Raw genomic sequence first — 144,179 nt, 5'->3', positions numbered from 1 at the left:
TGGATCTGGTTTGAACACTGACAATATATTCAAATCGGATTCAAGTACTGAGAAAGCCTTTTAATAGTCATGTTGCTAGAAATAACTTGCATATAACTGGAAGTATACAACATATTGAAAAGACAAAACCAAAGCAAAGAAGGTCGGGCAAGGTTAAACCTTATCGGGTAAGGTTGCTCGTCTTGCAGGTTCCTATCTTTGTAGTTTTGTCAAAGGTCTGAAAGCTTAGAGGGGTAGAGAGAGAGATTACAAAAGATGAATGGATACTACAGCAAGGTTGAACAAGGTAGCAGAGCTATTACAAAAGGTTGAAGAGAAGGTTATCCCGAGAGGGATGAAGGTTTGTCCCGGAAGGGATGAAGGCTGACTACAGCTTTGTTTTGAAGGCAGACCTGGCTTTGAGCAGAGTTTGTGCTTGCATTTGTTTGTTTGATTGAGTGTCTTTATTCCTGGATTTTCTTTCTTCTTATATAGACAACTCGGCTTGGGCTTCTGTAGCAGCAGCTTTGCCCGAATGCGGTTTGAGGGTGATGACTCATCAACTATTTTACATGTAATGCCACCATAAAGTGCTTTATGGGCTGTGTAGCTGATCAGTCTACACCACTTGGCCTTTGGGCAGGTAAGCAAGTGGTCTTCATGAGTTGCACCAAGTCAGAAAAGGCCTTTCCCTGCCTTCTGGGCTTTGACTGGGCTCTGGCTATTTTTCCCTTTGGGCCTTCTTTCGGGCCAGCTCCTTCCTTGAGCCCAAAGTTCAAGTTTTGATCCAAACAATTCCCATGTGTTGTAAACACCAAAATAAACTGCATTTTATAATTCTTGTGGACAAGATTTGTGTTGTCGTGACAGATTTGGCAAATTTGGCCACCTGAGCGGTGGAGCCCTGATTCCTCAGTTTCTTCATGATTCCTTTTCGAAAACAATTTATTCATATGAGAAATGATAAACATACTTCTGTTTAGTTATATTTGTTGTTATTGTTTGATTTATTCAATCTAACGGTTAGAAATAAAAATGTGTAGAGAAACTAAAAATGGTGTGTAAAAATTACCTTCTATTTATCATCATCCAAAAAGTTTATAACTAAAGTGGCCAATAATTATACTTTTGCATCTAGGTTTTGTATCCTACATCCATTACCACTAGGGAAAATAAAATTTGCTATCCATCAATTTAAAGTACTTTAAACAAGTCTATGACTATATTTGTTATTTTGATGGTGGTTTGAGAGATTGGTTTACTTTTGAAAACTTAAGTGGTTTTTAGTTTTCATTTTAAAAAAAAATTAAGCAAGATTTCAATTTTCGATTTTTAGTTTTCGAAAAATAAAAACTGAAAATAAAATAGGTTATTAAACTTTTTTTTTAAGTGGACATGGTTAAAACCTTAATGAAGCCTTTTTGTGAGATATATTTAAAACCAACAAAATTTCGTCTTTGTTGCAGTCCTATTAGATTAGTAATGTGATTGTGTAAATCCTAGTATATCTTAGGATATCTCTTATATTCCTATTATGAGTAGATTACCTATTAAATGTTGTAATCGTAAAGGAAAAGGTTTTTACCTATCCCACTACTATAAATAAAGGCACAATGGGGTGGAATAAAACACACCCACAATTACACATCTCTCTCATTCTCTCTACCTATTGCCGCACCCCTCTCTCTAAGGCCTCTATAATTGTTCAGTATATTATGCCTACAACACGTTATCAGCAAGCTCTTGACGTTGTGCTAAAGAGAATTTTATCTTCAATCAGGGGAGTATTACGTTTTAATTATTCTTTTTATGATTAATTTATTATTTTGAATTGATCTACATGCTATTGATTCAATTTAATTTTCTGTGTTGAACGTGATACAACACATTGGATATGCAATTCTAGCTTTCCGAGAAGGATCTTCAACAAATTCAAAGACTTTTGTTGTTTTCTGCCAATCAGGTATGCTTAAAATAAAGTAAGATATTTGAAACGACCTTGAAGCATGAAAACATTGACCATGATGCATGAACCCCCTATGTTTATATTTTTCTTCTGATATATATATATATATATATATATATATATTGTATATGTTCCATATATTTTTCTATATATATATATTTGTTTCATGCATCACACAATTAAATTGTTATGTGGAATATGTGAGTCAAAGTATCAAATTAAATTAGAAGCAATTCTAGGGTTTCTTAAACCCTATATATGTCGAAAATTTTTGGGGATTTGGACATGGTATGGCACCACCCCTTGTGACACAAACTGGGGAGCAACCCGCTGGGCTTTGCTGCACCCACATGGACCTTGATTGCAGCTTTGCTGCAAGCATATACACATCCTAGGCCTTCGGCCTGATTGGGTCGTCTCAGGCCTGTAGTCCCAATCATCAAGGAAGCCTGCAGCTTTCCTTTTTGGACCCCCTTTGCTCTCGGCCCATGCTAGCAAGCTGTTATGCCCGCTAAGCCACTGTCTCACGCCACCAAGGTTTATAGCCTACTCCGGTATCAGCCCATATACATGGGTTTGGTCCCTGCCTGATGCCAACCCACTATGGCTGGGCTCTCGTGCATTAACAGGCCAACAAATCTTCTGGGCCTTGTCCCGTGCCATCCCCTCGGCCCAACCTTGAAACCCAATTGCGGCTGGGGTTTCTCGGTTTCTCTCTCACCCCCGTGGCCTGCAGCCCACTCCCGAGGCCATTTAGGGCCCTGCCTTTTACTCAAGGCACCCAACCCGAGCCTAATTAATTTTGGGGCAATTTTTTCGACCTAATGCTATTATTTTAGCATCCTAAATAATTTAAACCCGTATGTTAATATTATTTTGCTTCTACAATCGACCCCGTATGGCTTGATTTATTGAATTAATTAAAAGTGACCAGCAGTCCATTAATCTGATAATTAATCCAAAATTATTGACTTGAATATCACTTTTGGACATTAACGATTCAATAATTTATTTTTATACTTTGAACTGTTGACATACTTTCGTAGTCCTGAAGCACTCACACTTGAGTTCTTGAAGCAACCTACCTAAATCCACTACACTTAGTTGTTTATTGCATTTTGTGTTCTTGCAGGAACCTCTCTTTTATGAACTAAACGTTCATAAACTAAATTGAACCTGCAGTTTCAAATTTAGTGCCTTTGAAACCCGAAGATTTCATAAAACAATACACCCATGAAAACCCGACGTTTTTCATGAAAACCATGTCTTAGAACTTGAATGTTCTAACTTTGATACTTATGGATGATTCATTCCCATAGCAACAATCACAATCTTGTTCCCTTCAATTCAGTGGATTGTCGAACCGTCACAAGTTTGATTTTCCTGATTTGGACGTTTTCTATTAGAAACCACTTTATGTGGGGTACAAGATGTGAAACTCCACTTGACTATCAAGTAGCTGAGAAACCATTGAAGCCAACAATTGCAAGGAAGAGCTGAATAAGCCTCCACCATGATCTTTATTCGAAGACTTATGCTCAAAGCTTTACAAATGGAAATACCTCCCGATTGAGGATTCCATGGCTCTTTAGCTCGCTCCTACGGACTGTCTAATCATGAAAGACGTTGCCTGAAGCATACCATGATTACATCTATGAATGAGTACAATTCTAAAGTTTATAAATCCGATCGAATTTTGACTGGAGAATACTTTTCCCATCCTTCCTTATTTCTAACTCGTCCCTGAAGCAGCAATGTAGATAGCGGAAGTTTACCAAATTCTTAGATCTGATTACTACCACAAACGTGAGAGAAAGGTATGGACCTAGTTCGGCTGGAGTCTACTGAATTGCTTGACCTAGTTCGGTCAGAGCCTACCGAATGATGATGCACTGCTTTGGTAGGGATACACCAAATGGCATATTCTTTCACAATTAAATTTCGAGTTTGTTTTTACAATATGGTAGAATCATGGCCTGCCAATGTGTGGCATTATGGCCGAAGCATGATCCTTGGTACCTAAGACCTAAAACTTCAAGAATAAGGGAAAATATTCTCGAACCTTAGCCCTGCAGAATCTATTTCCATCTCGATGAAATAGACCATTGGTTATACACCTGTTCATGCCCCTACCAAACACTATTGGAATAGCAGAATTTTGACATGGATAGCCTTGTTGGCCGAATCCCCTTAGTAAACCATTTACTTTGTGAACATTTTTCCATGTTCTTGGATTCAAGTTTGGTGTATGTTTTACTTATGGATAATCTTATTGATATTGTCCTCGAATATGAGTTAATTGAATCATGTTTCTTAATACATATGACTGATTCAATTAAACATGTGATTAGGTAGGAATGTGGGAAAGTTAGTTGTCTGGATGAATATGTAATACGCACATAGTTGTCTGGATGAATACGTACTACGCACACTAACTTTACACCTAAATCACATTTCTAACAACGACTTCAGGTATATCTAACCTGATTAAGAGCATTGGCACGCTCCTCGTTGTATGAAAGGTACTGAATCACCATTTAAAGGACCTTAAATTCTCCATGACATTGAGTTTTTAAGGATATTTAAGATGAAAATGATCATAAATGAAACCACTGAAGAAAATAGAGTGAAATATCTTTGCACCACATCCAAAAATAAGCCTGAAGCTTTGATTTGGGGCCAATAGGTTATCTCCCAATTGGGAACATGCCACATGTGGCCGGCCTGGAGCTGGGTGATTGAGCAGTCTACTTGTTTTGGCACGACCATTTGGGACACTTAGGTAGAACACTGATGCTACGACGCATCTCCTTACCTGCAGTAAGGATCTTTTGCCTACAAGCACACTTTGCCAAAACCCGCTCGTTTTGGGAAATTTGATTTCTATATAATTCCTTGCAAAGATACGACACAACTCCTTTTTCACAGTGGATTCAAAGGAATATATGTGGACTAATCCAACCAAAATGCGGACCATATAAATACTTATGGTTTTGGTTGATAAATTGACAAACTGGTTATATGTTTGTCCACACACATTACTGCTAAACCTCATAGCCGATTAAGGGTTCACCACCCTACTTATCCCTTAAGGTTTGGGAAATTGGATGATACCGAAGAGTTTATATCGACGGTTTTCGATAAAGTATTGCATGTATTTTGGGTTTATAATTGAACATCGAATTCCTATGTTCACCCTAAATAGCCTAGCCTAGCGATCATAAAGCGCATTTTAAATGATCGTCCGAATTTTGGTAAATGTACCAAGTTTTCGGTTTCTGCCTAGGGCTATGCAATCCTTGTACGCAGTTATGTGGGTCCGCCTTGAGGCCTATTGCCACATAACCTATATGACATTACAGTTGGTTACTGGGTACGAACCTGACGATTTTCGTATTTACGCATTTGGATGTGCATTCCATGTGCCAAGTTGTGCCGCCGCAACGTACCACCATGGGTCTTCAAAGAAGGATGTGTATATTTTGTCAATCATGATTCTCCTTCACACTAGCTCTTTTTGAACCCTAGCATGCGATATTTTTACCGCTCATTTGTAGGTTGTCACTTTAATGAGACAGTCTTTCTGCCATTAGAGGGAGATAAGAAAGTCAATGTTCTCGGAGAACGACATGAATTTGCGTGGACGTTACCCACTATGTCTCATCCTAATCCCCATACCGCACAAGTATGATAAGCAAGTGCAATGAATTCTAGATTTTAGAATGTTGCTCCAGACACATTCTTCTGATCGAGCTAAAGTGACAAAATCATATACCAACTGCAAACATGCTTGTAAGGATAGACGTAGTTAATGGACGTCGAGTCAACATCCCTTGAGGGTGTGCCGTCCTTGTTGGACCGTCTAGTACACCGGTGGATAACTAATCAATCTATCTTGGCCTGGAGCACGACAAATCATTCGATTTGTAGGATTCACTTCCCTGGAAGAGGAAGCACGGCACAACAATTAATCTAAACTCGATCGCTGTCTCAAATCATTTCCATCTCATGAGATTAATCCAGATTTCTCCCGAGACTTAAAGTTCTTGGTCTAGTATACTAGTTTGGATGAGCTAAATGGAATTGAAATGAGATTATCATCGATGATGTTTTCACTTATATGGTAGCTACCGATACAAATGAAAAGCGACGACATCGAACCGTGTTCCGTTGATTAAGTGATAGCGTATAACTGATTGGACAACTAAAGTTACAATCCAGGTTAAATTCCTTACCAAAATGTGTATTGGACCTGTCATTCCTACACTGCCCAAGGTAACCCTGTTGTGTTACAAGTGGGAAATGAAGCGTTATGAGATGAATGAAAAAAGTGTGATATGATGCAGGCTTACAGATCAAGGTTTCTCTCAAACGTCCTATGATTGATAGCAGCATTATGAAATGTGGTTAGTGTTTCTCCATGGGGATATAGATATGGAGATTTACATGTAAGTTCCCGAAGAATTACATGGACTGGTTCAAAAAGTTCCAAACCACGGAACTTTGAAGCGTTCGCTTATGGATTGAAAAATCTGACGAATGTGGTATACCCGTCTACGTGATCATTTGATCAGTCAGGGATATAAATTATGCCCTTGCATGTTAAAACTATGAACTCTTATTCCGAATTGCTAGAGTTACAGTTTATGTCATTGACACAAATCTCAGTAAGACTCCGAAAGAGCTAGAGTTATAGTTGAGATGAAGGATTTTGGGAAAACTCGTTTATGCCTTGACCCAAAGTTCAAGCGTTGTTCTGACAGTACCTTGGTTTACCAGTCGAACTACAACCTGAATATGTTACCTTTGAGTATACCTATAATCGTCCATACGTTATATACAAATGAGACCCTTGAAGGGGCTATGGAATCCGAAATTCCATATCTAAAGTTCAACTTTGCGCTTCATTGTACTTAGCTCATTATATTTAGACAAGACATCTCTTTTGCTGTTGATCTTGGTAAAGATGCAGCATCACACCTACACGCATCCATTGAATTGGTATTAAAGACTACCATGAAGGTACTACATGGGCAAATCCCAACGCATCTCAGAGAATCCAACCCCCTGATCCTCGGAATGATGCTTGCCTTGTTGTTATACTGATGCAGGTTACTTATCAAACTCGCACAAGGAAATATCCCCGAATGGTTATGTCTTTACCGTTAAGGAATATCGCAATATCTTGGAGGTCCATAATATGACCTTAGTTGGGAAATCTTCAAATCGTTCCAAGACTCACCTCACTTCACTACGCCACAAGTGAGACATGGTTAGGAGTTCTTGTTGAGTATATTCGAAGTACTTGCTATGTTTTCATCCATCGTTGAGTTCCAACGACGATCCATGAAGACTATGCTGCATGTATCAACCAGACCAAGACATGATACATTAACAAAGTCAACACCAAGACATATTGCGTCCACATCTACATTAGCAAAGCATCAGGAGATTGAAATCATGCAAGCCTATCCTAGACAACCTTGCCGACCTCTACACGACGTCATTGCCAAAGTCAACCTTCCAGAAGCTTATTCGAGGAATTGGTATGCCTAACTATTCATATGCAAATGCTTGTAGTTCTCATTTGGAAGTTATGTCAAACTCAGGGGGAGTATCTATAAGTATACTCACTTGATCTTAATGTACTCTTTTTCCCTATGATTAGGAGCATTTTTCCCACTGGGTTTTTGCTACCTAACTAGGTTTTAACGAGGCACCCATCCTGGGCTGATCATACCCTTGTGAGCTATATATTTCTTTTTTACTGGTGGTGGTACAGTGGCCGGAAGCCTCCTCTGGCTATTGCTTTTGTTGGTTAACATTCTTCCTCTGCAAAAATTCTCTGGTTACGAAATCGGGGATGCAATTTTGGCTGCCTTTAATGTATTCAATATCAAAATAAAAATACTTAATATGGCTTGCCATCGTGCAAAAATCTGCTTTAATGCAATGTTTTGAACATCTTTTCGTAAAACATGTTTTGCGGATTTGCAATCGACACGGACTAAAATTTTTTGATTTAATAGATCATCTTGAAATTTGCTAATGCATAATACAATAGATAATATTTCTTTCTTAATAGTACTATAATAACTCTGTGCAGAATTTCATACTCCTGAATGGAAACGAACAATTTGTTCATGAGAGTCGGAAGAAGTTGGTTGCTTGAGGATACCTCCAAACCCAATGATCATAATGACTGTAGTCTTGACTGTTGTCCCCATAATTTCTATCATCGTCACTAGATATAGCTTCCGCACCCATTGGTATTAGAGCCAAGTTGGTGGTAATTGTATTGCTTCTTTGTATTTTGCAAGTAAGGTTCATTTTCAACCCTTCAATTTACAGTCTATCTTATTTGTTAGTCCTCATAGTCGTTTGTTCAATTCCCCAACCAAACAGTAAAGCGTGTTCCAAACAATAAGTCCCAGGAGAGGCATGAGTGGATCGCATGAGCATGGAAGAAGTTTAGCTAACGCACGAGGAAGGTGAATCAGTATAAGTTTTCTGTATTTTGCTTGTTTGATTTGTGAACTTTATGAGTAGACTATTTAGATCTAATTCAATGGCCAACACTAGCTCTAGATCAAGTTAGGTGTTATTCCAGACATTGTTAATGAAGAACAAAAACTTGATTTTCAAACTGATGATAGTGTCGATTTTGGAGATTGGAATATCCCCAAGATTTCAAGTAAAAATATTTACAAAAAGAAATGGTCAGTAGCCTTATTCAGAAGTGAACATCATGTTAAAACTGTAGAAAAAGCTTATGCTCTTAATAAAGAACATGAAACTTGTCAATTATTTTCTCCATAACAAATTAAATCCCATAGGAAGGATGGTCATAATTATATTCATATCAGCTTAGTTCAAATAGCCGTAAAACCTCTAACCCGTAGAGGCCTTAACACCGTTATTTTGTTATATCTCCGAGATGCTAGATTCACTAATTTTAGTGATAGTATACTTAGACTGATTGAATCCAATCTTTACAACGGACCTATCCATTTTGATTGCTTTCCAGACCTTACCATAAGTCTTTCAGACCCCCATATGCTGAAAGCACTCACCCTAAATATCAAAACTTTAGGATACCAAGTCCTTGAAGGAACACAGCCCTTGGCACTAATATACCGAGTCTATTACAAAGTCACTGGCACAAACATGAATTTTCAAGCTTTAACCAAAAGTCCTAGAGACCATACACTTTTAATCCAAACAAATCAAGAAAATGCAAACATTAAAGTTCCCATAACCATTAGGTGGTCAGATATCAGTCTACCTTCAGATTGGTGTTTGATTAAAGAAAGCAAACCTGTAGCAATCCAAAACAGTCTAGTTAATCTAGATAACATAGAACAATATTTCAACGGAACTGTTAAAATTAATTTTGACCGACCAGCAAGAAGATCTTGTGAGTCAATTCATTCACATAAATCATTTGCTCCTAGCAGAAATTCTTTTTCAGGATCCATACCAACCGATAGGATGGGTCAAGATCAAGAATTAATCAATTCATTAGCCAATAGGCAATTAAAAAATGTAGAAACAAGTTCTTCTGTTACTCAGCAAGAATTAATCAATGACTTGATTAACATCAAGTTAAAGTCAGTAGAAACCACATCTCAGGTTACACACCCAAGATATCAACCTCATACCCAAGATCAAGGAGAACAGACTTCTCCTACAAAATTCGATTTTGAAGAAAGTCAGATTAATCATCAACTTCTAGTTTTAAATAAACCTTCAAAAACTGAACCTTTTAAATGGGATAGGAAAAAGATTAGTGCTGATATTGAATCTATTGAAAATATTCCCAGAAGAAATATCTTTAGAAACAAATATACAAAAGAACAGAAATTGGAAATTTACAAAGAATGGACCGGTTTTATGAAATCCCACAAAGTTGAAGTATTTTTCTTTGATTATGTCGAAAAGTACTACGAGTTTGACAAAAAATTAGAAGTAATAACTAAAGAAAATTGGCTTAAAAAAGACAAAACTATTGTCTCTTCTAGTCATCCTCCACAAGAAACCATTCTTATCAAAACTGCCAATACGCAAATTCCAGCTACTCCTTTTAAGCTTCCTAAGGAAGATGCGGGAGTAAAACCAGTCATTGAACAAAATAACTTCACTAATCAGAGTCTTCATACCATTGGTAAACAATTAGATAAAATAGAAACAAAAATCGATAGGCTTTCCCAGGCAAAGTCTGAAATCAGGGAAAAACCCCTGGTTAACTTCCCATACTCTTCTTCAAAGGTAGTAGCCTTAAAAACAACCTCCATAACTCAAAAAATAGAACAAATGTTATTAGAATTAAAAAAAGGAAAAAACATTTCATGTTTTAAACCATCCAGAAGAATCCTCTTATGAAATATCTTCAACATCCTCGGAGTCAACCAATGCTTCAAATTCTATTCGAAAAGTTGAACACGCTTTTCAAAATCTTGAACTTAAAAGAATTACCAACAGATGAGTCAATTCAACATCTCTTACCAAGAATTGGTATCCCAGACCATCACCTCCCGACATTCAATTTGAAGAACGAAATATCCAAAACCAATTCTCTGTCTCTTCTGATAAATTCTATGAATGGAATATAGATGGTTTGTCAGAACAAGAGCTTCTTAATAAGCTCCAACACATCTTTATGGTTGCTAATAGCTATATTACCAATCATAATCATAGCGAACCTCATGTTGTCGACCTTTTGGTCACTGGATTTACGGGAATGCTCCATTCCTGGTGGGAGAAACATCTCACTGAACAATCCAGAAACAGGATAAAAAATGCTGTTAAGAAGGATGAAGAAGGAATACCTATTTTTGATGAGCACATTGGACAAGGGGTCCCAGACGCAGTAAATACATTACCCTTCACAATTATAGAACACTTCATAGGAACACCTAGTAATGTTACTTCTAGAATTCATGATCAACTCAGCAATCTGAGATGTCCAACTCTAAGCGACTTTAGATGGTACAAAGATGTGTTCATGTCTAAAGTCATGCTTAGAGAAGACAGTAATCAACCATTTTGGAAAGAAAAATTTATAAATGGATTACCAAATCTTTTTGCACACAAAATTAGAAATGTCTTAGTAAATGAAGATGGTATCATACCATATCATAACCTTACTTATGGAAATATAATTAATATTATCCAGAAAGAAGGCTTGAAAATGTGTATCGATATGAAAATTTCAAAACAAGTTAACAAAGATAAAACCATCGCTAAATACGAATTAGGCACGTTCTGTGAACAATACGGATTACCTCCAATTGCTCCTTCTAATAAGAAGAAAAAATCACAAGTCTATCAAAAGTACTTCAACAAGTACTCAGGTAGACAATACCTTAAATACAATAAATATAAAACTAAAAATAAACATTTTGAAACCAATAAATTTTATGAAAAACCTAAATCCCACTACTACAAATGGGGATATTACTGTCGGATTAAAAACGACAGGAAATACCACTTACTGTCGGATTATTAGGCAAAATCCGACATTAAATCGTGCAATGTCAGATATAGGAACCGACACCAACGCTACCGTCACAAAAAGGGTATTGACGTCACTTAGGCACCTTAAACTGACACCATGAAGCAAAGTAATATAAAATAAAAAGGAACAAAGGCGTCGCTTAAAAGCGACATTACCATTGACGTCGCTTATAAGCGACGTAGAAACGCGACAAGATGTTGATTCAAACCCACATTAAGTAGTAAATAAATAATTAAAATATCACACTTGGTGTTGCTTCCAACCGACATCAATTGAGCTAAAATAATAAAATACGCAAGTTAACGTCGCTTACAATCGACACTACACATATTAAAAATAAAAAATTTTACAAATCCTCACGTCAAATTGTAATTGTTATATTTTAATATATTTTTTCAAGTCTTCACATCAGTTTTTAATTAATAACAATTACAAAAATTTATATGAAAATAGTTCCAACCAATATATCATTTATAGGCCAAGTCTTAGTCAACCATGAACAAAAACTCATAACAAATATTTTATATTTCAAATAACATACAAAAACTCATCTGTCATAACAAACACCAAATCCGACATTACAAATACAACATACAAAAAACAGAAATAGAAACTATAAACGCCAGCACAAGTGTCATACATAGTCAACAAGAAAGCGAACCACACTATTTAGCAGAACCAGAGCCCAAATGTGACCCTGTCCTTTTCGAGATGCTTCTCGAGTTCCTTCTTGAGATGCTTGTTGAGATCCTCCTTGTGATCCAATAAACCTTGTCATGTCCACATCTAATGGACCACCTGCAAGCATTCCAGAAAAACCTTCAATTGGAACATCCAGGTAAATCCTATCATGAGAAGCCATCTCTGGTCGATATACAGGCATTTGATATGGCGGCTGCTGCATGTATGACATGGGTGGCTACTACTGCATGCAAGCCATGGATGGCTGCTGCATGTATGCCATGAGCTGTGTCGGATACATCAGATATAGAGGTTGCTGATTATAGCCTGTATACGGATATACAGGTGCACCAGGAGGCTGATTTTGGGGTGACTGTTGGGTTCCTTGTGGGTATGGATATGGAGGAGGCGGCTGACCCTGGCCTGATTGTTTGGTTCCTGGGCTATACGGTGATATTAGCTGAATTTTTTGCAGTAACAACTTAAATAGCTGATTCTGTTCCTGCTGCTGGCTGCGTGTTTCTGCAAGCAAAAATTCTAGATCTGCCATCCGTTTAGCATGAGCTTCTTCCTTCCTTTTCAATTCATTGTTCTCGGCCAACAAAACTACCACTGAACTCTTGGATGATCTTCTGGAAGAATTAGAAGAAGTTGAGGAAGATGCATACGACACCATATCCGGAGTCACCCCATGTCCATACCCTCGTACTCTATTATGACGCTCAGGACCCATCGTCTCCACATAAACCTGGGTCCTAAGCTCATCACCATCTTCATGCCCAGACTCAATCATAGTTTGAATATTCCCCTCCATAGTTACCTTGCAATAAAATTTTTAAAAATAAGAATTCAACTATAGATAATAAAATTTAATAACAATGATATGCTACAAAGAAAAAATCAATTACCCCAGTGCGCTCCGACGTTTCATCAATCTAAGTGCGATCCTTTCGAGTATGACAGTGACGAAAAAACGAAACAGGATCTGCCTCCTCATGCTTTTTCCGCTATAATTATAAGTCAACAACAAAACAAAAAAAAAACAATTTTCACCAACCATCAAATTATAAATAAATTTCTACCAATAATATATTAAATTTAAAAATATCTACAATTCTTGAAAATGAACAACCCTTACAAGTTATGCCTTAACTCTTGCAAAAGACTTTGCACCAGTTGTGTGGTTCATCGTTTTCAACTGCCGATTATACTTATTTTTTGCAGCAATCTCCTAGAAAAAAATAATTTATTAAAAACATTACAAACTTTAATAAAATAAATAATAAAAAGTTTACCTTCGTTTTTTCTTTGTTCCAGTAGGAGATCAATTCAGCCCACAGTTGAGGATCCACATTAGGAGGAGTTTTCTGGTACTCCTCGACTGGTTTATCAGTATAATATTTTTTTTTCAATTTATTTCTATACTCCTTATGCGCATGCTCCGCAATATGAAGTGTCATGTGCCGGATCATTGGCATTTTCGCCATATCCTCTTCTTGAAAAATAATAGTTTCCTGTACGCATAAAAAAAATCAAGCAAATTAATTATTACTACAAACATTGACTAATTATACTCTCTTCTAGTAACAAAAAAAAATAATTCTACCTTTATTCTTATCCAAAAAGCTTCTCTGCGATCTTCCTTTATTTGACGCCAATCACTCACCAACGGCATATGTCTAGAATCTCTTACCTCTGCCGCTACATGTTTTGAAAATGCATTGGAATTTTCACTAATGCATTTTCCCGATGCATCAAAACAACAAACTTGTTCCTTCCAGTTAGGAATCAAGGGTCCCTGTCCTCGTTGAGTTGTTCCTTATAAACAAAGAAAAAACAATTAAAAACCATGGACCAAAACAAAAAAACTAAAACTAAAAACCATAATAAATTAAAAATGAACAACCTTCGACTTCTTCCTCTTCGAAATGGGGTTGGTCAGCAAGTTCATCTTCAAAATGATCCATAACAAAACAATTTGCAAGAAGTAAAAAACTAAAAAGTGAAATGAGAGAAGAAGTGGAAAACGGAAGAAATTGGGAAGGAGATGGATAGACTGAATTTTGGGAAGAAAAGAAAGCGCGGGCGAAATGGGGGGGGGGAATAAGGGAATTAAATATGGATGCTAACTTGGCGTCGGTTAAAACCGACATTAAACCACTGACGTCGCTTTAAAACCTACTAGTGTCGAAATAACTGAGTAATAGTGTCGGTTTAAACCGACAATACCACTGACATTTACTGATAAAATTAAACCCACCTACTTTCTGACAAAATTTAATGAACCAAACGTTGCGTCAGTTTAGCTACACTTGGTGTCAGTTCAATTCGACACCATCACTGACACATTTACTGCTATTATTAAATCCATAGACTTCTGACAAAATTTAATGAACCAGCGACGGCGTCACTTTAGCTTAACTTGGTGTTGGTTTAAACTGACACCATTACTGACACATTTACTACCTTCCACACACTTTTGACAAAAGTTAATAAACCAACATCGCTTTAACTAAACTTCGTGTCGGTTTAAACCGACACCATCACAGACACATTTACTGCTGCATCTAATAAGACAACAACTTTCTGACATAGTTATTTGAAATTTACATGGCGTCGCTTTAGTTAATCTGGATGTCGCTTAAAACCGACACTATTGTCTGACAAGCTTTAATGATGTGGCTGTTGCGTCGGTTTAGTTATATTTAGTGTCGGTTTAAACTGACACTACCACTGACACACTTTACTGCCGCATTAAATCATACAACCACTTTCTGACCCACTTTACATACGAAGTGACTAATTGAAAATGGTCTTCCCAAGTCCACTTCATGTCGGTTTTAGCCGACACTACCTCATCCATGCCGTCGCCTAAAGCGACAGCAAAATAGTTTTAAAAAAAATGTTTAACCCATAAAAATAAATATCGAGTTTTTTTTTTTTTTTGGTTATCTCATATAACATTTTAAGATTTTAATAAATAAAATTGAACTTAAACCATATACGTAATAGAAAACAAAAATATTGTCTAATTAATACTTAAAACACAAAAAACAGTTAATATATTTATTCCATGTCATCATATGTCGTGTCGTCGTCAGCATTGGCATTACTAGCGAACTGGGTAGGCAACGGTAATGATTCATGAAAAGAAGTCTCTTCCACGCCAATCCTTGTATGGAAATTTTCATGGTCAAGTATCTAATCATCCAAATTTGGTACCACATAATCTTCAATTGTATCACTATGCTCTAATATGTCAAACAAATCCCTTGGCTGTGTTCAAACAACTACGTGCCAATCTTTTTCAACTGTGTCCTCGACGTAAAATGCTTGTAATGCTAATATGAAAGGATCCTCTTTAAATCCTAGTCGATTGAAGTTCACCATAGTGAATCCATATTGATCAGTCTTCATTCCTCGTGGACTTTCACTATTAACCCATTCGCACTTAAATAACATCACAACTTGACCCCTATCTCCTGGCTCAGCATGACCATAATATTTAACCTCGAACATATCTACAACTCTGCCATAACAATTCACTTGCCCAATTGCACCAGGAACATTTGCAAGTACAAAGACACCACAATTTTGATTCTTATGCTTGTCATCCACAGATTTTATACGAAATCTGAACCTATGAACAATGTGACTTTTATATCTACTCACAACCCTGCTAGGATAATTAGCTAGTCAACGCAAGTCTTGAGATATCAACGTGTCATTAGGATGACATATTGAATTCATCTGTAATAAAATGATGATAAAAGTTGACATGATAACTAAAATCATGTTATAATTAAAATGTAAAAATATAAATTAATAATGTGATTGTTCTATCAACTCACATGTTGCTTGAACCATTCTCGAAATTCTTTCTTGCTTAGCTCCTGAATTTGTCGCATAGTTAACCTTTCTCGATGATGTTTCATTTTCAAGAATTTCTCATGTTGCTTGGGCATTTATGTCCAAATTTAGATAATTAATTTTTCAAAGTTAAGAAAACCAATAAAACATTAAGACATAAGATTAAACGTTCTTACCTTCTAAATGGGTGAACTTCATCACAATTATTTAGAATGTATCTATGGCACCGATCAAGAACATTTAGATCGAGCATCACATTTTCTCCTGAACCCATATAACATCCTTTGGAGTCAAAAATTGATAACCCACCAAACACTCCACGTCCAATACCATCTTCATTTCGGCCTTTACGGGTGCGACGAGACTCAACATCTCTAAGATACATGGAACAGAAGGACAAGCATTCATCCACCAAATATGCTTCAGCAATAGAACCTTCAGGACGACCCTTATTACGAACATAGTGCTTCAACATTTGCAAATACCTACAATTATAAACGAATCACAAATTATTATAATTATAAATTAAAGCTATGACTACAATTGTAAAAAATTTATAAAAATTTATTAATTACTGTTCAATTGGATACATCCATCTATATTCAACAAGCCCTGCAAGAGCTGCTTCATCTGCCAAGTGAACTGGAAGGTGCACTATTATATCAAAAAATGCAGGAGGGAATATTTTTTCAAGTAGGCAATTCTTGAATTCAGTTGCTTGAATCCTTCATTAAACTCATTCTTACTACACAACTGTCTGAAAATTGCACTCAACTCTAATAATACCATAGGAACAGCTTTAGGCAAAACCGGGCATATTGCAAGCGGGAGTAACTGCTGCATTAAAACATGACAATCGTGACTTTTCAACCCATATATTTTTTGTTCATTCACGTGTACACATCTCGATAAATTTGAAGAATATCCATCGGGAACCCGAATGGTAGACAACACTTTGCAAAACGCAGTTTTTTCTACTCTTTTCAACGTGAACAATGCTGGAGGTAGAAATGTTCTATTTCCTTCTCTATGTGGGTGTTGACTACGCCTTATGTTCAAGACTTCAAGATCTGCACGTGCAACTAATCCATCTTTAGACTTTTCTATATCTAGCAATGTTCCCACCACACTTCACATATATTCTTCTCGATATGCACAACATCGAGATTGTGTCTAATCAACAGATGCCTCAAATAAGGTAGTTCATAAAAAATAGATTTTTTCTTCCACTGACTATTACTACTTGTACTGCCCGAAGTTCTTTTTCTGCATTGCCCAACAGAAGCATCTTTCTTTGGTTTTCCAAAAGTAATAGAAAGTTCTTCGAGACACTGTAAACCAGTCCACTACCTTGGTGCACTACGATGCTCTCGATGACCATTAAAATTTATGGTTTGCCTTCGAAACCTATGATTATCTTCAAGAAAACATCGATGCCCCATATAACAAATCTTACGACTCACCGGCAAGTATATAGATTCTTTATCATGCATGCAATGTGAACAGGCTTTATAGCCATGTGTACTCCATCCTGACAACATTTCATAAGCTGGAAAATCATTTATAGTCCATAAGACGACATCCTTCATTGTAAAACTTTGGTTGGAATATGCATCATAAGTGGGAGTGCCCACCTCCCACAACTCATTCAACTTGTCAATTAGTGGATGCATGTATACATCAATCTCTTTACCAGGACTGCGCGGTCCTAGTATTAATAGAGACAACAACAAATTTGGTTGCTTTATGCACATCCAAGGCAACAAATTGTAAACAGAAAGCACCACAGGCCATGTGCTATGGTCATGCCTCATTTTCCCAAAAGGATTAAATCCATCACTGGCCAACCTTAATCTGAAATTTCAAATTTCTGACGCAAAATCTGGTTATAAATTATCCAAATGCTTCCATGCTAGAGAATCTGAAGGATGCCTCATAAACTCATCCTTAGGACATTCAGTTGCATGCCACCTTATATATTCAGCAGTATGCTTCGACATAAAAAATCGTTGCAATCGTGGTTTTAAAGGAAAATACCACATAACCTTAGCTGCGATCTTTTTTCTTAAGCTATCCTCTGCATTGGTAATTTTATATCTTGATTCACCACAAACCAAGCACACGGTCAACTCCGAAGTATCTTTCTAATAGATCATGCAATCATTGGGACATGCATCAATTTTCACATACTTCAGACCCAAGTCATTTATCAGTTTTTTTTGCTTTATAACAGGATTCAGACAAACAATCCCCTTTAGGCAACATTCTTTTAATTAACTATAGTAAAGCGGTGAACATCTCGTCTGGCATTCCCGCTAAACACTTGATTTGATACAGTCTTACAACTGCTTCCAATTTATTAAACTCTTTAAATCATGGCCACAAATCTTGATCTGCCTCTTCAAGCAATCTAAAAAAAGTCTCCACCTCTTTTGGACGCCTTTCCCCAATAGGGGGTTCAATAGACGGCCCAACACCTTCTTCTATAAATGGTTGGACAAATACATCATTAAGAAAATCATGCATACCAACCACCTCATCTCCTATTTCTTCTTCTCCGATTGCCACATTTTGCTCTCCAATGTTTTTCTCACCATGATGTCGCCACCAAGCGTTTTTATAATCTTTATCCATATCAAACAATATGAGATGTTCAACAACAGTGTTCCTAACAAAATTATATCAATTACAAGATCTTTTGCAAGGACATCTAAACGTATCAGGGCAAACACCATTTGCAACTGCTTGGTCCAAAAACAAATTAATTCCAGTTGTATAAGCTTCCAAATTTCGAGCTATCATCAACCAACTCCTATCCATGTTTTACCGCTTTACGAGGGCAAAATATTACGTTGACACTATGATGCCTACAATCTTTCAATCCCTATCATGTAGGCATAACTATTAGAATTTTCAATTTCTATCTTTCAACCCTCAAACTCTATCACGATTGCAATCTTTTAATTTTCAACACTTGTTATAGTAAAAACAAATTAAAATAACAACAAAAAGTTATCAAAATTATGCTCATCTAATCCATTCTAGTAAATAACAACCAAAAGTTATCAAAGTTATCAAAATAACAACAAAAACAAATTAAAATAACAATTAGAGTGCAAAACAAATTAATTTAACATAATATATTCTTATATTACTAAATATTATAAGTTTATGTTAATTTAATATGTCAATTTCACATAAATGCTTATAAATATTATTCATTTCCTTTTTCTCATAACAATTCAAGTGACAAAATTAATTAATTCGACTAAATATTTATTAATTTAACAAAAATAGTATAAATTTATCTAAGTACTTAAATTAGAACTTTTAAATAAATAAACTTGTGTATTATACAATATAAAAATTAAAGAATTTAGTGATAGAAACTTGAATTATGGAAGAATTCCGTCGTCGATCAAATCTTTATGTACTCAACCAACTCAAATAAATTCCCTACAAAAAGAAATTGAAATTAAAAATTAAACATAAGTGGAGAAAATAAAAATATTAGAAGCAAGAAAAACTTACTGTTGTGAAGAAGGAACAAATGAAGTTGGAAGAACAAATAAGAAAGGTACAAGAGAGAACACGGGAGGGTTTGAAGTTGGAAGAACGAATAAGAAAAATGCAAGAGAGGAGGAAGACAACACAGGGGAAAGTATATAAAGACAATTATTCTGTCGCTTACAACCGACACCGGATTTTAAAATATTTAAAAAAACTAAAATCTATGTCGCTCAGGACCGACGCAAGCTTTAAAATATTTTAAAAAATAAGGATAAGTTTGTGTGGCGTCGAAATAAGGACAAGTTTGCGTCGGTTAAAACCGACATGTCCCTGACAGTCTTGACAGTCGTAGCAAGCGACCTCGAAATAGGCCAAGTTTGCGTCGGTTTAAATTGACGTGAGCCTAATGTGCGTCGAAATAAGGAAGCTTTTGCAACACTGATTGAAAAGCTCTCCTACTTTATGTCGCTTAAAAGCAACACCAGTATTTAAAAATATTAAAATGTATGTTTACGTTGGTTTAAAAGCGACACCATTATTTAAAAATATTAAAATGTATGTTTACGTCGGTTTAAAAGCGACACTAGTACTTTATGACACTTATAAGTGACAATAAATCCGACGTCATGTTCAGTTAGTGTTGCAACTATCTTATCCGCCACTGTATTAAATTAAACCAACACCACCTACTGACACTATAAGACCATTTTGTAGTAGTGTCCAACAAGTGGAGGAGGAAACCCTGTAAAAAAATCCACTCCAAAAATCAAGAACAAAAAGGAAAGTGCTACAAATGTGGTAAATTTGGCCATTATGCCAATAAATGCCGAGTTAAGAAAACAATCAACCAATTGAAGATCTCTGAGGAAGAGAAACTTCAGTTAATTCAAGTCGTAGAACTTAGGAACACCAACCATAGTCAATCTGAAAATGATTTAGAATTATCCTCTTCAGATAATAACCCTTCAAGTGATTCTTCATCTCTTGACATCAAGATAGGATGTACCTATGCTTGTTGTGAAAAAATCTCAGTCCTTAATAAACAAGAAGAACAAAAAGATCTTCTTATTGAATTAATAAGTAAAGTCGATGACCCTGAACTTAAATCTTTCTATCCTAAGAAACTAAAGAAATTAGTTTCTTCGGAAGAACCTAGCACTAGCCAAACCCAATTAACACCAAGAATTTCTCTTAGCAAAACCTTAGAAAGGTTCAATAAGACTAAGAAATAAATCACAATTAAAGATCTACAACATGAAGTTAATAAAATCAAAGAAGAAATTAGGGTTTTAAAATCTGAGAACCTAGAAATTCGTACACACCTTAGTAAAGTCCGAACCCAAACACTTGTCAATAACAATGATGAAGAACAAAGTAGTTCTTCTTCGGATCACAACTTCGATGACCAATCATCCACAGGAAATTTAATTTTAAGTCTTTTAGACAAGATAAGAATCCATAAATGGTATTCTAAAATTAAAATAATAATTGATGATTTTCATTTTGAATCAATTGCTTTGATTGACTCTGGTGCAAATTTGAATTATATTCAAGAAGGGTTAATCCCTACTAAGTATTTTCATAAGTCATCAGAAATACTTAGGGCTACTAACCAGTCACCAATGCAATTAAAATATGAAATACTCAAAGGCACATGTTTGTCAAAATGATGTTTGTTTCAAAACTCCATTTGTTTTAATCAAAAATATTTCCGACCAGTTATCTTGGGTCTTCCATTTCTAGCCCTCATATATCCTTTTAAGGTTCATCACAATAGGATTACCAAAAAAATTTTAGGACAGAAAGTCACGTTTGAGTTCTGTAGGGAAACTAATCTAAAAAAATTAAGACATCTCCAAAAGGATAGCATATCGTGATCCATCAACTTAATCAATCATAAATCTATACAACTTAATTTTTTAAAGGAAGAAATTAATCACAAACGAATTGACGAACAACTAACAAATAAATCTTTGTTAGAAACTATTGATAATTTTCAAAAAAACTTGTCAATGACATCTGTTCCGATATTCCCAATGCCTTTTGGCATCGAAAACAACACATTGTTAAACTTCCTTATATAAAGGATTTTAACAAATCAAAAATTCCAACTAAGGCCAGACCAATCCAACTGCTTAATAAAGGTATCATTAGGAAAAGTAAATCTCCATGGTCATGCTTTGCATTTTATGTTCAGAAGAATGCAAAATTAGAAAGAGGAACTCCTCGATTAGTTATTAACTACAAACCTTTGAATGAAGTTTTGGAATGGATTCGGTATCCAATCCCCAACAAAAGAGATTTGATAAAGAGACTTTCTCGGACATTATGAATGGAATGTACCTTTCAGCCTCAAGAATGCTCCAGGTGAATTTCAAAATATAATGAATGAGATTTTTAATCAATATAGCCATCTTTCAATTGTTTATATTGATGATGTTCTTATTTATTCAAAGTCAATAGACGAACATTGGAAACATTTGCATTTGTTCACTAGAATAATTAAGTCCAATGGATTAGTTGTCTCTGCATCTAAGATCAAGTTGTTTCAAACCAACATTAGATTTTTAGGATACAATATATGACACCCCGATCCTAGAATCAAGGCGTGCTGGCCGTCACGCTCTCATGACGGCCAGCACGCCTTGATTCTAGGATCGGCGATATTGTCCGCTTTGGGCTTTGTTCTAGGTCCTAAGGGAATGCTAAAGGTGTTAGAGCGGGCCCGGGAAGTGATCCGCCCCGGGCCGGGATGTGACAATATATATATATATATATATATATATTGGATTAGTTAATTTAATTAATACTAATAGAGTCACTTATGATTACGGTATAGTAGTATTCATCTTCACTTGTAAGTGAAATGTCTTATGTTTGATTATCGCTAAAAGCGAATTCAAACCACATTATTGCTAGTCCATTTTGAGGCTAAAACCACCCCTCCTCCTAGTGTAGATAATATCGTTTGTTATAAAAAAAAGTATATATACTAAAACCCAGTTAGGGGACAACATTGTTCATTAATAGTGTGCGGGCAGAAATCTCGTTTGTTAAAAAAAATAAAATTATATATACTAAAACCCAGTTGGGGGACGACATTGTTTATTAATAGTGTGCGGGCGGAAATGCCATCGGTTTCTCTGTGCTTCCCGTGCTGTTTCCTTTTTTTCTGTAGTGGAAAGTCATTTTTGCCTCTGTTGGCCACACATCTATCATCGCTGCCTTTGACTTCTTCTCCACTTTTTCTTTCATGTTTCTTTCACTCTCTCATAGCATTTTGCTTCGATTCGGACCTGGGTTTCTTCCTCTCTCGCACTGCCTATTTTCTTGCTGTTTATAGTTTCCGTCTTTGTCTCAGTGATCATTTGCCACCATTTTTGTTGCTGGAATAGTCTTCTACTCCTACGAATTTCTTTGGTTCAAAACCCTTAGCTGGCTACAAGTTTTTGCCATTTTCGATTTCATCAAAATTCATTTTTTTCCTCACGTGATCTCGCGTCTTCTGATGATTTTTAGGTCTTTTTTCAGTGTGCCTAACTTAATTTCTTTTTTGTGGTTTTCGATTTGTAGGTGGATTTGTGTTTGAATTTTTTTTCTTATGATTTTGGGGGTTATGTCTGTGTGCTTCAATCTTGCGTGTGGTTGTCTAATTTGATTCGGTTTTTGCTTTTAGGAAACATTGGTCATAAAATTTTGGAGCTTTAGTGTGTGGCGTTGGTAGCCCTTTGTACTGAGTGTATACAATTTTTGTTTTTCCCTTTGAGTCTTTTGTTTGAGAATTTTTTTTATTTGTTTCTGCTTGGACCGCCAATTTTATTGTTCCCAAAAACTAGACTAGGGTTCCGTTGAAGGTGTAGATGGTCGTCTTCCCCTTGTTGACACTGTCAAGAATCTCCATCTTTTCAACGGCGTCATCGAAGAATAAACTAACTCCTGAGCTGTTGTCGACCAGAATGATATTTACTAGGGCATTGGAGATTTGTATTTTGATGACGAAGGCATCATCATGGGGCGAGTGGACATCTTCTAGATCCATATCTAAGAATATCAAGATATTGGAATCGATGGCTAATGGTTTGGTGATGAAAGCCATCATTCTTGGTTTCTTGCAAGTCACCTTTATTTATGTCTGAGTGTTTCCCAGGTATTATTGCTCCCCGTATATGCAATTTACTTGAGAAAATGTTTCTTTCCTTTAGCGCTGGATATGGTAGAGACCCAGAAGCCTTTTGGATTTCCTGCAATGTTCTTAAGGGTACATTGAGGCGATTCTTCGGAGATCAGATTTATTACTACTGTCTTTTGAGTGGCCAATTCTTTGAAACGGGAAACAACTTCCTTTAAGTCTTTGATGCACGCCTTTATGTTAGCAAATCTAGCGGGCTTGCCGAACATTTTCCAGAGACAGACAGATTTCCATGACGTCCTCCCAAATCTTGTCTATGGTGATGACCCCATCGTATTTTTTATGGGTATTACCTTGGATGGCCGCAAAGTTGTTGTTGTTAACCTAGCTTTCAGACATGTTAGGTGGTAAAGTAATTTGGACGAGAGGAATACGAGTTCACTCTCAATGAAAGCACCAATTGTTACAAGCAAATCCGCGCACTGTGAATGGTGGTTGTGCACAAACTCTAGCAACCTACAAAATAGTAAACAATTGTGACCAATCCTAAGACGCGGAGTGGGAGGGGTGTGTCTGCCAAAGGCTATCCGATGGTTAAGTTAGTGAATGATTTTAGACTCAATCAGTGGGAAAGAGAATTCAAGTGTTTAGATTGTGTTACCAGATATTAACCCTAGACGAGTGTATATATACTTTGGGAGAGAGACTTTTTGGGATGGAATCATCGTTCTAAGCTGGGAGAATCCTAGAGAATATCTAGAAATAGATATTACATCCTCTTATGAACTCTAAAACTTATAAAATCTGAAATTGTCCATATCTGGATCAGATCGTATGTCTTGGGGAACAAGCATGGTCATCCAACGAAGTCGCTTGGACTTCGTCTATTACCCCAGAACAGGGTGATGGTTACACCACTGCTCCATTTGATACAGCTTCACCTGGAGCTGGTGAGTCCATGATCGGACTTTTGAGGTAACTGTATTCAGATTAACCTTACTCTTGCCCTAAAAAATCATGGTCCCATAGTACAATTTCGTCAAGTCTAAAGATGGCAAAAATTTGCTACCACAATGGTTGAAGGCAAAAATGAAAAATGTCGAAAAAATTGTGGTAATAATCATGACAATACTAATGATTAGGTGTGTCGTATGATGTTTAATTCTTTAAGTTGACACTCTGAGCTCAATAATTGGTTATGTTTATGATATTGCTTGTTTTCCAATAGATGTATACATGTTTGAGATTGGATATATTATAATAGGAACAGTCTCTGACAAACACATTATAGGAACTCTGTATTACTTCTCACTAATTGACCATTTTGAGTAATTTATTAATGTTGTGGTACATCGAAGGAATTATATCGCATGTAGATTTAAAACATCCTTGACTTGCATTAGTGAATTACTTAAAATCAGTATTTATAGTGAGGGTGCTTTCAAATATAATGCGCACCTAATGCTTATTTATTAAACCATAAGGCATATCACATATGTGTCATATGTGTTGTGTGGGCCAAATGGAAGAATGTAAGAATATGACATATGACACGTATCACACATAGACTATGTCGTGTGGGCCCACATGACATAGTCTATGCGTGATATATTCGGTTTATTGGATATTGTTTTGGAAGCAATCCTATTGTCAAATTATGAGAATTGGTTTCCTATTTTATTACATTGATGGGTGGTGATTACTTATGGGCTTCATTAGGAAACAAGTCCTCTCTCTCTGCTATAATAGTGCACATACCTAAATACACTTTTGATAACGTTTTGGCAAATATAGTTAAACGTATTTTCTTAGTCTGCAGTTTTTAGTGAAATTTTTGTAGAATGATATGTGCTTATTGCTTGCTTCATAAAGACTTGAATTTAAAAAAATAAATGATGATGTGCTTATAATGAAAAGAAATACAATCAAAACACTTATATTTAGTTTTCCAAACAAACCTTTACTAACAGTGTAATTTAATCATAATAAAATTAATTTCGTTCATGATCAGCCACCACTTTGAATCATTTTCTCTCTTTTTTATTTTTTTATTTTTTTATTTTTATTTTACTTCTTTAGCAATAAATCCACGATAACACATATTAAGTTTAGCAAAAGAGAGAGCCAATGTAAGTTGCAATAGAAGGTAGTTGAAATTACAAATCTCACTGCAGAGGCGGCGTTAGGGATGTGTAAAAAGGCACAGTGGCACAAGACGCTAAACTTCTAAGGGCCCCCAAAATTTTTCATCCTACTACATATTACATATTAGTATAATTTTCTAATAAAAAAGTTTTGACTGAAAAGAAAAATCATCAACATAAGATTTTATCTACATTACAATTGATTAAGTGGAGCCTATACTTAATATCTTAATTTTCACTTTTCTCAAACAATAAGAAAACTTGTCTATTACTCTCTTTCACCTTTCTCAAACAATAAGAAAACTTGTCTATTACTCTCTTTCACCTTTCTCAAACAATAAGAAAACTTTTGTATTACTTTCTTCCAATTTCCTCTAGGGATACAATACCAACTTGTATATTACTTTCTTCCACAACCACATCCGTATATCTCTTTCAGTCATGCTCCTTTTTCATGGATGGACCTTAAATCATAATTTCATGGCAATTAGAAATCATTCCATTAGTAAGAGAAATATGTTGATTTCAATTAAGTGTTTTGTATTGATTGTTGAATTATGTATGAATATATTGTCCAAAAAATATTTTTTAAAATAAGGATTTTTTTTTATTTCATTCGCACAGGGCCCCCAAAATGTCAGAGACGGCCCTGTCTCACTGTATTTGCAAGATTCTCAAGTTACAAGTGAGTGTGTAAAAGGTGTTTTCGAACTAGAGAAAAAAATACAAAATAAGGCAAACATGTGAAATGATAAACTATTACTCAATAGCCTGGGAACATTGGCGGTGGTGGCGATGAGTATAGTGCTCCAATGTTTGGTGGTAGCACGAAGTCTGGTTGGGTTGGTGGCGGAGACTGCACAGGAGGAGGCAAAGGAGGAGATGGAGTTGGAGATGGGGGAGGAGGTGATTCGACTGGTGGTGGTGGGGATTCGACTGGTGGTAGTGGAGATTGGACAGGCGGTGGTGGGGATTCAATTGGTGGTGGTGGAGATTCAACTGGTGGTGGCGGAGATTGGACAGGCGATGGTGGGGATTCAACTGGTGGTGGTGGAGATTCAACCGGTGGTGGTGGAGATTCAACTGGTGGTGGTGGAGATTCAACCGGTGGTGGTGGAGATTCAACTGGTGGTGGTGGAGATTGGACAGGCGGTGGTGGGGATTCAACTGGTGGTGGTGGAGATTGGACAGGCGGTGGTGGGGATTCAATTGGTGGTGGAGAAGATTGAACAGGTGGTGGTGGTGAGTGGACTGGAGGTGGAGGTGACTGCACAGGCTCTGGAGGAGATTGCACAGGCTCTGGAGTTGGTTCTGGTGTTTGAGATTGTGGCGGAGGAGATTGCACAGGCTTTGGTGTTGGTGGTGGTTGAATTGGATATAATGGATCTTCCTTAGGGCTACGACCAATTGGGCTTGGTGAAGGTGCAGGTGATAGTGGTGTCTCAATCTCTAGTGCTTCTGGTGGCTCTGCCTTTGGTGTCGGTGGTGGCTCTGCCTTTGGTGTTGGAGGCGGCTCAACTTTAGGTGCAGGAGGAGGCTCAACCTTTGGTGCAGGAGGTGGCTCAACCTTAGGTGCTTGCGGTGGCTCGGCCTTAGGTGCTTGCGGTGGTTCGACCTCAGGTGCTTGTGGTGGCTCGGCCTCCGGTGTTTGGGGTGGCTCAGCCTCTGGTGTTGGAGGTGGTTCCGCCTTTGGTGTTGGAGGTGGCTCAACTTTAGGTGTGGGAGGTGGCTCTGCCTTTGGTGAGGGGGGTGGTTCGGCCTTTGGCACAGGAGGTGGTTCGGCCTTTGGTGTTGGCGGTGGTTCAGCCTTGGGTGTGGAAGGTGGCTTGGCCTTTGGTGTAGATGGTGGCTCAGCCTTTGGTGTGAGTGGTGGCTCGACTTTAGGTGCGGGTGGTGGCTCGACTTTAGGTGCAGGTGGTGGTTCGGCCTTGGGTGTGGGAGGTGGCTCGGCCTTGGGTGTGGGTGGTGGCTCTGCCTTTGGAGTGGGTGGTGGCTCAGCCTTAGGTGTCAATGGTGGCTCAGCCCTTTGAGTGGGTGGTGGCTCAGCCTTTGGAGTGGGTGGTGGCTCTGCCTTTGGAGTTTGTGGTGGTTCGGCCTTAGGGGTCGGTGGTGGCTCTACCTTTGAAGTTGGTGGTGGCTCAGCCTTTGGTTTGGGTGGTGGTTCAGCCTTAGGCGTGGGTGGTGGCTCTGCCTTGGGAGTGGGTGGTGGCTCAGTCTTGGGAGTGGGTGGTGGCTCAGCCTTAGGTGTAGATGGTGGCTCGGCCTTAGGAGTGGGTGGTGGCTCAACTTTCGGAGTGGGTGGGTGCTCAGCCTTTGGCGTGGATGGTGGCTCAACCTTCGGAGTGGGTGGCGGTTCAACCTTTGGAGTAGGTGGCGGTTCAGCCTTTGGTGTGGGTGGTGGTTCAACCTTTGGAGTTGGTGGCGGCTCAGCCTTTGGTGTTGGTGGCGGCTCGGCCTTAGGCGTCGGTGGAGCTTCAACCTTCGAAGTAGGTGGCGGTTCAACCTTTGACGTTAGTGGTGGCTCAGACTTTGGAGTGAGTGGCGGCTCAGACTTTGGTGTGGGTGGTCGTTCAACCTTTGGCGTTGGAGGTTGTTGAGGCTTTGGTGTCTTAGGCTTTTCGGGTGTAGAAGATCCACCACAATGCTTGCTGCAATCCACAGGCTTAGTTACCACAGGGAAACAAGTCTTTGTGTTTTTTTGCTTGGGCCTTCCCGGCATGCAGTTGCCCGAATCATCCAACATTATCTCCGATTTGGGATTAGGCATACATTTTTGAGCCTCCCCACTAAAATAATTGTAAGAAAATGTGAAATTGGCCACCTTAGGCAACATACAAATCTTATCAGTCACAAACCCTGTCAACCTGTTGTACCCAATATCCAATTCCTCAATGCTCTGTAGCCCGACAAAGCTCTTTGGTAAAGAACCTATAAATCCATTGTAGCTCACCTCAAAAACTTGCAATTTTCCAAGGTTTCCAATCTCATGAGGGAAGCACCCGCCAAGCTGATTGTTCATGAAGATCAGCTCATTCACATTGCGCATGTTCCCAACGTTGTGCGGGATGCAACCACTGAAATTGTTAAATGCAAATGAAACAACAGAAACCTTGGAGTTTCCAATCGTCTCTGGAATTACCGACGTGAATCGGTTGTGGTTCAAGAAAATGGCATCAAACTCCTTGGTGAAAAGCTCCGGAGGCAGCTCACCTTCGAAGCCGTTGAACCTGAGGTCAAGGTACTTGCAATTAGGCCATCTCAGGACGACTCCAGGAAAACGACCAACGAATCGGTTGTTGCTGATGTCGAACTCATACATAAGCGTCAACCTTCTGCAGCTTTCTGGGATGATACCGCAGAATCTGTTGGAGTTGATGTGGAAGAGAGCGAGGTCGGTAAGGAGCCCCATTTCGACAACGAGATGTCCTGCAATGTCTGCATGGTTGAGATCTATGCCGGCCACCACGTTCAAGCTCGGGTTGTCGAGTGCCGGAGCGCAGAACACCCCTTTGTAGGCACAAACATTCTCCCCTACCCAGTTAGCGGTGAAGTTAAAAGGGTCGGAAAAAATAGCTCTCTTCTGCGCCTGGAGAGCGACGTAAGCCCTTTTGAGCCTGTCGTTTTCAAATTTGAGATTGGCGTCGACTTGAACCTCGTAGTTGTCTGGGAGGTCGCCATTCTCAGGGAGAGAAGTGAGTTGGCGATGGGCTATGTGAGCGGCTTCGGCATTGGATAGGGCGAATGAGAGAGCTGGAAACGAAGAGAGAATGAGGGAGAAGAGAAGAAAGCAGCAACCCAAGGCCGTGGGGGAGAGAAAAGATGGAGCCATGGATGAAGTGGAGTAACTTGGCTTTGCCCAAGGCTGCTTATAGAGGCGAAGGGAAGGGAGGTGGAGGGAAGCAGTGATATTCTTGGCATGTGATTGAATGGTTGGGAAAAGACACAACTCATCGTTTTGTTTTAGCATCGGAAATTATGCTGGTCTTCTCATTATTTACATGCACACTCCACAAAGTTTGGAGGTACGTTCAAATTTTGTAGCCTAAAAATTGACATTTGACTAGGTCCTTTTTTTTTGCTCATTAACTGTCATAGGGTAGATGCTTGCATTTAATATAGTCATTGAAATTAATAAAGTCATTCAATACATAAAACAATTCAAAATCGTATAGTTTTTAGGACATTCATTCCCATATTTCATATTAATATGTAATTAGTTTAAATGCACCATTGATTCGGCTATATTTATATACACATTAATTTCGCTTCTTTGTGCATTCATCTCCATAATTTCGTACATTAATGTCTTTTGATTTATTTATTTTTTATTTGTCAAAGTCATTAACTCTCCCATATAATTTGCATGTAATTAATTTTTATACATCAAACATACAATAGGGGTATTTTCGGCATCCGAAATATGTAAAATGTGGCAAGTTGAATGTAATTAATGAAATCGCTTATGTGGATCCTAGTGTGACAACCAGTCCCTAAAATTTCGTTTTTATTTATTTTTAATCGAGGAAATTGACAAAAATGTCTAGAGGCAAGGATTTTGATTTATGTTGACCATCGTCTGGAAGAACGTATGACTTATTCTTTTGGCGTATTTTCGTAGTACTCGATGGTACGAACGTATAGGCAAAAGCCGTTTGCGAGTCCAGATTATAACGGTATAGTTACAGACGTTTGAAATTGGTTACTTACATTTTAGATTACTAAATTATTGAACTCCCATCTTATAGGAAAGAAGCCAATCAGCTTCAAGGATAGAAAATAAGGACCAATTAGATGAGAAAAAAAAAACATTTCCACCAATTAGGAGAGGAGAGAGGGAAGCTCTCAGCCTTCCCTTCCCGTAGCCATACATATGCAGAAAACCCGGCTTCGACCCGGGGTGGATTTTTGGCGATCCTCCGCCATTTTTCAAGCAGGTTTCACCCATTCATCACCTGCAACCTCATCCACACCCTTCCCCCTACCATCTCCATCCATATTTAAGGGTTTTTAGGTCCTAACCCACAAGGAACTTCACCGGAGCACTGGAGGTGCTGGACTGCGATTCCTCCTTTCTGGCGAGTTTCACCACCCATTACCACCCTTAATCAACTCCCCTTGGACCCAAGAACAAGACCCAACCAGTTGTAGGGATGTTGGAACACTGAGAAAGGAGAATCAAAAAGCACCCATTCTAGGGTTTCCGGTGGATTTTAGTGAAATTGGAGCTCTTCACGACCAAATTGGCCTTAGTCATAGGTATAAAAGTTGTTCCACTCAATGAGATCTTCATTTTTGTGAAGTTTGAGAATTTTTAGAAATAGTTGATTTTTCCGGCGAGTCGGGGCTGCCGACCACCACCCACGGCAGCCCGTGCGGCGGTGCATGGCTAGAGGGCCGTCGATACTATTTTTAGGCTAAATTAGATGTCTTGAGTTCAGTTTTGATGTTAGTATGACATTGGTTGATCGTTTGAACCTAAATTCTTTATGATATGTTACTTGGTAAAAACATGAATCGACAATCCGACCATTGGATTGTCACCAAACTTTAATATCTTATAATACATAATATTTGAAGATCATAGGAATTTACGGATCGAGAATCCGATATACGGATCTTCTTGAATTAGAATTGTAAGTTCATAAAATAAAATGTTGACCACCACTTGGTTTTGGCAATTGGCGGAGATCCAACTGTTGGATCATAATGAAACCTTAGGACATTGTTCTAGAAACATAATGTGGGTCCTTGGAAGTAATGGATCGGAAATCCGTGATGCAAATCTTCCGAATTGAATTACGTAGGGATGTGTTTTATGTAAATTATGTATTTTATCGGTAAGAACTCTGAGATGTCATTTGATAATTGTTCTAGGCGACAATGGTTTGTGATGTCTCGATATGCATGCTAGGGAGTCGTAACGCGGACCTCAAGTAAGTAGGTCTTTTCCTTTCTATCGTGTATATATATGATTGATAATTCCACAAACAGTTATAAATTGATTATTGCATATAATTACTGTGAATGCTTAGAAGTACAAATGTGAACTATGAATGGCTTGATCCCTGTTTATGGTACATAGGCAGTCTAACGAGACGTTAGATGCAGCCATAATATAAATGAGACTAAATAATTGAGACAATAGCCTTGTTTGGGAAATTGTGCAATGTGAGGGACATTGGTGGAAAATGTGAGATTTAACCTTATGATTTAGTGATGGGATGTTGGTTATAAATCATTGTGTGAAGGATCAAAAATTGAAGTAAAGAATCGTAAGTATTGATAGTTAGTTATATTAGTGTTTAGTTGAGCTTGTCACCGATAATTATTTCTGAAAATAAATAGTTCGGGAGTAGGGCATTACAGCTTATGCATTTTGTGTCATATTATATATATATATATATATATGTATGTATGTATATAATTGTAAATGTTATGACATGATTGAGTATTAGATTGCATCATGGTATATCCATATGTATATTAATTGCTCGTAATTATTATGAACGCTTTGAAGTGCAAAGGTGAACACAGGACACCCAGGTAAGTTCAGGTGAGTTTATGGTATTAGTTGAAATGATGGAGTTATGACATGACTACATGTAAGTTTTAGGCAAATCCGACCTTGTCGTACATGTTGCAATGATAGGCAACTCCGACACTGTCGTACAGGTTGCCCATGAGTCGTACATGTTATAATAGATGTAATTAGAGCTCATAAACCTGCACCCCGGCATTAGTGCTTGACTCCGACTTATGAGCTAGCATTGATTGATGAGATATGGATAAGTTGTACAGGTCACTATAGGTGACTCCAACTTATGTGCTAGCATTGATTGATAAGAGCTAGATTGATGAGATATGGATAAGTCGTATGGGTCATTATAGGTGACTTCGACTTACGTGCTAACGTTGATTGATGAGATATGGGTGCAGTCGTACATGTCACATTAGGTGACTCCAACTTGCATGCTAATATAGATTATTAAGCGCATGATTATTTATATTACTGATGAGTTGTTGGGTCGTGGTATAATTATGGAATTATTGTTGATATATTTTTTATTTCACATTGATACGTGATATGATTTTCTAGAAACTATACATGTGATGCATCGAGGGGTTATAACGTTTTAGAAGGTTTCTATTAAAAAATTTATTTCTAGGGCCACTCACCCTTGTTTTGTTTTCACCCTTCAGGTTTTATTAGATGAGCTTTCTTATTGTCGAGGATTCGTGGCAAATCTTAGTATTGGAGATTTCTATCGAGGGTATGATTCTTAATCCACTCTATTGCACTTACTTATGCTCTAAAGTCATGTGTGAAATGGGTTCATTCCCGCTCACTAGCGCACTCTGTTTTTTTTAGGCACTCTTAGGTTTAAATTTATTCACATTTTTTCCACATCATCATACTTTATGGCTTTGTCACATTCCAGGTGTTGGTCAGCACAACTCGATTCGGAGTCCTAGTAGACATCTCGGGTCTGGGTGTGTCACTAGTCACTGGGTTTTTCTAGAGTAAAAAAGTCATGTTGGGTTTTTTATGTGTAAAATTGAATTCTATGGACTAAAGTCATATTTTCAGTTTACTTATTGTATGTATGTCATGCTGCTAGCTATGAGAAGCGAGGAAAAACCAAGGCTCTAAAAAACGCTAAGCACTAGTCGGGCGGCGGGCGCCTAGGTGGATGAGGTGGATTTAGGGAAATTTTTTGTATATCTTGTAAATAAGTGCATTTTGACACTTACAAAAAAATTATACTTGTATGAAATCCATAGATAAAATAATAAAAGAATGATAAAATGCAAAAAGAATATCCAACAAGTCCAAATATAATAATACATAAACATTAAATAATACATTATTTTTAAAAGTATATATGTAATGTAGGAGTTTTAAGTATAATAATATGATGGTCTTAGAAATACCAAATATAATAAAATACTATTCCTAATATATTATATAACATATTTATTTAATAGTGAAGAGTGAGTAATTATTTTTTATTTTCTTTTATTATAAATTATAAGTGAGTAGTGGGTGATTATAATTTATAACAGTGGAGAATGGATAATTAAAAGGGGAAAGTGGTGGAAACCGGTCAAATAGAGAGGATGGTCATTTACATCTTGGAAACCGTGAAGACCTTTATTTTGGATTCTCTCTGTTTCTTTTCCTCCCATTATTTGATTGCTCCGCCTAGTTCCTTATCTTCTTCTTCCTCTGTATAATTTCTCAAAACCTGGTTGTGGCAACGAATTCCTCATAGAAGAAATCCCAACTTCCCAAGTGTCCAGTCTATGTCAATTTCTCATTATTTTCCTGCAATTGCAGATTTGTTTTTCTAATTGCTTCTAAACGTCTCTCTCACTCTCTTCCCTCACGCTCTCTTGCTCCATCACTCTATCTTTCTCCAGATTTTATGTCGTCGCATTCTCTTTTACGCGAAGAGTGAAGCTGCGAGACGTATATAGTTTTTTTTTACAAACCCGCCTAGTTTGTCGTCTAGGTTGCCTAACTCGCTGAGTCGGCCGTCTAGCCTGCCAAGTCGGCCACCTAGACACTGCCTAATTCCCTTGCCGATTTACTGAATGTTTCTTGTATAATCGCGGCGACAGCCTGACGCCCAGCGCCTAGGCGGCTGCCTAGACCCTTTTTTCGAACAGTGGGAAAAACATGGAACCAATCGCATCAGCTCAGGTCAAGTGAACAGAAAAAGAAGATGAAAAGCATCTACTCACAAATCGAAAAGTGAAGCTTATAACTTGAGAAAAGTACAAAATGTGGTGAAATTGAGAATATGTGTGTAGTAGAACATAAAGTAAATAACACACAATGTCTACGAGGTTTGACAAGCGTGCTTACGTCCTCAAGGCAGCAACAGTATATCTCTCATTATCAAACTGAAATTACAATGCAATGAAACAAGAGATTGTATGTTTTCTTCTTTGTAACATTTGTGAACTAATAGGCCTTTATATTGGAAACCATATAGTTCTCGACTAAGGCCAAGAAATGTAAAAGTAGGCAACACACATTCAACATTGTAGGCGACAGGAAGCGGTGGGACTTTGCCTATTTCTTTATGTGGGTCATCCACTTTTATAACATGAAATTCATTAATTGAAAGGAGACTTATTTTTAGGTACACATGTTGGAGCTCCATTTAGATTTCACTTTGCTCCTGTAATTCAAATGTCAACACTTTATTCCTTGAAACTTAAAACGGTTTCACTTTAACATTTTGATTCTCTTATTTCTGAAACTTCTAGGACGCCTCCTGAAATATATGCGGGACCCAACATTCAATTAGATTATGCCACATCCTTAATAAATTTGATTATAATCTCTATTATGTCTTAAACATTCAACAATAAGAGAATATTAAGTTTAAAAGAAATTGAAGAGATGAAAAAAAAAATGATTAGTTTGGCGCACTCAAAATCAAATCCACATGAGAAATTAACAGATCTACAGCAGTGTAGAACGACTTTTAAGTTTTATAGAGTCGACAGTTTTAGGAGGCAAATGGAAACAAAATGAGTTCTAAAGGGTAAAATAGAACGAACTTTGAGTTTTAGAGAATAAAATTACAACTTTTGAGTTACAGAGAGCAGAGTGAGATTAAAATCGAGTTCCAGGAACCACTTAGCATTACTGTCTAGGCTTAACCATTGCCCCTCGTCTTTAGTATGAATAAGATCGTTTGTTCAAAAATAAAAAGTAAAATAAAGTTCTAGGGAAAGTAGGTAAAAGTAACTGTAAAAGGATAAGAATTTGTACAAAGAGGACTGGGCGCACAGGTGTAGCCTCGCTAAAACCTTGATGGTGATAAGTCTACATGAGTTAGAATCCTTTTATTGTTAGCCTTATGAGGTTATATAATTAAAACACAAACGAATGAGTAACTGACCTGATTCCAACGGTGACCATGGAAATCGAACACAAAAGTAGTAGGGCACGGCAACACCAGGATCTTCTTTAAACTCCTAACCGGATACAACTACTTTATGGGAAGCATTATGTTGTGTGTTCTAGGGCTTATAGGGGCCGGTGTTTTTATATAGGCTAAAAGCTAGGGTTTCCTTATAGGCTAAAAGCTAGGGTTTTCATCCATAAAGGAAACTAAACTTACTTTATTAGCCTCCAAGTCAAGTATCACAATCATATGCAATTAAGGATTCTATCAATCCTATTTCCAATATAAGACACCTTATATAGGATTGATATCTTTAAGAGACCAAATCACAATTAACATTATTCTCCAATATTACATTCCTATTACATGTTGTAGACCACTTAAAGGTTGATTTATATTGGATAAATCCAACATTCTCCCACTTGGTCTACAAAATGTAATATTCACGTTTATACTTGAGATTGGAGACTAATGTCACTTTAGTGGCCATGTAACAGTGATTACATCTCGTCCTTAATGCAGCTTCTGTCAAATGCATTTCTTAACATGGAACTAACAAGGTTGTAGAGTTGACACAACCCAGAACCTTCATAATCACACATGCTAAGATCCTCATTCACATGAAACACAAATTATGATCAAGAGATGAAACTTTAAATTAACCAGAATGTCTTACTTTATATCATCTTAGGTCCACCTTATTGCAACTCATAAGTTACACTTTATGCTTCTTCAAAGCCTTAAATCTGCCAATGCAGGTATCCTTCATCTAATGAAACCACCATAACCTATAGGTGTGAATACATCTCCAAAACAATCATGCATCACCTTCATTAGATCAGTAACAATACAAACAATGTTTGTAACCAACGGACACAACTGAAAATACCAAATAGGCACATGTCCAAGTAAAATATCCCAAAAACTTCATAAAACAAATTAATTCAGCACTTGTGAGCAAGATGAATTAATATGTTTTTGACACTGATTTATGCACCATACCAGTTACTTTCATAGTGATTTCCAACACCTGCAGGCAAGATGGAAATCCTCACAACTGAGGCAGTACATAAACCATGCCATGCCATTTAATATGCAATTTGATAACAACTTGATATCTGATATATATTTCATCAGATAGTTGACTAGCACTCGAAAAATTTGACTTAATGAATCCAACTGGAGATTAAATTGAATACATGGATTCTATACATACCTTATAGGTCATCTGCAAATGTAAGGCATTACTAACACGAAACTCAAACTCCCACTGATCTGCAACATCATTACTTAATTTGCAAATCAATACATAAATCATACTTTTTGAAAATATGCCTTTGGGAATAGCCTTACTCAGTCAATGAATGCATATTACCTTAATGAAAGGTACAACTAAGCATGAAAGCATTCACCACTGTTACACAAAACATGCATCCAACAACCATCTTATATGTATTAATAAGTCCACATTCACGCTAAGTCCTTATGAGCCCCAAAACAAATGATCAACCGAGAAATCCAAATGATTGCAAGTAACAGAAAAATGTACACATATACCAAGTATCCATTCATGCAACTTAAGCATATTATGGATAATCGAGTAACATAAATTCATGGAAGATAGAATAATGCTTTAATAGATTCATGCAAGTCCACTTAATGCTCACAATTTTAGAATAACTTCCACTAAGTTTTCAGAGTTTATACTTGCAAATAAGTTAATGAGTGTGAAGCCCAATTTACTAATTCTCCCACTTGGGCAAACACTCTTTCAAAGATGTACCTAAATAAAATTGCTTTATATTTTAGACATTACAACCAACACAAAGTTGTCAAACAGAATTTCAGTAACGAGGTACACTCACTTTAGAATTAATCATAATTAATTTATACGCTTGATTGCTACTAAATTCATACTGATCAAAATAGACATACTAATCTTAATAAAATAAAAATACGGAGCCGTTTTGGGTCAAGATAGTAGTCTAAAGTGACGTCTCAAAAAGACCAACACAATCTGTCAGTAAAAACTGTCTGTACGAGCATGGGTTACTAGTAAATTCACCATAATTAACATACATGGCAGAAAATTACGAAAATTAGCAGATGCATAGTAGACATCTATATGTTGAATATATCCAAAATTCAGGTCATTTGGTGACCATTAGACGTGTCATTCACCCTATTTAATTCAAGACACGTAATCTGCCAGAAACAATTATATGCATCTATCATGAATTTATGTATCCATAACAAATTCAATTTCATATCATTTCAATTTCGATGTCCAAAGGAAACTTTAGTAGTCAAATTTCATCCTCTAAACCGACATCATAGTTCAAATTGAAAAGATTTACAAGTATAAGATTTAAACAATGTGTACCTTAGCAATCCTTGATTAACCTTCATGGGTCCAATACTTTGCACCAACAAGTCTCATGAAAAGATACAAAATACACCATGATGCAACCGATTTCCATGCCTTCAAATCACAACCTTTTATGGGGCTCATTGTGGAAATATTTTTTTCACTAATGGCATGGAACTTTATCCCAATAAACTTCATAAAACTAAATTAATTTACACATGTAGGCAAGAAAATTAACTAGTTTCTAGTACTAGATTTTATGTCACAAAAGTTCCTTCATGAAAACTTCAACACCTGTAGGCAAGATGAAGGTTTTCACAACTTCTGTGAAATAAAACTTATACTATGCCATCTTAATTAAACTAAAAGAAGTAATCCACACCTGTGGGCAAGAAGATTATCCCTTTTATTCTAATTAAGATGCAAAGTTGACCTAAGTAACTCAAAAACACAGTCCCATCGTCAACTAAGCCGTTGCGACTTGCTTAGTTGAAAAGGCATTGGTCAACTCCGCCCTGAAACAATACAAAAAGTCACATGGATTAATTAACTGTAAGTGACAAAATTATAATAACCTGATTCGAGCTTCAAGTCTTGCCAACAAATGGCACTAATTCCTTCATGACTCCCTTTGACATTAAATTAATCTCAAAAACCTAACAGCATACTTGAAGGAGATTAATCACATATAGGACAAGTTTTCACCACAAGAATGTCAATACTGATCATTATAGAGTCAATTAGAAATACCTTATGTAATGTGAGAGAACAATACATTCCTTTAAATTAAAAGCTAAATCACTCAAATCAAATTGGTTCCTTTCCTTTTATATATTTCTTTCCGTAGTACAAAACTACTAAACATAGCATTAAAATCATGCATTAGCTTTGTAAATACCAAAATAAATAAAAGGAACAACCAAAATCATTTTCTTTTCCCTTTATGGCACATAAAAATTTACTAATCAAAGTATTGTTTAAATTCTTTAGGCATAGGAATAACCACAAACGATAATACATGTTTGAAAATTCATGCTTATCAATTAAGTCACATACTTTGAATGGATAACATACCTCATGCCTTCATATGTTCACCACCTTTTATTAAACAAATGTATAATCAAATGATTAACCAAAAAGCTATAATTCAATACATTCCAAGCTCATGGCAATGTTCAAAATTGCATCATCTCATACATGCTTGAACCAAAATAGCCATACAAGTAATACATGCTTGAACCAAAATAGCCATACAAGTAACACTATACACGCCATTTGCTTAACAAATGCTTGCCAAAATATGGATGACTTACTTTCATGTATAAGAAATACATTAAATTCACTGACAAGCATGTATAAAGTTGATCTGCAAATAACTTAGCATATGCATCCCTGAAACGCAACTTTAATATATATTATCATAATCATACATGTAGGCACAATCTATGTACCAACAATAGTACTGAGACAATTTAAAAGTGAACCAATTCCGTCTCCTGCATTTAGAAAAATGTCAAGCAGCATTCGAAATCTCATGCCCATCTCTTAATTGTAATAATTTGGTAATTGGAGTTGAACTTTATTCAATTTACCTTGCAAACGCTAAGCCATAGGCGACATATATGCTCTTGCAATATCCAAACTATTTTGATAAAACAGTCTCAAACGAGTATGATAATCTATGCATATATCAATGTTTCTCGGTATGCCTTCTTTATGCATACAATTTGGATACTGGTGTTATAATAAAATTTACACATGTAATGCAAGCTCTATATCCATAATTGGCTTTTGAAAATTACATGTACTTGCTTAGATCATCAATCAATGGTTCTTGAATCCAACACAACCATTATTGTATATAACTGAACATGAAGACCAAAAGAAAATATCATACCAGGATCTCATATACCGATGACCTTCCCCATTGGGCTTGCTCGACGGAGGAATCTCAAGAAATTCTCCAATGCAAGGTTAGAACAAATGTAAATGCATACACATGCTTATAAAAACTTGAGATTACAAATGTACATAACCTATACTTTTGCCGAGTTCTGTCACGTGAACTTGTGACCTTAGGTATTGACCCGTATTGGGCCGTTGTCGTTGTCCACCTTGGACGCACCTAACATAGAAGTTCTATCACGTGTAATATAATAGAGCTCGCCTTGGAGCCCTTGAGGTGGTAGGCTGCAGTCTCTGGATGTGTAAAAAGCAACCCTAACCTTCATGGCTTCAACTTATACAATAGTAGCACACGGTCAACCAAATATTAGCATTAAAATTGAAACAAAACTCTGAAATATTCCATGGTTTTCAATCGTAGTTAATCAATGAATTAACTAATCAAACTTTTCTTTATATCCCTTTATCAGAACCGTTGGTGGTAATCTATTTTGACTAATCAAATTGGCTTTTATTGATCAAGCAAGCACATGTAAATAAAACCTGCATAACCAGTGGCTCGACCAAAACTTATTACATGCAAAACAAAGGCCTTATTTAAATTTTATACTTCAATCCATGTTTGGATCCCACTGCAAAATATTTACTTATTAGCACGATATACATATGTATATGCTTCTCCAAATTCCAATATGATTATACGATTGAAACATGGTTGTTTGTACCATACTTAGGGCCTCCGTATTTAGATCTCGTATAAATACTCGGGGGACTCAAATGTAATTATGTAATAAATAGAGGGGCAAATATGTAATAAGTGAGGAGCCCTTATTCTATAAAAGGGCCTCCTCACCTCACAAACCTCAAGCCTCACTCTCACATTACAAAGCCCTCTCACCCTCACAAAGCTCTCATCCTCACATACAAAGGCTCTCTCCCTCACAATCCTCTCCCAAACAGAGAAATACAATATCAGTGTGGACGTAGCCCAAACATTGGGATGAACCATGATACATCTTGTGTTCTTTACATTTCTTGTAGATTCACGGTCGGATTTACGTTGTTCCAAGACTTCAGGTTTTGTGCATCAACATTTGGAGCCGTCTGTGGGAAGCGACATGAAAAACTATGTCGGTCCTCTCTCAATTTTTGACCTTCGTCGTGGATCTGCAAAACCCAAAAGACAACCAAAACTCTCTCTGCCTCGCTCTTGTTTCTGATCTCTTTCACCTCTTCAAACAACCACAAACTCTCTCTCTCTACCATTATTTGTCAGTTACAATCACACCCATTCAATCAGCATATGAGAAGAGAAAAAATAAGAGAGAATCAGGGTTTCGTTGGTTTGGAGGCAAAATTAAAGATTGGCGTGGATGGTCCGATCTCATGGACTCTGTACCTCCTCCTTTACAAACTCACATTCCTCTTTCGCCTAGCCCAGCCTTCAGCTGAAAGGCCATTTGTCATTGGTTTCGATTGTGAGGGAGTTGACCTCTGTCGTCATGGAACTCTCTGTATCATACAGCTTGCATTTCCAGATGCTACATATCTAGTTGATGCCATTCAGGGAGGAGTGATGTTGATCAATGCCTATAAGCCTGCACTTGAATCTCTATATCACCAAAGTCATTCATGATTGCAAACGAGATAGTGAGGCCCTGTACTTTTAGTTTGGCATCAAGTTGAACAATGTTGTAGATACCCAGGTGGCCTTGAATCCTCTCCTGCCACCACATTTCAAATCCCATCTCTACAACTTTCACACCTACAACCATGGCGACTGCGACCCAAATGAGCAAGAAGCGAAAGTTCGTCGCCAATGGCGTTTTCTTCACCGAGCTGAACGAGGTGCTGATGAGAGAGCTCACCGAAGACGGCTACTCCGGCGTTGAAGTTAGGGTTACGTTGATGCGAACCGAGATCATCATCCGAGCCACCTGAACCCAAAACGTTCTCGGATAGAAGGGGATGAGGATTAGGGAGCTAACCTCTGTTGTACAGAAGAGGTTTAAGTTTCCAGAAAACAGCGTTGAGCTTTACGCTGAGAAGGTTAACAACAGAGGGCTGTGCGCTATTGCTCAGGCCGAGTCTCTCCGTTACAAGCTTCTCGGTGGCCTTGCCGTCCGCAGGATGTTTCATTCTCTGTTTTGGGTGCTAAGTTGTTTCTGAGGAGAGGAAGAGAAATCTGATGTTTTCAGTAAAACGATGTGTGTTTCAATTCAAGGCTTCCTGGTGACGATCCAAATGGCTGCGAGTTTGCAACTGAATGCTGGAATCCAGTCCATACGGTACTATTGGCGAGCATGGAAGCCAAGATGCAGGCTTGTGGTAGAGCTACAGTGATGGGTTATCTTCAACAACCCACTTGGACAAAGGGAATAGCTTTTCCCAACAAAAGACTTAGCTTTACCAGATATTCACATGTGCTAGCATGTTGATGCTTTGTCGCACTTATCCAACAAAAGAAAAAGAAAGGCCCTCAGACAGCTCAACCACTCCCACAAAAGTGAAAAGAAAAAGCAAAAGCAAGTCTGCATATGGGCTCTGCCAACCTTGACGTTTTGAAAGTTGCAGGAAATGGAGTGGGAAAAGCAAAAGCAGCAAAGCAAAAGAAGATAAAAAAAAAAAAAAAACAGACATAATTACGGTGGTGATGGCATGCAGAAAAGAGAATTATGGGCGTGAACCATTGAGTAGAGGATCGGATTTATTTTTGAATGATGTAATTTATTTTTCTTATCTTTTGGAAAAATCTGTATAATCCTATCAGAGGGTAATCATTAAAAAAAAAAACGGCAAGCCCAATATAATGGGCTGCAATGTCATGTGGAAGGCGAATGCCCATATGCCCAAAAGAGCCAGGCCCTATGGCTCCAAATTTATTCGACACCTTACCGCTATTATCACCAACCAGGTGATCAAAAGTACGCCCAGTACTTCCAAAATTATTCGGCACCATGCCGCTATTATCACTAACCAGGTGATCAAAAGTACACTCAGTACTCCCAAAATTATTTGGTAGCCTGCCGCTATTATCACTCACCAGGTGATCAAAAGTACGTCCAGTACTCCAAAATTATACATGAGCATCACTCATGTCAATCATACATAAACATTCATGAGCATCACTCATGTCAATCATACATAAACATTCATGACCATCATTCATGTCAACATTCATGAGCATCACCCATGTTAACATTCATGAGCATCACTTATGTCAACATCCATGAGCATCACTCATGTTAATCAACATAAACATTCATGAGCATCACTCATGTCAATCTAGCTTCGAAAGCTTCATTTACAGTGCTCTAGCTTCAAAAGCTTCATTTACAAAAGCTCTAGCTTCAAAAGCTTTATTTACAGAGCTCTAGCTTCAAAAGCTTCATTTACAAAAGCTCTAGCTTTAAAAGCTTCATTTACAGAGCTCTAGCTTCGAAAGCTTCATTTACAGAGTTCTAACTTCGAAAGCTTCATTTATAGAGCTCCAGCTTCGAAAGCTTCATTTACAGAGCTTTAACTTCAAAAGCTTCATTTACAAAAGCTCCAACTTCGAAAGCTTCATTTACAGAGCTTTAGCTTCAAAGCTTCACTTGTAAAGCTTCACCTACAAAGCTTCAGTGCAGGGTATACAAATACCGCCTCTGAACAACCGCCACTTCGGCCCATACATGGATTCAATTTGAAGTCTCTAGCCAACAGACCCTATTGACTGAAGACTTGGGGGACTACATTATGTACCATATTGGGCCTCAACTGGGCCTCATGAAAGATACTTGGGGGACTCTAACCCATTATTTATGTATTGAGAAGCGAGCCCTTATTCTATGAAAGGGACTCCCTCACTTTCATTAGAGAGCACCCATTATTCATGTAATGAGGAGCGAACCCTTATTTTATAAAAAGGACTCCCTCACCTTCATTAGAGAGCATCGCCGCCAGCTGAGCAACCGTTTCGCCGCGAGCATCACTCATAACCCATTATTCATGTACTGAGGAGCGAGCCCTTATTTTATAAAAGGGACTCCCTCACCTTCATTAGATAGCATCGCCGCCAGCTAAGTAACCGCCTCGCCGCGAGCATCACTCCTAACTCATCACTTATGTATTGAGGAACGAACCTATATTCTATAAAAGGGACTCCCTCACCTTCAACGCCACAAGCCGAACCAACCAAGGCAACATAAGCCACAAACCGAGCAGCCTCACAACATGTGTTACTTCTAGTTGAGCATCATTTCAGATTGAGCACCACCTCATATCGAGTATCAGTCTTAGACGACATCTAGTTACTTCGGCCCACACATGGACTGAATTTCAAATCTCCAGCCAAAAAACTTTCTTGACTGAAGACTTGGGGGACTACTGTTTGTATCATACTTAGGGCCTCCGTATTTAGATCTCGTATAAATACTCGGAGGACTCAAATGTAATTATGTAATAAATAAAGGGGCAAATATGTAATAAGTGAGGAGCCCTTATTCTATAAAAGGGTTTCCTCACCTCACAAACCTCAAGCCTCACTCTCACATTACAAAGCCCTCTCACCCTCACAAAGCTTTCATCCTTATATACAAAGGCTCTCTCCCTTACAATCCTCTCCCAAATAGAGAAATACAATATCAGTGTGGACGTAGCTCAAACATTGGGGTGAACTACGATATATCTTGTGTTCATTTCTTACAGATTCACGGTCGGATTTACGTTGTTCTAAGACCTCCGGTTTTGTGCATCAACAACGGTTTATAGCTATTTCTGATAAAATTTTCCAGATTCGTGCCATAAAATTAATTAGTAAGAAATAATCTTGATACCATGAACTACACAATCGTAAGCCCTGTTGGCCTTTGCTCTTTAACTGACCTCCATCTGATTTATATTTAACAAACACTTGAATTTAAGATCAAGAGGAAACTGATCATAGAATATGTCTGAACATGTCATATTAGTACGCCAAGGATATGGAATCACACTGAATTTAAGACCAAAATTCAGTTTATGTATTTTGTAAAACAACTCTATGTATTGTCGAACTTAATAGGTTTTAATTATATAATCAATGGCTCTGATACCAATTGTTAGTCCTATGAGGTTATACAATTAAAACACAAACGAATGAGTAACTGACCTGATTCCAACGGCGACCATGGAAATCGAACACAAAAGTAGTAGGGCACGGCAACACCATGATCTTCTTTAAACTCCTAGCCGGATACAACTACTCTATGAGAAGCATTATGTTGTGTGTTCTAGGACTTATAGGACCAGTGTTTTTATATAGGCTAAAAGCTAGGGTTTCCATCCATAAAGAAAACCTAAACTTACTTTATTAGCCCTCCAAGTCAAGTATCATAATCATATTTAATTAATGATTCTATCAATCCTATTTCTAATATAAGACACCTTATATATGATTGATATCTTTAAGAGATCAAATCACAATTAACATTATTTTTCAATATTACATTCTTATTATTTTTCAATATTACATTCTTATTACATGTAGTACACCACTTAAAGGTTGATTTATATTAAATAAATCCAACATTTATTTGCTGGGAGAAGGAATGCGATGATCACGATGTTAGACTGGAATTATATAACCATGTCTCCAACAATAAGAGATAAGGTTGATTGTGTCTGTTTAGCAACAAAAGAAGATAAGGTTTTTGACATTGCAAATCTCACAAAATTACAAGAAACCTCATTTAATTCAACTCTCGATGAAGAAAACTTACAAAGCCTAGACCTAATAACACATATACATACATCCAACTTAGCACTTGAACTTAATCCCAACAAAAATAAACAAAGATATAAACTTATTACTTTACAAGCCGATTTTACAAAGCGATATTCTAATCCACTCTAATCTGTTTCGTGGTCGGGGGTCGGAGAATACCAAACAGGGTGCCTCCCCTTGATTCTAAGCAGCCTGGTGAAGCGTGAATCCGGCATTCTTCCTCTTTCTTCTTCCTCCAGCTCATCAGCCGATTTTGGCAACCCATCTGGTATCGGACACTCTCTCTCTCCTTTTCCCACGTTCGACGGCTTTGCCGATTTGAATCCCAACTTCTTTTCCTTTTGGATTGCTGCAATCCCGTGTAGGCAGCCCACCAACGTCTTCACGCCTCCTGCCTGAAGAATCAGCTTCTCCACATCCTGTTTTGGCATCTCCTTCTGCACGAAAAAAATCGAGAAGGATATGTCTTTAAAAATGCTCCATTTTCTCAGCAACCAAACAGTCTATCCAACTGGGAAAGAAAGTGCTGAAAGCTAAAAATATACCTCTAGATCTTTGAGCTCGAAATATGCTCTCCAGCAGCTATAGGACTCGTCTCCTTCCAGCGTCGAACAGTAGTCTGAACCAAAACCACAGAAATTGAATCAATAAATCGAAAAAATTCATAACAAAATCAGATCATAAATCAAAATTCAATTCAGATTAACTAACAAAAACAATGAAAAAAACTGAAATTTAGGAGATGGGTACGAACCAGAGAGCTCGTTCTCGCACTTTTCGATCAAGGGCGGGTCTTTAATGCCGCGCTCAAACTTTGACCGGCTGAAAGGCTCGAGCTTTGGAATATAAGAAGGAGTTCTCGACGAGGAACAAACAGTGGATGTGAAGTTCGGCGTTCTTGCCGTTAACAACGACGGAGATGATCGCGTGGTGGGATAAGCTTCTCGGAGCAGAGGAGAAGACGACGGACAAGATCGAAGCATGACTGACCTTATCATCGTGTCCAAACACACACCAAATCAAATTATCCCTACTTTGTCTCTTGGATTGGACCAGACTGGACTGGTTCGGATTGGATTCGGAATTTGGAAAGAGATGCTAATGCTATTTTATACTAGAAACGCTCGGCGGAGTGGATAAGCATTAAAGTCTCAGGTGCGACTTTTAAGGGGTGATAATACTACAGGACTGTGTTGGAAGGGGGTAACAGAGAAATAGGGGCCGTTGATTAATGTCGACGTGGTTGTATCCTGGCGTTAAAGAGAAGTTACGGTGATTTTTGGTGGAAAGCATCAATGTGGGACCGGATTATTAGGCGGTGGCATTTCGGGTCGATGAAGCAAAATCGCGGCGGGTTGTGTGAATCAGTGGGCGGAAAGAGAACAAAGCAGTGGATACCCGGTACACAGTCTGAATTCTTTTTTTTTTCTTTTTTTTGTTTGGTGTTCCGAGCATTGTGTATTCTAACTGTTAGATCCATTTTTAACAATAAAAAAAGAAGAATTATTATTCACACTTTAAAATTTCTTATTTTTGAATTTCAAACTTTTTATATTAAAAAAAAAATATTTGTGAGTATTGTAGAATGAGATTTTTAAAGTGTCAATAACACTTTTAAAAAAAATACAAAAACAATAAAAAAAAATTAACCAAATTAAGCATCCAAAGTTTTTTTTTATATTTTATTTTTTTATTTTATCATTCCTCCGAGATATTTGTGAATTAATTATTCTAATTTTTTAATGTGTTTGGTATTTTTAAATTACTTGATATTTTTATTTTTAATGTGTTTTATAATTTTTTAATCTCACTCTTTGCCACTGTTCTAAAAATCTCCGTCTAATACCGCCTAGGCGGCTAGTCACCGTCCCAATTAATGCCTAGGTGTTTGAAAATTAAGAAATAGCGCCTAGAGCTACTGAGGCGTCTGCCTAGACCGCCTAATTAATTTCGTTCAAATCTGTCCCCATTTAGTATTTTGAGTCAAGTTAGTTTAGAATTCGTCCAAATCACTCTTTAGTAGTTGTTTAGAGTCTTTTTAACTTAGTTTTGTTGTTTTGAGTCAATTTGGTCAGTTTTGAGTCATAAGAGTCTAGTTTTCTGTTTTTGAGTCTAGTTTAATGTTTTAAAGTTTAAATTGAGTAGATTAGCATCCCTTCTAATACCCGGCCTAAAACGATCCATACTTACATATACTACAATCATAGGGTTTTAATTTGAGTGTTGGAATATTTCACATCAAATTTTGGCGCTGTTGCCGGGGATTAGCAAAATTGCTAATCTTCCCCTAGTTAGTGTCGTGAGTTTCATTCTAGTTTTATTTCTGTTTTGTTTTGTTTTCTGATTTTGTTTTGGTTTGTTTTCCTTGTTTTAGGTACTAGTTTATGACTTGAAGTTCTCAACCTATTAGTGCAAATATCTTGAAGTTTGACGACAATTTCTTTGAGAAGAAAGAGGAAGCAGCCAGAATCTAATCCACCTAGTTCTAGCTCTGAATATGGAGTTGAAGAAGATAAAGAGGAAGAATTAGCCATGGCTGTGGATAATCGAACAATCAAGGAACTCTCTGCTTCGGGATTGGACAATGCCGTACCTTTATGCATTCAATACCCTCTAGCAGCCCAAGGCAAAACCGATGAGTTCGAGTTGAAATTAAGCTTGCTGCATCATATTCCCAAATACCATGGGCTTTCCATGGAAGATCCAAACATAGAAATTTAGAATTTCTGCGTGGAAAAAAAACTTGAAATTTGGGACATTCAATTCTCAAGTTTAAATTCCTTGTAAATAGGTGTCATTTCTCAATTTCAATGATTGAGAGTATAAAAATAACAAATTCCGTATTCAATTCCATTATTCTTTTAGGTTAACCATCCAAGAAAATTAACAAATTCTAGAAAATAAAATCCGGTCATTTCAATTTCTGTCATTTTGAAATTCTTTAATAATTTTAAATTTTTTTATCCAAAAATAATGTTAGTTAAAAAAAGTGAAAATATTTAATAAAACAAATTAAAAAAGCTGACCTAAAACACAAAAACAAAATTGTAGAACGAAGCAAATTCCAAATTAGTCTTCCTCTTCTTCTTCGTCTCCTTCTTCTTTCTGTGTAACTCCGTAAGCAATTTCCGAAAAAGTTGGCGAACCAAACAAAACCCTAGCAGTCAGGGTCCACGGTGCGGGGTCCATGCTCGATCTTGCTTGGCGCTGAAGCTTTGAATTTTCAAGGGATTTGACTCGGATTTTGCGGTAATTTGATTGAGGTCGAGTTTCGTTTTGCCTTTGGTGGATTAGGGTTGGGATTCTCTGGTTTCTGGGAACAAAGATGAAGGCCTTGAATAGCATAGAGGATCTGATCGAGGAGATAAAGCTTCGAGTGGTTTGGTGGGCCCTGTTTGTCTTCTGTGTTACCTACTTCCTTTCCTGTAAGTACTCCAATTTGATAGAAATTTGAGTTTCTGTCGTTATTGGTTTATGTTTTTGTACAAATTTGACGTAATTTATGAATTTTGATGCTTTCTCGAGGGGGGGTTTGATGATTTCTGATTGTATGGAAGTTGTACGGTTCAAAAAGATGATGGCTTTTTGTTCCAAGAATTAGGAATCAGTTGCTAACTGATGATTCTCCATTTCGTTTCGGAGACAAAAGAATGAAGCGAAAATACATTGTTTCGTTCCTGATTTCTTCAACATGTGTTTTATTAACTTAAGCTGAAGCTTAATGTTTATTTCGGTGTATGTATATTAAAGTCAGCTAAATCGAAATGCTTAGTAGATTTATGGTAGGCTATTCAATGTTGGTGCTGTGAAAAGTTCTCAGAAGTGTTGTCCTGACTGACTCCAATTTTTTTGCCATTCATTTCAGATTCGAGTAAATCAATGTGGATGAATTTACCCTTATCAATTGTATTGGTTTCGATGTTACGTATTCTATTGAATAATGTGGAATTCCGTTGGAAGGGTCAAAAACCTGTTCGCCCACTGTCATACTTGTCTCATCTGGAGAAGAAACAGTTGTCCTTGAATGATCCACGACTTTCTACTGGGCCTCCACCGCCAAAGTGGAAAAGGAAAATTGGTTCTCCAATTGTAGAGGACGCAATGAAAGATTTCATTGACAAACTTTTGAAGGATTTCGTGATTGATTTGTGGTACTCAGATATTACTCCGGACAAGGAGGCTCCAGAGCAGATACGCGCGATAATCATGGATGCTCTGGGTGAAGTTTCCGGAAGAGTTAAGGAGATAAACCTTGTTGACTTGCTAACAAGGTACCCCTTCTGTTTCTTGTAGAAGCGAACTATTTGCAAGTTGGGAAGATTTTATCGTTAAAGCAACATAATTGATGGTTGTCTTATGTTTCAGGGATATTATTGATTTAATAGGGGATCATATAGAACTTTTTAGAAGAAACCAAGCAGCTATAGGTGTTGATGTTATGAAAACGTTGTCTTCAGAGGAGAGAGATGAAAGGTTAAAACATCATCTCATGGCTTCAAAGGAGCTCCATCCTGCATTGATATCACCCGAGAGTGAGTACAAGGTGTGAGTGGAGTGTTCCAACAGAATTAGTATTGTTCTTGGAATTTATCTCTTGCATATATCTTCCATAGGCTGATTTTTTATATCTTCCATAGGTTCTTCAGCGGCTAATGGGTGGGGTATTAGCTGTGGTGCTAAGACCACGAGAAGCTCAATGTCCAGTGGTTAGATCTATTGCCAGAGAACTTCTAACAAACTTAGTAATTCAACCTGTTTTGAATTTTGCGAGCCCTGGGTATGTTATATCATATTAATATTGATTTATCATTATTTTGTGTTGTGTCTTATTATTATTTGTCTAGAGGGTGTTAAATTCTTTTAAAAGGGTTTGTCATGCAAAAATGTTCAGAAGCATTGAACTGTCCTTTTGTATCTAGCATTTAATATCTATAGAGAAGGCGATCTGGGTTAATCCTTTTTTTTTTTTGTCTGGGTTTTTAAAAAATATGTTACAGAACTGTGGTACAAAAATTATATTGTAATGGTATTGTTGTTATTATTATTTTATCCTAATCTATTTATGCCACTGTTTAGAGCTTATGTAATATCTGATTGTACAGATGGTTGTGTATGCGTAAAAACATCATAGTAATGAACTTCACTATCAATTTAATTGGATATATGTTACACATGTTCATTTATCTTCTCTCTGTTAAAGGAATTTAGCCATTTTAACTTACAGTTACCCTTTAATCAGGTATATCAATGAATTGATAGAATATATTTTGCTAGCTGTTAAAGAGGAAATCAGTAAAGTGGTAAGTGGGGACCAGTCAGCTGCAGGGGGTGTACATGATCAAGATTCTCCGTTGAGGAAATATGCAACCTTTAATCAAAACACTGATTTGACATTGGCTGAAGTTGACAATCAGAGAGAAGTGTTTTCGGATTATAATAAATCCCCGGAAGATCCTTTGCAGCCACGGCCTGCTGACTGGGCACGAGTTTTGGAGGCTGCAACACAGAGAAGGACTGAGGTTCTTGCTCCTGAAAATCTTGAAAATATGTGGACAAAAGGGAGAAATTACAAACGTAAAGAGCACAAGAAAAGGATTAGAGGAGTTCAGGAACCTATACCTGAGTGTTCTGGAATAGATAGTGCTGTTCCTGCTAGAAATCTGGGGAAAGAAATGGTAGACGACAGGCATGAAATTTCTACAGGAATGGAAGATACATCTATTGTGAAGCTAAGACGTGAATTAAGTTTAGATACTCAATTAAGTGCTGGGACCAAAAAGGAGATGGAGTTCTTGTTAGACCCCAGTAAAGAATCATTTGCTGATCCAGGGCATCTTGTTAATAAATTGGAGGACATTGGAAACCTTGCGTCTGATGGAAGTAAAAGTAGGCTTAAAAGATCAAATAGCACTTCTGCTTTGAAAATCCAACCAGACACAAAAATAGCATTGACAGAAGGTGGAGGGTCTATCATATCAGAGTTCTATAGCCCTGGGTTTGGCGGGCATAGAGAAGACCGTATTAGTAAGAGTGCCTCAGAGATGGTAGTCCACAGTGTGGGACAACAAGTTCCCAAGCTCAGGTGCCGGGTAAGCATTACATTGAAACTTGATGGGATATATTAATTTTGGAAAGGTTTAGTAGATATCATAGGTTTTCAAGATGCCAACCATTTCAGCTTCTTGAGTGCTGGAATATGTTGAATCGCACACATGCTCTGAATCTGAGTTGACTTTTTGTTCAATATGTCTCTGTAGGTTATGGGAGCATACTTTGAGAAACTTGGGTCAAAATCTTTTGCAGTTTATTCAATTGCAGTTACAGATTCAGAAAACAGCACTTGGTTTGTGAAAAGAAGGTTTCATTCTCATCTATTTCTTTTTTTTCTTTTTATTACGGACACTTACATGCCTGCACAATACATGTATGCACTCACTTCTACATAAAAAAATATTACAGACACAAACTTCTATGCAGAATCCACCTTTGATGAGGATGTCCTCCTTTAAATAAAAGTAAGGACCACATTATTGAGTCCTCACCTGCAGTGTAATGCTGTGATGCAAACCATCCATTTTTTGGGTTTGCATTCAGCGGTCATCATTTTGAAAATGAGCTAAATAGAAATATTTAGCTCTTTGTTTATCATCGTGCTCATTTCTGTATTTACAAGATATACTGTCTTTGACTATTTAATTGACAACAATTAGATGGCTAAGATTTATAATTGTTAATTTATCCTTGTGTGGGTGGTACCATTATGTGGTCCTTATTTTTCTTAAAGTGAAGGTATCCTCACTAGAAAAAGATACGAGTGTCCCTGTGTTTTCTTGGAGATGAGAATGCTTCGTTGGATGTGTGGGCACACGAGAAAGGATAAGATTAGGAATGAGGATATCCGAGGTAAAGTAGGAGTAGCCGAAATAGAAGGAAGATGAGAGAAAATCAGTTACGATGGTTTGGGCATGTGAAACGAAGGCCTATTGATGCTCCGATTAGAAGATGCAATTACGGGCTAGAGGTTCAAGGCCGAAGGGGTAGAGGAAGACTTTGGAAGAGATTCTAAGAAAAGACTTAGAGTACTTGGATATAACGGAAGAAGTGACACATAACCAAGCACAATGGCGTTCTAGGTTTCATATAGCCGACCCTTCTTAGTGGGAAAAGGCTTTGTTGTTGTTGTTGTACTCTTTGATTTCTCAATTTGATTGATTTATTTTTTATTTCTGTCTGCAGATATAGAAATTTTGAACGACTGCATCGCCATCTTAAAGACATTCCAAATTACACATTACATCTACCACCCAAAAGAATATTCTCGTCAAGCACAGAGGATGCTTTTGTTCATCAGCGATGTATTCAGCTAGACAAATATCTACAGGTATGATGTAGGTTCTTCACTGTATTTCTTCTCTCTCACCACACCCCCCCCCCCCCCCCATTTGTCACTTTCTTTCCTCTCCCCGTTGCTTTAATTTGCTGTATTTTCCCAGGATCTATTGTCAATAGCTAATGTTGCTGAACAGCATGAAGTGTGGGATTTTTTAAGTGGTTCGTCAAAGGTATTCATTTTCTTAACATGGAATTTTAGAGTAGATGATCATTGTCTGTCTCTCTCTGAACAGTATCTTTTATCTTTTGTGTCACTTTTAGAATTACTCGTTTGGAAAATCCCCCTCCGTGATGAGAACTCTTGCGGGTATGTGGTTTTACTTGATTGTTTTGTGTATACTTCTGTTCATATTTTTTGCGGTTGACCCTGTTTTCACTCACAAATTAGTACCCATTATACCCACATTCATGCACACAATTGTGGCTGGCAAGGCAAGTTACTTTAGTTCTTGATACAATGTAATTGTTTTTTAGCTGGATTATTAAACATAAAACTTTATTGAAAAAATATAAAGATTGCCAGCTTGAGAGACATGAAGTTAAGAGATTCCTCAACGATAGAACATTGTTGACAAGTTCTATCCATTTACTTTATGATAGGTGGTTATTAGTCAGTACCTGTATAAATACTTAGTTGGCTTTGATATGATCAAATCAAGAGGGTTTTCCATGGAGGGAGATTTGCGATGCCCCTACTCCAGTAAGATTCATTTTTTATTTTTATTTTTAGACTTCTAAGGCGGTGCATAACTTGATAGAGGTATAGTGCTTTGTGATAAATGGTTACTTAGGCCGCAAGAGTAAAATTGTTGAAAGGATTTTCAAGTTATCTTATGGAGGATATGGTTAGTAGTGGGAATCAGTGATCGAGTATAGATGGTAAATCAGGCTTTAATGGTGGTTAATCAAGAGTAGTTGCCATGGATGGAGAACTCAGGTGGACATGCTGTGCTACCTGTAAAATATATTTTTCTGAGGCTCAGAACAGTTTTTCGTTTATATATTGTGGACCATTAAACCTTTCATGACAGGATATTCATTAGAAGGCAATTGTTTAAACTTTTGCTCTTTTATTTACTACAGACAAAGTCTCGATTGCCAAAGTACATCTCAGAAAGCAATATATGTTAAAAAAACCTCAATAATGCATTTTGTAAATTCTGAAACCCTTGGGTGACACTAGAATTGCTTCTAGTCCTAGATCCTAATCTCCTGCCTTTTTTTTTCATAATTTGGTGGCTTTGCTAATACTGTGGCGATTTCTCATATTTGCTTCTTGTTTTTAATCTTTCAAGTTAAATTTTTTTATTTGCTTCAAGCAGTCAATGTGGATGATGCTGTGGATGACATTGTACGCCAGTTCAAAGGGGTTTCAGATGGGTTAATGCGTAAGGTTGTTGGTCCCACAGCCGAGTCCTCGTCTTTAATTCCTGAATGGAACTTGTCTGCGAATGTAGATGAGACAGGTGTACTTGGTTTTAGGCAAAATACAGCAGAGTCAACAAATAGTTTTTCGGATAACGAGGAAGGTGATAAAGATAGAAGTTGTGACCCTGTAGAAACCAGATCTGGTACTCGAGAAAATGGGTGGCATTCAGACAATGAATTGAATTCGAAGAGCTATCCACCTCGGGTTGTACATACAAGGAGCTTAGTTTTGGAGAAGAAAGCTTATTTAGTTGGTGAGGGTGGCTTTCTGGAGGATCCAGTTGGAATGCCACCTGAGGTATTACTAATTTCATCTGAGTTCATTCTCTTTAAGCATTTTTAGTCATGTCATGATACTTGATATCCGAATGTACTTTGTTGGTTACAGTATATAATTTCTTATTGGTTCAAAGTTTCATTTGGTATGTAAGGCACTAGAGTGCTAATAGTGTTTGATAGGGCTGACTGGTATCATTAGATCAGGTTAAAACCACCTTAAAAAGTATGCCATAGTTGACTCAATTTGTTATGAAAAAAGCTTCAGGTTAAAACCACCTTAAAGTGTGCCATAGTTAACTCAATTTGTTAAAAAAAAGGCTTCGGTGATAGGGCTGGCCTCATGTCTGGCCTTTTTCATCATTCTTGATAATACCTTATCTTGTATCCCGTTCTCCTATTTTCATCATCTCCTCTTTGTGGCATGTTTCAGTTTCTTCTGCACACAAAAACATAGCTTAACTATTTTGTGCCACCAGTATTTACTAGGTTTATCTTGGTTCCACTTTTTCACTTTCTTAATTTTGATGAACAAAATATATCATAAAGATATTCTCTATGCAGACTTTGGATCCTCCTGTTTCCCGGTTAACAGTCTCAATCTTTGGTTATAAAGTATAGGTCAAGTTTTTCACATCTTTACCAGAATAATTAATCTAGTTCACCAAGATTTCAAAGTTTCCAACCTTGATATGGGTTCAAGCATACTCAAGGCTCCAACAGATGGTTACCCATGGAAATTCAGTATAAATATGAAGTTAGAAATGCGATTCAGTAAATTAATATGGACATGTAAATCATAAGAAAATAATATCTTGACTGGGGAAAGGTTGCTGTCAGGGTAATAGTGAGTTGCATGTATTAACTTTAGATCTCAGTGTAAGCTATTGATTTATTTGAAGATCACAGTTTTAGTCAATATCTTTTTAATTAAATACCACAGCTCTTTTGGGAGACATCTTTGTGTCTGGATCTTTACAACTTGTTTTCTTTCAGTGGACTCCACCCAATGTTAGCGTGCCTCTGTTGAATCTAGTGGACAAGGTGTTTCAACTTAAAAAAAGGGGCTGGCTGAGGTGAGCTGTTCATACCTTAAATTAAATTTATTTTTATTTATATTCATTGCTAGGAAATCATGTTTTCTTTTTAATAGTTCAAGGGAATATTCTGATGCTGCATGATTCTGTATTCATTATTGACTTGATCATTAATTTTGATGTCTTTTTAGTTTGCCAAGTGTACCTCAGGTATGTAATCGGCTTTAGTAACTTGATATTGGATAAAAGCATTGTGGACATGCATGATTGGTATCCAGTATTATAATAAATTCATTCAATAAAGTATGTGAAGTAGAACAGCATTGTCCAGCAGTCCAACCAACAAAACAATAAATATTCTGCCATCCAGCCTTTCTTTCTTTTTTTTTTTTTTTTTTTTTTGAAAACGTTGAAAGTAACCAATACCATATGCCATCAGGGCAAGGTTTTTATAGTTCGGTTATTCGATATGCCATTTCTCTTTGTTGTGCTTATATTTCTTTCGGTTGCTCATCTCATCCAATTATTTTCCCCATTTATTGAATCTATTCTTTCAAGTCAAACGAATTTTGCTTTCTTCTTGGTGTATGAGTAATAATTCCTTAGTTTTATTAGGCTTTTATCCTATTACTTAGTTTGTTCTAGCATGGTTTTTAAATTTTATGGATAAGCCTTTTCTCATTTGTATTTATTGCATTCAATAACTATGGTTTTCTGAATGTATTGTTATTCTTCTCGGTGTATGACTGTATGAGTAACTGTTTATAACTTTATAAGCTTCTTTTCTTTATTCCTTTTAGTATGCAAGCAAAGTCCCATATACGGGCTGAATTGTATATACAAAGTAGTGCTGGAACGTGTGTAATTAGAGTAAATAACTGGTCTTTTACACATGTTTTCTTTGGTCGATGCAGAAGACAGGTCTTTTGGATGTCAAAACAAATATTGCAGTTAATGATGGAGGATGCTATTGATGACTGGCTCATGAGGCAGATTCATTGGCTTCGGAGGGAGGATGTTATTGCTTCGGGAATTTATTGGCTTAAAGATGTAAGGACTGAACCAATCATAAATATCTTCATTTTACTGTAAAAGCATATATCAACTTAGTGGTCTAAGCAGTATATGCGATTAGCAGCATTAAGTTTAAAGATTAATTGAATACTGCAAAAGAATAGTTACACAAATTGTTTATTGGTGCTTATTTGTCTACCACATTATATTATGGTAACTGTGTTTCATACGTGAATAGAGTCACCTTTGCCTAGGCACTGAAATGGAGAGGGATGAGGCCTGTTGGGTGGTTCCATTCGGCAGGTTCAGTCCCTGTGCAAAACTATGCCCTTACGATTAATTATTTATAATTGCAAAAGTGATGTTGGTTGTAGGTGAGCTTAAGAACCCGACAGAAAGTAAATCTACATTGCTTAAAGGGAATATTGTTGACCAGTAAAAGACAACTCCTGTTTGAAGCCCATTCTTGTTTTTAATTTACTGTGCAAAAATCACATATAGAGGTTTTTTTTTTTCTTTGTTTCTTTAGAATTATCTTTCTCGAAGCTTGAAGACATTTTGCTTACACTTGAACCAAGCCACTTAATGTACTCCCGTTTGTTCAGTTTTAATTTCTTTGAACTCCCAATTCTTGATCACCATAACTTTGGCATGTCTTTCCTAGATTTCTTTTCAATGTATAATTATTCTTGCAGTCCAAGGGAATATTTTAGAAATTTGAAAGGAAAAGAGTTATTTATTTTTGCTTTCTAATCATGTGACTTTTTCTGACAAAAATAATCGTGTGTTTTTTTAGGTTCTGTGGCCCAATGGCACATTCTTCCTTAGAATCGGCAATGTTCAAGATGACAACCAAAACCCTCTTCATAATGCAAGTCATCTTGGTGGAAGAAAGGCTGGTAAACCAGGGTCTTTTGAGCAGCAGCTTGAGGCTGCTCGTAGAGCTAGTGACATCAAGAAAATGCTCTTTGGTGAGTAGTTAATTTTATCTATTTCTGGTTAGTGTTCCTGTGTTTTAGCTTGAGGTTGCAGCCTTAGTCTTCCTGGTAATGGTACTGCCTTGTGTAGTTTTAGTCAAACATCTGTGCTATATTTATTCATTTATTTGGTGATTTTTAATAAGGGCTTATATTAAACTTCGAATTCTAAGATTTGTATGGTGTGAGATTTCAACCTTTTTTTATCAACGGAGAAAAATTGGTGTGGTGTTGCTCTTAGATATAAGTTAATCATCGCTTTTCATACGAAACTTACAATCTTATACAGACATGAATCCAATGAATTGGAGTACTAATTCTATAGGGATGTGAGTCTAGATTGTAATTTGGGAGATATACTGTAGTCAGTTGTCACAAAGGTGTAATAAAGTTCTTGGCATAGAATTTTGTGACATAACTCACGAATCTTCTGCCACTTTCTTTGTATATGCATACTAACGTACATTTTTCATATATATATATATAGTATGCCTTGGTTGTTAGACTAGTGTGAAGACTTCAGACCTACGTTTGTAATTATTTAATAAATTCCTTTGACCAATACGTGAAAACACAAAAATCTGATCCCCACTTTATCAGATGGAACTCCAACGGCCTTAGTCAGCTTAATTGGGCATAGGCAGTACAGACGTTGTGCAAGAGACATTTATTATTTCACTCAGGTTAGTCTCTCATCCTCTTGCATTGTCTGCTGAAATTTAAGTTTGACGGATTCTTCAATAATGTCATTTCTTTCAAGGAAAACAAACATGTTAATTTTGCATTATTCTGCTGTGCAGTCTACCATCTGCATAAAGCAACTTGCATATGCAATACTTGAACTGTCACTTGTTTCAATTTTCCCTGAGCTGCGGGATCTTATTGTTGATATTCATCAAAAGATGGGTGTTGATCAAACTGTATAGTGGATAGACATACTTGTGTCATCCTTGCTCTTGATAGTTGCTGGTTATCTTCCCAATCATCACAAGCCTCAACATACCGATGTACCTTTCAAGATACGCAGGACGAAGAGCACCGTATTCAATTTTCTCGGCATCGCCTGTAGTATTGTTTTGTAGGTAAACAGGAATGATGACTGAAATTTCTGAAATTCTTGTCGGAATGTGAGAAATAGTTGTGTTTTCACTCTCGCATTTCAACTGTACAAAATTTTAGTTGTAGGGTGTGTACAGGCGGCGTCTTGTTTGTGTATATTATGTGTGTGTGTTGAAGAAAAGAAAGTATGAGCAGCAACATAATGCGGCAGTGAGAAATGAAGCATCAATTGTAATGTCTCTTTTGGTTTTAGTCTCCATCAGTCTACTTTTGTTGCTTATTATTCTAAACCCATTTATCTCTTCCACTTCAAATGCTCTAACGCCAAGGGAAGGGAACCCACATGGAATCTCCATCGACCACTTTCTGTCTTTGTTTATTAAAAAATGACTAGTTTGTGGCTTTACCATGGCATTTAACCCTTATGGGGGAAGGTCACCATCGTGTGATTCATAGTGTCAGAAATTGAATTCAAGATGTGCCGTGTGGACTATAGGTTTGGAATTAAACTCGGACCAAGCCACTCCCTGTTCTATTTTTAATCTTGATATGTTTGTAGGATGGGTAACTATCGGCCGGTCCCAAATTAGACCAATTGAATTAGGTTTATTATAATTATTTTAATTCCAAATTAAATAAAAAAGTACCTTTAAATTGATCTCATCCTTTCCTTAATTTAATAATTTCATTCTTCTTTGAGAGAGAGATTCAAAATTCTCACTATTTCTAAGATTCATAGACTAAATTTAATTTAGTGAGATCTTGTATACCCTTTTTTCCATAAAAAAAAAATGTTTCATAAAATTCTTTAACAACTAAATTTGGAGTATCCTACTTTCACGCAATTCACATACAAGATGCTCGTTGAATAATCAGAAACTAATCTTCCGTGGTGGTTCATTCATTTTCTTTGTTGCTATACATATGGTATAGCCAAAAAGTTGTTTAGCACTCGCTTACCAACTCCCTCCTCATTACTTCCAAGGGTTTTTGCCTTTTGGCCATCCTATGCATTCAAGTGAACAGTATTCGCAATGGATAACGAAAAAGAAAGACAAAGTTCCTTATGTGTCATTGCCCCATTCGTAGAACTATAGTTTTAGCTTTCGCTCCATCCTCCAGACGTATGAATGCTAATGTCCAAAGTCCATCATCACGTGCATTTGTTCATGTCTTGTTACTATAAGAATATTTTTGCCCTAACCAATGCTTGGTGGTTCAAGTGGTAAGGAGCGTGTTCTCCTTAAGTAAGGTCTTGAGTTCGAGCCTTGTGAATGGAGAAGCCAGCATTGAGAGAGCCTGCCTCCTAAATGGGGTTTGACCCGGCTTGAGGGATTAGTTCTCGCCTACATGCGGAGGATACCCAAGATTCATCCAAAAAAAATTATATTTTTTCCCTATAAATCGTACCTTTCTCTCTCATGCAGCCATCATCAGTTTCCCTTCGTTTTCTCTCTGCATCACTCTCATGCAAACTTATAACTTGAGTCACAGGTAATTATCCATTACACACTACAAGGCTGTCAACCATAAGGTACCCAAAAATCTCAACCAAAGTCCCAAAGCACTCCATTGTGTTGCCCAAAAATATAGGACACTACACCCAAAATTCAAATGCAGTGCAAATTTTAGGTTCACAATGAATAATTACCTTTCAAAATACATTGCATTGAAAGAGAACACATGAAATTAAAAATACCTAAAATGCATTGCCAATTTTAAACCATTAAAATTACATTACATTGGGAGAAAAAAAAACACATGAAATCGAAAATACCTAAATTGCAATGCCAATTTTAGGTTCACAACAAATAATTACCATTCAAATTACATTACATCGAAAGAAAAAAAAACACATGGAATTGAAAATACCTAAATGCAGTGCTAATTTTAGATTCACAATGAATAATTACCATTCAAATTACATTACACTGAAAAAAAACATGAAATGGAAAATAATCGTATTAGTTCATATGTTTATGTGTTGTGTTATTAGGATACAATGTGCAAAACTTGCTCAAACTCAAAGTAGCTTGCAAGTTCGGTTGACAGAGCGCAAGTTGTTGAAATTCCACATTGGTCTTATCTCTGAGAAATGAAGAGTTTAAATATCGTAACCCCAGTCCAACTAATACAAGCTTTGCCTAAAAAATATATAGCACATGCACATTCTGCGCAGCCTAACCAACAAAACTAGTCGAATAATTTGGCCAAATGGTGTTGCTTAAAACTTTTGCTTGATGACTTTGTTCAGACCAAAAACTGCCTATGCAGTATGGGCTAAATCCAATAGAAATCCACTTTCTGCGCAGCGTAACCAACAAAAGTAGGCCGGCTTGACAGCAAACGCCACAGATTAAACCGAGCCACAAGCCCTGTGCCGAATCAAGCACAAAATGTGAAATGAATTAGATTATATAAACAAAGCCAATCGACTATTAGCCCCCTGCTGTTCCACTTTCTGTATTCAGCATAGGAATTGGGTAATCTCAACTGATATGAGTGTGTACAAGTATTTGGGTGTGCAAAAACACCTGCAATTGTCATCCTGATCAAATAGAACGTGCTCAAGTTTACGTACACATCCAAGTGCAGCCACCCCACATCCTCTGGCCACACCTAAAATACCAAAAGTCATTTCAAAGATGCTCTGCAGAATAGTAGATTAAATAGCCCCCATGGAAAAACTAGATGATCCCAACTTGATAAGACACCTTGGACGGAATCTGCAAGTACTGATATGGCAAGAAACGGTGTCATATAAGCAAATAGCTTGATTATTGCACGGCTGTCGCTGAAAAGGCCAGCCCATAAATTGTGACCAACTGCTAGAGCCAGATCAACGAGGAAAGCAAGAAGCACGGAGAGCTTAAGAGTCACCACCATTGCTTTCTTCGCTTTCTCCGGATTGCCTGCTCCCAGTTCATTAGACACCCTTGTGCTAACCAGAACAGTAATACTTGTTTCAGATGGTGAAACAGAATGCAGGTGCTGAAAAACTTGGAGGGATAAGAATAACCCGGGATTTATTGTTCTACCAGCCTTGCAGCAGCGCTCAGGCCATATGTAATCATGTATGCAATTGCCTCTGTATTCACACTGGAGCGATTATTAAGAAAAAGGCTACTTGAGTTAGTTCAAAATCAAGTGTTTAAAACCGAAAGCTTACCACATTGCAATCAGGGAAGTGATTTGTTTCGCATTTGGCATCACTCCCGCCAAGAACACTAGAATCTCAAAAGCCCAGTACTCCAAACTGAAAGATAAAAAGGTGAATACTTTAGTACTGAAATTTCAAAGGCTCAGGCTTTATGAGCTTCAATAAATTTTGCTTACTGATCTAAGCCGGAAATCAGTCTTTCCTGTAGTTAAACATACAAAAACAAGTAAAACCAAAATTGAAGAACACTTACCATACCATTGCTGCGAATGGGAGGGCAAGCTTCAAGTCCATGAGGACATAATGAAATGATTCAAATGAAAATCCTTCCCACGTACGCTCAAACTTTTTCGCACGCTTAACATACGTGGCCAACATAAGCATTGATATCCATATCGAAATTGAAGCTGCTAGCGGAGCTCCCCTGAAACCAAGAGTTGTCCAGTGTACCAAACCATATGCAACAAGAACATGAAGAGCCAAAGGAATCACTGAGAAAAAGACCAACGGCATGACAACCGATTGTGTTTGAAGAAATCTCAAAATATTATGAAGGAAGTCATAGGCAAATAGTCCTGGAATCAGAAATTTGATATAGAGAGCAGCATATTTGGAAATTTGAGGATCTTGATGAAGTAAGATGAATATGAGCTCCGTAAACCACCAGATTATAGATATGATGATAGGGACCGCGAAAGAAATGATGGAAGACGCTTGTAGATAAATCCCTAACATTCTGTATAACTTTGCACCAAACCCCTGGCCACACAGCGTCTCAAGAGCTCCAATTAAACCAACCTAAACCAAGAAATAATTAGACAAAAGAACAACTCAAAGAAAAGGCATGTATTCTTATTAAATTTCATGTCATCTCGATTACAATTCTGAACATATAGTTTCAAATTTCCCAGCTACTATAATGTTAAAACATAAGGACAAGGTAAATGTACGTCCAAATGCAGATTATCATCTCCTCCTGAGGACAGACTGCTTGCTAGAGACACAATTCTTGTACATGGCTTCACAATATGCAACTTGAATCAACATCGTTTTAAAAGCAAGAGAAGCAATTCGGGGAATCAAAATTAAGTAATACAAAGTCCTGAGAACAGTAATGAAATATATTTCTTGGCGGAACTGAATCTCAATACGAAAACATGTGACAACAAATTGATAAAGGGAGTAGATATGAAGTTCATGCACTTTCATTACAACCAAATTGAGCTACTACTTGGGTTTTCGATTAGGTTGCCAAAGCTCTTACCAACTAATACCAAGAGCAGATCTAAGTCTTGTAGGAGTGTTTGGATTAAAAGTTGACTTTGGGCTCAAGAAAGGAGTTGGCCCAAAAGGAGGCCCGAAAGGGAAGATAGCCGAAGCCCAGTCGAAGCCCAGAAGGCAGGGAAAGGCCTTTTCTGACCTGGTGCAGCTCATGAAGACCACTTGCTTACCTACCCAAAGGCCAAGTGGTGTAGACTGATCAGCTACACAGCCCATAAAGCACTTTATGGTGGCATTACATGTAAAATAGCTGATGAGTCATCACCCTCAAACCGCATTCGGGCAAAGCTGCTGCTACCAAAGGCCAAGCCGAGTTGTCTATATAAGAAGAAAGAAAATCCAGGATTAAGGACACTCAATCAAACAAACAAATGCAAGCACAAACTCTGCTCAAACCAGATTTGCCTTCAAAACAAAGCTGTAGTCAGCCTTCATCCCTTTCGGGACAAACCTTCATCCCTCTCGGGATAACCCTCTCTTCAACCCTTTGTAATAGCTCTGCTACCTTGTTCAACCTTGCTGTAGTATCGATTCATTTTTTGTAATCTCTCTCTCTCTACCCCTCTAAGCTTTCAGACCTTTGACAAAACTACAAAGATAGGAACCTGCAAGACGAGCAACCTTACCCGATAAGGTTTAACCTTGCCCGACCTTCTTTGCTTTGGTTTTGTCTTTTCAATATGTTGTATACTTCCAGTTATATGCAAGTTATTTCTATCAACATGACTATTAAAAGGCTTTCTCAGTACTTGAATCCGATTTGAATATATCGTCAGTGTTCAAACCAGATCCAAGTCCTAAGCCCTCGGGCATGTAAATCTGATCAGTTAAAAGTCCTTGGCCTCAAGGCATAAAAAAGAACCTTATGTGGACTTAACCCATCCACGACAGTCCTTGATAAACGAGAAGTCCGAAGTTACTTGGGGCGCAAGTAATCAACCTACCTTCTAGTTTTCTTTCTATTATATCATGATTACCATAGAACGCTTGAGCATGGAATGGATTCTAATGGAAAGCCTCAAGGCCTACACCTAAGGCCCCACAAAGGCATCCATTTAGATTCATTCCGTTCAGCGATCTAAAGAGTCTAAGTATAAGAATGAACTTTGATGGGAAGCCTCAAGGCCTACACCTAAGGCCCCACAAAGGAACCTATTTGGGTTCATTCTACTTCTTGGATTCGGGTAATCAGAAGTATAATAGTTAGAAAACTCCTACAATCACGAGAACAAATATGATGTGTTCGAGCACTGGTTTAGTTATTTATGGTAAGCCTCAAGGCCTACACCTAAGGCCCCACAAATGCACCTGTTATAACTAACACGGTTTCTTGGATACATACATATATACAACTAAAGCACGACAACCATTTTACATTTGCCATGCTAAAGATGGCAGTGGCACGCCTGAGCACTTAAATGTTAACCTTGATTGTGAGCCTCAAGGCCTACACCTAAGGCCCCACAAAGGCACCTCTCAAAGTTAACGATGTCCTTCTCTTTCAGCCTTACCCGAAGAGTCTTGCCCAAAGAGTCTTGCCCGACAAGACTTGCCCGACAACGCCCGACAGCGAAGCAGAAGCCCGACAGCAGCCCTCAATCGGCGCCAACCTCCAGGGGAGCTGTGTGCTCGTCGGCCAGGAAACATTCCCGACGGAAATTCCTGACGCGAACAAGGAGTACTATTCATTTGTCTTTTTGAAGCATACATACTAGACAGGCAACTATACAGACGCAAATATATGTATGGTGTAAATATTTTTAGTTCAGCAACTATAAAAGTTTTCATGGTGGCTAAGGTTTTGGGGAGAGAATCAAGGAGGGGGAAGCCATTTTGGATTTTGCTACACATACGATCTCTATCTAGCCATTACTTTCTTCAAGAAAAGAGAAGCATGTGATCACTTACAAGAATGGGTCATCAAAGACAAAAATGGATTCTTTTTACTAAGGAAGGGGAATTGTATAACTTGCAAGAATTGCAAATTTATACCGTGGGAGAGCTTGCTAACCAACGCTGACTGTTGGTAATGGATGTACAATAAAAAAAGATAAAAGGAAGAACAAGAACTTGAAGTGTCCAAGAACTAGATGGTGAAATCTAAAAGGAAAAACAAGTCACTTTCATAGAGAAAGTACTCACCCAATCCGTTTGGGAAATAGAGGGGAATGCTAGCCAAATGTGAGATTCCATGACTAGTTGTATTCGAATAGTTGTAAAAGGGGTATTACAAGAGCCTAAGGGTTTTGCTCCACATAGAAAGGAATCTTGGTGGTGGAAGGAGGAGGTACAAAAAAAGGTTAAGGCTGAGAAGGAATGTTGTAAAGCCTTACACAAGAACAAAACTAATGAAAATTGTGAGAGGTAAGATAACAAAGAAGAAGGCAAGGAAATTTGAGAGAAAAGCTAAGCTAGTGGCTTTTGACGACATGTATAAGCGATTATATACCAAAGAAGGAGAGTTGGATATCTATAAACTGGCTAGAGCAAGGAAAAGGAAGACAAGAGATTTGAACCAAGTAAGGTGTATCAAGGATGAGAATGAAAATGTTCTAGCTATGAGAACACGGTTAAAGACAAATGGAGAGTTTATGTTTATAATCTCTTCAATGAAAAGCACGAAAGGAGTGCGTTGAATAACTTGGAAGATTGTAGAAATTATTATTTCTGCCATCAAATCAAGAAAGAGGAAGTGGATGTAGCATTGAAAAAGATGAAGCATAAAGCATAGAAAAGCAATGGGTCCCGAAAATATACTGTCTATGTGTTGAAGGTCTTGGGAGAGATGGGTATAGCATGAATCACAAACCTTTTCAATAAGATTTTGACAACAAAGAAGATGTCAACAAAAACGTATTTTGGTGCCTATCTAGAGGAATAAGGGCGACGTACAAAATTGCATGAGCTATAAGGGTATTAAGTTAATGAGTTATACCATGAAGCTTTAGGAGAGAGTAATTGAGCATAGACTAAGACAAGAGACACATGACACAGAGAATCAATTTGGGATCATGCCAAGGCACTTGACTATAGAGGCTGTTTGTACCATACTTAGGGCCTCCGTATTTAGATCTTGTATAAATACTCGGAGGACTCAAATGTAATTATGTAATAAAGGTAGGGGCAAATATGTAATAAGTGAGGAACCCTTATTCTATAAAAGGACCCCTCACTCTCCTCATTAGGGGAGGCCAATTCTTAGGCCATACCCTCACCTTCTCGGAGCTTTCATTCTCATAGAGAAGCTCTTTCTCTCCCTCTTCAACATCTCAGAGAAATATAATAATCAATGTGGACGTAGCCCAAACATTGGGGTAAACCACGATACATCTTGTGTTATTTACTTTCTTGCAGATTCACGGTCGGATTTACGTTGTTCCAAGACCTCCGGTTTTGTGCATCAACATTTGGCGCCGTCTGTGGGAATCGACACAAAAAACTATGTCGGTTCTCTTTCATTTTTTTCATCTCACCACCGTGAGACCTCACCACACTCCACCTTGAATCTGCAAAAACACCTAAACTCAACCACAGTTTCTTCTCTCTCCTCACCAACCCATCTCAGATCCTTCGGTCCTTCCAGAAAGATTAGCTTGAGCAGCATCAAGTGTGGTGCAGTTGCAGACACCGAACCGCATCTCCTACCACTTAACGGAGATCAGACGTGAAGTCGTTATTCACCATGTGGATGTACCGCGTCTGCACCGCGGCATACGTTGCACCAGCGCCACACCAAAGTTAAACGCTATCGTCACCAGCATCTTGGCTCATTCGTTCTAGAGTTATGGCTTTCATTGACCAATGTTGTATCTATATTTGAAACCGCCATCTTCCCCAACTCCATCGAAGCCCTGAGATCGACACTGTGACTTGTCTTGCTCAGAAGTGGTGCCTCCGGTGGGCGAAGCATAAATTTTCACAAGTTTTGCCGATCATTAGTTCTATATTCATCATATCGAGGAGAGGTTATTGATAGATGACTGGCGTTCGGAATCGAGTTATGAAATTCGTCAAGCGCAGAACGAGAAGGGGTAGTGGTCGATCCAGATTTTGTGAGCGCTAAAGAGGGAGATGTCGTCGCCGTCCGACTCGCCGCGCTCTGCCTCAAACTCGCTCACCTTCTCCAGTTCTCTCCAGCCGCCGAGGCCTGAGCAACGTTCGCCATTCTCTTTCGCAAGTAGTTCGGTCTCGCCTCCTGACACCTAAACCTTCCTTGAACCATCCACACTCCTTCCCAATTCGATTTCCCTGCACTAACTGAGTTTTTCAGCAGAGAAAATGAGTTCAGTCATTGCCAGATTTGTCAAGTTTATGAGGGTCTCCGTTCCTTCCTCGCCTACCTCCTCATAAGGAGCAGAAGCTAGACTCGAACAGCAGAGAGCTGCTGACGTGGGCTCTGGTCCAGATGGGTCAGCCTGGTGACTGTGTGGTTGCCCTTTATGTGCTCAGTGGATCTCAAGCTCAAAATATGCAGAGGAACATCAATCAAGAAAAACCAATTATGAAAGTAGAGATCTGGAAATGGACTGTGTGAGGGGAAAGTGGTTAACTGAAAAATTAAAGAAAGCAGAAGGAGAAAGTTGTGCTTGCGGTTTCATGGACGTGAGAAAGCAAAAGGATAATGCCATGTGAAATTATTTTCTGAGAAAGTGAAAAGAGAACGACAAAAGAAAAAGAATGAGGTGCAAGCTGTCATCCCTATTCATCGTTTCAAGCAAGGCAAGTTTCAAAGTTGTAGAAAAAACACAAAAGCAAAAGAAAGGTGCGGTGGAAAAGAGAAAAGCAAAAGCAAGGAATAAACACCCACACTGCAAAAGCAAGGAATAAACACCCTACCAGAATGATGTGATTTACTTTTCTTGTTTTTGAATGATGTGATTTATTTTTCTTATCTTTCGGAGACATCTGTATAAACCCCATTAGAGGGTAACTAAAAAAAATGGCAAGCCCAAAATAATGGGCTGGAGTGTTATGTGGAAGGCGAATGCCTATATGCCCAAAAGAGCCAGGCCCTCTATTATCACCAACCAGGTAATCAAAAGTACGTCCAGTACTACAAAAAATTATTCGGCAGCTTGTCGCTATTATCACCAACCAGGTGATCAAAAGTACACCCAGTACTCCAAATTATTTGGCAACCTGCCGCTATTATCACCAACCGGTGATCAAAAGTATGCCCAATACTCCAAAATTATTTGGCAACCTGCCACTATTATCACCTACTAGGTGATCAAAAGTACGCCCAGTACTCTAAAATTATACATGAGCATCACTCATGTCATTCATACATAAACATTCATGAGCATCACTCATGACAATCATACATAAACATTCATGACCATCATTCATGTCAACATTCATGAGCATCACTCATGTCAACATTCATGAGCATCACTCATGTCAACATCCATGAGCATCACTCATGTCAATCAACATAAACATTCATGAGCATCACTCATGTCACTCTAGATTCAAAAGCTTCACTTGCTAAGCTTCACCTACAAAGCTTCAGTGCAAGATATACAAATACCGCCTCCGAACAACCGCCACTTCGGCCCATACATGGATTCGATTTGAAGTCTCCAGCCAACATACTTTATTGACCGAAGACTTAGGGGACTACATTATGTACCATATATTGGGCCTCAACTGGGCCTCATGAAAATTACTTGGGGGACTCAGCCCATTATTTATGTATTGAGGAGCGATCCCTTATTTTATAAAAGGGACTCCCTCACTTTCATTAGAGAACACCCATTATTCATGTACTGAGGAGCGAGTCCTTATTTTATAAAAGGAACTCCCTCACCTTCATTAGAGAACATCGCCGCCAGCTGAGCAACCGCCTCGCCGCAAACATCACTCCTAACCCATCATTTATGTATTGAAGAGCAAACCCTTATTCTATAAAAATGACTCCCTCACCATCATTAGAGAACATCGCCGCCTACTGAGCAACTGCCTCACTGCGAGCATCAACTCTAGCCTATCATTTATGTATTGAGGAGCGAACCCTTATTCTATAAAAAGGACCCCCTCACCTTCAAACGCCACAAGCCGAGCCAACCAAGGCAACATAAGCCATAAGCAGAGCAGCCTCGCAACATGTGCTACTTCTGGTTGAGCATCATTTCAAATTGGGCACCGCCTCATATCGAGTATCAGTTCAAGACGACATCTAGTTACTTCGGCCAACACATGGACTGAATTTCAAGTCTTCAACCAAAAGACTCTCTTGACTGAAGACTTGGGGGACTACTGTTTGTACCATACTTAGGGCCTCTGTATTTAGATCTCGTATAAATACTCGGATGACTCAAATGTAATTATGTAATAAAGGTAGGGGCAAATATGTAATAAGTGATAAGCCCTTATTCTATAAAAGGACCCCTCACTCTTCTCATTAGGGGAGGCCAATTCTTAGGCCATACCCTCACCCTCTCGGAGCTTTCATCCTCATAGAGAAGCTTTCTCTCTCCCTCTTCAACATGTCAGAGAAATACAATAATCAGTGTGGACGTAGCCTAAACATTGGGATGAACCACGATACATCTTGTATTATTTACTTTCTTGTAGATTCACGATCAGATTTACGTTGTTCCAAGACTTCCGGTTTTGTGCATCAACAGAGGCAATCTATCTCTAACAAAGATCAATTAAACGATATAGAGATATACAAAAGGATTTGCACATAATTTTTATAGATTTGGAAAAAGTGTATGATAGGGTCCCAAGAGAAATTCTTTGTAGGATTCTAGAGAAAAAAGAAGTACAAGTAGTGTATATCCAAGCAATAAAGAATATGTATGATAAAGCAAGGCTACAGTAACTTATGAAAGACAAACTGAAAGCTTTCTCATAACTATAAGGGTATACTAAGGCTCAGCTTCAAGTCCTTACCATTTCGCATTAGTAATGGACAAGTTAATGAGACATACTTAAGATGATATCCCTTAGTGTATGCTCTTTGCAAATGATATAGTGCTGATAGATGAGACACAGGAGGGAGTAAATCTGAAGCTTAACCTTTGGCAGGAAGTATTGGAATATAAAGGTCTTCGCCTAAGTAGACAAAGACATATTATATAGTGTGCAAGTTCAGTGAGAATGGGATCAAAATGAGATATGGGTGAGGATTGGAGATTAGGAAATACAAAGAGTGAACACTTTCGGTATCTTGAATCTATCTTGCAAAAGAATGAAAAATTAGATGGAGGTCTCAACCATAAAATACAAACTGGGTGGATGAAGTGGAAAAGTGCATCGGGTGTTGTGCGACTATCGTATGCAACTAAAGCTCAAGGAAAAATTTTAAAGGACGGCAATAAGGTCAACAATGCTTTATGACATAGAGTGTTGGGTGGTCAAAAAGCAACACATGCAAAAAATGAGTGTAACGGAGATGAGAATGCTTCGTTTGATGTGTGGGCACACGAGAAAAAACAAGATTAAGAACGATGATATCCGAAGTAAAGTAGGAGTGACCACAATTGAAGATAAGATGAAAGAAAATCGGTTAAGGTGGTTTATACATGTGAGCCGAAGGCCTATGAGACGTACGGTCAAGGCAAAAAGAGTAGAGGAAGACCTAGGAAGACTTTGAAAGAAACTTTAAGAAAATACATTAAGTATTTAGATCTAACGGAAGACTTGACGCAAAACGGAGCGCTGTGACGTTTTATGATTTATACAATCAACTCCGTTTAGTGAAATAAGGTTTGGTTTTTGTTGTTGTAAGCATGTATAAATAAATAATAGAAGTTCCTAAGCCCCTCGGGTTCGCCTAAGTGGTGAGGTCAAGGATTTGATTCCCTTTCATTGTACCAATGCCATCTAAAAAGAAATTCAAGCAATACGTAACATCAATTCAAAATTGTTTGCAATGTCCTGTCACTTTTAATCCAACTCGATCTATTTTTTTAGATCCAAAAATTTGTCAAGAAGGTGACCGTTCGAAGGGTGTTATGATGTTTGAATATCAATAGAACTTTTTTTTTTTTTGAGGATCAAGTGCGAAAGAAATCCAACTTTTTGGGCCGAAGGAACATTGCGACAACTTTTAAATTGAGATTTGAGAGGGCACATTTCTTCCAATTGTTTTTCAGGTAGCATTTGTAACAAGGCATACAGTTCAGATGCCATTTTGAAACAAAAATGAAAACTAAATAGGTTTTAATATTAGAAATTGTTATTGACACTCCAAAAATCTCATTTTGCATTCCAAACTATCTATAATTAGAAAGAAAATTATACTTGTGAGGAGTGTAGTATGAGATTTTTGGAGTTATTATGAAATAATCATGTCATCAAATAACAAAGTAATTAAGACTTCAATGTTATCACTTCTCACATACAACCATACGTATGCATGTAAATACAAATAAACTACAAAACCATCTAAGTTTAGTTATTAAAATCCAAAGTTTGCAACACATAAAAAAAATCGTAAAGAAATACAAATAAAAGATGAAATGTGTAGAAAAAGAATAAATAAGAAAGTTACGGGGCAATCCAATTTGAAGCAATTTATAAGATACGAAAACTGTGGTCCATTTTTATGTGTTTTAGATGCATCTTTTGTTCCGTTGAGTTTTGCATAACCTTCGTTCTTACTATTCATTGTATCAAGAGATTTTTTATGGTGTCGTGCATACAACTAGGTATACCAAACATAATAATATAATTAGTGCACACAGAAAAAAAAAATTTCATTGTACCAACAAAAATAAAAGCGAGAACCACAAACTATTGACTCTGTTCTGAGACCGTTCGAGTTTTTGAGCACCAAAATCAAACCGAAACGCCCACAACGGTTCGGAACTGCCAGGTTAGGCGGTTCGGACGGTTCGATGACAACTCGACTTATCACTAGGGAAATCGACAAAATAGACATATTGGGATTGTTGGCTCGTGTATACTTGCATTGCTTAATAATAATATTATAATAGACAGTGCATGATATAAGGGTACGTATAGTGATTGTGAGGGTTTTGCCATACCATGAAAGCGAAGCCAGTAACGGTGGCCCATGAATTGGCAAGATTTGCAGCAGCAAGCTCCAGCTCCCCAAGGTGACCGGCAAACATGACGGACACCACCGGGATCAGGTAATAGCAAACGTTAGTAAGAATCAATGGCAGCGAAAGCACGACCTGCTTCTTGGCCTCCTCCCTGTCCAGCAATTCATTCCACCACCCTCCTTTGTTCCGTTCTTGAATTGTAACAGAAGCAATCGGAACAGGGTTCGGAGAGATTTCGATTCCTATCGAAGCTGCGGGAGGGGAGGACTGCGGAGTCGCGGCAGTGATAGAGTCAGTCATGATGAAAAATGTGTTGATCGGTGAGGAAGTGGAGGGGCTTGGGAGGTTCGGAGTCCAACAACAGGGAGGAAAAAATGTGTTTGGAATGTAAGAAACTACGAGAAAGTGTACAGGAAAATTCAGGGTTTAAGGCACCGCAGAGATGCTCTGGAGGCGATGAGTCTCTGCAGCCGCGGCGGTGGCAACTGACAAACCCTGGTGTAGGGTTTATTTGTTTGTTTGTAATGAGTCGGGAAAATTTTATTTGAACCCAACTTTTTTATATTTACGCCTTGTTGATGCACAAAATCCGGAGGATCTTGAACCAACGTAAATCCGGCCGCGAATCACACAAACGCACAAAAACACAAAGATGTATCGTGGTTCACCCCAATATTTGGGCTACGTCCACACTGATGTTGATTCCATTTACTGTATGAATGTATGGATTACAATAGATCGGCAAGGGAGCTCTATGTGGATGCAGCCCTTAACATTTTGCTCTCTATTTGGCTGAGAGGGTATTGCCCTCTGTCTGGATGTGTGAGGATCTGAGACCCTTTGTTTTCCTCTGGATGTGAGGCTCCCCCTAATGAGGGTGAGGGAGAGTCCCTTTTATAGAATAAGGGCTCCCTCCCCTTTTACATAAATCATGGGTTTAGGGATGAGGCCCAAAGACGAGGCCTTATATATATGGTACCAACAGGAGTCCCTCAAGTCATCAGTCAAGAGAGTTTTTTTGCTGGGGTTTTCAAATCCAATCCATGTACGGGCGGAATGGCTAGATATCTTGAACCAATACTCAACACAAGGCAATGCTCAACATAAAGCAATACTAAGCTAGAGGTATCACACGTTACGAGACTGCTCGTTGCGAGGTTGCTCGGCTAGAGGCTATGCTCGCAGCGAAGCGATTGCTCGGCTGGAGGCGATACTCGTTGCGAGGCTGCTCGGCTAGAGGCTATGCTCGCTACGAGGTGGCTCGGCTTGTGGTATTCCTCATTGCAAGTATCTACTTTATGTCGACATGCACTCAATATGAGTTGATTCTCGACATGACTCGAGTCCGCTTGTCGGGTTAAACAAGAGATCATTGTTCGGACTAAATATTTGTCACCATAAGCATGTGGCTCAGTGATCCATAGGCTGATCAATAGTGTCGGTAGGCTTCTTTAATCAGCAACAATGTCGATCAGTGGATCTAATTGCTTAATAATTCCTGACAATAAACGACAGTATAAGTATGACCGTATAATGAATAAATCAAATTGACAAAGTTTGTCAAGGCAAAATACTGTACCATGTGCCTCCTATAAATAAATAATTTATTTAGTCGTGTGGTAAATCACATGTTGTATAAGTGACATAGTTTAATGGCAGTCACAATACTCTAGGCCAATAAATATTGTATAATAAAGTTTTTACCCTACCACTTTAAATAATGAAGTCAGGGATGATTAAAGATGCAATAATAAAATATTAATTAATAAAATAATTGTAAGGAAGATTGCAGACAAGCGTTTGTAAAGCATATGCACATTGTAAAGCAAATCAAACCGGGAACACACTATATAGGTGTGATAGAAATGACGTGGCCTCATTATGCATACTGTAAAGTAACTGCTGTCACTTTCCAATAATGATGTGATGATGTGGTTTCCAGTAATAGGACCACCACAAAATAATAATGAAATGTTAAATAGTAAAATAATTAATGAATTTGGAGAACACTTATCTCCTTCATTGCTTTTCCCGTGACTTTTTCAGAAAATGGGCAAGGAACATGCACTCCCTTTCATGATGAAAGTTTCATTATTGGTGGGCATCTTCTTTGGTGGTCGACAAAAGCCATCGGTCCTGATAATAAAGATAATAAAGTTCTTTATCTTCTTCCAGTGGTCGACACCCTCATTCTAGGGCTAGCCTCCAGTGATCAGAAACAGTCCCTTGGTCATGACGACATCATCGTCTTCCTCTTCTTCTCCAATCCCCCAGAACCAAAAAGCTGATAGACCCATCGGCTTTCGCTGCGTGCGGGAATCGTTGTAGCTCCGCTCATGCTTCGGTATGTAAATAGTGATTGGCTACCCACATAACTTTGACAGCACCAGCAGCTCGGACTCTCCTCCCAAAAAATTTGGTATATTGATGCACTAGCAGTAACGTTTTAAGGACTCATCGATGGTGATTGCAACCAAAGCAGGTTCATACTTAAGGCGCTCTTCCTCATCTTCGCATATAACCTCTTTCACGGTCATCCGTAGTTCGTCTGCATCATCCTTCTCTTACCTTGGGCTAAGAGGAACCTCTTTATTCAAAACCATTCCTTTCACCAGAGCACGAAATAAACAACATCCGTCGTTAGTAACTTTCTGAACCGAAAAACGTTCAACTTTCTTCATCGTCGACGATATTCTGCCTAGTGGCGGTTTAATTCTAGCGAAGAACCGGTGGCCGTGGTCCCCGAACAACGTTGTTGGGTTCACCGGAGAATTGGAAGCTGAAATTGAAAAGACGGGGGAGGCGGTGAGCTCGAATCAAGCAGTTCCGTTCCTTAGCTGCTCGAGGATTGACTCTGCCATGGCGTAAGCTGCTCGGGAACGACGACCGTGGATGGACGTGAAGGCTGAGACCAAATTTTATGAGAGAGAGAGAGAAGAGAAGTGATGGTGTTGTAATTGCGCCGGCAGGAGGCAGACAGACATACTGCAGAACTTGGACTTTACTGGAGAAACAGGGGGAACAAGGGCAGTTTGGGAAGAGGAAACATTTGGGCCTATTTGGATGCAGGAATTGGGAATTGGGCTTGAAAAAGGCCTGGGTGAGGTCGAGGTTACCAGCTCGCAGGGAGAGATATTTTCTCTGCCCACCCACTTCTTTCCTACCGCCACCCTTGGTCTCTGACACGACAGGGTCTTCCTAACTCGGTCATTGACTCGTTCAAGGTGCATTCGCATTCAAAGCTTGTTGTTTTCTGGATTTCTAGAGAGAGAGTTGGGCATCTCTTGGTTTTGCAGATCCACGGTGGACAGTGGTAAGGTTTAACGGTGGTGAGATGAAAAATTGAGAGAGAACCGACATAGCGTTTCGTGTCGTTTTCCACGGACAGCGCCAAATGTTGAAGCACAAAATCAGTGGGGACTTTGGTACAACAAAAAGTGTCAAGTTTGTGACCTTCACTAGATTGCTCTGGTCACTAATGTGGATAAGTATGTAAATGGATAGAGACAGGGAAGCAAACACAAGATGCACGTGGTTCACCTAGATTGGCTACGTCCACGGAGTAAAGGAGTTCTCATTAATTGTGAAGGGTTTACACAAGTACATATGTTCAAGCTCTCCTTTAGTGAGTACTAGTGAATGATTTAGTACAAATGACATTTGGAAATATTGTGGGAGAATGATCTCTTTTTATAGAAGAGAGTTTCTAGCTTTGTTTTGATATTGACATGTGTCGTGTTGTGATTGGCTTCTGATGTTGACACGTGTCGCGCTATGATTGGCTTCTGATGTCGACACGTGTTGCGCTGTGATTGACCTCCTAGTTAGAGGGAAACTCTTCTGGGTCCTTGACGGTATAATGTTGACCGGTGCTCAATAGATTCGGGATTGGTCAAGTATGGTACAAACATGCCTAACTAACAAATTTTTTCCACTAAACTTTACACCAATAACCCTAAACTCACATCGCCACTGCACCTCCATTTTTTCCGGTGAACCCAATCCAAGTACCACGACCATTGACTCTTTCTTGTGATCTAACTAATCAGAAAATAAAAAGGAGCCGGGTGGAGATGATCTCTTTCCTTGGCTTTCCCACTTTTCATGAGAATAATAGTATTAAGGGTAAATTACATAGTAACCCCTTAAGTTTGAAGTCTATTACAATCGCATACAACAACTTCAAAACATTTCACTTTCATACCTCAACTACTATTTTATTTCAATATAGTACATCCGTTACATTTTCCATCCATTAATCCGTTAAATGTTGATGTGGCTGCCACATATATGTCACTTGACTGCCAAATGCCTGCCATGTGGCAAATAAAATAATTTTTTAATTTAAAAAAAAAACCTGAATTCTCTAAAAAAAAAATAAAGAAACCCATATCCCTCATCCCTCACCCACCCCCCAACGACCTCCTCAGAAACCTAAAACAAAAATTGAAACAGAAGAAGAAGAGAAGAGAGAAGAAGAAAAAGAAAAGGCCAGAATCCTTCCCTCCCCCCCGCCCCGCCGTGACCCACGACCCACCTCCATTCCTCATCCGGGCTACCTTCCGGCAACCACACCCCCCCCCCCCCCGCGCCGCCAGATCCCTTCATCCCTAGAAGAAGAATAAGAAAAGCCCAGAACCTTTCCCTCCCCCCGGCCCCGCCACGACCTGCGACCCACCTCCCTTCCTCCCCCGAGCTACCTTCCGGCGACCACAACCCCCCCCCCCCGCGCCGCCAGATCCTTTCTTCCCCCCAGCTACCTTCTGGCGACCACCCCCCCCCCCCGACTCCAAGATCTCGTGATTTTCAATGTGGGTGAGTTTTGAAAATACTTTGAGTTTGAGATGATTTTTGGACTGGTTTTGTAGTAGATCCACCTAATCTCGGGTGCAATTTTTGGGGGTGGGGGATTTTTGGGAAAAATGATGGGCAATGGGAGAAAAGGGTGGCTCGGGTGGGACGGACTGGGGCTTTTTTTTTCTTTTTTTTCTCCCATTTTCTTCTTCTTGTTGTTGCAGGTTTCTGGGGAGGTTGCTAGGGGGTAAGGGATATGGGTATCCCCTTTTTTTTCCCTTCTTCTTCTTCAGCTTTTTTTTTTCTTTTTTTTCTCCCCTCTTCTTCTTCTTCTTGTTGCAGGTTTCTGGGGAGGTTGCTGGGGGGGGTGAGAGATATGGGTATCCTTTTTTTTTTCCTTCTTCTTCTTCACTGGGGGGTGGGTAAGGGATGAGGGATATGGGTTTCAATTTTTTTTTTTGAGAAGATTCTGGTTTTTTTTTTTTTAAATTAAAAAATTATTTTATTTGCGACGTGGTAGACATTTGGCAGCCACATGGCATATATGTGGTAGCCACGTCAGCATTTAACGGATTAATGGATGAAAAATGTAACAGAGGTACTATATTGAAATAAAATAGTAGTTGAGGTATGAAAGTGAAATGTTTTGAAGTTGTTGTATGTGATTGTAATAGACCTCAAACTTGAGGGGCTACTATGTAATTTACCCTAGTATTAATTTCCTTTTCGTAAATCAATATATGAAGAAAAAGGTGCTTACACATATGGTGCGAAAGGACCACTAAACCCTAAGGTTTCTTATGTTCTTAGTCCAAGGTTCTTACGATGATTGAAAGAAAGAATGACTTTTTTAGCTTAAGTTTGCTTTAAGCCTCTCATTGGGACTCCTTGACCATATGTTCTCCGGATAAGATTTCTTTCAAATCATTTTTACAAGGATCCTTTTCGAATGTGAGGATCATAGGGATCAATTCATTATAGCCGTTCAGCCTACATCGTGTAATCAGCTTTCGTTAGATACTATTTGTGGTCAATTTTAAATAAAAAATATAATGATTTCTAAACATATGATAACTGATGAACAGATAGATGAACTGATCCCTAGGATCCTCACAAAGAGGATCCAGATATGATCCTGTTCCCTGCTATCCACTCTTAATTTGTTGATTTAAGTGTTGTTGGAGTTTAGGTTGGGTTCATCAAAATTATGTAGGCGTGCAGTGGTGGTGGTGGGGTTTATTGGGTGTAGAGATCCAAATTAGACTTCAATTTTATTTATTTTCATTTTTTTAAGGACAAATTTGAAAGTTTAATGGAGAGAAAATATTAGTTGGGTGTAGAAATAAAAACTTTGGGTCCAAATAAAATTTCCCTTTCACTTATTCTTAGTATGTTTTGATGATTATTTTGGTGAGATGATATGATGCTTTATTATGTATTTTAAATGTAGGACATGTGAATCTTTTTTTAGCATAAAGTAGTCAAATGGTGGAATTTTTGAGTGAAGCAGGTTCATGAGTCTATCAACAAGAATGTATCAACATTTCAGAATTTCATCCTGAAGCATCTGGTCATGGTGATTTAATTTATGTCCAGCGTGCAATGTTGGCAAATTGGGCTGCAAAGCTTATTTGTGACTTTTGGACTGGAAGATGACGGATTTTGGACTTGGGCTCTTCTTGGAACTTGAAAGAGAGGTCATAATCTTTGATTCAAGTTATTTTGGGCCTGTTTTAGAACCTTGAAGATTCAGAAACATGGGAATTTCTCTGCTAAGCAGATTCCCTATCTTAATTTGGCTTGTGATTGTAAGTTATCTTTTTATTATTTTGTTTCCTAGTTTTCAGAAGAACTTTTTCTAGGAAGAATTTTAATTTGTAGTAGTACAAATAAGGCAATTTAGCCATTAGGATTCTTTACACGGCATTGAGAGAACTTGACAATGTTTTGGCGAATTTCAAACTTTTTACCTACAAGTGTTTTCAATCTTTTTCTACTTAATGATATTTTCCTTGGTTTTTATTACGAGTATGCGTAACTAATTCGTTTTGGTAGGGCGAGGCCATTAGCTTTAGTATGAATATGTGATTTTTTTTAATTGCTTATGAATGGATGCATGCTTGCCTTGAATTATTAATCACCGAGTTTAAACAATCTAATTGGCTTAATGCTTAGCTACGATTAGGGTAATTAGACAAATAATCTGATGCAATTTTTGTTGGAACATCACCTAAAATTGAGGAGAGCTTCTTGTGATTAGTAATTGTAAGTTTACTTAACGCGCACATCACGCTTTTAAGAGTTACATGGTTTTTCAAAAGGTTTTCACAAAACTTAATGAGTCTTGCATATCTATATTTGATATGAACATCACATACGAGTTGCATGTAAGATATACATTTTCGCTTGAACATCATGAGGAAAATATGCATTAGGAAAACCTAACATTCAAAGCATGTATGTGGAAATTCATAGGTGATTATTAAAATTGCATAGGATTGTTAATGTTTACGGCTAAACCCTAGTGTTTTTCATAATTGTTCTCTTTAAAAAAAAAAAAAACATTTTTTCTTGCTTTGTTATTGTTTTCGGCAAGCTTTCAGATTAGTTTAATGTTTATTTTAATCTTTTAAATTTCAAAATCTCAAATTGAATATAATAATATATACTAAAACCCATTTTGGCTTGAAACACTGTTCATAAGCACAGTGTACGCTCTTTTTTACCCTTGCTCAATTTGTTTTATTACAGGTCTGCCACTGTTTTACAAATTATAAATATTGGATTCGTTTCTTTTTATTTTTGTATTTTCTTCCTTCCCCGTTTTCTCTCTTCCCTCACAATTTCTCTCCGCGAGTCAGCTGCTAAGATGGATGGCCAAACCAACCTAAAACAAACCTTTTCCTCACACCCAATTTGACTCTCAAATCGATTTCTACAAACTATTAGGCCATTTTATATTATTAAGCAGTTGAAGTTTTGGTGCCCCAAGTCCGGCGAGTTGTTTCTTGCCGAACGCCGGCGAATTGGACCTCCCATTTGCCACCAATCGTCTTCCCTTCATCTCAGAAGTAAAAAAAAAAAAAACCCGTTGCATGCCTCGATTAGTTTCGGTTCCAGCGAGGGTTTTCGTTTTTCCAGCAAGTTTCTATCTCTCTTTTTATTTTTAAGTTGCAGATAATAATTTCTCTCTCCTTTTATTTTTTGAGTTGCAGATAGATTATGCAAATAGGTGTAAATAGATTATGCAAATTTTTTGAGTGATTTGTTTGATGAGTAAAATTTTTGCATATAATTACAAGTTTACAACCATATTTACTGAAATGAATAAATATGTAAAATATATGCATTAAGGTGCGAGAACATTTAAATGAAAGGTGGATTTATACCCATTATGAACAAATCCCTTACAAATATTTCCCTTTGCTAATACATCATAGTAATCTATTACTTTATTGGTTACATTAATAGTTTAATTTCTATCAAATTGATTGATCTTCATGAACTAATCTTCTATTAAATACTAACTTTTACTAACAGAATTAAATTATATTCATATCAGATTTTGATGTACAGACTAATATAATGTGAAAAAAAAAAATCAATATGTATAATATAATCTTTATTAGTGAATTTTTAATGTACAAACATAACAGCACAATTAGTTTTTATGTTTATAAATATGCATGTGGTTTTTTTTTCAGGAAAATAAATGCAGAAAAAGAATGCTCATATAAAAGTGAAATGAAATCGTCTGATTAAACTTGGAGCAGGGTGTGGAGTAGTTGGGTTGGGTGAGTTCCTTTTGTTTCTCTCAAATTATGCCACATTTAATCTACATGGCTTTTTATGCTATTTGTCTTTAATCTACATGGCTTTCTCATTCCAAGGGCTATTCGTTTTTATCAGTTTTTCTCTTAGTCATGGCAATACAGGAGGTGTGACGTGGTTACAAAAGATCAAGTGGAGGTTTTGCCCTTGGAATAAGAAAATCTGGAGTATGCAATGTTACGATTAATATAAATATTTTAAATGCAATGTCATGAATATTTATATTCATATATATATTTGTAAGGAACAATAGAACAAGCGAATGTAATATAGGTATACAAACTCTACTCTTTAACACATATTTTCCACACTTTCTACACTGTTAATAATTTTTCAAACCCCGCAGCAATGCGCAAGGGTATACCTGCTTGTCTTTTCTAAAATATGTTTTAATTAATTAATTAAGCTAGTTTAATTACAAATTATTCATTCAATCCTTATGGAGAACGACCTAGCATGAGCGATTATACCACAATTGTCTTGTACTCTTGCAAGTATTTTAAATGATTTTAACCATATTTGCACAGGTACTAAAAGTCCTATAATTTGACTTTGTTCGACTAGTCAAGAATGCATATCTGTTGTGCCTAATAACCACTTGCCCACTCTCTGCTTGCTTTCTTGTGTCGATAGTTGTCCACCCACTTGATAAAAAATTAACAAACGTATAAATTTTCTGAAGATGAATGGAAAACAAAAGAAGTACCTTTTTGCCTCAGGAGCAGGCACATCAATGGTGGGGAATTCGTTGAACCACAAGAAATCTCTGGGTTTTGTTTCGTCCATATAATCAAGATACTCTATCAATTTCTTTATTAGGCCATCTCCGTTACTTTATCAATTTCTATATTAGGCCATCTCCGTTACTCTATCAATTTCTTTATTAGGCCATCTCCAACGAAGAGGGCTAAAGGTCCAAAAGCCAAAAAAGGGTCTGCTTTGTTCAAAAACTCATCTTCAACCGATGGTTGGGCTATAATTTTATGGAGCCCACTAGACTATTATTTGGGCAAAGTGGCATCAGGCTAGTCAAATATAGCCCTCATTTTACCTTTTTTTCGGGGCCCAGCTCCTCAATCGCAATAATTAATTCAAATCCAATGGTTATATTTGAAAACATCCAGCATCAGTTTAACTAAATTAGCCAATAAAATCAAAGTATAAACTTAAAACTAATAAATTATTTAGGGGCTATATTTAGCTCCTTCGGTTAGAGATGGTATATGAATATGGTCTGACACTGTTTATTTAAAAATTATTTTTTGCGAGGCTATAATTATGGACGGGACAATGTTTTAGTCTTTCGGTTGGAGATGGCCTTAGACAATTGTTTGGGGCTAAAATCCACATTTCGACCAAATTAATGTTTGGACCGAAGTTAGTAAATGTGAACTAGAAAGAAGCGGTGTATTTCGGCCTAGTAATGTAGTGTTGGTGGCTCGGTTGAATCCTAGGTGAAGTAGGATTGCTTAATAATCAGGAACTGGTTTTTGGCATGGTCGAGTCCTAGGTAAAGAAAGACTGTCTAAGGATTAAAACAGGTTTTTGATAAGATTTGAATTACTTGCCTAAGGATTATGATTGGTTTCTGGATAAAGCTTGAATTCACCACATAATACAATTAGATTCAGAATCCTAGTTTGAGTTAGACTAGGTGGCGATGGACAAGAAATTGTGTGAAGTCTAGATTTATTGTTTGGCTTCTCTTGTCAATGTTGTAAATTGTACCACCATGCTCTATTTAGATTTAGGGTTAAAATGCTTCTCTGGGATCATGTTGCTAGAAATTTTTATCTTAAGAGCTTAACTTCTCGCATCAAAGGTTTGTTCATATATATGCACTTCATTTCATTATTTCCATTACATTTTGTCTAGTGGTTATGTCTCGTCAAAACTTCTCGTTGCTTTCACGAGACATAACCACTAGACACACACTTTAAGACAACCCACATGGGCCATTTGACAGCTTTTTCTTGAAAATGGATTTTCAACCTTAGATCTTTCATATTGCTTTTGCACATGACACGTGTCCTTTTTGGGACTGAGATTGGAAAATTTGAGAGCTTTACTTTTTCTTCTCTATCTCAGATCCCCTAGGAGCATCAAACATATTTTATGGGTAATATTCTTCTTTGAATATTTATAAATCTATCTTTGATTTTGCTTGCTTAAATCTCTTTATATGCTCATTTGTTTGGGTTAGGAGATTTACATTTTTTAGAAAATAGTTGGTTTAGCTTTGAGCTACCTTTTATGTTCTTACTTGAAAACCCTAGCCACAAAATGACACTTATGTACTAAATACCCACATAATTGCATATTAGGTTTGCATTGTTTTTGTTATTTTTGTTTATGTTTTAGGCCAAGTTTTTCTAAGTTTCAAATCTTTGAACTGACCTCTTTTTTTATTCGCGTCAGTTTCATCTTTCAAGTGTTTGACTGGAGAAACTAACTAGACATTGAATCCAAATTTGCATCAATTTCATCATAACTAGGGCTGGCATTTTCAACCCAACCCGTTAACCTAACCCGACCCAACCCGTTAAAATTAGTATTCGGGTGGGTGATAAACGGGTCGGGTGGTTAATAGGTCAATCCGTTAATCACCCGTTAAATAATGGGTCAGTTTGGGTGAACCCGCAAAACCCATTAACCACCTATTAAAACCCGTTAGTAAGGACTTATGTATAATTTCAATAGTTTACAAAACCCTTAGGTTCCTAGCTCTCTCGCTAGTTGCTAGTCGCTGCCTCGCATGCCGTTCGTTAGCTCTCTGAGACTGAGAGATCGCTGTGCTCTGGTTATCTCCCTCATCTTCTTCCCTCAAACTGCCTCGCACGCCGTTCGTTAGCTCTCTAAGACTGAGATATCGTTGTGCTCCGGTTATCTCCCTCATCTTATTCCCTCAAATTTTTTATTGAACTCCACCACTCTCTCTGGTAAGCTCTGATTCCCTTCCACCTTTTCTTTCATTTCGATTACTTTTCGTTTCTGCAGATTAGATTCATCTATTTTTTCTCAGATTTTACTTGAGCTTGATTTTAGGTGGTCTCTGCATATTAGATTCGACCCTTTTCGGGTTTTTTTATTATTTTTTATTGTGTTTTGGATATTGGGTTTTGCTTTTTGTTCATGGGTTTTGTGTAAAATTTGTTCATTTGTATATTCTCCAATTAAAATTTCCATTTTTGGGTAAATTGGAGTTGTTAATTCACCCCCATGAAATTAAAAGTATTGAGTTTGTTGTGTTTTGGTTGGTTTTTGGATTGGAATTGGGTTGTTGTTTTTGCATTATGTCTGTTGCTTTTGCATTGATTAGGTCTCTGCATTTTTGGGTAAATCGTAGGACTTTCTTGGATTGATTAGGTCTCTGCTTTTGCATTGATTAGGTCTTTGCATTTTTTGGGTAAATCCAACAGTTGATATATGATGCTGTTGTTTTTGCATTTTATCAGAAAAACCACCACTGGTGGCCTTGATCACTTACGAATACTGAACAAAAGCACTTCACTTTTAAACAGGCCAAATATTTGAGCTAATATTTGCTTATTTTTTGGAACCCAAACTAATATAATATTTGAGTTAATGTCCATATCTAATATCTGGGTTCCTGTTTAGATTGAAATGTAATTTAAGGAGTTCTTTTCAATGTTGAGTTTGGAAGTTAAGTGTCAATAAGATTTAAGAGGGATATTGTTTCCTTGCTTGTTTGTGCATATGAATATGTAATAGAAATATAACCAAGAGAGTAATCCAACGAGAGTAGGAATCTAGGAAGATCAGGAGCATGAAAGGTTTTCACACATACTTTGTTCACTCACTCTGATAGTGAATATATATATTTTTCCTTTCATTGATAAATTTTAGAGAACCGATTATGTTTAACGGAGGACTAAATAGTCACCTAGGCGCTGCTAAAAAGAGGAATTTTTTTTGCTATGAGATTAAATTGGTTGGAGATAGAAGATGTTTCGAGACTCCAAACGTTTAGCATTTCTGATCCCTTATTAAAATTTAGTCTGGAGTTTGTTGGCGCGAACATCAAATATAAGGGAGGGGTCATCTCACCAAACCAGTTTTGTTTGCCTTATGTGATGTTTCAACGATGATTCCTATCATTACATGTCAATCACAAGGTGAATGGTGATTCTTATGGTTTTCATGTTAGAAAAGTAAGCTTTAAATGACCAATGTATTGGCTTTCTTTCCAAGCAGATACAGGATATGGTCAGAATTCTTAATATACAGATTGAATATTTGCTGCTAATGTCATACACATTGGTAAAAAGAGAGATAAAGTGGTTGCAGTTGATGCTATTGAGTGTTAAGCGTGTGTCAGACATAAATGTTTTGTAGAAATTAAACTGCATCTTCCATTCACGTCTTTTCATTTATGGTTAGTGCAGATGGATATTGATGAAGAGAACACCGAGGCTATGGAAATGTCAACATTCAATCTAAGTGATACGCAAAGTACAATAAGTGCACCAAGTCCTTCAAAGAGAAAGGCTAAAGGTATGCGAGTAGGTAAGATACGTCAAAAGAGATCCCGTGTTTGGACTTTGTTTGAAGAATTGCTTGTTAGTCCTGATAATAAACAACATGCGAAGTGTAAAAACTGTGGGATAGTTTACGTATGTGATAGTAATTGTGGGATGAAAAACCTATTGAATCATATGGATACATGTAGTAAAAAACATCACATTGATATGAAAAAATCTCAAGTTGGATTGCGTTCTCCTCAGTTTAACCATATTTGTTTTTGTGAGCTATTGATTGAGGCTATAGTTAAGCATGATTTGCCTTTTAGGTTTGTTGAATATGAGGGCATTAGAACTTTGTTTAAATACATATCTCCTGATATCAAACTGCCCTGTAGAAATACGGTTAAGAAACATGTGTTGAGATGTTTGAAGATGAAAAGATAAGACTTCGAGATTGGTTAAATACAGTTGAGGGAAGAATTTGTTTGACATCTGACCTATGGTCTTCTGCTACAACTGATGGATATCTCACACTCACAGCTCACTTTGTTGACAAAGAATGGAAAATGCACAAAAGAATTTTAAATTTTTGTTGTATGCCTCATCCACATATCGGGGCTGCTTTGTCTGAAAAAATTAACACCTTATTAGTTGAGTGGGGGATTGAAAAGAAACCGTTTTCCATTACTTTGGATAATGCCTCTGCAAACGATTGTTCTGTTGAGTTATTGAAGAAACAATTAAATTTTAGAGGTTTGCTATTAATGGATGGAAAGTTCTTCAATTTTCGTTGTTGTGCTCACATTCTAAACTTGATAGTCTAAGATGGACTAGAGGAAATTGATGGATTAGTGACGAAAGTTCATGAGTGCATCAAATATATAAAGTGTTCAACAGGGAGAAAAAATAAGTTTTTTGCTTGTGTTGCACAAGTAGGGTTGACAGGTAGTAAAAGAGGGTTGAGACAAGATGTGCCTACTAGATGGAATTCGACATATACAATGCTTGATAGTGCCATTTTCTATCGTCGTGCTTTTCTCAATTTGGCACTTGTTGATTCTAATTTTAGTTCATGTCCTTCCTTGGAAGAGTGGGATAAAATAGAGAAGATTTCCAATTTCTTGGGGTATTTTTATGAAGTTACTTGCTTATTTTCCTTAACAAATTACCCTACATCAAACTTGTTCTTCCCAAAAGTGTCCATTATTGTATTCAAGATGCTATGGAAGATTGTGATGATTTCATGAGACGGATGGGGAGTTATATGAATTTGAAGTTTGAAAAGTATTGGTCAGAGTATAGTTTGATCCTTGCCATTGCAGTGATTCTTGATCCTCGCTATAAATTGCAATTTGTAGAGTGGGGTTATGACAAGTTTTATGGTAAGGAGTCGAGAGAGTTGAAGGATGTTAGTGACACATTGTTTGCACTCTTTGGTGGTTACATGGACAAGTTCTCTCATCTTCTTGTATCCAACCCAGTTAATCAAACTCCTACTCAAATAAAAGTTGGAGACAAACTTTTTGAGGTAGTATTTATATTTGTTATTCCTCTTTTTATACTTTTTATATGCATCTTTTTATTGTACGTTGATCTTTGTTTCTATTTTGTTTTTGGCAAAGAAGGTAAATTTCATATTTCTTTGTATTTTTTTTTTTTTTGCTTATATAATAGGTTATAATTGTATTTCCTTTTTTCTTTTTATGTTTAGCTTTAGAGAAAGAGGGTGCTGGCTTGGAAGAACTTACTGAAGAAATTTTTGATATGAGCCTTAACGAAAACTCGGGACAATGCTCCAGTAGTATTAGTCTTGATTAAGTATGGTATGTTTTTTAACTTGTTCTTTTAAAGACATTTTTTCTACGTAATCTGCATGTAATACTATCTTGTTAAGCTAAGGCACAGTGTGCTAAAGGCTATATAGGTGATGAGTGAAGTGTAGTTGGAAAATGGCTATTCTCATTCAGCATTGGAAAATGGTAGCAAAGTACATTGTAGGATCTACCAAGTTTGCTAATTAGAATGCTGCTAACTTTGGCTTGGGAGGATCAACCAAGCAGATATCAAGGAACTTATCAATGGGAGTGTACTTGTAATCAGGATATAATTATGAGGCCTCTAAGTTGTTTGTTGTGAGTTCAATCCTCATCTGACCTTTGATGAATACGCTGTAAATGATTGCCGCACGTACATTGTCTGGGTGAGGAAAACACATCCCTCCCAGTTATGTAAGTATTTACCGTGCCATGCACTTGTTCTCTAGTTGGTCGGTTTGGAATGGACCCATAATCTAATAGTTAAAATGCAGTGCTTCTTCTATTTGAGTTTTGCAGAAGTCCAGATTCTGTATGATCACAGAGGAGTTGTTTGTTAAAATGCCTCTTGCTCATATGTGTTTAGTACTCAGCATTAGGGAACCCCTTGTTTTTAGCGTGTGGTGGTAAAATATAGTAGCATATACTCAAAATAAGTTTTGCACACATGAGTTGACTTTCCATGTAGCAGTTATTTATTTAGTAATATTTATTTTTTTAACTGATATTGAATTTGTGATAGTTGAAGAAATGTGAGGAAAACATATTGACTAGATGAAATGTGTAAAAAAGGTGACCGGTTAGCTTAACGGGTTGGGTTTGGGTGATCCGTTAGCTTAACGGGTCGGGTTAAACCCGACCTAAACCCAATAAACCCGACCCGTTTATAGGCCTAATCATAACCTCATTTGCATAAGTTGATTCGATCTTGGTGCCACAAGGTGAAGAGCTCAGGAAGAGTTGCCACTTCATGAAGATTAAAGGAATTCGTCTCGTGTAAGGCAAGGTTGCACAAAGGTAAAGCGGCTCCATAGACTAGCTAGCTCTAGGAATTGAGCTTTGCGTGGTACTTTGTAAGAATCTTGTTTACACTAGTGAATTTGACTTAGTGGAGAGTCCCCAATTTTTTAACCTAGAGGTGGGTTTTTATGGCAAAAAACTTCTTGAGTTCTTTGTCTCTTAAACTTGTCCACATATCTTATTTACTTGCATATGTGTTATGCATCCTATGAATTGTTATTTGATATGTGTTAGAGACTAAGTTTACATTGCATATTATGAGCAATGAATCGAATTGTTGTTGACTATGATAACTTGTAGTGAACCAAGTTTTATTCGTAGATTTGCGTTTGATCAACTGACGAATCTGTACTTAGTTGATTGGTGAGCTTGACTAGTCAATCCAGCATACTTTAATTCATAATTGCTTTGTTATTGTTTGCATAATGAACTGATATGCAATCGTGTTCAAGTTTAGGAATTATAGTTGTGAAACTAATCTGGACAAACTCTGATTAGTTGAACATATTGATCAGTTAAGATATGTTCTTGCATCAACACTTTATATCATTGACTAACTTGTAACTAGTTGACTAGCTCATTTCACTAGTCTACAATGCAAAGTTAAATTTTTATTTACAAGATATTATGCCTGGTACCCAATTTCAGATTGCAAAACTATCAAACTCTACAACTTTACCACTTGAGTATTAGGAAATTTGTGTCTATAAATACAAGGAAATTTGCAACTTAGAGAGGACATTCAACTCAATTACACAAATCAATGCCCTATGCGATACCTCTCACAACTTAACTCAATACACAAATAAACGCCCTATGTGAAACCTCTCACAACTTTATGTGAAATACTATATGCTCTACTAATTGTTAGCACATATGTTGATTTTTCTTTCATCTTTCCTTTTTTGTTTTATTATCTTTTTATGTCAGTTAACGTGTTGTCAAGTGCAACAAAGTCACATATGTGGAAGAAGTGAAATGTCCAAAATACTCATGAATTAGCTAACTTAATAATTTTATTAATTTATGAGCACTCCAATATCTTTTATTGCAAACTAGCCTCTTTCCATGCACGAGTGTGTGAGAGATCTTTGTGAGCACTATGCACCTCTAAAGATGTAATGCATTAGTTGCTTTTCATTATAATTTTTAAGAGATATTACTTAAAAGTTATAATGTTTTGTGCAAGCAAAAGACTTTTTCTTTATCACGCATGCAAGGTTGACCTTGAGATTTTAGGGCCCTGGGTGAGCCACAGTTAGGAGGCCCTTCAGTTGATAGGTATTTTAATGAATAATGATCATATAATTTGTCTTTTTAATAGTTAATTCGTAAATATTTATCATATCATCACTTATGAACATTTAGATTGGAACAAAAAATTAACACACCAAACAAAATATACAATAATAAAAAATAGGGTAAATGACAAAAAACTACCTCAACTATTGGTCTGACGACACTTTTATACCTCATCTTTTAAAAATTACAATGTCATACCTCATCTTACGAATTTGTGCCAACGTCAGACTTCCGTCAGTTTTTCTGTTACTTTTTCTGTTAAATGCTGACGTGGCCAGAGATGAGACCCACTCACTAATCCAACTGGATAAAAAAAAAAAAAATATATATATATATATATATATTTTTTTTTAATAATTAAATATTCAAAAATTAAAAAAAAATTAAAAACTAAAAAACTAAACAAATAAAAAAGGCCTAGGGATGCAGGCCTTCATTTCTTCCACCTGCACCAACCCTTCTCTCTCTCTTTTCTTTATCTTCTCTTGTATCTCTCTCCCACTCTAACTCCCTTTTCTCTCTGCAACCACCGGCGCCGAGGAGGATAGCAGCGAAGAGAGGGAGGAGAAGAAGGGTCTGAAGGCAAAGACAGCAGAGGTGGGAAGGAGATGAGGGTTTTGACGGTTGAGAGGAGGAGGAAAGCGAGAGGTCAGAGGAGGTGTGTGGTCAACGGTGAATCAAACGGAAGAGGGGTCGGATGATGGACTGGGTGGAGAGAAGGTAGGAGGGTGATGAGTGTGTAAGAGGGGAAGGGGATTTGGGTGTGGGTTTGGTTTGGTTGTTTTTTTTTTTTTTTTTTTTTTTTTGGTGTGGGCTTGGTTTTTTTGGTTTCTTCAGTGGGTGGTAAAGATGGAAGAATAGAGATGGCGGTGGGGTGGTGAAGGAAGGTTGGGTATAGAGGGACTATGGGAGGGTCGGGTCGGGTTTGGAGGTGGTGGTGAGGGAAGGACGAGTGCGAGTGGGGAGAGGGACGGAGGAGGGAGACCGCATCCCAGAGAGAGGAGAGAGAGAAGAGAGAGAGAAGGTGGTGGAGGAAGGTTGGGGGGACGGGGAAGGGTTTGGTGGCTGTCGAAGAGAAGAAGAAAAAGGGTGGGTGTGGGTGGAAGGGAAGACTGGATCCCTTAGGCCAATTTTTTATTTTTTTTTAGTTTTTAAATTTTTAATTTTGTTTTAATTTTTGAATATTTAATTATTAAAAATAATCATTATTATTTTTTAATCCAGTTGGATTAGTGAGTGGGTCCCATCTCTAGCCACGTCAGCATTTAACATAAAAACTGACAGAGGTTTGACATTGGCACAAATTCGTAAGATGAGGTATGACATTGTAATTTTTAAAAGATGAGATATGAAAGTGTCGTCAGACCAATAGTTGAGGTAGTTTTTTATAATTTATCCTAAAAAATAAATTCATAGTTTACTTAATGATATATTTTGAGTTGCCCCTTCACTTGTATAAAATTGCTTAGAATTTGAAAAATAAAGAGATGGAGAGGAAGTGAGAGAAAGAGAATTGAAGAGAAATGATGGTGAAAAAAATAATTACATTCATACTTTCTTTGGAGTAAAAGCCAGCGTAAAATAACTACACGTGAAATATGTTCTCCTTTGTTGTTAGGAGTCTAATTTTTGTTTATCTTGATTAAAAAAAAAAAACTTTTAGTGGTATGGGCCCTTCTTAAATGTACATGGTTTGAGCCCATTTTTCAAACTAGAAAACTAAAACTAAATACAATACATAAAAACAGCGCACACCCATGAGTTCGAAATAAGAACTTTGAGAAAGTAGCTTGTGTGTTTTCCTCTGCACTGCTTATAATATTTTTTTTATATTTATTATATAACATATATCTATTAAGTAAAAAATGGCAGCCGCCTCTTCCGGCAGACGGCCCTACAAGCACGTCTCAAACATTTGTCATGTTTTTTGTTTTTACTTTAACTAGAATAATGACTTATATGTTATCCATGCAATTGTCAAAACAACAAGTAATTTTGGTTGTCAGAGTGTTCTTGGGTCGTGTTCCCATCTTTACATTATACTAGTCTCTTTGCACACACTCACGTGCATGCGAGAAGTTTTTTTTTTTTAATCATGAGCGTAACGTGCTCTTGAAAATATATTGTGTTACTTGCTTTTCATTATGGAGGTTGTACTTGGTGCGATGGCAAGTGCCTTAGTCCATGAGTGGTAGGCAGGGCCGGCCCAGGCCCAGTGCAAGCAGGGCGACCGTCCAGGGCCCAAAAAAATTGGGGGCACCAAAATTATTCGGGTGGTATATTTATATATGTTTTTATAAGAGTATAAATTTTAAAAAGTTGGTTTAATTACAAAGGAATTTAACTAGAAGTGGTGGTTTTGTAATTTGAAATTAATGAGAAGGTCTTGGGTTCAAGACACCACGTGTGCTTATTTACTTTCCAATTTTTACAATTTTTTTTTCATAAGAGTATAAATTTATAAAATTTGGTTAAATACTCAAGAAGTTTAATTAAAAGCAATGATTTTTGTTGTTTAAAATTAACGAGAGGTCCTAAGTTTGAAATGCTATGTGCGTGTTTATTCTTTTCAATTTTAACAAAATTTTATTTGGTTGTTAATTTATTTTTAGTTACTAGCTAGTAGCTATATGGGTTACTATTTTTAAATATTTGTTCCAATTCAAGTCTAATATTCAACAAACAGTAATGCGTAGACCAAAGTTTTAGAGCAAATTTACAAATCATATGACGTGTCATCATAAGGTTTAATTCAGTGCCCATTCATTACTTATACATATCAATTAAAGACTCGAAAACATTATTATGTTTTTAGTCCCATATTGACAAGGTTAGTAAATAAGAAAAAACATCTCACAATTTATACAAAAACACTTTAAAAGTTCACATGGAAAAAAAAACTCATTTATCTACTTGTAAGCCAGGAGTTTTTTGGTTTCCTCATCTTGATACAAAATAAATTAGTCTTTCTGTGTTTCAAAATTATTGAGTTTGAAATGTTTTTCTAAGTATAATTTTATCGATGTCTTTTATGTGAAAATAAATAATTTTCTTATGTGAAGTTAAGGCATATTTTTTAGCGTCGCCCCGGGCCTCAAAAATCTCTAGACCGGCCCTGGTGGTAGGTTTCGGGTTCGAGACTTGGGAGTAGCCTCTCCATAAATGGGGGTAAGGCTAGCCGACATTCACCTTTCCTAAACCCTGCGTAAAGTGGGAGCCTTGTACACTGGGTACGACATTTTTTTTTTACTTGCTTTCCATTATAATTTTTAAGAGGTATTCTTAGTATATTCAAGCAAAAGACATTTTCTTTACGGTGATGCTATCTGTCTACCATTTTTACCTTTCGCGCATTTCTTAATTTTTGATTTCAGATCAAATGGCATAAACTAATAAGGAGTGGCACCAACCTTTCTTTATCATGAACGTATTGTCGTATTTTTTGTTTTTACTTTGTGTAGAGTGATAGTTAAAAAAAGAAAAGATAGAGCCTATTAAGGCTGGATGGTGCATGTCTTGTCCAATAATAACAAAGAACGAGAAATTGCTAGATTCTTTGCACGCGCAAAATATTTTTTCTCTTATCACGATGTACATTTTTTAAATGTATTTACAGATATTGATTGTTTGTTTTTTTTTATTTCATTACAGTTTTCCGTTATTGAGCAAAATTATAAACATAAAAAATATGTGATCATCTCGTCACATTAATAAATAAAAATTCAAAGGTTACATTCAGTTCGTCACATTAATTAATAAAAATTCAAAAGTTACATTCAGTTGTATATCGAGTATATAATATTTCTCTAATCAACCGACACAAAACAATCTTTTCCAATAGGTCAGCAGAAATTTCTGGCAGGAATGAAACTAATTTTTTTTTTTTAACAAACAATATTATTTACATAAAAAAATAGAAAAGTGAACTAAGCTTCATAATAGATTAGCAAGAATGTTGTTTAAATTCACCTTCGAACTTAATGCTCTCACTTACAAATACAAAAAAAATACTACTAGATCATAGTAGTAAATGGTACACGAAACTGAATTTTAACTTCCCGCAAAAACCAAAAAAAGAATTTCAACCTTTTTTCAAAATTCCCCCTTCCTCCCTCCCCTCTCCCTCATTCAGACTTGCGCGTACCGAGGTTTCGCCACTTTCGTTTACAAGAGGTGCTTTCGGCTCCACAGTCCACCATTTCCAATGGTGGTTCGGAGAAATCGACGCGGAGGCGACTCCGAAGAGGGCGGCGGAGCAGCCGTAGAGAATGGAAGTGCGGGGGTTTCAGGGTACGAGCACTTCAGGGACCAAAAGATCAGAGAGAACAAGGAGAGATTGCAGAAGCTGGGAGTTTTGGACCTTGCCAAGAAGCTCAAGACCGAAACTGCCGCCCCAAAACGTCCCTACCGACCCAAAACCCACAACCCACTTCCTAATCCCGGGTCCCCCAGGCGCTCTTCCAGGTAACCCACTTTCTATCTTGTTTGGATTCCGGGAAAATGTGGGAAAGTTTACATCTTTGAAGGGTTTTGAATTTTTTTTTTTTTTAAACGGAGTTTTTTGTTTTTGGGTTTTTGTTAGGTTGAAGAGTGTGGCTCCAGTAGATTATGTGGAAAAGACAAAAAACGAGAGCTCAAAGAGAAAGAGTGTTGAAATTTTTATAAAGGAAGGTTCAAAGCCTGAGATTTATACAGAGGAACATGAGAAGCTGTTGGGGGATTGTGTCGAAAGCTGGGAGCTAGGCGTTGATGGCTATGGTGAGGATCGGAAGCGCATTTACGATCCGGTTAATGGAGAAACTTGCCATCAATGCAGGTAGGTCATCATGCATTTGATGGGTTTCTAAATTCCATCGAAAAATACTATTTCGGATGTTTATTTTTATTTTTGTAATAGATTTTCAGGTGTTTATTTCGGATGTTTATTTTACTTGAGCAAACTTAATTGAATAGCTGGTAATGATGTTCGTAATTATAAGATCGAATTTTGTATAAGAATCCAATATTTTAGTAACAATTTTATGTGCAAATCTGCGAGCCTAGTTAGTCATGTTAAATAGACTGACAGAGTTCTGTCCATTGGCTTGTTTGTCATTTGAGTCATTTCCGTTAAAGGATTGCCTGAGCGCCTGGCGGATTTCAGGTCTGATTCTTACGAGAATCTCAAACTGATGTTCATCTCGTCTTATTAGCCGTCTTCTTATATTTTTTTGTTTTTTTGTTTTTATTTTTTTTTTGTGAATGTCTTAAGCTTTACATTTATTTTATGTTTTCCATTTTTCTGTCCTTTTACTCCACGACTACTTTAGAAGTTAGAAACATTACAAGTATGTTGCCTGTTTCGGGTTTAGGCTTTCATTTCATCAGATTGCTTCTATGGATAGATGAAAATGTAGCACTTAAGGAGTCTTGTCATTGCCACACAAATTATGCTTCGAATTGAAATTTTTTAATCAAATGCTCTTTCTGATTATTCATTCATGTACGATTCTTTTATACTTGTAAGTACTCTCTTCTTTTTCTGATCTAAAATGGAAACAAGAATTTAAGGACCATTGGTGATCGAGAAAGCTTATACATATGACTAATAACCCAACTGAAGAAGTCACCTTCTCAAGGTATAGCAGAAGTTGTTAAATTAACTGCTATACTGGGTTCATTATGTACTCGTACAATACATTCATCGTGTATTGTTTGAGCTTAGGTGTCCTTTTGCTTGGTAAATATGTTTGTAGATAACATACTTCCTTGCAGGCAGAAAACTCTTGGGCATCATACAAAGTGCTGGAAATGTGACTTGGTCCAAGGGCAGTTTTGTGGAGATTGCTTATACATGAGGTGAATTTTTTCATAAGTTAGCTGTTGAAAATATTTTTTTTATGTTCCAAGTCTTACCAAAAATGTGCAATGAATGAAAAGATTGTAAGTGTACCATGAGGACAACTGACAACAAGGCCACATTACACATGCCAATAATTTGGATGTTTACACCCAGAAGCAAATTTTATCTTTGTTATCAATTTTATGGTCATATGCATTGAATATTACTGTGTTCCATAGATATGGAGAGAATGTGATTGAAGCCAATGAAAATCCTGGTTGGACATGTCCAGTTTGTCGGGGCATCTGCAACTGTAGTCTCTGCCGTCAAGCAAAGGGGTGGGAACCCACCGGTAATCTGTATAGAAAGGTGAACCTTGCCAACCTTATGCATACATTCATGTATGGTTTATGCATAATTTCGTGTAATATTCTTCTCCAAGCATGTTTCCTGCAGTTTCCCAGTTGATACTCTTTGGTCCCTGCATGCCGGACTTAATAGGCTACTCCCATCAAGAGAAAAGCGTGCAATAGAATAGAACACAGGCACAAACACACAAACTCACACACCCACATACACTTAAATGCATATATATCTACATACAATTGTTCAATACATGTCTGGGCACTGTGATTTTCGTACATAATGGAAAAGAAAGACCAAGGCAACAAATTAACATGAGGAACCAATGGCTAAGTTTTGTACATGTATCAGGTCATAAAACTGGGTTACAAATCTGTGGCACACTATCTTATCCAAACCCGCCGTTCCCCAACAAACTCAGAGACCGCAGGTGAAGAAGTTGTAGCAGAGGGATCAACTCCTTCAGTGGAACCCTCTTCACATGATGAATCTTCAGGATCAGGCAATGGCCTTGATACTAGTGAGCATGTTGATGACAATGATGTGGGCAACGTAGATGCTGTTGCTGCTGGTGATGCTGTTGACGGCAAGGCAAAGAAAAAGCTGAGAAGGAATACAAGGCTGAGCAAGGATTAAACTTTTGCAGATTATAGCCTGCTCTTAATACAATCTAGTCCCGCATCAACTCGTGTAAGGTTGGGACACACCAAATGCTTTTCAAGCACATATATTTCTCTTTTGTTAGCAGGAAGACTAATCTAGTGCAGCTATAGGTTTTTTGTGGAGTTATGATTTTGCCGGGGAATAGTTTCCTTGAACTTCTTTTGCTTTATATGTGGTAGGATGAGAATTGTGGTGTTTAGAAACATGAATCAGCCAGACTACTACTGGTATTGCAAATGAAATATGTAGTCGTATGTAGTCTTCTACTTGCCTGCTTTTGTAGTCAATGCGGTGGATTCGTATGCAGATGAAGGATTCTTAACAAAATTAACAAGGCATGGAGAAAATATTGACATTTTCATTATGTCCATTGTTGCTTAGTAGTAACAAATAAAAAGTGTTGCATCCCGGTTACAAGACCCTTGCATTTTTTGCATTTTTCGCTACCATGTACCCACCAGCCTTAAGATTTATACAGCTGAGTGCAGTGGTGTTTTACGATTTCTATAGGTGAGACACCACTTAGTGGCATAATTGTTTTTTTGTTATTGTTGTATTAGGACTATTGCTAAGGTTTTTGGAGGAATTGGGAAGTGAGATTAAGGAGGAACTATGGGTGGGTGTGGGAGTTGGGTTCAGTAACAAAATCAAATGTGAGTTTTCTTTAGCTTTAATTAATGTCTGTCCTTTTTGGTCATTTTGTTCAAAGTTATAACAAAAAATGCAAGCTTTATTAAAAATTAGGTGAGCTTACTAAAAATTGGGTGCCGATATAGGTACCCTTTATTTTTTGTTTTTTTTTTTGTTTTTATTAAGTTTGAATTCGAAATTGTTTTTTTTTTTTTTTTGTGGTTTTAAATGAAGTGTATGAAGGACTCAAATATGAAAACACTATAAAATTTTCAAGTTTTAAGAGTTTTTTACAAACATGGTTCTTAAATTTTAGTGGTTGTTTAACCTTGGTCCTCAAACTCTTTTTTTTGTTCTAAGTTGGTCCCTAAACTTTTTAAAATGTGTCAAATAAGGACAACAATGACAACGTTAGTTATAAAATTTGACAAGATATTAATAGTGGACATAATGAAATTAAACTAGCCTTCATGCACGCACTCACGAGAGTGTAGAAGGTATTTTTTGAATTACTGCATGCTACGTGCGACTTACACGTTTTAATGTATGTATATGCGTAAATTGACAAAAGGAAAGTCAAATATTTAAAGTAAATGAATCATTTCAGATTATGCTAGAAAAAACTCCTCATAAACCAATTAAAGTAGCTGAATTCATATAATAAAATCGGTTTTTATAGAATTTACATTAAGAATAGAGAAAATAATATTTGATAAACAATTGATTGAATCACATTATTGCTAACTCATTGTGAGGTTGAGTCCAGCCCCTCCTCCTTAGTGTAAATAATATCGTTTGTTAAAAAAAAAAAAAACAATCATTTGACAATTAATTTAATCACATTATTATCCGCGTGCGAAAAACTTTTTTTATAATCCGCATTACATGCCTCTTAAGAAGTTTTGAACGTATTTAAAAACAGAGAAAATAATATTTAATAAACAACTGATTGAATCATATTATTGCTAGCCCATTGTGAGGCTAAGTCCACCCATTCCCCCTTAATGTAGATAATATCGTTTGTTAAAAAAAAATTATTTGACAACTTATTTAATCACATTATTATCCTCGTGCGAAAGACCTTTTTTATAGCTTGCATTACACACCTCTTAAGATGTTTTGAACGTGTTTCAAAATAGAGAAATTGAATCACATTATTACTAGTCTATTGTGAGGCACTAATTAAAAATAAAAAAAACTGTACCAAAAGAGTAATTATTAAAAAAACACTATTAAAATGACGAAAATGCCCATGCCTTATTGGATACATTATTTTGTGATGCCTTTGAAGTTTTTTGTCTTGGAGGCATTTTTGTTGAAGCTTGGTGACACCAAAATCACTATTCACCTTTTGTGTTGGCTTTATATATAGACTAGCCTTTCTACACACGCTTATGTGCGTGCGAAAGGTCTTTTTTACATAACGGGCGCTATGTGCCTTTAAAGATTTAATTTTTTAGATATGTTTGATTAATGAGTAAACGAAAATGACGTTAGAGCACTTCTAGTGTGTAAAGGCTCCCTTGGCAATAGGCAATTCGATCCCCTCAAGTGAATAGTAACTGCCTTTAACGAACAATAATTGCCTTTTACATCTCTACCCCTAATAGTAAACTGAATAGTCATGGCAATAGGCAATAAATATTAGTATTTTTTATTTTCTAAAATAATAAAAAAATAATTTTATTTTTGAATTTTGGATAGGATTTTTAAACAATCTCGTCACATCAAGTGTCATGATCTGAAAGTACAATTTTTGTGGATAGATTTCGATAAAAATTTTAACCAATTCCGTCGCGTGACGTGTCCTTCCATGTTTAGAATCGTTGATAATATTGAAATGTGGTGTAAGGCGGGAGAAAATGGTAAGGTATTTATAGAAAAAAAAAAATTTAATTTTGAATTTTTTTATTAACTTAATTAATTTGAACCATTGGATTACAAAAAAAATTTGAAATCCAACAGTCCAGATTGTGACATGTGGCCCACCTTAACATTTATGTTTTTTTTTCCTCATTTTTCTTATTTTTTTAATTTTTAAAGCAAAAAACCGGGACCATTGATCTGAAAATCAAACGGTATAGATTCAACGGCTACTAAGTGGGCTGCCATGCGAGTTCCACTGCGTGAAATCTTGTCGGTAAAGCGCTCCCCACGCAGGGGTGTTATGCATGCGCCTGACGCAAAAAAATTTATAACGTGGTTGAGTTCTCCCACGGGTTCCCCCTCAGCCCAATTGCTCGAATGGACTGGCGCCACTTTGGCAGGGGGTTGGATTGGAAATGGAGTTGGTCCACATGGCAAAAGAGGACGCTGGAAGTGCTCTTAATGTTACATTGAAGAACATGGGATAAAGTTTTTGAAGGTGCCAAAACTAAATAATGTTAAGTTTTGACGCATTGACCCAAAATAGGAAAAAAATGACATTCATAAGACAAATCACAAATTTAGAAGGGTGGAGATCTTTATGTGACATTAAGTACTAAATTTTTTTAAAATTACATCATAACTTAGATGGAAACAAAATATTTGTATGTACAACATTTCTTGCAATCCCATGTTGTGTTTGCGATCCTTATATAATGAAGCATGTAGTGTAAATAGGTAAACGCATTGCTCCTACGATGCTTTTGGTTTGACTTTTAAAAAAGCAAAACATTTGTATGTGTCAATCGGACTTCGTCATGCGGACCTATACGATTAATTAATCTGCAACAAAGATACAAAATGTACATAAACTTTGTTAATATAGAGTACATTGTATGAACTTAAAACATCAATACATCAACTAATTGATAAGGCAAACCAAAAGGTGACATAAGACAAAAGAATAAAAATAAAAAAGAAGAAAAATGTAGTTTACATCCATTATATATAGTTGAACCATAAATCATAAGGCAAAAGGAAAATACCTTTTTTCTTTTTTTCTCTCTTTCTCTTAGTTTTTAAAAGGCCAACGGTTGCATTGCCTTCCAGAGGGCCTAATGGATGACCACCATTCTTGTCATCCCTTTCTATTTCATCTCTGGCAGGGAAAGTAGCCTTTTCTGTTTTTGACGCAGTAGCAGCAGTGCCTCACATCGACTCTCTCCAAAAGCCATTCCATCCTATTTGTTTGAAACTCAAAGCTACAAATATTTAGGACATAGTAAATTTAGTTATAAAAAGCATATAAATTCAACAACAAAAGTGAAATCTAATCAAATGAATGAAGGCATGCATATCTGAACTGTAATTACAAACTGTTACGGATTACACAACAACAACAACAAAAACTTCAAAGGAAATCCAAGTTGATAACTGAACAGTTTGGGAAAGAGAGGCTAATATAACATGTACAGAAAATGTTCATATTAAAATTGACGATATATGGAGAAAACCCTAATATAAAATCAAAGTTTGCAAATTCGTTATCCTGCCATGAGAAGATCAATTTAAGTAACTAAGAATAAAAACATAATGAAAAGAAGTCCAATAGAGAAAGAAACTATTTTAGTTCTTTGATAAGGAGACTGAAACTGCCCAAAAAAAAAAACATGGAAAAATAGGTTGAATACCTGAGATGACCGTGGTTGATGAGAAGCAGCTGCTGCAATTGCCATGCGAGATGGAGAGATGAGCAGTGAGTGGTTGTTTCGACCCTTCTCAAGTCTCAATAGGTTTTTCTCAGATATCCCACAAATAAATTAGGGCTGAGGAAGTTAAATACTTAAGATTATCGAAGAACCCTGCTTTATTTTCCACGGAGATTGAACGTGGTGAAGTTTTGTGGGAGGAACGAAGAACGTGGTTGAAGTTTTGTAGGAGGAACAAAGAGCGTGCCGTCGTGGGAGAAGCGGTTCTTGGTTTTTTCTATTTAGTTTTTACTTTTTCCGTTTAATTTTTTCGTGTAAAAAAATGTAAAATTTTCATATTTGTTTCACAAAATTGCCCCTGCAATATGTTATGTATTATTTTCGGTTAGTTTTAATTTTTTTTTGTTTCAGGAACTTTGTAGTCCACTTGGTTTTTGGTGAAGCCTTAGACATTAAAATAGGCTTCTGGCATTCTATTGGTAGAGATTTGCTTTTTGGTTGAAAATGACACATTGTCGAATATGCTAACAATAATTATTTTAGGAATAATATAGAATCACTGTATAATCTAAACGATCATTTACATTAAACCACATGAATATTTTTTTGTATATTATACGGTCAAGTCGGTTACAATCGAAGTTGAAGACTAATTTTTTTTTTATTTCATACAGTTTTAGTACTAATAAAAAAAAAACAGCTCCAAACCAGACCAACCAATTCAATTGATTGATTTTGTTATTTTATTCACATTTCAACATAATGCCTCTTCCTATACATATAGGTCACGTGCTAGCTAAGGTGGACATTCAAAAAGTTGTCACATGCTTATTTAAATATTTCTTTAAGGAAATTCACGTTGTATCCTTAAATTGGGAAAAGGATCTTCGTTGGATCATTTTTCTGGAGATCCTAGGGATTCCATGATCGCGACCTTCATCGTACATCGTTCTATAAGAAATCATTTCAAAATTTAAAATTTAAAATTAAATATAAATAGTACTTAACGAAACTACTCACTTGCTTGGAAATGTATTATTTCTTATAGAAACATCATCCATGAGGGAATGAGATAGATTGTGGGTAATGGTGAAGACATACTCTTCTGGACCACTCAATGAGTTTTTCCTTACCCCATTTTTCATTTAATTCCCGTGAATGATAGGAATAATATTGATTGGAATATTAAAGTAAGCAACTTTATAGTTCATAATAGTTGGGATAACATTAAATTAGCTATTGTAGTTGATGATGACATCATTAGAAAAATTTGTTGCATTCCTCTCCCTCTACAGGAGTTAAAGGACAAGTTAATTTGCGGTTTAACCAATAATGGGAACTTTTCCATTAAGTCTGCTACCTGGCTACAAAATCGGAATAATCACTCTGGTAATCGCCTTACATTGTTAAAGAAAATGTGGAAGCTAACTATTCCTCCTAAGGTTAAAATGTTTGCTTGGCTTATCATTCAGGAAAGATTGCAAACTAGAAAACGCTTAAGTCATTTTGTTAAAAATATTGATAGGTTATGTTCGTTATGTAATACAGCTGAAGAAGATTAATGTCATCTCTGTTGTAATTGTGTTTTTGCTACTGTTTGGGCCCAAAAATATTGTTTTGGGCCGAGTTAGATCTTTTTTGGCCCAGTGTTGGACATGCCGGGTTTAGATTCATCATCGGCCCAAAAGTCGTAAATAGGTGTCATTAAGAGATATTCAGCCCATGGGCCGTGCGGTCGAAGTTGGCCATATCCTATCGGAAATTGGAATGTGGACGAATCCTGTTAAGAGGTGGGGTCTCGACGGGATTAGGATGCTGAGATTGAATACAGTCTGATAACAAATTATGTTCGAAGTCCTAGTAGGAATAGGATTGGGCGAGATAAAGTTGGATCATGAGAAAGAGTTCTAATCCCGGAGTGATTGGGATTCAATACAGGTTGGCTGCTATAAATAGGGAAGGAAGACATCGAAACAAGCCCCTCCAATTCAACACACAACTACCCTGCGCAAATTCTCTCAACAACCTTGAGATTTTGTCTTTTATTTTCACTGACATACCTCCAATTTGGATAAACAGCATTGTGAAGGCAACCGGTGATATCTTCAGTTGGCATAAACAGCACTGTCGTCGTAGAATCAGTCGATCTCGCAGCATCTTTAGTTGACATAAATAGCACTGCAACGAGGGCGACTGTTTATCTATCCAAATCTCGGTCGAGAAGGATTTTCGAATCCTTATTGGTCGAGGTCATCTCATCAGCCTTCTCGACGAAGTGAGGTGTTACCGTTTACTGGGCTCGGCACATTGCACGTCGAGTTATTTTATGATTGGATACTCAAAAGTGGGATTTAGAGTTCGGCATTCCGACGGCTGAACCACGTTTACTGTTAAGAATTATATCCGCTTTGAGTATTTGTGCCCTTACACTTTGGTGTCGATTCGGAGTGAGTTTACTATAACGAATACCATCACTGTGACCGAATCTAACGACGACGATTTGTGAACTTCGTAACAATAGTAGCCTTGTCTTCAGGTTCAGAACCCAAGAGGCCGAGACGTGTTCCTTCCTCGGTCGTAATCACAAGACGAAGTCAGCTGCACGCTCAACGCAACGTCAACACATTTTACTCATCGGCCGAGCTCGACCGTCGAGTTGGCACGCCCGCATTCAATCGAATGACGTAGTTAGCTTATAGATTACTCAGTCTGCGCGTCATGTAGACTTGGTAGTTTTTAAAGTCAACATTTTAGCACGCCCAGTAGGACCCAGTGCTAAAACTACGAAGTTCATGCCAATTGAGACACGATCGGTTAAAAATAAAACAACTATGGGAAAATCAACAATCGATTTGTCAATTCAGAACATAGGACAAAATGTACCACAAGCACAGAATCCCCTTAGCACCGTGACACTTGAGTCCACAAGTGCGACTCGCCAAGAAAAGGAAGTTGGTCTCGGCGGCAAGCTTCGCAGTCTAGAAATCCCTAACAAAAACACATACGTTCTCAATGAAGGGATAATGGAGGATTGTGTTGAGGATGGTGGTGAAGGCTCTGATCCACCAATAAGATCGTTTCTTCGAAGACGACTTGACGAACAGTATCAGACGGTTGAACAGACATTTAGTCGAGGAATCGATAAACTGCATGATGTGATACGCAGTACCAGTGAGACACAAACTAGATTGCTTGAAATATTGGTTAGCAAGGTTTACGATGACAGGTTCTTCGATTTTTCCCTGTAATTGCCACCAAGAAATAATTTGTTACCAATAGTACAGGCCGAGCCAATCCTTGCTCGGCTCAAACTAATTGACTTAGAAAAAATAGGAGGATCAAGCAGTATATCAGACGGATCCGACCAAAGGATCGAAACATCTGTTGATATAATAGAGGTCCAAAGGATGATCGATTCGGCCTTGAAAAAAGGGCCGAAATTCCCAAAATTCATTCATCCATACCCGGCCTACGTGGAGAAATTTGAGTATCCCAAAGGTTTCAAATTTCGGATTTTAGCCTTTTTGCGAGAGAATCATCCTTGTCGTCATTAGAGCATGTCGCTCGATTTACAGCATAATGCCGAGATGTTAATAGTGATTTTCATAAGTTGCGGCTATTTAACTTCTCATTGACAGGCTCGGCATTCGCGTGGTATATTAATCTCCCTTCTAGCTCCATCCAAAGTTGGGAGGAGCTAGTCGAAAAATTCCATGAACAGTTCTATCGACCAGGAATAGAAATGTCAGTTTCCTCATTAGCCAGAATGGCTCAAACGACCGATGAGTCGCCCATGGATTACCTCACACAGTTCAAGTCAGCCCGAAATTGGTGCCGAGTACCTCTCCCGAAGGTCGAGTTTGTCAGGCTTGCCTTGAACAGGTTGGATGTAGAATATAAAAAGAAATTCTTGGGGGTAAATTTTTGGGATATGTATGAATTGGCTCAACACATCGAGCAATATGATTATCTACTTCGAGAAGAAAATATGTCAAAGTCTCCAACCCGAGGAACAATCTACAAGAACCCTTTGGTCAGTTACGCATCGACCGAATGAGAAGATTCCCAATATGCTAGAATAGATGCGGCCGAAATTGTCATAGATAAACCGTATATACGCAAGGCATTAGTTCATCCTAACTCCACAGATCCCAAAAGTCATTCGACCTCTGAAGAAACCACAATCAAAACATCAAAAATTTATACTTTTGATATCACCAAGGCCGATGCAATTTTCAACCAATTGTTGCTTGCGAGGATTATCAAACTTCGGCCAGGACATAACATCCCTAAGGCTAAAGAACTGAAAGGGAAGATATATTGCAAGTACCATAACTCGAACAAGCATACGACAAATAACTGTGTCGTGTTTCGAGATGCTATCCAAAGCTGGATTGATAACGGTAAACTCAAATTTCTGGAAAAGAAAATGGGTGTTGATACCAACCCATTTCCCACGACAACAGTAAATATGGTAGATTCTTGCCTACCCAGGGACAAAGGAAAAGGGAAAGTCGAGTTCGTTACAATGCAACGTATTCTGAAGCAGAATTTTCGGCCATAGTTCAACATTGATTTTTGTTCAAACAAGCCACCCACAGCTCTTTTGGGATCAGCTATTGTCAAGCCCATGACAAACTCCAGCACCAATGAAAAGGATGGGTTGGCGGTTTTATGCAGATAGTGTAAAGCAAATGTCAACACCGAGCCAAAGGAAAAGTTATCTCAGGTTATGATACAGCAATCTATGGCCGCAACACATCAAAAGATGCTCGATGCAGGTCAACATCAAATGGTCTTTGATAGGCTCGGCCCTAAAGCACGATTTGAAGAGAAACCTTCAGTCAGACAGCGCCTCGACTTCAATGCACCATTTTATAACGAGGACTATTACGCACGTAATTCTAGTAGCTCGGGTTCTTCACCGAGCCAGAAAACTTTCAAACCTCCCGAACCTCGAGGTCAGCATTGGTATACTTATCACTCTTCTAAAGGTGTATACACTGCACTGTCCTAATCCCAAAAGCGTCGGCACCAAAGAATAGACTGCATGGCCCGCTGACGAGCAGTCCAGGAAATTTCAGTCTCTAAGTGGCGACCGAAAGAAAAAATTAGTAACGATGATGAACGACCATCCCCAACCATTATGACAGAGTTGGTTCAAGGAAAACAGCAGGTCAATCATGATTTTGAAACTACATTTGAGGAGGCCGACAAGCGGATCAAACTTCTTCTTCGGCCTAGGGAAATGAAGGCACGCCTTAAGCACTTCAAGGAGGAAGTTGAAAGCAAACTTTCCCCGCTAACCGCACAAGAACCTTTAATAAAAATTCGATGGAATTTACATCCACCTTTCCTTGGGGAGGCCTTGGAATACATGTGAGAGTTCCATAAAAAGCATTTGGCTAACGATTTATACAGTTTGCTGAAAGCATGTCAAGATACAATTGATCTAGTTCTAACTTGTCCAGATGCTGAATGAATTATTCAAAAGACCTCAGATCCAGGGTTGAAAGCTAGGTTCCAGCATATACGCGAAGCTCAAGTCCTTGGCTTTGAAGTGGACCCATACACTGATATCGACGCGGTATACCTTCCCTTCTCGTTCGATGACCTTTGGTATTTACGATACCACTTCAAAGTTTTTTTTTTCGTTTCTCTTTTCGGCCTTACGGCCGATGAAATGGAACGTGTCACACAATTGGATGCATATCTTGACACTAGGGATGCCCGCATCATGTACCAGGAGCAAGCTCATCTCCCGCTATGAGTCCCAGGTTCAATTCTGGTTCCAGGTGCACTTGGGGCCAATAAACATAACGATAAGGCTTTCGAATAGACATCACGGGAACATACCATTGAAATAGGAAAAGACGATACTCTCAATACAAATCCAACGGAATGAGGTTCCATAGAAGGTGGCCAGGAAGAAGAGGAACCCGAAGAAGAAGATCATAACCTGATGGGTCATTCGGTCTTTGATAACATGGAAATCAATATGGTACATGTTTTGTCGGCTGACTTTCAACCGAGCACATTCCAACCGAATTTCTTGGATGGCGACGTAGTTACTGAGGAAGCTATTCACGTTGACTTTGTAACTGTTACCGAAGCTGAGTCAACAACGAAAGATGACAACCTCAAGGCAGCTCTGACCGAATTATTTCCTCGATCATCGTCGACCAATCTCCATCATCTAAAGCTGTTGTATGTAACAGCTCATATCGAAGAATACCCTATCTCTAAAATTTTAGTTGACTGTGGAACAACTGTTAATATCATGCTTGTAACCATCATGAAGGCGTTACGTCACTCTAACGACGAACTTATTCCATCAGGGATAACCATGAGCAGCTTCGTCTGGGATAAATCCCAAACCAAAAGGGTGCTTCCACTAGAAGTGAACGTCGCCGATCGTAATCACATAACCGCATTTTTCATCGTTGACTCCAAGACCAAGTATAATGCACTGCTCGGTCGAGATTGGATTCATCAAACAAGCTATATTCCCTCATCATTGTATCAAGTTCTCATCTTTTGGGACTGTAAATCGGTTGTTGTTCATCCGGTCAATGCTCAGCCCTTCGAAGCTAACATGATTCAAGCACGATATTATGATGACCACGTCAGCTACATCACCTTACAAGGTTTCAATGAGGAAGGAATACCGACTTAGTTATCTGTTCAAAAGGCCATTGAGGTTAGCGCTGAAACTGTTCACCAGGATTCGGCGAGACTCGGGTTGGCTAGCTTCATTTCCAATCCTGATGTCTGACACCGTCAGACCAAACGCTAAGCGCCAGTTTCATCGACCATGGAACGATTTCTAGCTCATTGGTATGTGATTTCTAAACAGCCGAATTCGGGCGTTAACCTCGTAGAGTTCCTCGCCGAAGGAGACAATGGTCCTGTTTTATCTCTTGAAGACAATCGGCCTCAAGTCAAAGATCCATTGGAGGAAATAAATGTTGGGACGGTTAATGACCCTCGGCCACTATTTATTAGTGTTTTCTTGCCTCGTTCTATCAGATCTGAACTTTGTAAATTACTCGACGAGTTTAAAGACTATTTTGCTTGGAGCTATCATGAGATGCCTGGCCTTGACCGAACCCTTGTCGAGCATGAATTACGTATCAAACTTGGATGCAAGCCTTTTGGACAACCTCCTCGACGGTTCTCAACCAAAGTACAGCTTGGCATAAAAGATGAAATTGTTCAACTTTTAAATGCCGGGTTTATCCAAACTGCTCGATACGTCGAATGGTTGGCGAATATCATACCAGTGCTAAAGAAAAATGGGGCCCTACGCATTTGCATTAATTTTCGAAATTTGAATCTGGCAACACCCAAGGATACATATCCCATGCCAATTTTAGATTTGCTAATCGACGCCGCAGCTAATCATGACATGCTGGTTATAACCAGATATTTATTGCCGAGGCCGATGTTTATAAAACTGCTTTCTGCTGCCCGGGGTCACTTGGAACCTACGAGTGGGTAGTTATGCCATTTGGTCTCAAAAACGCTGGTGCCACATATCAACGCGCGATGAAAACTATTTTTCATGACCTGATCGGCACAACCATAGAAGTGTATATTGATGACGTCGTGGTCAAATCGAAAAGTCACAGAACGCATATTGATGATTTTCGACAAGCGTTCCTTCGCATGCGTCGACATAACCTTAAGATGAACCCGGCCAAATGCGCTTTTGGTGTGTCGGCTGGTAATTTCTTAGGTTTTCTTGTCCACCATCGCGGCATCGAGGTAGACTAGAATAAAGCTCGTGCGATTATTGACGCCCCACCCCCGACGACCAAAAAACAACTCCAGTCTTTGCTCGGAAAAATAAATATTCTTTGCTGCTTCATAGCTAATTTCACTAGCAAAATGATGGAATTCTCTACGCTTTTGAAACTTAAGGACTCAGATAAGTTTGAGTGGCGTGAAGAACATCGAGCGGCTTTCACGTAAATCAAGGTTGTTCTTGCAATTCCTTTGGCAACAGATATATTTCTAGTACTATATATGTTAACATGTTAAGAAGCTATAACCAAATTTATAACTGCTCAAGCCAGCATCACAATTCCAATATTATAACAAAAAGCATCATCATGATTTATTCATTGTATCCAAACGGTCAAAGATACATAAAAATTAGAGTATTATTATCGATTTTTCATTTGAGCTAAATTTTTCTTGAATTCTTATTTTGGCCAATTTTTCTTTTGAACTGTCATTAATAGACAATTTCCCCCTTATTGTCGTGTTTCCAACATTTCATCAAATTTTCTGCCACAAAAGTTTGATAAAATGTGAGGAAGATGATTATGGGTGGGCAATTGGCCATTTATAATAGGTCATGGTAAAAATCAGCTAGATTTTCTAGGAATTATGCTTGAGGAAAATACTAAATCAGCTATACGGAGTTGCATATGCTAGTTGATACATTTGTTATAAGTATGTTTGAGAAATATCAATTTGAATGTTTCATGTGTGCAAATAGAAAGCTAGAATAAAAATCTCTTGAATGTTTATTTCTTTCAATTATGTTGGGCAGTGTTGTTCTCTCTCTCTCTCTCTCTCTCTCTCTCTCTCTCTCCCTCCCTCCCTCCCTCCCTCCCTCCCTCCCTCCCTCCCTCCCTCCCTCCCTCCCTCCCTCTCTCTACATGTCAAATGTAATTTCTTTTGAAGTCTTGTTTGATGTCAATCTTGCAGTACGTCCCTGCCGCCTTCTCTAGGAAGCATTTTTCTAAACAAAAACATTTCAAGATTTTAATGAAAAATGCAGAGGAAAAAACATGGGCCGTGAACGTTGTCCATTTGAACACATCACACTCCTTTTCTGCCGGGTGGTCTCGGTTCGCATCTTCTAACCAAATTGGTATCGGCGATACTTGCATATTTGAGCTTTTGAGCAGCAACGAGATGAAGGTTCGCATTATCCAGAAGGCATCAGTTTGAAGCTATATTAATAGTAGGGTAATTTAAGTGGTGAGCTTTAGCTAGCCTTGTAGTTTTTCTTCTCGCCGGTCGCCACTCGTAGTTGTATTTCGGATTAAGAGTTGGATACTGGTGCAAATTGTTTTATACTATCTAATCATAATTTTTACTTTTAAATCTTAGAGTTATCGGTATCATGAATCATGAATGCCTAGAGCTACTCTGCATGCGTTACAAAGCAACAGTGGATTTGGTCTTTTGCCTTTACCACTAGAAATAATCCTCCTCGCATGAAAGTAGAAGCCACTCTCGGATGTCCCCAAGGGGACGTGGAAGTGCTTGTATTTCACTTCAATCAATTAGCAATAGCAGGAATCGTCCAACTTTTTTTACGCTCATACAAGATTACTCGAATTTTTATATCTAAAAATTTAACTTTACATCCTCCCATATATTCGCAAAGTAAAAACTCTCAAAAATCTGTATTTGGTATATATGATGGATATATACGAGTAATCATCTTAAATTTGATAAGCAATGTATATATGGAGACTTGTCCCACTTAGCATTCCTAATCTTTTGACTGATGAGTGATGATAAATGAGGTATAAGTTGAACCAGGAATGTCCCATTGTAGGTCTTTTCTGTTCCTTCTAGACTTTGGACTTGATATGTACCAAAAATTAAAAGAATGGAACTCTCGACATTATCATGCACATATATTTGGATGTATAGAGATAATCTTTTTTATAATACTCTATTACTGATACAAAATGGGGTCTCTTTCCAATGAATGGTATCATAAAATGTAGAAGCACAGTGGTTATACAAAGTATTTCAATATACAATAAAATTATCCCATCCCAATCTCATTCTTCAACATTGATTTAGCGATATCCTGCAAAAATAATAAAAACCATCATTAGAACACAACAAACAGTTAAAAGTTAGAAAATGGGGAAGGACTGCAATAACACCATAGTATCGCAATAAACCATGAATGCCTAAACAAGAAATCATCTACTTATATTAGAATTGAATTTCACTCATTCACTTGGGTCGGTACTTAGAGGCCAACGACAATTTAATATGAATTTGCCAAAAACAATTAATTACCTCAAGGAAACCTCTTGTGGCGGAAAAGGTCCAAAGCTATTCTAAATGCCAACAAAATAATAATTAACAAGCAATTCAACATTTATTAGTAACCCTCAAGAATACAAAAGAAATTCTGAAACTTAAGAAAATTCTCACAACTTGATATTATATTAATGACTACAGTTTGCAAATTGTAGGGAAATCAAACTTTGTTGCACAATGCTCCTTGCTCATGTCTATCATTATACACCATCAAACTACTCCAACATGCAAGAAAATGCAAATGACTTCATCCATGCTTGTAGAATTAAAACAAGGCACAAAAATAACCGGTAATGTACAATATATTCCCAGCATAATCAAACTTACTTGCAGAAAGCTCTTTGCTCAGTGTGTTCTGCACAACAGGAGCCAAATAAGTTAGCAACCAACAAGAAAACATAATAAAGGGAAAAATTATACGATATACTTGAAAAAAAATTCACCGCCACCATCCTCATAAGCAAGAACAATCACTTTAAATTCAAGCCCACACACCTGGAATAAAAATAACAAGACTAAGTTAAATTATTATTACTACTACTATTATTGATAAGGACGACTGATTTAATACGGACTAGCACTTGCCAAACCACGCTATTAGGAATCCTTTGAAAAAAGAAATTGTGTGCTTTGATTTTTACAGTAACACTCGTACAATTGATCAGATGTATCCAAATTGTAAAAATAATATCTACATTTCCTTGGTTTGTTTTTCAAAAGACGAAATAGAGCCCCTACATAATTATTTTTCTCAAGTGTAGTTTGTAGAAATCCGCACTGAGGAACTTAACTAATAACTACAGGGTTTAATGACCCCAATGAGGAATTCTTGGTAACCTGATACATGTATATATATTTCAAACTGGGGAACAAAAGCACAAATACACACAAAAATCCTTAAAATCTCCAAATAAGTTCAAATTAATACATTAAAAGAAAATCTCTCTATATAATGAATACAGAGAAACCTTAGCTGAAATTTTACATACAGAACCCGCATTCAGATTGAAACACCACATCTAAGCCAAACACCGGACTTGCAATACCAAAACTCCCAAATAGTATCCGAATTTTGCAATGTGCAGGGAACATACCAAAACACTTAAACCACAATCAAAATCCCTAAAATTAATTTAAATCCAAACCCTAAATCTAACAATTTTAACAAATACTAGAGCATCAATTGAGAGAATACCCAGAGGCCGTAGAGAGAGATGAAAGGAAGAGTGTTTGAAGTTCTGGGTTTGGATTTGGGTTCCTACCAAATTATCAATATATATTTGAATGAGAGTTGTATAATATTTGGTTAAAAACTAAAGTTAATGGATAAACTGTTTGAAGATATATCAAAAACCTATTCAGAGTCGATTTCTCCCATAAGTACCAACCCATCCACAAAAATCAAGATATAAGTAATTCAAATTACAAAATTCCAAAAACTCTACCAGTACCCAAATTGCAGAATCCCATTGGTGTAAGAAAAATTCATTTTAAGCATCCAGATGAACGAACAGGAGTACCCAAAAACAGCAGAGAAACAAAAGGCTCACGTTTCGTATGCAGGGGTTTTGGTGTAAGAATGCACTGTCAAGAAAAAATGAAATTCACTCAATAATCAACTAAAATTTCATAACAATAATCAACTAAAATTCCATAAAAAAAAAAGGAAATCAAGCTAAAATCGAAACGTTTGCTGTGCATACAAACATTGAATTCAAGGAGTTCAGCGATATATGTTTCGCGCTAGAAAAAAATTAAAAATTTGGAGGATTGTGTGAAAAATATAAAAACTTTACTCTGAAACAGAGATGAAATCTGCCTTGCCTTTGGCCAACATATATTTGGCTTTCGAGATGGACTATTAGGTACCATTTGGTACGCAGACGGGACGGGACGGAATAGAATGGGACGGAACGGGACGGGACAGGACGGAACGGAACAAGGTTCCATGTTATGTTTGGTACGCGCAGGACGGAACGGGACGGTTGTTCCGTTCTGCGTTTGGTACACGTTGGACGGAACGAAACCAAAAGATTAAATGACTAACTTATTCATGTTCTATTTGTTGTTTGGTATAATATTTATGCATGGGACGGGACGAGACATTTTTTTTTTTTTGAACTTGTTCATATTTGAACACATAATAATACCATGATTAGCTTTTGGAGATTGAAGAAGAAGCAAAACGAAAAACAATGGCAGAGAATTTAGAGAAAGAAAGTGAATGACTAAAGATTGTATTCCTTGAACAATGAATGAATGACTAAATATGGGACGAAGATGAAGATGAACCCCCGCGAACTCCCCAGAACGTGAGTCTGTGGTGGAGGGAGCGTTGAGGTCGAGGAAGATGCAGCTGGGTTTGAGGTGGAGGAGGAGGAGGCTACAGGAGAGAGGGAGGGTAACGAAGCTACGGGAGAGGGAGGCTACGGGAGAGACAGGGAGGGTAGACAGTGGAATATTTGTGTTCCACATACGTGGAACAACTCGTTCCAGGAGGGGAGGCGGGACGCAAAAACACCCAATTTCTGTCCCGTGGAACAGCGCTTTCCACCCATTTTTGGCATACCAAACGTGGGACGGAACGCCTCGTCCCGTTCTGTCCCGTCTCGTCCCACGTACCAAACGCACCCTTAAGCCTGAAATGTTAAGAGAGTGGGAATTAGTGGCGGATGGCGTCAAAAATTGAAGATAAATGAAATGGGTTTGAAAGGTTGCAGTCAATTTGGATTTCACGGGATTTTAATAAAAAAATTTTAAGTAATAGATTTCAAAGGATTTTAAAATATTCTCAATTTTATATGGATTTTGATAGATTTATATGGATTTCTATTATAGATTTCTATGGATTTGTATGGATTTCTTTTGTGAATTTCTTAGCATTTATTAGTTGAATCTTATAACATAAAATGAAATAATGCACAAGAAACATAAATGTTTTGAATCAAAGGAAATCCATAACAATAAATTTGTAGTGTTAGCAAGCACAATCATGAACTCAAATACACAGAATAATAATGTAATCGCAATAGCTAAGCAATCAGATGAAATTCCAAATTCCAAGTTTCAAACACTACCACAAAACCTTATATTAATAAAAAATTCATCATTACAAGTAATATTTTCTTCTTTCTTTTTTGCTTTCTCGAACGCAGCCACAAAATGCTTTTCGCAGACGATATAGTGTTGATAGATGAAACTCAGGAAGGGGTAAATGCAAAGCTTAACCTTTGGAAAGAAGTGTTGGAATCTAAAGGTCTTCGCCTAAGCCGATCAAAGACAGAATATATGGAGTGCAAGTTCAGTGCAAATGGAGGCCAAAACGAGTTAGGGGTGAGGATCGGTGATCAAGAAATACCAAAGAGCGATCGTTTTCGTTACCTAGGATCTATCTTGCAAAAGAACGGAGAATTAGATGGAGATCTCAACCATAGAATACAAGCTGGATGGATGAAGTGGAAGAGTGCATCCGGCGTGTTGTGTGACCGCCGTATGCCACTGAAGCTCAAGGGAAAATTTTATAGGACGGCAATAAGGCCGGCGATGCTGTATGGCACAGAATGTTGGGCGGTGAAGCATCAACACGTACACAAAATGGGTGTAGCGGAGATGAGGATGCTTCGTTGGATGTGTGGGCACACGAGAAAGGATAAGATTAGGAATGAGGATATCCGGGGTAAAGTAGGAGTAGCCGAAATTGAAGGAAAGATGAGAGAAAATCGGTTACGGTGGTTTGGACATGTGCAAAGAAGGCCTACTGACGCTCCGATTAGAAGATGCGACTATGGGACAGAGGTTCAGGGCCGAAGGGGTAGAGGAAGACCTAGGAAAACTTTGGAAGAGACCCTAAGAAAAGACTTAGAGTACTTGGATCTAACGAAGGACATGACACAGGACCGAGCACAATGGCGTTCTAAGATTCATGTAGCCGATCCCACTCAGTGACTTGGATTTTCCAAGTCTCCAACCGAGAAGTTTTCGTCACTCAGGAAATTAAGGGAACACTACCTCAACCTACATGCTCCACTCACAAAGCTCCAACAAAAGAAAATTCAAAGAACTTAGCGAAGAAGGCTTTGGTGTATTTAACACAATACGTTGAAATGAAGGAAAGCTTATTTATTGATATCCCCGATAAGCTACAAATATGTACATATACATGAGTCAAAATAAACAAACAAGAGAGAGCCTTCACAAATGTTGCTTAGGAGAAGTTGCAGCAGTCGGTAGAGCCCCAGAAAGAGAAGGCACCGGAGGGGGATCATTCGGAGCCTCAGTACTGGACAGAACCCTAGAAGGAGGAGGCATCAGAGGTTGATCATTTGGAGCTTCATTACGCGGTACAGCCCCAGAAGACGAAGGCAATAAATGCCTTTGGAACAAACCCACAAATCTCTGATGATCAAGTAAAACCTGACCATCAGATTCCTTCATCTGGTCCAGCTTCCTCTTCATGTTTGTAGCATAGTCATGTGCGAGACGGTGCAACTGTTTATTCTCATGCTTGAGCCCTCTAATCTCCTGTTTGAGACTCATCACTTCAGCCGCCAATGATTCAACTTGGCGGGTTCGAGCAAATAGGCGTTGGGCCATATTAGACACAGAACCTGCACACTGAACACTGAGAGCCAGAGAATCCTTAACAGCTAACTCATCAGATCGTTTGGAAAGTAGTCTGTTATCTTTGGGAGTGAGAAGGTTCCTGGCCACCACCGCAGCGGTCATATCATTCTTCATAACGGAATCCCCAACGGTAAGAGGACCAGTAGGGGAGACGAAGGATGGGCGCCATATGTTGTCTGGAGAAGGCGGGGCTGCCTCTTCAACAAGGTTCAAGTCAAAACGACGGTCGGAGGGGCCAGACATTTTCAAAGGTGTTGAAGAGAGAAGAGGTCGAACAAATCAAGATCTTAGAAGTGTAAGAATGGAGCTTCTACTGGTGGAGATTCAAGTGTGCTTTGGAACTTAATGCCAGCCCCTATAAAAATCTGCACTCGACGGAGCTTCAAAAATCGAAGAGGCGCCTGCTCAGAAATCGAAGAGGCGTTTGCTTTCTCAAAAGCTGGGCTGCTCAGAGACCACGAGGGTCGATCTCAGAAATCGAAGAGGCGTCTGCTTTCTCAAAAGTTGGGCTGCTCAAAGACCACGAAGGCCGATCTCAGAAATCGAAGAGGCGCTTGCTTTCTCAAAAGTTGGGCTGCTCAGAGACCACGAGGGCCGATCTCAGAAATCGAAGAGGCACCTACTTTTCCAGCCTTGGCAGCACCTGTCACACGCACACTCAGCTTTGCGGAAATTATGGGCATTCTGTCGAAGACTTCTGGTGAAGTAGAAAGCACATGAGTCTTACTGTTCAATCACCCACTTCCCACACGCAATAGTAGCTCATGTGTATCACAGATAACTTTGCCAAAGTTCTCTGCCAAAGTTGAGCACGTGAAGCTTGCAGCTTCCACTACATCGCTCTGACCAAGACGGGTAAAAGAATAGCAAAGAAACAGCACTAACAAAGTTTAGACACATAAATTTTGAAGGTCTAGCTACCCCATATTATTACCCACAAGGGTAAAGGAACAGTATCACTGCTGGATAATTGGAAAGTCCCTGTGTGTCAACCTCTGTGCTTCGTGGCAAGGTAGACTAGCAAACATGCCCAACCTTTACTCACATTCGAGAAAACACTCCCAACAAGATTGCTTGCTCCAAAATCGAAGAGGCACCGTCCTCCGAATCTCGAGAGCCAGACTCCCAACATGACTACTTTCTCAAAAATCGAAGAGAGGGTAAAGGAACAGTACCATTGCTGGATAATTGGAAAGTCCCTGTGTGTCAACCTCTGTGCTTCGTGGCAAGGTAGACTAGCAAACATGGCCAACCTTTACTCACATTCGAGAAAACACTCCCAACAAGATTGCTTGCTCCAAAATCGAAGAGGCACCGCCCTCCGAATCTCGAGAGCCAAACTCCCAACATGATTACTTTCTCAAAAATCGAAGAGACACCGCTCTCCGAATCTCGAGAGCCAGACCCCCAGCATGATTGCTTTCTCAAAAATCGAAGAGACATCGTTCTCCGAATCTCGAGAGCCAGATCCCTGATAGGATTGCTTGTTCGAAAACCGAAGAGGCAACACTTTCCCAACTACAAGAGCCGGATCTCCTTGGATAAAGCTGTCTGTAATCTTCACACGCAACATCAGCTTTCCACATACCACAGACCACTTTTTCAAAGTGCTCTGACAGGGTAAAGGAATAGCATTACTACTTGTTGTTAAGGAGACTCCTATATATGTCAACCTCCATCCCCAACGGACAGACAGACCTGCAAAAATGCTCAACCCTTCCTCATATATGAGAGGGCACTCTCAACGAAGCATTTCGAAATATTCAGCTTTCTTTCCCCCCGATAATACCTCTGCAAACAAGTTATACTAGAGCAAGAATATCTCATATCATCAGGGTTAAAAGCAAGAGTATCCCATATCATGCTTTTTCCCTGTCTTTTCCTTTGGCCTTGTTCTTACGTGCAAGACAAGGAGAAAGAGAGCAATCAGTCAGCACTTGGAATCAAGCTTCCAGCCAGGAACTGACTGCCTGGAACTTACTTACCTGGCATTGCTCTCGAGTACTCATCTTCAACATCTTATGCTTCCAAGGAAGATACCGCATCTGCCTGAGGAACAGATAGGGCAAGTGAGAAGGATACAAGGAAGCATGTGGAGACAAGCGTAACAGCACACGTGCCGATACATCCATTACTCTGTCAAAGCAAAAGTATCCCATATCAGTAGGGTCGAACGTACTCTAGATTTGATGGACTTGTTTTGACCCTCAAATTCTTCAGTCGGCCTTATACTCTGGAGGAAACCAGAAAACCCTCCAGCTCAGTTCAAGAATAAGCCTGTGGAAAGTTACTTCTTCAAAAGCAAAAGTATCCCATATCATCTCTTCTCATTTTTCTTCTCTTTATCCTTCATGCTGCCTGTAAGATAGGGAGAATGTGAACAATCAGCCGGAGCTCTGATTGCTTACCTTGTCTGTCACCTCTTTCAGCAAATCCCCTAGCTCGGCAACTTGAGGGACTCCTACTACATGGTTTGTATCGCGCTTGACCAAGCCTGAAACTACAAGTAAGCTTCAAGTGAAATTGATACATTACCTTGTGCATCTCCACCAGTTAAAGATACCACCCCTGGATGGAGGAAAAGTACTTCCAGAGAAGATGCCACATCTACCTATGAGACAGATAAGGCAAGTCAAGACGATACCACATTCCGATACTTAGAAGTTTCGTGATTACGAGATCATTCTCCCACAATATTTCCTAATGTCATTTGTACTAAATCATTCACCTGTACTCACTAAAGGAAAGCTGGAACCTATGTACTTGTGTAAACCCTTCACAATTAATGAGAACTCCTCTATTCCGTAGACGTAGCCAATCTGGGTGAACCACGTACATCTTGTGTTTGCTTTCCTATCTATATCCATTTATATACTTATCCACACTAATGATCGGAGCAATCTAGCGAATATCACAAAAAGCGACCGTTTTCGTTACCTAGGATATATCGTGCAAGAGAACGGAGAATTAGAGAGAGATCTCAACCATAGAATAGAAGTTGGATAGATGAAGTGTAAGAGTGCATCCGGCGGGTTGTGTGACCGTCGTAGGCCACTGAAGCTCAAGGGAAAATTTTATAGGACGGCAATAAGGCCAGCGATGTTGTATGGCACAGAATGTTGGGCGGTGAAGCATCAACACGTACACAAAATGGGTGTGGCGGAGACGAGGATGCTTCGTGGGATGTGTGGGCACACAAGAAATGATAAGATTGGAAATGAGGATATTCGAGGTAAAGTAGGAGTGGCCGAAATTGAAGGAAAGATGAGAGAAAATCGGTTCCGGTGATTTGGACATGTGCAAAGAAGGCCTACTGACGCTCCGGTTCAAAGATGTGACTACGGGACAGAGGTTCAGGGCCAAAGGGGTAGAGGAAGACCTAGGAAAACTTTGGAAGAGACTCTAAGAAAAGACTTAGAGTACTTGGTTCTAACGGAGGACATGACACAAAACCGAGCGCAATGGCGTTCTAGGATTCATATAGCCGACCCCACTTAGTGGGAAAAGGCTTTGTTGTTGTTGTTGTTGTTGTTGTTGAACGCAGCCACAAAACCTAACATTACAAGAAAATCATCAGAAATTCATCACTACCACACTAGAATTATTTGTGACTCATTATCCTCCATTCACATTGTTATCATTATGGGCATCTTTCCACATGTCCAAAGCTATATTATATATCCATTCATTAGCAATATTCCGTTATTGTTCTTGTGTTTGAAAATCTTGGTAAAGATCCCCTTCAAAAACTAATAATGGTGGAGACGAAGAAGATTCATTATCTAGTTCAACAGGAAACTCATCTGATCTGCACTCCTTGCGAAGAAAATTGTGCACTGATGCACAAGCTAATACTACATATGTTTGTGTTGCATATGAAAATGGAGGTGCAATCCTTAAAATCGGGAATCGTGATTTTAAAATACCAAATATCCTCTCGACGACATTTCTTAAAGAAGCATTACGAAGATTGAACAACACTTTTTCGTTTCTAGGCTCACAACCCTAACCACTATACTCTTGGAGATGATATCGGATTCCTCAATAAGGAGCTAAGAACTGACGTCAATTTGAAAATCCACAATCTACTATGAAAAATTTACCTGATAATATATATTTTAGTATGCAACTCAATGGAATAATGAGAAATTAAATAATAAAAAAATTATAAATAATAATTTGATACCTTGTGGCACTTTAAGTCCATTCCTTCTTGTCAAATCATTATTTAGTACTCTAGAATCATGAGCCGATCCTTCCCATCCACTAAGGACGTACATGAATTCCAAATCAAAGTTACAAGCAGTTAATACATTTTGTGATATGACACCCTTACGATTACAATAATTGCTTACATTGCATCCGAACACCGATGCTGGGACATGTGTGCCATCAATAGCTCCAATATAATCCTAAAAGAGTGTTAAGTTTATCATTTGGAATAAATTAGAACGATACAAAATAAAAATAAATAAAAAAAGACAACTATACCTACTTCAAGTAAGGGTAAAATCTCGTACTTTCCCTTATTTTACATGGCACTGCTAATCCATGTTTGGCCATCATCTTCGGTGCTATTGTGTATAATTGCCGGAAATCCTTTGGGCTGTCCTCTTTCAATACTTTATGTATATAATTGAATCATTCCATAGTAATTGATCTTTGATTTAAAGGACGTTCAATAGGTTGTCCAAATGTAATTATAAACTCTTTTAGCACGTGGACTACAGCTTGAATTGCCATCAATAAATATTTAATGGTTTCATAAAGTTCTTCCACAATTTCTTCTTCATTAGTTTCTTCTTCTTCTTCTTCAATTTGTTCTTCCACCATTTGCTCCACTTCCATTTCTTCGTCCACTTCATCCACTTCCATTTCTTCCCCACCTTCCACTTCCATGCTTGTTTGAGACATTACATAAACTACCCAATCAGATAAACAAAACCACAAATAAGTTAACAACCAGAAAACCATACATATAATATCAATTATAAGATAAATTAAGAAATATAGATAAATCAATTACTTGACAGCTTTGCATTTAAATGTAACTGTAGATAATTCAGTTTAGATATGTTTCACTTTGTCTAGGACTCATCCTTTGTAATCTAGCAAAACTACATTTTCCAATTTTCGAACATTTTATTCACGCCTTGTTTACGATCATCAGTGGTTTTAATTTTCGAACATTTTATTCTAACGAGTATTCTGCTGCATCGGCTTAAGCCATGGGCAGGAGGCAACTGGCTTTCTCTTTGGCTTTTTACCTCCAAACAAGGAGATTCGTCGAAGGACCTTCAGCAGTCAACTGGCATACTTTCTCTGTGAGGCAAAATAGCCAATGCAACATATACCGTGAATATCAGTGAAGAAAGAAAGTCTTCCACAAATTCTCATTTTGATAACATCGTTCCTTTATCTCTGCACTACATTTTCTACACATACATTATCCGTTTTAGCATCGAGAAGTTCCTCTAATTGAAAACAATTCATTCTGAACTGATAAATACTGATACTCTATATTCACGAAGGAACAAAAAGTGTTTGATATTCTACGAGACAAAGCAATTCAATAGCATTCCCAAATCACATTTTCTCCAGCTTTTTACAATACCAACTTCGTCATGAATAATCAAATCTAAATGATAGAAGCGTCGCTTTGGACGTCTTGAGCAATCAAATACCAAAACTTTTGTAATTAGACAGCGGTAACTACACAAGCAGAAAACTACCCGAAATCTCACTCACATTATCATTTTGTTAACGAAAAAAAATCGATGCAAAGAGAAAAAAAAATATACCCAATTAGTCCAATTACATAACCCACATTCATTCTCCAACTAGCAACTGTGAGTTATTAGTTGGGAGGGTTAAATGGGTCTATCTGTTCGATTTGGAGGTCGGATCCCCTCCCAGTTATCTAAACTATCTCCCATCCATATCTGAAGAGTGATCCTATCAGCAACAGCAAATCCATCAACCCGAAATCGAAAGCTCCCCAAAATTTGTGAACTGAAGTGAAAGCTAACATACCTTGGTACTGAATTTGATCATGGTATTGAAATTTTTGCTTTATTAGCGCTGAATTCCAATTGGTTTCTTGTTATTGTTGAAATTTCAATATCTATATGGGTTTCTGAACTTTCTTGGCAAACAAACAGAATGCAAAGAATAATCCAAGTAGATGAGAAATGGGTAAGAAAAACGTACTCGCAGGTGTGGATTCAGGATGATGTAGATGCCCTTTCACCCTCCTTCTCTATCTTCAGTATGCGAGGCTCTTCCTCTTCTGTTGTCTGGCGTGAAAGAAATCAAAGGGGGAAGATTGTATTGTTGATAGCATTTGGTATTTATATTACCCACCTTCAAATCCATCAAAATCCTTCATTCCTTAAAATCTTAGTAAATCTTTATTATTCTCACTACACCTAGATTTGGATGGACTTTTTTAAAACGTAATTGACTACCCATGGGTTTGAATGTATTCTTTAAGATCATGCTAAATCCTAACTTGACAACATCCTGATTTCAAAGTCCTTTAAAACCCCTTTTAAAATTTTAATTGACTACACTCAGATTTTAAAGTCTATTAAAATCCTACCAAATCCTAATTTGACCACACCCCCTTAATTTCTGGGTTCAGAAAGCTTTACAATCGAAAGGTTAGGGAGCTAGGGTTAGCAAGAAGGCGAGGAGTTCAGCGCAGGGAGGGGAGAGTGAGAGAGGTTGGTTGAAAATTAGGGTTGGGTAAACTTTGCATTTAAACGATGAGTAACGTTATTCATACCATGTTTTTGTACCACATTTTCATACCACCTTAGGTGGCATTTTATGTGGACATCCACATCATTTGAATTAATCATATTTTTAAATTTAGTTCATTATTTAATAAACTAATAATTAAGAAAAACTAGTTAATTAAATGATGATTGTGGTATACGAGAAGTCTTTCTCTTTTCTTTCCTTGGGTTTTGCAAATTTTTCAAATGATGTGGCTGTCCACATCAAATGTCACTTAAGGTGGTATAAAAATATGGTATGAATAATATTACTCTTAAACGAGGGGTGAAGTACTGTAGAATAGCATTATTAAATGAAAATAAAAATATCTTTGACAAAAATAAGGAGAAGAAAACTAAAAAAGAAGATAAAAAAAAAAAAAATCAGCTTCCAAAGTTGAAAAACATATAACAAGTCTTTGGTGTAAAAAATTTTATAGTTTGACACCAAGGAATGGTGTTATAAAGGTTAAAGCCACCAATGATTGGTGTTACAAAAGTTTAAGAGACCAAATTTTAACAATGGTGACAGTCCAATTTGCAAGTCACTGATGAAGAAGGGTGTCCTCAAAACGGTGCTCTATAGCACATTTTCTAGTACTGTAATTCTCATTGATTGAAAGCCCTAGTAGTGTAACACTTGAGATTAAAAAACGAAAAATGGCTCGATAAGCACCAGAGATGGGCTCGAGTTGTTATGGGGTACAAGTGAAAATTATGGCTAGTTTGGTATTGTTGTACTTAAAAAAATGCTTATGTTGTGGATTGTGAAAATAAACAGCTGTAAAATAATGCAATTGAGTGTTTGATAAACATCTATATAAAACTGAAGTGACTATGTCAAATGACTAAAAATAATATGATTTTAGATGTAATATAATAATTTATTTTGCGTTTTATTTGTGGTTTATTTTTTTATTTAATCTCTCTCTAGAACACTTCTCTCCCTCATCAATGAGATGTGATAGCTTCACATCATCATCGAAGGTGAGTCCATAATAGTTGTTTTGAATTTGACAATGGTTGTGGATTTGGGAGAAGATGTATGGGGTGGATTTGGAAAGAGGTTGGTATTGAATAATTTATGAATTTTGATGTGGTAGGAGGTATAAGTTTGAATTAGGAATGAAGTTCCAAGTTGGGGAGTGGGTTTGGGGCAATGAGTTGGGAATGGGTTTGGGGTCTAGAATTGGGCGTGAGAGAGGTAAATTCCATGAAAGAGACTTTTTAGGAGATCGTTTTCCGCGCTAGGTGTCTAATGGCTTACCTCTGACCACAAAGCATCCAAATGAAGAAGCACGTGTCGTTGTGAATCAGTGAGATGAGATGAGATGAGACGCGACCAAAGCAAGGAAGAGGATAAGGGTAGGGTCGGCAATTACAAAAATTAGTTAAACATTATTGTTCACCCGTGTTTTTAGATGAAAAGCCGGTTTTTGAAAGCAGCAAATAGATGCTTCTCCTTTTAAATTATTTCTCGCCGTGATTTGAAAATAAGGGATATTTGGCTTAATTACAAACACAATTTTGAGCCAAACTGTTTTTCATCCCTACTTATAAAAAAATTTAAGCACTACCAAATTGGTACTTAACCAGTTTTTCTCTAAGATCACTAATTCCTTTCAGCCCCAAAAACACATTAGTCAACCACAGATCAAATATGTAAGTTTCAAGTACATCTTCAAGTGCTAAGAGATCTTCAAACTACTAAGAGATAGTGTTTAAAATACCAGGGGGTCACTACCTACTTGGTCACATAAGATCCATAAGCGGTCCAGCTTGGTTAATCTGCATTGGGGGACGCTATCAGATGGATATTTATGGTTCCATCTAGTTACTCCGCATTGAAGGACCATACACACTGTAGTAATAGATTACATTGAGTAGTCAGGAACCCTTTTTTCGTTGGATTCCGTGGAGTGGTCCATAATCCCTTTTCCTAATCGGTTCCATTGAGTGGTCCGAAACCCTATCTTCGTTGGATTTCGTTGAGTAGTCCGGAATCCTTTTCCCTAATCGGTAATGTTGACTTTGTCTGAGACCCTAGATAGCAGATTCTTGTAGTAGATGTTGCTCAAGGTTATGCTTGTGTTTGTAATTCAAAGTTATAATGCTATTATTTTAGAATCCTGGTAGAGAATTACAACAAGCCTTACGGAGGTTGGCTTTGTTACTATTAGTGAAGTGATGTTTGATCTTAACTACACTAATTTGTTGCCATGTGAGTTAAAAAAACAAAAAAACAATAAAACAATAAAACAAAAAAACAAAACAAATTCAATTCGTAGAAATAGTTTTAAAGATTTAAAGCATCCGTCCCCACAACACACCTACCATCCCACAATAGTCCACATTCCTACTGATCTTAAAGCGAAGTAAAAATGGTATTGTGTTTCCTTAAACAGAAACTTGGAAACCAATGCCATTAACTCCATTTATTTGGACACTAGTGACTGAAGATGACACATGTAAATATTGAATGAACTCACCAACCTTCTTCAAGTCTGAGTTCATTTCTCTATATTTGACCAAGTTAAAGTTCCTCCATGTAACCATTAGGGTTTTGCAGCTTTCAAGCGGTAAAATGGTGAAAAACAAATCCACAAATGATGAGAAGAAGCCTTCCTTCTTCCGGATTCTTGTTGCCGGTTACAACACTGAGTATTTGGTAATAGTTTCCGACTACTGCGCTGTGGGTTTTAGTTTCTTGCATTTTTCCTGTTTCTCCGTAACTGCTTGGTTTAAATTGCAAATTCAATTCTGAAATTTTAGTTTGTAAATACATTTTGTGTGTCTATTTTCTAAAGCATATCCCCAGAGACTTCTTGAAACATATACAGAAAGACCTGTCCGAGAGAGCATTTTTGACGCTGACCGATTCCTTGGATTGTTCATGGAGTGTCAAAGTGAGTAGAACGACAATGGGTGCTGTGCGTTTCACAGATGGCTGGCACGAGTTCTTGAGGGATAATTCCTTGGGTCACGGCAACTTTGTAGTATTCATCTATGATGGGAGGATGAAGTTCAGCATAAGGGTATTTGGCATGAACGCGTGTGAGCGAGAAGTCGGTTCTACCAAGATTGGATCAACTAATCAGAATTCCACCTTTGCTGACACTACTAAAATGCCTAGTGGTGGTGGTGGACAAAGAAAGTGCGATGGGAGCTCGTCTAAGCGTCCTCATCCATCGAGCTCTTGCAGCAACGATGATTCAGGTATCGTCAGATCAGATGTTGCTAACTACTGGAACCCATAAAACTTATGTCTATGATTTTTTTTTTTTTTTGGATTTGAAACTACAGGTGAAAACCTTTGTGAACCCGAAGAAGATGACGAAGACAGCACATCTAACGATTGGGACGATGACGAAGACAACACATCTGATGAGGAGTCGGAAGATGACACATCTGAGGAGGATATGGAAGCTGCAGCTGAGTCTGAGTCTTTCAAATCAAAATTCCCTCATTTTAAAAGCGTAATAAGAACGTCAAGTAATGTGGTAAGGCAACCATTGATTAAGTTTTCATTCATTTAGTTTGTTTTAGGCCACAATTTTGTTGACAATTACAATTAACGATTTCCCTTTAGTAAATGCATGATGCATCCAAGGAATAAAATTTCTCTTTTGTGTAGTTGGAAAGAGGTTAAATAATAAAATCAAAGCCTTTGGCAACAGGTACATTTCCAGTACTATATATGATAACATGTTAAGAAGCTATAACCAAATTTATAACTGCTCAAGCCAGCATCACAATTCCAATATTATAACAAAAAAGCACCATCATGATTTATTCATTGTATCCAAACGGTCAAAGATACATACAAATTAGAGTATTATTATCGATTTTTCATTTGAGCTAATTTTTTCTTGAATTCTTATTTTGGCCAAATTTTCTTTTGAACTGTCATTAATAGACAATTTCCCCCTTATTGTCGTGTTTCCAACATTTCATCAAATTTTCTGCCACAAAAGTTTGATAAAATGTGAGGAAGATGATTATGGGTGGGCAATTGGCCATTTATAATAGGTCATGGTAAAAATCAGCTAGATTTTCTAGGAATTATGCTTGAGGAAAATACTAAATCAGCTATACGGAGTTGCATATGCTAGTTGATACATTTGTTATAAGTATGTTTGAGAAATATCAATTTGAATGTTTCATGTGTGCAAATAGAAAGCTAGAATAAAAATCTCTTGAATGTTTATTTCTTTCAATTATGTTGGGCAGTGTTGTTCTCTCTCTCTCTCTCTCTCTCTCTCTCTCTCTCTCTCTCTCTCTCTCTCTCTCCCTCCCTCCCTCCCTCCCTCCCTCCCTCCCTCCCTCCCTCTCTCTACATGTCAAATGTAATTTCTTTTGAAGTCTTGTTTGATGTCAATCTTGCAGTACGTCCCTGCCGCCTTCTCTAGGAAGCATTTTTCTAAACAAAAACATTTCAAGATTTTCATGAAAAATGCAGAGGAAAAAACATGGGCCGTGAACGTTGTCCATTTGAACACATCACACTCCTTTTCTGCCGGGTGGTCTCGGTTCGCATCTTCTAACCAAATTGGTATCGGCGATACTTGCATATTTGAGCTTTTGAGCAGCAACGAGATGAAGGTTCGCATTATCCAGAAGGCATCAGTTTGAAGCTATATTAATAGTAGGGTAATTTAAGTGGTGAGCTTTAGCTAGCCTTGTAGTTTTTCTTCTCGCCGGTCGCCACTCGTAGTTGTATTTCGGATTAAGAGTTGGATACTGGTGCAAATTGTTTTATACTATCTAATCATAATTTTTACTTTTAAATCTTAGAGTTATCGGTATCATGAATCATGAATGCCTAGAGCTACTCTGCATGCGTTACAAAGCAACAGTGGATTTGGTCTTTTGCCTTTACCACTAGAAATAATCCTCCTCGCATGAAAGTAGAAGCCACTCTCGGATGTCCCCAAGGGGACGTGGAAGTGCTTGTATTTCACTTCAATCAATTAGCAATAGCAGGAATCGTTCAACTTTTTTTACGCTCATACAAGATTACTCGAATTTTTTTATCTAAAAATTTAACTTTACATCCTCCAATATATTCGCAAAGTAAAAACTCTCAAAAATCTGTATTTGGTATATATGATGGATATATACGAGTAATCATCTTAAATTTGATATGCAATGAGTAATCATCTTAAATGGATATATGGAGACTTGTCCCACTTAGCATTCCTAATCTTTTGACTGATGAGTGATGATAAATGAGGTATAAGTTGAACCAGGAATGTCCCATTGTAGGTCTTTTCTGTTCCTTCTAGACTTTGGACTTGATATGTACCAAAAATTAAAAGAATGGAACTCTCGACATTATCATGCACATATATTTGGATGTATAGAGATAATCTTTTTTATAATACTCTATTACTGATACAAAATGGGGTCTCTTTCCAATGAATGGTATCATAAAATGTAGAAGCAGAGTGGTTATACAAAGTATTTCAATATACAATAAAATTATCCCATCCCAATCTCATTCTTCAACATTGATTTAGCGATATCCTGCAAAAATAATAAAAACCATCATTAGAACACAACAAACAGTTAAAAGTTAGAAAATGGGGAAGGACTGCAATAACACCATAGTATCGCAATAAACCATGAATGCCTAAACAAGAAATCATCTACTTATATAAGAATTGAATTTCACTCATTCACTTGGGTCGGTACTTAGGCCATCTCCAACCGATGGCTGGCTAGATGGCTCGTTTGAACCCTTTGGCCCTCCAAGATTCTCCAAGATATTAATATTTTAATGAACAGTACAGGGTCATTTTTACCTCCGTCTCCAACCGAGGACCAGAGGGCCAAAGGGCTCGTTTTAGCCATTTCACAAAAAACCATCTTCAACCGAGGGTCAAAGGGCCATAGGGCCAAACATAATTTTTTTTTTTAATGTTGTATAATGGCTTAGGAAGTTATAGGAAAAAAAAATAGAATTTAAAAAAAATATGAAACAAATTTTGTGAAATAGAAGTTATAGGAAAAAAATGGAATTTAAAAAAATATGAAATAAATTTTGTAAAATAGAAGTTATAGGAAAAAATATAAGTGTGAACACGGAAAATTCTTGAAACGAAAGAGACAAGAACAACGTGCACAAACAAATATTTGTATTTGATGATTTTGGGTTACAATCTCTCTCAATTTTGATCCTCTGATTCGATCTCCGTAAGGTGTTGATTTGTGGATGTTTCGTTGATCCAAGGGGCGTCGAGGCTTGATCTTGGATGAACAGTTGGAAGTTTCTTCAAAGGGCCGTGGGCTTGATCTTTGAAGGTGGATTTGAGCGGATCTTCAAGGGCTTTTGGGCTTGATCTTGAAGAACAGTGATGAACGGATCTTCAAGGGCTTTTGGGCTTGATCTTGAAGGACGGTTGGATGTGTGGATTTGTCGACGTTTGTTGATCCAAAGGGCCGTTGGGGCTTGATCTTGGAAGAACGATGAACGAAGAACGAAGAACGAAGAACACTTTCTTCAAGGGTCGTCGGGGCTTGATCTTGAAGGTGGATGATTGTTGATCCAAAGGGCCGTTGGGGCTTGATCTTGGATGAACGGATGATGAACGATGGTGCTTTCTTCAAGGGCCGTCGGGGCTTGATCTTGAAAGAGCGATGAACGAAGAACGAAGAACGAAGAGAGCTTTCTTGATTCTTCGGGAACCTGGATGCTTGAGAGCTTCGGAGTTTCAAAGCTTCAGAGCTTCAAGGTGTAATATGAATTGGTCCTCTCAAATGAATGAAATGGGCTTGTATTTATAGAATTTTCCAAGGCCTAATTTTGAATATAATATCCCAGATGAAATAAGTCGTTTCTGCCAGGTGTTGACACGTGTCCTATTTGATGACTTTTCCAACTCATTTCAATTTTCGTTGAGTCACACGCTACGTGTAAAATTTATGTAATACATGAGCGTTGACACTTTGATTTATCGGTCAACATTTATTTATCGAAATTTCGATGTCTACAATAAGTTATATGAAAAATTTTGTAAATAAAAAATAATAATAAAACTGTAAAAAAATAAAATAAAATAAATCATGTCGGTTATAACCGACAGAAATAACAAAACATTAAAAAAAAAAAGCCAGCCAGCCAGCCCTCCAGCCCTCTCCGATTCTGTGGGACCCTCCCAGATTCCAGAGCCCTTTGGCCTAGCCCTCGGTTGGAGACGGTTTTCAGGCTATTTTCGACCCTCTGGCCCTCTGGACCCTTCGGTTGGAGATGGCCTTTAGAGGCCAACAACAATTTAATATGAATTTGCCAAAAAAATTAATTACCTCAAGGAAACCTCTTGTGGCGGAAAAGGTCCAAAGCTATTCTAAATGCCAACACAATAATAATTAACAAGCAATTCAACATTTATTAGTAACCCTCAAGAATACAAAAGAAATTCTGAAACTTAAGAAAATTCTCACAACTTGATATTATATTAATGACTACAGTTTGCAAATTGTAGGGAAATCAAACTTTGTTGCACAATGCTCCTTGCTCATGTCTATCATTATACACCATCAAACTACTCCAACATGCAAGAAAATGCAAATGACTTCATCCATGCTTGTAGAATTAAAACAAGGCACAAAAATAACCGGTAATGTACAATATATTCCCAGCATAATCAAACTTACTTGCAGAAAGCTCTTTGCTCAGTGTGTTCTGCACAACAGAGGGGCCAAATAAGTTAGCAACCAACAAGAAAACATAATAAAGGGAAAAATTACAATATACTTGAAAAAAAATTCACCGCCACCATCCTCATAAGCAAGAGCAATCACATTAAATTCAAGCCCACACACCTGGAACAAAAATAACAAGACTAAGTTAAATTATTATTACTACTACTATTATTGATAAAGACGACTGATTTAATACGGACTAGCACTTGCCAAACCAAGCTATTAGGAATCCTTTGAAAATAGAAATGGTGTGCTTTGATTTTTACAGTAACACTCGTACAATTGATCAGAGGTATCCAAATTGTAAAAATAATATCTACATTTCCTTGGTTTGTTTTTCAAAAGACGAAATAGAGCCCCTACATAATTATTTTTCTCAAGTGTAGTTTGTAGAAATCCGCACTGAGGAACTTAACTAATAACTACAGGGTTTAATGACCCCAATGAGGAATTCTTGGTAACCTGATACATGTATATATATTTCAAACTGGGGAGCAAAAGCACAAATACACACAAAAATCCTTAAAATCTCCAAATAAGTTCAAATTAATACATGAAAAGAAAATCTCTCTATATAATGAATACAGAGAAACCTTAGCTGAAATTTTAAATACAGAACCCGCATTCAGATTGAAACACCACATCTAAGCCAAACACCGGACTTACAATACCAAAACTCCCAAATAGTATCCGAATTTTGCAATGTGCAGGGAACATACCAAAACACTTAAACCACAATCAAAATCCCTAAAATTAATTTAAATCCAAACCCTAAATCTAACAATTTTAACAAATACTATAGCATCAATTGAGAGAATGTGGAGCCAAAAATATTCACAAGACGACACGTGGGTTTTTTGGACAAAAAGGAAAAAAATACCCTTGCAGTACAACGAGGTTCCTACGCGCAAGCAGCGGGCAACCCTCTTTCAACCAAGACAGAAGTGCCCAAAATAGGTAACAATTCAAAGTCCATCTCATCAAATCCTTTCTACAAGGTAATTCCCAAACACATTCCTTTTAAATTATGTTAATTGGCTAATTAATGGGTTTATTGCCTAATTAACCCATTAATTCTCAATTAAACCATCCATTATATCCAAATAACCACAAAATACAACCAATTCAACCCTAAAACATCACATGGCCGGCCATCCCCTTAAGCTTTCTACCTTCCCTATCTTTTCCCACTTTACTACCCCAATTAAGCTAGCTAATTGATTCTATAACCATCCATTTATTCCCTTTATGTTTAATTAGCAAATTTATCATAATAAATTGGCTAATTAAACCTAAATTAAACCTAAAAACCCTAGCCACCTCCTATCCCTATAAATATACTCTCATTCTCACCAAAAAGCTAATTCCAAACCTCTTGCAAAAAATCCCAAATATTCTAAACACTATTTCTCTCTAAAATTCTAACTTTGTCATCGGAGGTTCTTCGGCCAAAGCCCCCCCCATTCATCGTGGGCACGTGAGGCTTTTGGCCTTAACCTAAGGTGCTAGTTGTTTTGTAGGTGCAAAATCGTCCGAGATCGAGGAGGAGAAAATTTGCATCCACAAAATGGTGCTTTCATTGAGAGTTGAAATCCATACTCGTAGAAGACTCTCGCACAAAAAGGTTTTTTCTTTATTTTCTAGTCCATTTGAATATTTTTCATACGTTCTTATTATTAGATTTTTTTACTTGCAAAGGTTCTTTGATAAAACGTATAAGCAAAATATAATGGCTAGAAATTTAGAAAATTCCACAAGTGAAAAGTCTAATGTTCAAGAAATGGGATTGCGGAGATCCGTGAGACTAAATGCGACAATAAGGGGAGCGGCATCATCATCACGAGCTTCCACCATGGGAACCACCGTGGTGGCTACCTCGGTAGCCACCCGCGGCGAGGTCCATGGTGCCTTTACCACGGCCACCATGGGAACCACCGCGATGGCTACTTCGGTAGCCACTCGTGGCGAGGTCCATGGAGCCTTCACCACGGCCCGGAGATCCGTGAGGCAAAATGCGACAATAAAGGGAGCGGCATCACCACCACGAGTTTCCACCATGGGAACCACCGTGGTGGCTACCCCACGGCGAGGTCCATGGTGCCTTCACCACGGCCACCATGGGAACCACCGCGGTGGCTACTTCGGTAGCCACTCGTGGCGAGGTCCATGGAGCCTTCACCACAGCCCGAGCCGTGCCATCCAAGGCTCACGGTACTAAGACCACGATCCAAGCCGTGCCATCCAAGTTTACGTGGACCCAAGCCCAAGCCTCGCATTCACATGCACCGCGCATTGAGCAGCCTGCTTCCATGATCCAGCCTGCTCCCATCAAGCAACCCACTCTCACGGCCCAACCTGCTCCTGCCGAGCAACCTGCTCTCGTGACCCAGCCTGCTCCCGACGAGCAGCCCACTCCCGTGGCCCAGCCTGCTCCTGCCAAGCAGCCCACTCCCGTGGCCCAGCCTGCTCCTGCCAAGCAACCTGCTCTGGTGACCCAGCCTGCTCCCGACGAGCAACCCATTCCCGTGGCCCAGCCTGCTTTCGTCGAGCAGCCCACTCCGGTGGCCCAGCCTGCTCCTGCCAAGCAGCCCACTCCAGTGGCCCAGCCTGCTCCTGCCAAGCAGCCTGCTCTCGTGACCCAGCCTGCTCTCTACGAGCAACCCACTCCAGTGGTCCAGCCTGCTTCTTTCGAGCAGCCCACTCTCACGGCCCAGCCTGCTCCCGTGGCTTTCCAAGCAGCCCAAGTCGGCCCAAGACTATCTCAACCATCCGGACCTACCATCGAGCCGGGGGCATTCTCACCACATTTTTTCACGGATTTGACATTTCCCAACTCAAATCTCGCGCCCGGAGTCTACCACATTTCCACTGCCCAAGGAGGCGCATTCCTTCCAAGCTCTTCCAATCCAAATGGCGAACAACACTTGTCTCGACAAGTCATAGAGTTGACGAGCGCCCTTGCACAATAGAAAACCTTGGTGAATCAACTTTTGCAACGTATCGGGATCCAACGTGCCCCGGACGAGGTATCCCGAAGTAGGACAAGGGCAGACGAACATTTCCAGCAGCGTCCCGGTAAGCAGCCACTCGACCAGCCACGAGCCGAACGTTTGGGCAGTGTACATTCCCGTCTTAGAGTGCGAGGGAGCATGCACTCTCGACTAGGCCCACGGATGAGCATACATTCACGGTTGGGGTCATACTCCGATAGTCAACATGAGCAACCTTCCGGGTAAAGTGTCTATTCGCAGCTAAGCCCACAAGGAGCGTCCTCCACCTCACATCAGAGTAGGCAGCACAACGGACGGAGAGAAGCAGTCACTCAATCCAGCTCAAGTTCAACCAGCAGCCTGCGAAGAACTCACTCGCCTACTAGGAATGCACCACATGCACTGCATCCGCGGCATAGACGAGCCAAACACATGGAAGAGCAGCCTAGACCAGCAAGTCATGACTGGGGGCAGCCGAGAGCTCCGCTACCCTAACAAAGGCAAATTCAGGAAGAAGTAGAGAGACTCTTGACCAAGCGATTGCATGATTTCCAACGCAACGAGGTCACTGACGAGGCACTACGACGGAACATAATCAACATAAGCAGGTCACCCTTCACGGAGGAGATCGAGGAGGCAAAGCCTCCACGCGAGTTCAGCATGCCACATTTCACATCTTTCAAAGGGGATGAAGACCCGGAGAGACACTTAAAACGTTACCAAAGCGCAATGATCCTTTATCGAAACAACGATGATCTCATGTGCAAGATATTCGCCACCACTCTACAAGGCGAGGTGCAAGATTGGTTCTACACCCTGCCGCCACAATCCATCCGGAATTTCTACGAACTTTCTTTGGTTTTCACCAAAGAATATTCATCTTATCGCTCGATCAAAAAGAAGTCTGACCATTTGTTCGACGTCAAGAAGAACCCAAAGGAGTCGCTTCGCGACTATGTGAGGAGGTTCAAAATAGAGAAAGCAAAAATAGTCGGATGCAACGACTCGATAGCTAGAGCAGCCTTCCAAAAAGGACTTCCAGCAGACCACCCGCTATTCGGAAAATTGATCATGAAAGAAGATCTAACTCTGGCAGACTCTTTTGCTTTAGCAGAGAAGCATGCACTTTGGGATGAGGCTCGCCAATGCACATTCAAGGACTTGAAGAAGTACCTGACATCACCTCCCTAGAAGCAGCGGAGGACTTATTCGCATGTTTGACGGTATCTAAATTAGCAATAAGCTCTACCATCATGCGAGAAGAGTTAGGGGCCCGACTACTTGTATTCTACAGTTACCTACAGTCATCATCATGACGCACTATTCCGCCGAATCCAAACCGACGACGATAAAGGCGTAGACCCTGAGAGATGCAAAGTTTTCTGACGAACGCAACAACTCGGCCCAACGATGCCCCGAAGGCAGTCGAGCACACTTTAGCTGCACATATTCCCTTAATGGAGATTTCTGGCATTCGCATGTCAACGACGCATCCAACTACAAAGGCTTGCGAGCAGCCGTGGTTCGTGGCAACCGACTACTTCACCAAATAGGTGGAAGTAGAGCCCATGACGACCACGATTTAGACGGACATAGAGCGCTTCATATGGAGGAACATCATTTACCGATTTGGCATCCCTTAATCCATCGTCACCAACAACGGCCTGCAATTCGTGGGCAAAGATTTGGCGAAGTTCTTAAAAAAATATGGCATCAAGCAGCATATGTCCATGCCGAGATATCCTCAAGGCAATAGGCAGGCCGAAACATCCAAAAATATGGATCTCATCTGGGAAGGTCCGTACAAGCTCAGCAGAATAGGCGGTAAGAGTAATTATACCTCCGCTACCATGAAACGATAAAAAGATCGAAAAGTAGTGGAGCGCCTACAATCTGAAGAAGTACCATGTGTGACCTCCGACTACATCAAAGCCCGAAGACTTAAGAAGCTCGACGGGCACCACCTCACAAGTCGAAGACTATCCAGTTGTTATGCAGTTCCTACCTTACAGCTAAGTTCTCGTTCGTTTCACTCGTTTTTCAATGAGGAATTCAGAAGTAATCACAACTTGGCTCGGCTGCATGCTTACAACAAGTGATCACTCCAGCACTTCAAAAGAAGACTGTGCCCTTCTTAGGGACCCATCGCAGGAATTGCACCCCCCGATGGACCAACCATGCTCTCCAGTGCGAGAGGGTAAACTAATTGCTCTCCAGTGCGAGAGGGTAAACCAATTCCCCGACACCCATATGGGTCAGCTCTCCAAGACGGGAGGATAAACTTTACACTCCGAATATCCAGACGTGGATGAGCCTGGCTGCCCTAGTATAACTAGATGCATGATGGCTTGCGCCGGGATTCCTAGAAGTAACCACAATGGTCTTTTTCAAGGCTTAGCTAACTGAAGGATTTTGGGTCTCTTGGCTTAATCCGTAGGGAACCGGGCCCTAGAGACGGAGATGGCACATTACGCAGTACATCCGATGGACGGCTGCCCTGGAATCCTAAAGCTGCTACCGAGTGCACTAAGGTAGCCTACGGATTCCGGAAGACTGCCTACGGCTTGCCCTTCGAGCAGTAAAGCCGCGCTAGACTTATACAACCGCACATTCTTGTGAAAGGTTAAACAAGCTAGCGCGCATATACGAAGTTTTATCCACTGCCGACATGCTACGTAGTCGATAAGCTTCACCTCTGCCAATCGCGGAACAACCTACACCAAGTCCTAAAGTGTTGTGATACTTGCTACGCAACCTACGGAATTGAAGAAAGTCAAGGTTAACAGCCTAGTGGTTACGCGGACTTGTCTTCTTCTGTAAGTAAGGCATCCGGCTGCCAACCCTATGGCTAACAACTTTGCAAAGTTCTACACCAACACCTACGGCTGCATAGGCTACGCGAGCTTGTCTGCTTATAAAAAAGTAGCATGCCTGCCACTGGTCTATCAAGTCTAAAGGTTAGGGCATGAACAAAAGAAGTGAAGATGAAGAAAAACAAAGGAAAACATGTTTATAAACAACTAGCAAAGGCCGAAGGAGTTCAAGCAAAACAAGAGCTACAAGGAAAAACAAAGAAAATCCTAAAGGCTACCTAAAATATTACAATACAGCAGCTTGGACATCCCACGACTACTCGGTCGCCACACCTTCAACAGCCGTAACACTCTTAGCAACGGCATCATCCGGCGCTTCACCCCCGGCTGCCCCAGTCTGGGCACTAACTTCTCCAACTACTTCACCAATGGAAGCCTTAAAAGTAAAAGCAAGCAAGTCTTTCGGAGAAATAGAGAAGGTCTTAAAACCTCAAGCCCATCATTCTCACCCTTCAGCTGCTCATTCTTCTTAAGCAGACTAACACAAACGCGCTGCAGCTCATCCATTCCCTTCTTAGCATAAGCAGCGAAACGAAGTTCAGAAATTGCAAGCTTAAGATCTTGAATCTGAGGCGAATCAATCTCAGCAGCAAAGGGAGCAGGCTTTGGCGCCACTTTAGCAGCAGAGTCCACCTTACCACTCTTCATAATAGCAAGTCTCTACAAAGGTGAACCGGACTTGGCTCCCAAAGAACGTCCTGGTACAGACTTCGGCACTGGGGGCATGATAAAACCTTTACGTTGAGCAATCTTATCCATAATTGTACTAGCCATTCTCAACATGGAAGACGCCACATGCTCAGATCTAGCAACCTTATTTTTCTTCCCATTAGAAGAAGTCATGTCAATCACATACCTCTCGGTAGCAAGCGGACCCTCATGAGCAGCAGAAGAAGTCTTCAGTTTTTTCTTAACTAGGCATCTCATGAGCAGGTGGGGAAGATCTCTTCTTTCCATCTTCATTCATAGTAAGCTTCACGACAGCGATCAGACGAGCTAATGCATCCGCCTTGATCTTCTTTACCTCATCTTTCTGGAGCAGCCCACCTTTCTTTCAGCAAAGAAGACTAAGCAGCCAACGACATTCATGGTACTCAGCAGGGGAGCTCAACCCAGCATTCCAGCAGGCAGAAGGCCTGCATGCCCAACATTCCAGCAGCCCATGAGACCCGCAATCTCCTTATTTCTCTCAATCGCCAGCCTGGCCCGAGTCAGGTCCAAGAGCTCAAAGGACATGAGCCATGCGGCTCGCCTAACACTGTGCCCTAGCGCCACAATCCTCGACCCCAGCTGCACAAGCTGCCCTTGGCTCAAGCCAAGCCAAGCTGCCCAAGCAGTGGTCCCTGCCACGACATCTCCTCAGCTCATGCCGAGCCAGCTCCTGGCCCCTGCCAGCCGACGTGCCGCACCACCCCGACGGCTACCCCGCAATAGCACTATCCAAGAATAAGGCAAGAAAAATTAAATTTTTCTTACATTGGTGCGGCACGAAGAAGACGAAGAAAGCAACGAAAGACGGTCCTTTGCACGGGCAAGATGTAGAAGATTACTAGAGGAGGGGGAACAAATATCCTCTAAGCTATCTCTCTCTTGTAGGGTAGAATAAATCGCTCTCCAAAGTTGATTTAATAACCCACTTAAGATGGACTTAAATAGGCTTTGAGAGAAATTTATTTCCTTTTCCTAGAAGGATCTAATTTCCATTTAAAGAGAGAATCAACATCAAAATAGGAAGCAGTCCTAAGTTTCCTAAAGCAAGAAAATCTCTACACCTGCCGCCCTTTTCTGCGAGCAGCCCAACAGGTGTGGGGGCATTTGGGGAGCCAAAAATATTCACAAGGCGACACGTGGGTTTTTTGGACAAAAAGGAAAAAAATACCCTTGCAGTACAACGAGGTTCCTACGCGCAAGCAGCGGGCAACCCTCTTTCAACCAAGACAGAAGTGCCCAAAATAGGTAACAATTCAAAGTCCATCTCATCAAATCTTTTCTACAAGGTAATTCCCAAACACATTCCTTTTAAATTATGTTAATTGGCTAATTAATGGGTTTATTGCCTAATTAACCCATTAATTCTCAATTAAACCATCCATTATATCCAAATAACCACAAAATACAACCAATTCAACCCTAAAACATCACATGGCCGGCCATCCCCTTAAGCTTTCTACCTTCCCTATCTTTTCCCACTTTACTACCCCAATTAAGCAAGCTAATTGATTCTATAACCATCCATTTATTCCCTTTATGTTTAATTAGCAAATTTATCATAATAAATTGGCTAATTAAACCTAAATTAAACCTAAAAACCCTAGCCACCTCCTATCCCTATAAATATACTCCCATTCTCACCAAAAAGCTAATTCCAAACCTCTTGCAAAAAATCCCAAATATTCTAAACACTATTTCTCTCTAAAATTCTAACTTTGGCTTCGGAGGTTCTTCGGCCAAAGCCCCCCCCATTCATCGTGGGCGCGTGAGGCTTTTGGCCTTAACCTAAGGTGCTAGTTGTTTTGTAGGTGCAAAATCGTCCGAGATCGAGGAGGAGAAAATTTGCATCCACAGAGAATACCCAGAGGCCGTAGAGAGAGATGAAAGGAAGAGTGTTTGAAGTTCTGGGTTTGGATTTGGGTTCCTACCAAATTATCAATTTATATTTGAATGAGAGTTGTATAATATTTGGTTAAAAACTAAAGTTATTGGATAAACTGTTTGAAGATATATCAAAAACCTATTCAGAGTCGATTTCTCCCATAAGTACCAACCCATCCACAAAAATCAAGATATAAGTAATTCAAATTACAAAATTCCAAAAACTCTACCAGTACCCAAATTGCAGAATCCCATTGGTGTAAGAAAAATTCATTTTAAGCATCCAGATGAACGAACAGGAGTACCCAAAAACAGCAGAGAAACAAAAGGCACACGTTTCGTATGCAGGGGGTTTTGGTGTAAGAATGCACTGTCAAGAAAAAATGAAATTCACTCAATAATCAACTAAAATTCCATAACAATAATCAACTAAAATTCCATAAAAAAAGGAAATCAAGCTAAAATCGAAACGTTTGCTGTGCATACAAACATTGAATTCAAGGAGTTCAGCGATATATGTTTCGCGCTAGATAAAAATTATTTCCTAATTTAAAAAAAATTAAAAATTTGGAGGATTGTGTGAAAAATATAAAAACTTTACTCTCACAAATAGATGAAATCTGCCTTGCCTTTGGCCAACATATCTTTGGCTTCCGAGATGGACTATTAGGCACCGTTTGGTACACAGACGGGACGAGACGGAACAAAATGGGACGGAACGGGATGGGAGGAAGGAACGGAACAAGGTTCCATGTTATGTTTGGTACGCGCAGGACGGAACGGGACGGTTGTTCGGTTCTGCGTTTGGTACACATTGGACGGAACGGAACCAAAAGATTAAATGACTAACTTATTCATGTTCTGTTTGTTGTTTGGTACAATATTTATGCGTGGGACGGGACAAGACATTTTTTTTTTTGAACTTGTTCATATTTGAACACATAATAATACCATGATTAGCTTTTGGGGATTGAAGAAGAAGCAAAACGAAAAACAATGGCAGAGAATTTAGAGAAAGAAAGTGAATGACTAAAGATTGTATTCCTTGAACAATGAATGAATGACTAAAGATGGGACGAAGATGAAGATGAACCCCCGCGAACTCCCCAGAACGTGAGTCTGTGGTGGAGGGAGCGTTGAGGTCGAGGAAGATGCAGCTGGGTTTGAGGTGGAGGAGGAGGAGGAGGCTACAGGAGAGAGGGAGGCTACGGGAGAGACAAGGAGGGTAGACAGTGGAATATTTGTGTTCCACATACGTGGAACAACCCGTTCCAGGAGGGGAGGCGGGACGCAAAAACACCCAATTTCTGTCCCGTGGAACAGCGCGTTCCACCCATTTTTGGCATACCAAACGTGGGACGGAACGCCTCGTCCCATTTCGTCCCGTCTCGTCCCACGTACCAAACGCACCCTTAAGCCTGAAATGTTAAGAGAGTGGGAATTAGTGGCGGATGGCGTCAAAAATTGAAGATAAATGAAATGGGTTTGAAAGGTTGCAGTCAATTTGGATTTCACGGGATTTTAATAGATTTTTTTTAAGTAATAGATTTCAAAGGATTTTAAAATATTCTCAATTTTATATGGATTTTGACAGATTTATATGGATTTCTATTATAGATTTCTATGGATTTGTATGGATTTGTATGGATTTCTTTCGTGAATTTCTTAGCATTTATTAGTTGAATCTTATAACATAAAATGAAATAATGCACAAGAAAGATAAATGTTTTGAATCAAAGGAAATCCATTAACAATAAATTTGAAGTGTTAGCAAGCACAATCATGAACTCAAATACACAGAATAATAATGTAATCGCAATAGCTAAGCAATCAGATGAAATTCCAAATTCCAAGTTTCAAACACTACCACAAAACCTTATATTAATAAAAAATTCATCATTACAAGTAATATTTTCTTCTTTCTTTTTTGCTTTCTCGAACGCAGCCACAAAACCTAACATTACAAGAAAATCATCAGAAATTCATCACTACCACACTAGAATTATTTGTGACTCATTATCCTCCATTCACATTGTTATCATTATGGGCATATTTCCACATGTCCAAAGCTATATTATATATCCATTCATTAGCAATATTCCGTTATTGTTCTTGTGTTTGAAAATCTTGGTCAAGATCCCCTTCAAAAACTAATAATGGTGGAGACGAAGAAGATTCATTATCTAGTTCAACAGGAAACTCATTTGATCTGCACTCCTTGCGAAGAAAATTGTACACTTATGCACAAGCTAATACTACATATGTTTGTGTTGCATATGAAAATGGAGGTGCAATCCTTAAAATCGGGAATCGTGATTTTAAAATACCAAATATCCTCTCGACGACATTTCTTAAAGAAGCATTACGAAGATTGAACAACACTTTTTCGTTTCTAGGCTCACAACCCTAACCACTATACTCTTGGAGATGATATCGGATTCCTCAATAAGGAGCTAAGAACTGACGTCAATTTGGAAATCCACAATCTACTATGAAAAATTTACCTGATAATATATATTTTAGTATGCAACTCAATGGAATAATGAGAAATTAAATAATAAAAAAAAATGATAAATAATAATTTGATACCTTGTGGCACTTTAAGTCAATTCCTTCTTGTCAAATCATCATTTAGTACTCTTGAATCATGAGCCGATCCTTCCCATCCACTAAGGACGTACATGAATTCCAAATCAAAGTTACAAGCAGTTAATACATTTTGTGATATGACACGCTTACGATTACAAGAACTGCTTACATCGCATCCGGACATTGATACTGGGATATGTGTGCCATCAATAGCTCCAATATAATCCTAAAAGAGTGTTAAGTTTATCATTTGGAATAAATTAGAACGATACAAAATAAAAAAATAAAAAAAAGACAACTATACGTACCTTCAAGTAAGGGTAAAATCTCGTACTTTCCCTTATTTTACATGGCACTGCTAATCCATGTTTGGCCGTCATCTTCGATGCTATTGTGTACAAGGCCTTCAAGACTTTGTTAAAATTTCTACTGACAGTCCAATGTGATCGGCCAAACGTATCACGTAGTAGACAATATCTACTATTGTGTCCAACAATACACAAAAATGTTGCAAGCATTTCTTCTATGCAAATGAATCTTGTATCTCGTAAGAGTGTTTTTTCTCTAATAATAATGCATAACTTCACAAACACATCACGATACATTCTATACCTTTGCCGGAAATCCTTTGGGCCGTCTCTTTCAATACTTTATGTATATAATTGTATCATTCCATAGTAATTGATCTTCGATTTAAAGGACGTTCAATAGGTTGTCCAAATGTAATTATAAACTCTTTTAGCACGGGGACTACAGCTTGAATTGCCATCAATAAATATTTAATGGTTTCATAAAGTTCTTCCTCAATTTCTTCTTCATTAGTTTCTTCTTCTTCTTCTTCAATTTGTTCTTCCACCATTTGCTCCACTTCCATTTCTTCGTCCACTTCATCCACTTCCATTTCTTCCCCACCTTCCACTTCCATGCTTGTTTGAGACATTACATAAACTACCCAATCAAATAAACAAAACCACAAATAAGTTAACAACCAGAAAACCATACATATAATATCAATTATAAGATAAATTAAGAAATATAGATAATTCAATTACTTGACAGCTTTGCATTTAAATGTAACTGTAGCTAATTCAGTTTAGATATGTTTCACTTTGTGTAGGACTCATCCTTTGTAATCTAGCAAAACTACATTTTCAAATAAGATTATACATAAGCAGTTATTCACGCCTTGTTTATGATCATCTGTGGTTCTAATTTTTGCACATTTTATTCTAACGAGTATTCTGCTGCATCGGCTTAAGCCATGGGCAGGAGGCAACTGGCTTTCTCTTTGGCTTTTTACCTCCAAACAAGGAGATTCGTCGAAGGACCTTCAGCAGTCAACTGGCATACTTTCTCTGTGAGGCAAAATAGCCAATGCAACATATACCGTGAATATCAGTGAAGAAAGAAAGTCTTCCACAAATTCTCATTTTGATAACATCGTTCCTTTATCTCTGCACTACATTTTCTACACATACATTATCCATTTTAGCATCGAAAAGTTCTTCTAATTGAAAACAATTCATTCCGAACTGATAAATACTGATACTCTACATTCATGAAGGAACAAAAAGTGTTTGATATTCTACGAGACAAAGCAATTCAATAGCATTCCCAAATCACATTTTCTCCAGCTTTTTACAATACCAACTTCGTCATGAATAAGCAAATCTAAATGATAGAAGCATCGTTTTGGACGTCTTGAGCAATCAAATACCAAAACATTTGTAATTAGACAGCGGTAACTACACAAGCAGAAAACTACCTGAAATCTCACTCACATTATCATTTTGTTAACGAAAAAAATCGATGCAAAGAGAAAAAAAAATATACCCAATTAGTCCAATTACATAACCCACATTCATTCTCCAACTAGCAACTGTGAGTTATTAGTTGGGAGGGTTAAATAGGTCTATCTGTTCGATTTGGAGGTCGGATCCCCTCCCAGTTATCTAAACTATCTCCCATCCATATCTGAAGAGTGATCCTACCAGCACCAGCAAATCCACCTACCCGAAATCGAAAGCTCCCCAAAATTTGCGAACTGAAGTGAAAGCTAACAGACCTTGGTACTGAATTTGATCATGGTATTGAAATATTTGCTTTATTAGCACTGAATTCCAATTGGTTTCTTGTTATGGTTGAAATTTCAATATTTATATGGGTTCCTGAACTTTCTCGGCAAACAAACAGAATGCAAAGAATAATCCAAGTAGATGAGAAATGGGTAAGAAAAACGTACTCGCATGTGTGGATTCAGGATGATGTAGATGCCCTTTCACCCTCCTTCTCTATCTTCAGTATGCGAGGCTCTTCCTCTTCTGTTGTCTGGCGTGAAAGAAATCAGAGGGGGGAGGGCTGGATTGTTGATAGCATTTGGTATTTATATTACCCACCTTCAAATCTATCAAAATCCTTCACTCCTTAAAATCTTAGTAAATATTTATTATTCTCACTACACCTAGATTTGGATGGATTTTTTTTAAAACGTAATTAACTACCCATGGATTTGAATGTATTCTTTAAAATCCTGCTAAATCCTAACTTGACTATATCCTAATTTCAAAGTCATTTAAAATACTTTTTAAAATTTTAATTAACTACACTCAGATTTTAAAATCTATTAAAATCCTACAAAATCTTAATTTGACTACACCCCTTAATTTCTGGGTTTAGAAAGCTTTACAATCGAAAGGTTAGGGAGCTAGGGTGAGGGAGAAGGCGAGGAGTTCAGCGCAGGAGGGGAGGGTGAGTGAGAGGCTGGTTGAAAATTAGGGCTGGGTAAACTTTGTATTTAAATGAGGAGTAACGCTATTCATACCATATTTTTTTACCACATTTTCATACCACTTTAGATGGCATTTGATGTGGACAAACGCATCATTTGAATTAATCATATTTTTTAATTTAGTTCATTATTTAATAAACTAATAATTAAGAAAAACTAGTTAATTAAATTATGATTATGGTATATGAGGAGTCTTTCTCCTTTCTTTCCTTGGGTTTTGCAATTTTTTTCAAATGATTTGGTTATCCACATCAAATGCCACTTAAGATGGTATAAAAATATGGTATGAATACCATTACTCTTAAACAAGGGGTGAAGTATTGTAGAATAGCATTATTAAATGAAAATAAAAATATCTTTGACAGAAAAAAGGAGAAGAAAACTGAAAAAGAAGATAACAAAAATCAACTCCCAAAGTTGAAAAACATATAACAAGTCTTTGGTGTCAAAAATTTTATAGTTTGACACCAATGAATGGT

General features: G+C 38.0%; 9 protein-coding genes, 2 long non-coding RNA genes and 2 pseudogenes across 20 annotated transcripts; 3 read left to right on the top strand and 10 right to left on the bottom strand.

Annotated features, from left to right (window-relative positions):
* Positions 1-12,384: 12,384 nt before the first annotated feature.
* LOC126584243 (uncharacterized) lies at positions 12,385-14,293 on the bottom strand (annotated as a pseudogene).
* A 12,087-nt stretch (positions 14,294-26,380) lies between these two features.
* Positions 26,381-29,646, bottom strand: LOC126584119 (pollen-specific leucine-rich repeat extensin-like protein 4). Of its 4 annotated transcripts, none has more exons than XM_050248581.1 (2): positions 27,916-29,646; positions 26,381-27,843 (listed from the first exon to the last, which is right to left on the bottom strand). In XM_050248581.1, the coding sequence occupies exons 1-2, from the start codon at positions 29,623-29,625 to the stop codon at positions 26,560-26,562; spliced, it is 2,994 nt and encodes a 997-aa protein (XP_050104538.1). In that variant the 5' UTR covers positions 29,626-29,646; the 3' UTR covers positions 26,381-26,559. The 4 variants fall into 4 exon arrangements, with proteins under 4 accessions (XP_050104538.1, XP_050104539.1, XP_050104540.1 ...); XM_050248582.1 differs by having other exon boundaries at positions 28,132-29,646; XM_050248583.1 differs by having other exon boundaries at positions 28,204-29,646.
* A 16,005-nt stretch (positions 29,647-45,651) lies between these two features.
* On the bottom strand, positions 45,652-46,840 carry LOC126585737 (CCG-binding protein 1). The gene is made up of 3 exons (XM_050250231.1): positions 46,493-46,840; positions 46,284-46,357; positions 45,652-46,175 (listed from the first exon to the last, which is right to left on the bottom strand). Exons 1-3 carry the CDS (start codon positions 46,734-46,736, stop codon positions 45,864-45,866), a joined length of 630 nt encoding a protein of 209 aa, XP_050106188.1. The 5' UTR covers positions 46,737-46,840; the 3' UTR covers positions 45,652-45,863.
* Positions 46,841-48,775: 1,935 nt separating this feature from the next.
* Positions 48,776-59,173, top strand: LOC126585736 (uncharacterized). The gene is made up of 15 exons (XM_050250230.1): positions 48,776-49,163; positions 49,604-50,009; positions 50,104-50,281; positions 50,376-50,515; positions 50,978-51,827; positions 51,996-52,096; positions 52,975-53,119; positions 53,232-53,300; positions 53,392-53,437; positions 54,453-54,856; positions 55,831-55,910; positions 56,786-56,921; positions 57,682-57,856; positions 58,463-58,545; positions 58,663-59,173. The coding sequence occupies exons 1-15, from the start codon at positions 49,064-49,066 to the stop codon at positions 58,786-58,788; spliced, it is 3,039 nt and encodes a 1,012-aa protein (XP_050106187.1). The 5' UTR covers positions 48,776-49,063; the 3' UTR covers positions 58,789-59,173.
* A 1,978-nt stretch (positions 59,174-61,151) lies between these two features.
* LOC126584242 (protein DETOXIFICATION 19-like) lies at positions 61,152-72,682 on the bottom strand. Its single transcript, XM_050248687.1, has 5 exons — positions 72,362-72,682; positions 63,032-63,115; positions 62,335-62,879; positions 62,091-62,177; positions 61,152-62,009 (listed from the first exon to the last, which is right to left on the bottom strand). Coding segments are annotated over exons 1-5 (1,038 nt in total). The 3' UTR covers positions 61,152-62,008.
* Positions 72,683-74,580: 1,898 nt separating this feature from the next.
* LOC126584238 (OVARIAN TUMOR DOMAIN-containing deubiquitinating enzyme 3-like) lies at positions 74,581-75,243 on the bottom strand (annotated as a pseudogene).
* An 18,477-nt stretch (positions 75,244-93,720) lies between these two features.
* On the top strand, positions 93,721-96,740 carry LOC126584803 (uncharacterized). Its single transcript, XM_050249151.1, has 5 exons — positions 93,721-94,091; positions 94,210-94,443; positions 95,382-95,465; positions 95,688-95,817; positions 96,163-96,740. Exons 1-5 carry the CDS (start codon positions 93,832-93,834, stop codon positions 96,445-96,447), a joined length of 993 nt encoding a protein of 330 aa, XP_050105108.1. The 5' UTR covers positions 93,721-93,831; the 3' UTR covers positions 96,448-96,740.
* Positions 96,741-99,550: 2,810 nt separating this feature from the next.
* LOC126584130 (uncharacterized) lies at positions 99,551-100,828 on the bottom strand. The gene is made up of 3 exons (XR_007609998.1): positions 100,662-100,828; positions 100,017-100,232; positions 99,551-99,813 (listed from the first exon to the last, which is right to left on the bottom strand). It is a non-coding gene; the product is annotated as an uncharacterized LOC126584130 (long non-coding RNA).
* A 9,775-nt stretch (positions 100,829-110,603) lies between these two features.
* LOC126584237 (uncharacterized) lies at positions 110,604-112,817 on the bottom strand. Its single transcript, XM_050248685.1, has 5 exons — positions 112,810-112,817; positions 112,559-112,757; positions 111,206-111,257; positions 111,090-111,117; positions 110,604-110,977 (listed from the first exon to the last, which is right to left on the bottom strand). Exons 1-5 carry the CDS (start codon positions 112,815-112,817, stop codon positions 110,923-110,925), a joined length of 342 nt encoding a protein of 113 aa, XP_050104642.1. The 3' UTR covers positions 110,604-110,922.
* Positions 112,818-113,373: 556 nt separating this feature from the next.
* LOC126587785 (uncharacterized) lies at positions 113,374-143,380 on the bottom strand. Of its 7 annotated transcripts, none has more exons than XR_007611225.1 (5): positions 143,155-143,371; positions 141,221-141,860; positions 141,082-141,138; positions 140,913-140,992; positions 113,374-113,401 (listed from the first exon to the last, which is right to left on the bottom strand). XR_007611225.1 is itself a non-coding variant. In XM_050252854.1 (4 exons), exons 2-4 carry the CDS (start codon positions 141,515-141,517, stop codon positions 119,451-119,453), a joined length of 561 nt encoding a protein of 186 aa, XP_050108811.1. In that variant the 5' UTR covers positions 141,518-141,860; positions 143,155-143,380; the 3' UTR covers positions 119,236-119,450. The 7 variants fall into 7 exon arrangements, 4 of the variants coding, with proteins under 4 accessions (XP_050108811.1, XP_050108814.1, XP_050108813.1 ...); XR_007611224.1 differs by lacking the exon at positions 113,374-113,401 and adding an exon at positions 139,331-139,741; XR_007611223.1 differs by lacking the exon at positions 113,374-113,401 and adding an exon at positions 140,050-140,277.
* LOC126587788 (uncharacterized) lies at positions 114,861-117,090 on the bottom strand. The gene is made up of 2 exons (XM_050252859.1): positions 116,639-117,090; positions 114,861-116,420 (listed from the first exon to the last, which is right to left on the bottom strand). Exon 2 carries the CDS (start codon positions 115,626-115,628, stop codon positions 114,954-114,956), a length of 675 nt encoding a protein of 224 aa, XP_050108816.1. The 5' UTR covers positions 115,629-116,420; positions 116,639-117,090; the 3' UTR covers positions 114,861-114,953.
* On the bottom strand, positions 120,030-121,776 carry LOC126587789 (uncharacterized). The gene is made up of 2 exons (XR_007611226.1): positions 121,596-121,776; positions 120,030-120,307 (listed from the first exon to the last, which is right to left on the bottom strand). It is a non-coding gene; the product is annotated as an uncharacterized LOC126587789 (long non-coding RNA).
* Positions 124,673-126,976, top strand: LOC126587786 (B3 domain-containing protein Os01g0723500-like). The gene is made up of 4 exons (XM_050252858.1): positions 124,673-124,832; positions 124,972-125,380; positions 125,468-125,664; positions 126,551-126,976. The coding sequence occupies exons 1-4, from the start codon at positions 124,749-124,751 to the stop codon at positions 126,794-126,796; spliced, it is 936 nt and encodes a 311-aa protein (XP_050108815.1). The 5' UTR covers positions 124,673-124,748; the 3' UTR covers positions 126,797-126,976.
* Positions 143,381-144,179: the final 799 nt, after the last annotated feature.

Source organism: Malus sylvestris, chromosome 10 (genome assembly GCF_916048215.2).
Source record: "Malus sylvestris chromosome 10, drMalSylv7.2, whole genome shotgun sequence".
NCBI classification, from domain to species: domain Eukaryota; kingdom Viridiplantae; phylum Streptophyta; class Magnoliopsida; order Rosales; family Rosaceae; genus Malus; species Malus sylvestris.
The sequence above is the reverse complement of the archived record's forward strand: the minus strand, read 5'-3'. Positions and strand labels throughout refer to the sequence as shown.

Bases quoted from the DNA above. Each gene is read 5' to 3' on its own strand.
- LOC126584119 (XM_050248580.1), bottom strand. From the start codon at position 29,625: ATGGCTCCATCTTTTCTCTCCCCCACGGCCTTGGGTTGCTGCTTTCTT.
- LOC126585737 (XM_050250231.1), bottom strand. From the start codon at position 46,736: ATGATAAGGTCAGTCATGCTTCGATCTTGTCCGTCGTCTTCTCCTCTG. The intron at 46,358-46,492 runs GTTCGTACCCAT...GTTTTGGTTCAG, and splicing joins GTGCGAGAACGAGCTCTCTG to ACTACTGTTCGACGCTGGAA. The intron at 46,176-46,283 runs GTATATTTTTAG...TTTTTCGTGCAG, and splicing joins TCGAGCTCAAAGATCTAGAG to AAGGAGATGCCAAAACAGGA.
- LOC126585736 (XM_050250230.1), top strand. From the start codon at position 49,064: ATGAAGGCCTTGAATAGCATAGAGGATCTGATCGAGGAGATAAAGCTT. The intron at 54,857-55,830 runs GTATTACTAATT...GTTTTCTTTCAG, and splicing joins CAGTTGGAATGCCACCTGAG to TGGACTCCACCCAATGTTAG. The intron at 56,922-57,681 runs GTAAGGACTGAA...GTGTTTTTTTAG, and splicing joins GAATTTATTGGCTTAAAGAT to GTTCTGTGGCCCAATGGCAC.
- LOC126584242 (XM_050248687.1), bottom strand. From the start codon at position 72,682: ATGACTGACTCTATCACTGCCGCGACTCCGCAGTCCTCCCCTCCCGCA. The intron at 63,116-72,361 runs GTATGGCAAAAC...TGTTGATTCAAG, and splicing joins TTACTGGCTTCGCTTTCATG to TTGCATATTGTGAAGCCATG. The intron at 62,880-63,031 runs GTACATTTACCT...TTCTTGGTTTAG, and splicing joins ATGATAATCTGCATTTGGAC to GTTGGTTTAATTGGAGCTCT.
- LOC126584803 (XM_050249151.1), top strand. From the start codon at position 93,832: ATGGTGGTTCGGAGAAATCGACGCGGAGGCGACTCCGAAGAGGGCGGC. The intron at 94,092-94,209 runs GTAACCCACTTT...GGTTTTTGTTAG, and splicing joins TCCCCCAGGCGCTCTTCCAG to GTTGAAGAGTGTGGCTCCAG. The intron at 95,818-96,162 runs GTGAACCTTGCC...TACATGTATCAG, and splicing joins CCGGTAATCTGTATAGAAAG to GTCATAAAACTGGGTTACAA.
- LOC126584237 (XM_050248685.1), bottom strand. The intron at 111,118-111,205 runs GTGAATTTTTTT...CCTGTTGTGCAG, and splicing joins TGCTTATGAGGATGGTGGCG to AACACACTGAGCAAAGAGCT. The intron at 110,978-111,089 runs GTAAGTTTGATT...ATGTTGGAGTAG, and splicing joins GAGCAAAGAGCTTTCTGCAA to TTTGATGGTGTATAATGATA.
- LOC126587788 (XM_050252859.1), bottom strand. From the start codon at position 115,628: ATGTCTGGCCCCTCCGACCGTCGTTTTGACTTGAACCTTGTTGAAGAG.
- LOC126587786 (XM_050252858.1), top strand. From the start codon at position 124,749: ATGGTGAAAAACAAATCCACAAATGATGAGAAGAAGCCTTCCTTCTTC. The intron at 125,381-125,467 runs GTATCGTCAGAT...TTGAAACTACAG, and splicing joins TTGCAGCAACGATGATTCAG to GTGAAAACCTTTGTGAACCC. The intron at 125,665-126,550 runs GTAAGGCAACCA...TCAATCTTGCAG, and splicing joins TAAGAACGTCAAGTAATGTG to TACGTCCCTGCCGCCTTCTC.
- LOC126587785 (XM_050252854.1), bottom strand. From the start codon at position 141,517: ATGTATCGTGATGTGTTTGTGAAGTTATGCATTATTATTAGAGAAAAA. The intron at 119,798-141,220 runs GTACGTATAGTT...ACACTCTTTTAG, and splicing joins GATTTTACCCTTACTTGAAG to GATTATATTGGAGCTATTGA. The intron at 119,489-119,571 runs GTATCAAATTAT...ATATATTATCAG, and splicing joins TGGACTTAAAGTGCCACAAG to GTAAATTTTTCATAGTAGAT.